The 144,179-nt window shown below is 40.6% G+C and overlaps 2 protein-coding genes and 1 long non-coding RNA gene across 16 annotated transcripts in view; 1 reads left to right on the top strand and 2 right to left on the bottom strand.

The window, feature by feature from the left end:
• Positions 1 to 22,623, bottom strand: part of BEND5 (BEN domain containing 5) — a 911,380-nt gene extending 888,757 nt beyond the window's left edge. Inside the window, exons 1-2 of one of the 2 annotated variants that reach the window (XM_027683052.1) lie at positions 22,567 to 22,623; positions 6,273 to 6,395 (exon numbers count right to left, since the gene is read on the bottom strand). In XM_027683052.1, coding sequence (XP_027538853.1) covers positions 6,273 to 6,395; positions 22,567 to 22,609 — 166 coding nt within the window. In that variant the 5' untranslated portion in view covers positions 22,610 to 22,623. Of the gene's footprint in view, positions 1 to 6,272; positions 6,396 to 8,531; positions 8,901 to 22,566 lie in introns of those variants that run through there. The other variant, XM_027683053.1, reaches the window with a different exon arrangement.
• A 4,559-nt stretch (positions 22,624 to 27,182) lies between these two features.
• On the bottom strand, positions 27,183 to 42,082 carry LOC113967469. 6 transcript variants are annotated; one of them, XR_003534182.1, is made up of 7 exons: positions 41,984 to 42,082; positions 40,496 to 40,626; positions 35,958 to 36,145; positions 34,361 to 35,817; positions 32,452 to 32,573; positions 29,564 to 29,905; positions 27,183 to 28,387 (listed from the first exon to the last, which is right to left on the bottom strand). It is a non-coding gene; the product is annotated as an uncharacterized LOC113967469 (long non-coding RNA). The 6 variants fall into 6 exon arrangements; XR_003534180.1 differs by lacking the exons at positions 27,183 to 28,387; positions 29,564 to 29,905 and adding an exon at positions 31,717 to 32,227; XR_003534181.1 differs by lacking the exons at positions 27,183 to 28,387; positions 29,564 to 29,905 and having other exon boundaries at positions 31,717 to 32,647; positions 34,361 to 34,402; positions 35,142 to 35,817.
• Positions 42,083 to 42,085: 3 nt separating this feature from the next.
• On the top strand, positions 42,086 to 124,461 carry ELAVL4 (ELAV like RNA binding protein 4). 8 transcript variants are annotated; one of them, XM_027683062.1, is made up of 8 exons: positions 62,788 to 63,072; positions 63,362 to 63,506; positions 81,399 to 81,639; positions 104,363 to 104,466; positions 114,454 to 114,607; positions 114,997 to 115,222; positions 116,613 to 116,651; positions 120,989 to 124,461. In XM_027683062.1, exons 3-8 carry the CDS (start codon positions 81,411 to 81,413, stop codon positions 121,314 to 121,316), a joined length of 1,080 nt encoding a protein of 359 aa, XP_027538863.1. In that variant the 5' UTR covers positions 62,788 to 63,072; positions 63,362 to 63,506; positions 81,399 to 81,410; the 3' UTR covers positions 121,317 to 124,461. The 8 variants fall into 8 exon arrangements, with proteins under 8 accessions (XP_027538861.1, XP_027538859.1, XP_027538858.1 ...); XM_027683060.1 differs by lacking the exons at positions 62,788 to 63,072; positions 63,362 to 63,506 and adding an exon at positions 42,086 to 42,147; XM_027683058.1 differs by lacking the exons at positions 62,788 to 63,072; positions 63,362 to 63,506 and adding an exon at positions 58,715 to 58,954.
• The last annotated feature ends 19,718 nt before the right edge of the window (positions 124,462 to 144,179 follow it).

The raw sequence follows: 144,179 nt of genomic DNA, 5'->3' as shown, positions 1-144,179 counted from the left end.
TCGACTTTCATTCCTTTGTTTCTGCTTTTCAGATGAGCATTCTTACAGAAGTGGAAGCCAAGAGTTCTGATTTAGTGATTCCAGCTATACATGATAGAAAATTTGAAATAACAACTAGGTTTTGCTCCAAAACACAGTTCAGTCTACTACCAAAAGGCTTTTTACACTAGAATAAAGTAGCTTTAAACAGCTTTTGCACTTTTTTATTTCTAGTGATGTCCCATTATGATATTGGCCTGTATTCCTTTATTCCTATTCTAGGATACCATAGCAGTGCCACTGAAATCAAGGGGAAGAAGGGTATTTCTGTCCACTTAAACATAAGCACACAGAGGATCAGATTGTTTAATAATTTTGGAAGCATAACACGGTTGTATATTAGATGGCCAAAATTCAACTATTTCCTAGGGTGGATTTCAGTTTTTCTTTGAGCATAATGTTAACAGCATCATGTTCTGTATCATCTTAGTTTTCATTTTTAAATCTTTTACAAACACAAGTGTCTGTTTCAGAAAATGTTTGGCAACTCAAACTTTACAGTATTTTATTAATCACAACTAAGATTAATCTCCCCTAATTTTAGCTGTCTAAAGTTACACGTCAAGTCTTAACAACTGGGACACAGGCACTCCCAAAGGGCAATCCATCCTATATTATCTGTGCTTTTGTTCAAAAGATATCTTTCATGGTAAAGCTCAATGGCCTATTTCACGCCTGTAAGTGGTTACAATGAGATCAGCGGAATTACAATCACTTACTGCAATTTTGAGTGTTGTGCAAAGTGTTTTATAAGTACATTATCCTATTTTTGAAATATAGGAAGATATTTAAAACCTTAACAAAAATGATACGAGGGTACTTCTCAGTCATATGAGATCTCTTAATACATTGTAAATCTTAACTTTTTCCAGCTGATTAATATAATTTGCAATCCATCAGCACTGAATTTTTTATCAGGTTTCTAATATAAAATATTTTACGAACCTGCTGTTGGAAAAGACAAACTGATGTTTGTCAATAATTTTCACTGCAAGGTGGTGGTACAGCAGTTCACATAATAATAAGAGGTTTACAGTAATTGAGATTGAATCTAAAATTTTACAAAACTTTAATTACAACCTTTTGAACACAAACCACAATACAGAAATTACCCAATCATAACATTTTTTCATAAAAAAATAAGAATTCATCCAAAGGATAGAAGATTTAATGACTCTTGGCGGAGTTCCACTTTTTGGTTGAAATGAGAATAAAAGCAGACAGCAGCTTCATTTCTAATTTCAAGAAACACAGTATTTTTTAACAGTTAAGCAGCATTATAGTTGACTAACAAGCCCAAATATATATTTTCAACGCCTTATTAAAAGCCCTTGCATTTAACAGTGTGAATGCTGAGATTTACGAACCTCTGTGAGCCAACACTGCTCCTTCAATCCTCAAAAGTAATTATAAAACAAGCAATTTGAGCCACAAGCAGCAGAAACTGTCGAGCTTGGGTTTTTGTACCCATCCTCACAACCCATCACAGCCTCACTCCAGCTTCCTCCCGTGTTCCCAGCAACATCCGAACGGGCGAGGCAAAAGGCACTGGGATAAATCCGGATGGACAGGCCAGAGGGACCAACCAACACACCCCTGGTGACTGGCAACACAGATCACACCAAACACCACCAAATATTGCACCAAGGAGCAATATTTGAATTTGCCTTGCATTTTTCTGCAGTGAAGGCCCAGCTGGCAGTGCCAACACAAGCTTTTCACGCTCCAGGTCTCTACACCAAGAGCCTGGGGAGGCAAAAGCCACAAGAATTTAGAGCCCACCTTGAAATCATCCTGGGATGGAGCCAGGAAGGCAACTTGTGGCTACACCCAGCAAACAGACTTTGCACAATGAGAAAAAAGGCGAGGTATTTTTAAGGGCTGAGACGCTTTTTTTAATGTTTTCTTTGTTCACTTTGCAAAATACATGTAAAAAGCTTTTTGTGCATCATGTAAAATTAATTAATTAAAAGTTTGTTACCTCACGCAGAAGCGAAGCTCCTCAGATATGTAAGTTCCCCAGAAAAACAACTGGCTTCCAGCACTGGAGGTATCATCTCCAAAAACATCTTGTACAGGAAAAAATGACTAAGCAAATAAAAACAACTCTTAGCCACAACACAAAATAGGCTGCAGACTAAATGGATGCCACCAGAAATCACACACAATAAGGCAACACAAGACAGCAGGGGCAGCTGTCTAAACTAAACTCTGAAGTCCTTTACATATAATGTCTGAAATATTAATTCACCTTGGTATGAGATGACAGATTCCCTGAAGAACAGTTTTATATCAAAATCTGGGCCTGGCTCAATCTGTAAGGACTTCTTTGTATAGCAGAAGTGAATACATCCTTGTCCCCAGAGGGAAAATTCCCATTTTGCCAGAAGAGGTAGGATGAGAGGCAAACACTTGTACAGTACTGCATTGCTGCTAAACTGCAACTGTGTTAATAATTTAATGCTAATGAATATTAGGAAACAGAATTACAACTGACCAAACGTACATTTCAAATGTGACATTTATTTCCTTTAAATTTGTTCTGTGCATAGATAACTGCTTCGATTTTTCCCTGACACTAAATCTTGTGAAAACTGACATTATCCAAAAATTATGTTGTGGTATGCAAAAATCTGAATTTTCATCAGTTTCTTTTATGCTAATGATAAATCAATGTAAAAAGTTTGGTTTGGCTGTATATATTCTTGAGCATTAAAGATAACAAGGAAGATTCCAGGCAGAACACTAGCTATGAGAAACACAAATTCCTGACATACTTGTAAGTTGATAATTTTCTCTTTTTTTTACTCCTCTGTCTGTTATTAATAAGATAAAGTGTTCAGCCACCATTCTTCATTTTTATTTTACAGCAATGATTTTTTCACTAGAAATAGATTCATTAAGGGTGAGTAAAAGTGCAAGCCACCAACTGATTAGGCAGCTCTCCTTCTGAAAAGGACCTGGACAGTATAAGGGATCACAAATGTTTTAGAAGTCAACAGTGCCATGCTATTGTGAAAAAGATTGGACTGTCACATAGCAGAAGTAAATAGATGGCAAGACATGTCATGTAATAAACTCTACATGGTACTGGCACCATCTTATCTGAGTATCATGCTCACCTTGGACCACTGCCAATCAAGAAAGGCACAAAACAGCTGGAGATAGGCCAGAGGAAATAAGGAATGATAGAAAATTTGGAAAATGTGAGCACTAAGGAACCACCGGAAAAAATAGCAGTAGTTTAACCTGAGGAGGGAAAGGCCAAGGAAAGATATGATAGCAGCTTTCCATTAAGTTAAAGAAGAAAGGAATAATCTGCTTTCTGTGCCTATAGGACTGGACAAGAATTAATGCCTTTTCGGTAAGAACATTTCTACATAGAAAGCAAATGTTTCTTACATTGAGCAAATTGCAGCATTAGAATGGATTGCTGCTTTCTCAGTGAAACTCAGATACATAAACATCTGCCAGGAATGGCAAAAATAGGGTATTTTGCTTCTCAACAACAGAGTGGACTAAAAAGAAATCCCAGTCCCCATTTCATGTCTATTCTTTATGATTTTTTGAAAGCAAGACACTTCAAAACACCAAGCTGGATATTGGTTTTCAGACTACATAAAACACAGCTCTCAGTCTCAAACAAATTCATACTTTTCAACACTTTTTAATACAATAATGACAGCCATTACAAAAATGAAACCATTAAACAGCATTTCTTCTGTATGTGTTAACATTTTTCCTGATTTCTACAAGCTTAGTAATGTTTTTCTATTCTGAAGGGTATTTACTTCCATTCCTACAATATAAAATCACAGTCATTGAAAAATAGGTCTAGAAGGGAATGTTCAGTTCTATCAACCAGACCTGTCAAGAAAATAGGAACACGGCCAAAGAAAGGAAAGCCACTTATGGAATCACATTCAACACAACTTCTATTTTAGAATCACAGAATGGTTTGGGTTGGAAGGGACCTTAAAGATCATCTCATTCCAATCTCCCTACAATGGGCAGTGACACCTTCCACTATCCCAGGTTGCTCAAAGCTCCACCCAGCCTGGCCATGAACACTTCTAGGGACAGGGCATCCACAGCTTCTCTGGGCACCCCGTGCCAATGTCTGCCCCCTCACTGCAAACAATTCCTTCCTTACAGGCCAGCTCAGTCTTCCCTCAGTTCAAAAGCATTGCTGCTTGTCCTGTCCCCACAGGCCTTGGTAAAGCACCTTTATCTTTCTTACAGGCCCCCTTCCCATACTGAGAGGCCACAACAAGGTCTCCCAGAGCCTTCTCCTCTCCAGGCCGAACAGCCCCAGCTCTCCCTGCCTGTCTCCACAGCAGAGCTGCTCCAGCCCTCGGAGCATCTTTGTGGCCTCCTCTGCACTCCTGAGGTCCATGGATTTCTTGCAGTGGAGACCCCAGAGCTGGGTGCAGTGCTCCAGGTGGGACCAGTTTTATAATCTGTCCTTTGAAAAAGGCAATTTCAATAGGATATTATCATTTTTAGGTGGTACTCAAAGAGCATCAATGCAGTCCTTATAAATGTTGCATACCATTGTTTGGATAACAGGAGGGGATAGATTTTTACATTAATAACAATTTCATAAATTATCCAATAATCAGTTAATTTGCTTTGACCAGTAAAAGTACTCTAAGTAATTACTTGGCTGACATATAACAAAAGATAAAGTGAATTTACACATGAAGTGTACACAATATTACTCTCATTCTTGCTAATACATCATCATCACAAGAAAGTAAATGAAGGTATTCATTTCATTCATATTTGTATTTTGGAAGTGTGTGAATATGCAAAGCAACATCAGAGCCTCATCATGCTACAATGTAAATAAACAGAGTATTTCAAAAGCACCTGCCTCTATCACATGCTATTATTGTCAGAGTATATAAAATATGAATGTTACCTTTGAACTGATTAAATGTTTTCATGGAAAAATGTAATTAATTCCATTGTTCAAAAACTGGAATTAAACCATCATGCAAGGATTCACATTACTTCACAAATAATTTGATGGTTGCTACTGATCCTTTTCATTGCAGAGCAGCTTAGCACAGTAAATTTCTCAGCTTGGCCAACTGATTCATTCCATAAGCCATTTCCTGATACAAAATGCAAAATACCATATAGCTATTATGAAATAGCACCCAAAGTATTTTTAAAAATACATATTATTGTCTGAACCTCCAGAGACACACCTTAAAAAGAAGATACTCATTATTATTCACTGCATCATTTGCACTTTTTTTACATAATATAATCACAGGATTTCAATAACTCAATTTAATATTTATCCAGGAACTGGCAGCCAGTGTTCTACCCTGAGGGATGTAACTCTTCATAAAAAGCTCATTTTACAAGACACTGTAGCAGTTTTGGCATTACCAGCACCTCTCACATAAACCATGCTGAAAACTCTAGTTTATCCTGCCAAATGCCTTCTGTACATATGGTGTTTAACGGTGTTCTGTAGGTCTGAAAGCCACTAATAATAGATTTAAGCTAAAAATCTGGAAGCACACATGTATGTAACATAAAAATGTATACAATGCTACATATTCATATATATATTTACCTACATACCCCACATGCATATAAACATATATAATTACAACTATTCTTTAAATTATTACACTAACTATAACTCTTGTAAAAAATAATTTCTCTTTCAGTTTCCTGTAGCTTCCTAAATTTTAATTCTCCTTCTATTGACATCAGAGGCAGAACTTCCATTAACCTCAGCAGTACAGAATCAGGCCACAAGAAACACAAAGAAATATATTTAAAGACAGTACATACACATTTGTAAAATCTTCTCACTATGCAAGGATGGTCTTGGCACTTTATGACGTTCACTGCCCCAGTAAACTTCTAAATTAAATTTTAAAATAGCATATTTTAAATACATCTTAGATTAGTGGTCTATAAATACTGGATATAACAACAAAATAAAATCCAGTTATGTATCTAGATGTGGTTAAAGATGGACCTGCTGAAACATTCATTGTAGGTTAACAGCAAACTTCACAACCCTTTTGACATTTGAACAGTCTGATTTTATGTCATTGACTGAAGTGAATCAGATAACTTTTTAATTAGTATTTAATGTAACTCTTCTTCAGAATTAAGACACTTTATATAAAGATGAGTGATAGAGTTAAAAGTGTTAATAACTTGACAACTAGGTAACATAAAATAATGCCGAGAATACTTACCACTTTCAAAACAGGCATCAAATATAAGATGTCCTTTTTTAGGCTGTCCAGAATAAGCAGCTGGGAGAACAATGTACTTGCTCACGTTCCCTGCTATGATATCGTCACTTCCCATGGCACTGCCTGTCACAGTAGAAGTGGGAAAAAAAAGGCATGAGCATAAACCAAAAAATACACATATAAAAACCAGTAGAAGGTTATTACACAACATAAAATTTGCACCATTTAACACATGCACCAGTAAATGAACTCTTTTCTTTTTGAAGCGTATTTAAGAATTTGGATATAATAATGGCATCATATGTTAAAGTCCCCCTAAGTAACTAAGCACACAGCCTGGCTTCTTGCACAGGTATGACCTGTGGCTGAACACTCTCGATGCAATACTCTGATATTCAGCTGGAGGCACTTATTTTGGTGGGAGCTCTCTAGCACCTAAATCCTGCACGGATTCCCTGGAATTGAACTCCTCACCAGCTTCTTATTTTATTGCAATCCTCAGAAGCATCTTTCCGCTATCAGCATTAATGGGATCTTTTTCCTCCATCCTGCTGCCTATTTTCATGCATCTTAAATGAACTTAGAACCTTTGAGACTGTTTAATCCAACTTATACTTGAAATTTTAGAATTATTAGAAGAAAGAGACATTCACCCATGGAGGCATGTGAATATCTGAGCCTTGCTTGCTCAGGACACAAAACTCACAGAAAGAACTTAAATAAAGAAAATTTTTTAAATGTGAAGTTTATTTTATGATAAAATATATAAGGACACAAATGTTCTATACAATGGCATGATTTTTGTCAAAATATATCAGTAGCATATACATTGAAAGCTTTGTCCTTGTCATGGTTTTAGAGCCCAAAATCCAATTCTTGATTCCTAGCCCCCCTCCCACATCTCAACCCAGTGTGAGATGGGTTTTCCAGACAAAAACACAAGACTCAGTATGGGGGGAAGGGAATTATATTACAAGACTGTACACATAAATAAATAGTATAATACATTACATACAATCTTAACTCTATCTCTACCATGACATATAATATTTACAATGGGCCAAATCTCTTCTCCCTCCAAATAAAAGTCCAGGAGGGAAGAAGAAGAAAAGACCCCTTCCAGTCTCTGAGCAGCAGTTCACTAGAGGCAGTGGCTCTCTGTATCTTTCATGAAGCAGTTGTTGGCTGAATCCTGGCCAATACACACGAGGGAGTCTCCAAGTCTCTCTCGGCCCCCCGACGCAAACGAAGGGTCTTTCTGTGGGCTGCGATACCCCAGACAAAGGTTGCTCCACCACAGTCATATCAACGAAGTGCAGAAGCCTTTGTGACGGTCTGGTATCCTCAGGGGAAATCAAGCCCCTTTGCAGAACTTCTGTGCTCTGCCTCAAGATGGCTGCCAGCTTCTCTGAAGCTGCAGCAGTGGGGCGGGGCGAAGGTCACCCCACACACACACATTCCTTTGGCCGTCCTGGCTTAGCTCTCAGGAGGCCTGAGCTTTTTAGCTCCTCTCTGCAGTGCATACTGCACCCCAAGACTCTTTCAAGTGAGTCTGATCATCCTCCTCTCTCTCGGAGGAGTCTCCAGGGAGTTTGGGGAGTTTTGGTTGTTTAGTTCTTACCCAAACTCTCTCTCTGTCTCTCTCCATCAGAGATCTCTGTGTCTTCCTGCTCGCCAACTCTGCTGCTGCTTCTTATCTGCTTGGCTCTTTGCCACTGCTCCCGGACACTGGTGTCTCTACTGCTGCTCCGTCTGCCCACTCGCGGTGGAGAAAACTCCTTCAGCTTCTCAAGTCACAGACCTCAGTCCAGTCTAACACTGTTTCCGAGTTTCTATGACCCCAGCTGGGGGCTGGGGGGCCGAGGCCCCCCCAGAGGGGGCTCACTGGCCCCCTGCTTCCTCGTGGCTTTCACAACATGGCTACTCCTTCCTCTAACAACAAGTACAACCTCTTCTTTTCCTGTCTAGAGATATGTTTATATTTTGCAGGAGCACTGATTGGGTCAAACCCCAAGGGTCACCACCCCCTGGGGGTTACCACTTTCTTGGCTTCAGGGGGAAAACCTGGTTCAAACCACTACAGTCCTTTACAGTAAAATTATACTAACAAATTGTAATCTGCAAAAAAATTCATTTCCAAAAAGGGATGGATGAACACTAATTGTATTTTTCATTTGAGAAATGTACAAGAAAGTAAGTTAATAACTGTATATTATATTATGCATTTATAGTGAAAGAAATACATGCTAATATAATTACCTGTTCATTCCTCTGATATTGGCTCAGCATTTTCTTCACTATTTACTGTTTGGACAAATATTTAACAACAGAAAAACTATTTTCAGTGTTACAGAAAACTAGAAGAAATGCATATGTCTTCAAGTGCAGAAGGCATGTGATGGGATAATGGGATGATAATATCTTATTTCACTCTGATAAATAGGGCTACTAAGGCTTCTAGAAATAGACTTTTGGTCTGTAGTGATTTTTTTGACATTTAAATGGGTTATGGGGGATGATAAATGTGACATAAAGCTCAATTTGTTTTATTTTTATATTGAAAACTATTTCACACAAATGTTACAAGCAATTCATATTGGCCCTGAATGATGAAAACAGCTTATTAATTAAAACTGACCTTTCCATATATAAAAGTATTCCACCTCTTGAGGCAAAACACCTTAGCTGAAGTAACAAATTATATCAATGTATTAGTGACACCACAGTTAAAGGGTCTGTCAGGCTTTCTATTATATATATTCACAGGTATATAAATCCCAGATTAAAAAATATGTATATCCAGGTCAACATTCAGCACATAAATCCCTAGTCTTCCCAGGGAAGAAATTTGAAACTCATTCTCTTCGAGAATTAGTACAACAGAACAAAGAGAATTTAGACCACTTCTTACTTTATCATAATACAAAAATGTAGACATTAAATAATGCATGCTATTATTTTTTAAGCAAAATTATTATTTGCAACCTCTAGGTTATTTGTTTTAGACTGAATAATTACCCACAGACAGCAATCTGCAGCATGTAAATTGGTTTCTTTAAATGTATAATTGCTACTTATGGTATTTTTAGCTGGATGTTTTTTACCAGAATCCTGATACAACTTGCTTAAAGCCTTGTAACACCGGAGGCCAACTTAGACCTGGGTGGGGCATCTGTGTATCTGCATGGCCATGATCCTGTCACTCGATAAAATTCATCCCTCTGCATCATGAGACCTGCAGTTCAGAGGAGCAGCCAGAGGAAAATCATTTCCTCAGTTTCACTTGAGTGCCACTTTGATTAAGAGCCCCCATATACCCGTGGCAGTTAAGATCAGTCAGGTTGTTTGCAATCCAACACATAGAATCAACAAAGAAAAATTAATGGAAAACCTGCAGATTTCCACCAAGAGTACCTGAGCTGCCAGGGACCAAAGTGAAAGAACGGGAGGCAGGGAGTCATCTGAGTAGAGCAGTTAGAAGACTGAACTCCTCCTGGTAAATGTTCCCTTTTACATCTCAGCTACAAGTAATAGGCTTCTTATAAATTGTGAAAGATAGTTGGGAAACACCACTTAAAGATGAAGAAACTGGAAAAAATTACATTCATAACACTGCCACCATAAGACAGTGTAGGAAAAGCAGGCAGAAGGCAGAAGAGAGAGCTACATCTCCCTGGCAAATTAGAAAATCTGCCAATGGAGCCTTCACATGATGCAGAAGGAAGCTGTCAAGTAACTGTGTCCCAGCAAAAAGTTTCCATCTGCTCCTCCTGACCTAATGTAGCCTTCAGGAATGAGAATAAAATCATCAACTAGCCTGTAATTCATAGTCCTTTAACAATATTAATCTCTCCTTGCATGTTCTTTATTACACAGCACTTTAAATATTCAGAACGTACTGTTGTTATATTTCCAGCTATATTATCTTTAATCTCTAAACGTGCAAAGCTGCAGCCTTTGAACCTCACGTTATTATACAGCACAACAGCACTCTGTCCCTTCTGGCATGTTCTCCTTGGGTGATAAAGAAAAGGCCAGACCACTGCCTGAAATAGAGCCTGCGCTGCTGCCTGGCTGGGTTATAAAACACAGCTTCACGCTTGGCTGTTCGGCAGATGCGGCGAGTGTTGCTGGGGATACATCACCATCCTCGGATGGAGACAATGCCACCCTGGCCTTCAGCCCTCTGGCCAACACAGAGCTACTGTCCTCACAAGTGGGGAGCCCTAAGCAGATTTTTCCTGACTGAAGGCGAAGATGTATGACAGAACCTTGTGGGGAAGCAAAATAGCTCCTCAACCCGAGACAAATTGAAAGAAGAGAATTAACTGAAGTACATCCTACATTCCACTTAAGGAGAGCAGATTCTCCTTTGAAAGGAAAGGTTAGATAAGACAAGCAAAGGCAAAACTTAGCAAAGAAATTGTCTCAGACTGGAGGTCTTATTTTGTCAATTATTTTTCTTACAGGTTGTAAGAAACATAGCTATTTTAGTAAAATTCTTCATAGCTTAAACTCCAGGAGGCTCCAGCAAATCCCCAGGATTTACTTTTACTGCAGTATTAAACTTTGCTGGTAATTTTCTATCAGGTATAAAATCTGTAGGTGCCTGAAATCTCTGTAAGTATATAAGGTTTTAAAATATAACCTGGACAGAGTTTTCTGGTATCTGCATTCATCACTATTGTCCTTGTGGATGTATTTCACATCAAACTAGTGAAAATGAATAGAATCAGTTACAGGGTTCATAGGTGGAAGAGTTTGGAAGCTTACAGAGCTTCTTGCCATTCTTAAATTCAAAGGGTAAAGCCAGCATTTTTTTTCATTTAGGCAAAGTTGAAATCAGTACTCGCTGCAATAAACATCATGCAAATTTAGGTACCTTTTCTTTAAGAACTGTAGTTTCCAGGGGAAGGTACATATTTAGTAAGTAATAGTTACTCTTTGAATTGGGTAAACAATGAGCTCAGCTTCCAGATGTGCCAAAGCTCGGAATCCACAGTCAGCAGCCAGCAGCTACCCTCATGCTACATTAGGTAGGAGAGCACAGCTACATTAAAACAGACATAGAAAAATAGAGTGAATTTGCCTGGAAAACCTGCATCATTCTTCTAATTAGACCTACTGCCTAATGAAGAGAGATAATTAGAAAGGTGAGGTAACATGAAAAGATGTGGTAACTGCAAGTGAGCTTTGTAGAAGTCTTTCTTTAAATATTACAAATGTCATCAAGACACCTCACACTCTGTCACAAGATCCTTATTTTAGAGCAAAATTAGGATACATTTTGCTATTGAAAACATCAATAGTGTAAAGTTCTAATACCCAGATTCCCATCATGCAGGGACCAAGAAAAGTTGCCAGGTATCCTGACGAAGGGCTCCATCAGCCTTGAGCAGTATTTTTAATGTAAACCCATACAAAGAAGTGAATCTGAACTTTCAATACAGTTTGCAACAAACAAAAATCATTCAGATGACCAACAGCAACTCTTGTTATCTCCTAAAAATAACAAGTCCCTAGATGAACACTACTCAACTCACACTCTGGCTAAGTAGCACTTATGAGGTTATGTCAGAAATAGTGTCTGCTCCACAAACCTGAAAACTGCAAACAGTGTAATTTTATCTAAATTCTTTTAAATTATAGCATTTGTATAAATATACAGTCTTAATAGCTCATTATGGTCTCCTAATCTTTGATTTTTTTTTTATAAAAAGTTTTATATCATTGTCCCTAGGCTTCAGCAACATTGATATTCAGGAAGATTCGTTATTTCTGCCATGAGATCTGAATGCTCTATGGCCATTCTAAAAATCCTACGAGCAGCAGCAGTCAGGAACCCGGAATTCCAGCTCCAATGATATAAAAAATGCTAAGAAAAAGAAGAAAACACAACTGTCATTTTGATCTTCACAGCCATGTATTCTGAAGCAAGGTTTGGGCATGACCCTGCGAATCTAAACATACTGCAGAGTGCTGTCAATCTGAGACATGCTTAATTCACAGGCACTGTCATCTGAAAAGAAAGGGAGAAAATTACATTAAGACTGCAAATGCCAGGCTTTGAGACAATACCCAGCGTGGTACCAACCACACCTGCTGCCTTACATTTGGCTACTGTGCCCGTTCTGTCACCATCACCTATTTCAAAGGTCCAGCAGAACAAGGAAAATGTTGATTATCATGAGACATTCTCCTACAGCTTGGTCTAGTTCTAAAAAATAGTAACTTCGTGTTGTTATTTAGAAATCAAACTTGAGATAAAGCATCTTTAAAGTAATTGCCTCTTAATTACTTTCCTGCTACTGTTTGACCAGCAGATTGCTTGTCAGGTCTGTCTCCAAACTGTGAAATGATATTCATATTCAAAAAAATAAGCAAAATAAAGATGCTCTCTAGTTTAGCAGAGATTATCACGTAAATTCTAAGCTTTGCAAAGGTTCTGAAAGTACTCAGGAGAATTAAACTGCAAGTTTACTGCAATGGACTTGAAAAAGCTTGTGGTTTTTTGCATAATAGGAAGGAAACATTGTAATTTATTGTTCAGGTTTTTACTTTTATTGCACAAGTTTCTCTTTCCACAAAGGCTACCAGACAACATATCCTCTCAGCCTTCCTACCAATACTCTGTAGCTAATGCACCATTAACTTTTTATTTCAGGTTAGAAGGCATAAGTAGATCTAAATATCTCATATTTCTTTAGATATATGTACCCAAACTGCTTTACTCTAGCAGAAGGTGGGGCAGAAATGTCTCTGTCAAAGCTGAGAGTGGAAAAAGTCTTGTTCTTATATGCAAACATGTCAAAGGAAAATGATCACTAAAGATGTCACATGGGGTCCCTACGGAAGGCTCGGTGGTACCACAAAGAGCACTTTGCCCAAATGCTCAAAGGTAAGCAGGGACAAAAAGGTTCATAAGGTGCTTAGACCAAAACTAAACCATCGACTGGCTTGACCTACTGGTTGGTCAAGTGTGAAAACATGGTGAGAAATCTCCAGTGCCTGGTCCATTAAAAAAGGATGAGATCCAGAGAGAGATACAGCTCTCAATCCAAGGTCAACCACACTCCTGTCCAAAATCTAGTGAAGAACGCTGAACTGCAGATACCTGGCAGACAGGTACTGCTCTGCACAATGTGACTCCTCACTTCCAGTGGCTGGTTTTTTCTTACGAGTTTACAAGAGAAGAAAAAAAGTCAACTTTTGTGAACTTGCATTTGTTTCACCTTTATTTGTTTCCAAATTTAAGCCAAAAGCATAACTTCAAGACTCCAAGCTTTACTCCAAGATAATTTACTTATTATCTCAATGTAGGCTGTCTCCAAGGACATACCTTCTTGTCAGAGACAAATGGCAATGGAATTTTTTGTATCACTTTAGTGAAACCCAAAATGTCCAAGAAGGTATGAACAATTTTCCTAATTAAAATAACAAAGTATTTAATGCTTTGAACTCAGTAAGCAAGAAAAGAAAATCCATTTGCCTTTTCACTGTACTTATAATCTCTAACCTATCCACTAGAATACTTACCAGAAATGAAAAAAAATACTGAAAAAAACAGTAGTACCAAATGCATTAACAGCTAAGATATTTATTTTAAAACATTGTAAGAATCAGTGAATTTCATCTGATATACTGATTTATTCTTTAACAAGTATTTGGCATCTTGATAATATCAAAGATATCACATGATGCAACAGTTGCTATAGAAGCAATACTTTAAATACAAAACAGATCAAACAAAAGCATAAAACATATAAACTGTAAACAAAAATATGGTACATAACATGCATCCCCAGCTAGAAGAGAAAAAAGCTACTGAGCTCAATTAGTCCTCAGAATTGCATCTGCAAAAAAGTAAGTTTATCAGCAAGTCCACCCTTTCCAGGAAATAAGAAAGGGCTCAGAGAATTAGGTCTGAATGTGAATGAGAGGAGATGCTGAAACACCAGTTGAAGGGTGAATTTTTTGGGAGTGTTTTCTGGGGTTGTTCCTACCATGCAAGGGGAAATTCTGTGTCTACAGATTCTGAGGCAGGAAAAGAACTGGAGAGTTAAAGATGTGTTGTGTGGTACTACAGAACTTCAGCTGGGGAAACTCTCCTCCATAGCGACAGTACACAACTGATTTCCCAAAGACAAGGAGTGCATGTGACCTGCAAAAAATACCGAGTCAAAGCAGGCAGGTAAGTGCAGGCTTTGGAATTGCTGTGGAGGAAATATCTGGTAAGGGCAAAAGCTCGTATTACCAACAAAACTGGAAAAAAGGTGTTCTCGTGTATTTTGATTTTCTGATATCTAAAGTGTTCCTACTGTAAATTTCTTGTGGATGCACCTGTCCAAATTAAAACCTAATATCTGATTATCACTAAGTCAAGTGAAGGAGACTTCAACTCCTGACTCAACCTTATGATAATGAATTTTTATCCATGGGGAAGTAGGCCTTCCATGAGGGATCCAGGGAGCACAAAATCCTGTGGGGAAACACATCAGCAGCTTTGCATAGCACCATCTTCTCCTCAAGACCTTGTGTTTCACAAGGGACTGGAAGAGAGGCAGTTCCATGCTGCTGGAGCTGCTTGGGCTCTTGTTGGCAGTGTGGGAACTGAAAACTGGGCACCCTCAGTTTATGGACAATTTCCACCCTGTGTATTACACACCATAATTCAGGCATCTTTGGGTTAAACTTGTGTTTTTCCTTGGCTCTTCCTCCCTATTTACCTGTTGTTTAGGGGAAGGGATGTCTTCTGCCAGTCAATTTAAGCCAACAGTAGTTTGAGATGCAATTTGTTTCTTCACTTCTGAGTTAAACTCTTTTTGACTCCTACATATTTAAAATAATTTGGGGATTCTAGGACTACTTCTGGAATAATTTGTTCCCCAAGGTTGTTGAAATCAATTACACTATTAATTACAGCCATAATTACAATTACTCATTGAAAAAAATCCTTTCATAGCATCTTTCCCCCTACTTTCCAAAACAGCCCATTCCAGAAAGTATTTTAAATCACTCAGAATTTCTTTTACCCAAGCACTGCCCACTCACATTGCTGAATTTACCCTTTATTTAAGAAAGTTTTAACATAATCTAGTATTTCATATCAAATAATTAGATCATTGCAGTGTTTTATTTTATTCACAAAGTTTAGGTCCTGTAGAGAAAAAAATTAAATATTGTTTCAGAATTTCTGTTTTCTAACATAAAAAATGCCAGCAAAGCCAAACTTGATCTATTAACTCTCTTGCATCAGCAATGTAACAACAGGAATTGAAGTACAGAGAACACTACTAACTAATACAGCATATTCAGCAGTTTTTTAACTAAGCAAATACTAAGTTGATACAATATTTATGGGAATATGAAATGCATACAAAGTATTTCAAATATTCAGAACACAAGCCAAAACTGCACCTTCAAGAAGGCTTACACAGAGAAACCTCTGAGACCAAATTACTGATCATTTGTACTGCTCAGAAATAAAATAACCAGTAGACAAACTGGTTTTGTGCCCAGTTACAAAACATCTGTTATCCTGGAGTACCACAGACTTTGGGTGTAGGTAAGTAGTACAGAGGCAAGTTTATCTCACAATCCTATTTCACATGGACAGTTCCCATGAAATAATGCTGCTGCCTTTGGATTTGTATAGGCTATTTGAGGAATTTTTCACTAATCAAATGCATGATACTACCTCATCTGCATTCGAAATGCAGGAAAACGTGACAGTCACTTGACAGGTTACCCAGCACTGAAGTTTACTGAAATCACACAGTAACTTTGCTGCTTATTGCAGATGAGAACATATCAGCAGACCTGCAATGAATCCAAAGGGGCTCTCTCTGGAATGGATTCCTGCTGGTGATTCACGGGAACTGATGTTCCACTTGCTTTTGTGGAGATTTAAATTCAACCCATCTTTCAAGGTGCTTATGAAACAAAATGTAAAAGGAAAATCTTGCCAGTCTTCACTCCTGAGTGTGAGATCCACTGCTAAGTAAATAGTTCTAGGAATTAGTAAGTAAATGAAATAGAGAGGTTATTAATCTAATAATAATAATTTAAGACAACTTCTTTCTCCTCCCGCCCCCTTTTCTTTGCTTGATTTTTGCCACAATGAAATTATGAAATCAGACAGTTTACCATACTGAGAGAACAGGGACACATACTTATATTAGAAAACATGTATCAGAATGTGTAAGTTTTAATCTGTACTCTTAATATATACTTATCCTAAAACAGAACCAATCACAAAAATCCTTTACTATACACATATATACATCAAATTCAATGTCAAACATTTGCAGGAGGAGAGATCTATATTTAATACTAAAGTTCACATCCTGCATTTTAGAGCTCATGACAAAATGAAATTGAAGTCATTACCACTATTATTTTGAGAGAGAGCAGTTTTCCAAACCATTTCAACATACAAATAGTAAAATTACTTCAAAAAACATATGTAAAAATCTAAGGTTAACAAATACAACACTTCTTAAGTCACAGCCTTGGCCTCTGTGGCAAAGTTAAGAAAATGAATTGTGGGGACAATGTCACGAGGAAGCTGGGATATGGGACACATTGATGTGTGCCTATAACCAACTCTCAATTAATTGTAAATTGGTTTACCGCTCTTATAGATTAATTGCAGACACAGCTTGAGCCTAGAAGAACTTATTATCTCAGGTACAATGCAATCTAAACATGGCAATTGTGCATCAAGGCTCTGCATGCCAAGTACTTTGGGGGATTACTCGAGAAATCTAAGCTGGTTTCTGTAGAATCACATCAATCCTCCAGAAACAAGAGTGATGTAGCACCATGTGCACACCCAGCTGGGTCTGTTGGAGCTGCATCCAGCAGCACCACCAGGAATAGAAGCAGCACAGCTGGATCTGTGACATCAGGAAATATTTGTACCAAACTCCTCTCCACAGCCTCCAGCAGCTCCTACATCTGGGTGTCGCTGCTTTCTGTTACCAGGGTACCCCAGGTCTTTATTAAAAAAAAAAACAAGACAAAAAAGGTAACAATTACTATAGTCATTTCCCTCTGTGACTTCTGTCCCTAAAGAGGTGTTGGTGGAGGAAAGAGGGACAGGAGGAAGGAAAACTTCCCAGTGTAGACAAGTTGTCCAGTTCTTCTGTGGAAGCTGACAGGTACTGTGTGAGGTGTCCCACCTGGAAAGCAGGCTGGTGCTGCAGATCCAAGTGTCCCAGTCCTGTTAGTGGCCCCATGTGGAGCTCAAGCTGATTCCATTGTAACACGGGAAGCTGACTTTAAAACCTATTTTATTGAGCTTTAAATCTATAAAGCTCAAGTTCCAAACCCGAAAATGCTATATAGGCCATATAAATGCATTCTGAGGTTAATCTGGCTTCTTCCATGAGACTTTTGCCTACTAAAAACAGTGACAGCCACACTAAAGAAACCTCCAGAAACTTGTTTTACAAATTTCAGTATAAAACCTATTAAAATTCTCAATATGTCTCACTTTACTTTTTACAAATTCAAAAACCTCCTCTCACAAGTGCTAATAATTAATAGGGTGCTTTGAACTTCACTGAAAGAAAAAATGTTGGGAGGCTTGAGGTAAGTAACTTTTCAAAGCTTTGATTATTCGTCAAAGAAAAAACTGTTTGAAATATGGCTGGGAAATGGTAAACCATTCAGAAATGGCAGCTGGAACACCCAACACACTCCTGTTTCTTTCTTTTTCAGAAATTATATCTTCTGGCTGTATTAAGCCTTCATTAGTATTTCTCAGGTCTCCTTATATGGTAAATTATATAATAGAAATATGATCAAAGCCCTAAGTACCAAAAATATATTAGCAGCTCTTCTTCGACGGATTTTTCTAGTGGGGATTGTTTCTACCAGATAACTGAAAAAAGTTGGAAATTAGTTGAATATCAGCCTACTGGCAAGAGAGCCTAATGATTATTATAATATTTTTCTGCAGCAAGGAGAGTTAATTTCTATATAGAACTTGAACAAATATTTCAACTTAAGCACTAAACACTGAAGTAGTTTATGGTCTTACAAACCGCCTCAAATTTACTAACAAACCTTTCTCTCATGTCCCCTGGACTTCCAACTGCTCAGGCTGAATTGTACTGATGCTATCAGTAATGGCAAATGTCTTTGTTGAACAAAACACATTCTAGATTTGTTTACAAATCCATCCTGCAGCACTTTATAAACAACTGCAAACAGCTCTTTCTGGTGTATGAACATCTGCAAGGCTGGGCTCAGTCCCCACAGTCCCCACAGAGTTTTCCACTGACGTTGGAAACCTCCTCATGTTAAAGACCAAAATTAAATAATACTGTTCAAGTAATTAGTTGGTTTCCCCTATTTTTAATTTCCTCATGATAAATCCAGTGAATCAGAAGTTCCAGTTATCGAAAAAGCCTATAAAGACAAATAAATCAGGTTCTTATTTAGTTCAGCTTTTTATTTAACAATTAAGGCTACCCTAAAAGAAAGCAGTATGTTCTTGATACTAGAATGTTTTCATGTCATATGTGATTAAATATTTTTTAAAGAATAACAATTTTTTTTTCAAAAGAATAATCAAAAACTGTCTTTAAAACAGTCCAGCTCAGCACTATCATATTAAAATCCATTAGAAAACACTGCAGAACTTACACAGCTGTTCTATCAGCCTCTCCACTTGCAGATCTCTGAAATAATGATCTCAACACTAAGTGTTTAGATACACTAATTACTACCCAAGCTTTGAGTGGGGCTTCAGCATTCAACACTGGTTTGCAGCTTTCCTCCCTGAGCCAGGTCACAGCCCAGCTGTGAACACTTTGAAAATTCTAACCATTCCTAATATGAAATGTGACTTCACATCACTCTGCAAGGTACCCATCATGACATGTAAATAAACATAAAAAACTACACATTCAGCTGGAAACCTGTTTATTCCGATAACAAGGATCTTTGGTCTAAAAACATATATTTATGTCCTGTCCAGTACTGTGAGTAAATGCCTTTTCTTGCTTTCACTATGATTTCAGTCAAGATGACTCAATGAAATATGAGAAATACTAATATCCACAAAATGACTACCAACTGTGGAATAACACATATTAGAACTGTCAATCCAGACTAATATGCAGTTGCCTTAGATAGAAAACTATTACAGAACTCAGAAATAACCTGCACCCTTTGATCATTCAGGCCTCTAGAAGCAAGTCCTCTGAAGGTAATTCAGATGCCTAGAACAGAAACCTGGGGAGAATGAGATAATTAGTGAAATTCCAATTTTTAAAATACTTTCATCTGGTTCATGGGTCAAAAAATTTTGCAAATACAGGCATTCTGTTCTCACTTTGACCTAATCCTAAAACTTCCTTAATGAAGCTAATAATGTCCTGTTCGCTACAGAATTGGAAAAATAACACTGATCTGGTTTTGAAGAAGCAACCAAACTGGATTTCTTGCTGTGTCCTGTATCTTCCAAAGGTTTAAGACGCCGAGCTAAGCAGAACAACTGAAAGTAAAACCAAGAAGCCCCTGAAAGTAACTAACTAGACTTAATGACTCTCATTCTCCTGGAGACTTCATTTGTGAAGATTTAAGTTGCTTCTAAGTTGGATTCCCAGCTCGAGACATGAAGAGCCTGGAAACCCAAACAGGAAAGCATACAAATTCAGGGTTTACTGCAAAAAAGCTGATTTGAGCTGCTTCAAGAAAGCAGGTAGGACTACGGAGCCAACTACAATGGCAAAATGATTGATTAACAGAGAAAAGTGAGCTGATTTGCAGCACTCTAATCAAACATCAGAACACAGAAACTATTTTAATGGATTACACCAGATGTCTGCCTAGTCCAGCAAGGATAGCAGCAGAATATGAACTCTGTAGTAGACAGGTGTGAGATAATCCACCTTCCCTATTCAGTCCCATTTTACTTGAAATACACAGCTTGGCTTTAACCATGATACAGAAAATAACACTGAGCCTGACAGTATTATAAAAGCTGATGGCTAAATTGATTTATATGGTTTGAACAACGTTCAGTCCTTCTGTAATGGATTCATTCTTCTTGCACTTGTGCAAAATGCAGGTTCCAGAGCTAGATTCATCTCCTAAAGACTGGTCTAGATCTGGCATATGATGAAGACACACGAAGCAGTCAGGAGGCATCAAGTACAAGAATGTTGCCCACTTTTGTTATGTGTTCAGTAACAGTGTCAGTGTCACCTGGCACTAAGGGGACAAAAAAGGTTCTTTGGAGGATTTCCCAAGGAAAGAATCTGCCTGTCACTTTAGTGTCAGCTGATAGTCAGAAAAAAAACCAAATCACCCCATCTTTCTTTTTTCCTCACAGCCTACTTTTCATGTCCTTCCTTAAAAATGGGCCAAGATCACCAGCTTGCTTCCCTTTCTCTGAAAGTTTTGGGTCTTTTTCATGTCTTTGTGGTTCTTCATATTTTTAATTCCTTATCTGTTTTTTCCAAAACAGAAGGACCTTCAAATTAAACTTGCAAAATGGCCAGACAAACATTGCAAAACTTAAGCAGACCGTGTATCAGGACATGCAACTAAACATGACTTCAGCACAACATTTATGAGAAAATCACTCATTAGTCAGCTGCAGCAGTTACAAGTAGAAAAAGTTCTGGGCAATGTTAAAAATAAAAATATTGTAAGGCTGCAGGTTCAAATAATACATCAGAGAACACAATGTAAGAGTAAGTTAATCTGGAAACAGTATGAAGTTACAGTACATGTTAAAGTTATGACAAGGGCACAGGCAGCAGTAATAGGCAGCAAAGGTGACACAGTCAAATGGCCACTTGGAAATTTGTTCCCTGATTCACAGCTCAGGCAGAGCTGATCAGCTGTGTTCAGTAGTGTTGCACAACACAGAGGATGCAAATAATCACCTGCCTCATGGACAAGTTCAATGTACAATAAACTTCACAGTGTGGTTTCAGGGGTTCGTAAACAGCATGGCTGAACACAGGGAATTCAGGAACCGTATGGCCAAACCATTTAGATGCAGACTCTGTAGTATTGTTTCCCAGAACACAACAGCATTTCACATACTTATCACTTTTTTCACCTTAAGTGGCCCAAAAATCCAAAATCAGTTCTATGGATAATGCATATTCATTTGGAGCCACTTCTGAGGTTGAAAAGCAGCAGCACAGCCACTAACAGCAGGCTGGGAAAACGAACTTCTGGTCCAGGAACGCAGATAATTTATGTGTGGTGCTGTGGGATATTAAATATTCAGCAAAACTGTTATCTTTGTTTCATCTTCCAAATGTTAATATCTCTAATTTTCATAATATATTTTGGGGGCTTTTATTTTCATGTGGGTTGGAAAAGATCTTCACTGTGTTTTGTTAGAACAGGAAAGACCCCCGTACCTAGAAGGTCCTTATCACATTTATTAGGAAACACAAAACTTCAGTTTCACAGACAAACTTATCTTCATATACACAGTTAAAGCCATCGTTAATACATTCCGAATGGGAAGAACAACACTTGCCACTTTCCTTAAAGAAATCCTCAATAACAAGAGTAAGGCATGGGAGCTGTCAGGGGTGCTGGTCGCTGCCCCTCCGCAGCCTCCGGCTACTTTACACCTCCCGGACAGGTCAAGCAGCATCTGGAGGTCAACCCCCGAGCTATCAGCCTTGTGCTGCACTTTCAGTTCCGGACCTGTGTCTTGACGAATTTTTTTTTTCATCCTAATTAAAGCAGGCGGTTGTTTCTTGTGTGAGGGGAGCTCCTCTGCACCACCAGTTTGCTCTGCTCTTCGCCACCGCCACCTTCGCCCCTGCGCGGGAGGATGGAGCAGAGTGCGGGAGGATGGAGCAGGGTACAGGCTGCCCCACCATCATTCTCCGCCCAGCCAGGGCTCAGCCCCGCAGCGCCGGCCGGGTGAGCCGGGCTCTGGCCCTCGCACCTTCCAGCCCACAGCGGATCAGTCCCCCTCAGGCAGGGCTGGAGCGCCGGGGGCTCTTCCCTCTCTCCCTGCTTGAAAGAGCTTTCCCCATGACCACCTCTTCCCCGGGAAGACGCTCCTCACCCCCCCATGGGAAGGGGCCTTGCCCTTCGCCACAGTTTCCCGGGCAGGAGCCTCTGCGGCGGCCCCTTCGTCACCTCAGTGCCCTCGGCCAGAGGCTCTCCCCTCCCTCTCCCCTGAGAGAAGGGCTCCGTCTCCGCACTCAGTTGCGAGCCAGGCCCCCTCTACCGCCAGAAGCCCCTGGAGAAGGGGGGCTCCCCCTCTCCCCCCGCCCAGGCGACTGCGGCTGGCACTGACCCGTCTCTGCCGTCCTGCTCCTCTCCGCCATATTTGTTGTCATCCCGCCACCCCCCCCCCCCCCCCCCCGCCCGCCCCCATGGCAACGCGCGCCCCCCCCCCGGGGGGGCCCCCCCCCCCCCCCCCCCCGCCATGGCGGCGCGGGCTGACGGCCGCCCCCGGGGACAGAGCCTGCTTGGGGAGAGCCGCCCCCGGGACAGTCTTCCCCGGGACAGTGTGCCGGGGCAGCAATGTCCGATCCCACCCCCGCCCAGCTCGGCGGCCGCCGCGGTGCTGGAGGGCGGGGCGTGACGAGAGCACCGCCGGCCGCCCGCCCCTCACGCAGCGCCGGCTCCCCGCCCGCACGGCCGTGCCCGCCCCTCTTCGCCTCCCGTGACCGCTGTTTACCGGCGCTGCTCGTCTGGGGAGGGGAAGGCTCGTTATTCGCTCCCCGGTGGCTGCTGCCACCTCGGCAATTACCGTCACAGCGCCCCGGGGGACGGGGCAGTGCCGGGTACCGGAGGCCCCTGCCGGGGTGGCCCCGCCCGCAGGGAGTCGGGGTGGCCCTGAGGTGCTCACAGGGCACCGAGGAGGAGAGAGAGGCTCGTTACCACAGAGTCACAGAATCACTAAATTCCAGCCACCATGTCAACTGAACCATAGTACTCAGTGCCACGTCCGGTCTTGCCTTAAACACCTCCTGCGATGGTCACTCTGCCACCTCCCTGGGCTGCCCATTCCAGTGTCTAATCATCCTTTCTGTGAAGAAATTTTTCCTAGTGTCCCATGTCCTAATGTTATGGAGGTGCATGTCCCCTTCCACATAGATCAGAGGTGCAGAGGGCAGAGAGGTTTCTGTCACCCCAGGGGTGGGGAGCACATCCTCCTGCTCCGATTCCAGCCTCATGTACTGAAGCGCAGCACAGGCAGAGATGGCAAATTCGTGTGTGTGTGACTGCCCCACCCTGCCCCAAAACTCAGCAGGTGAGTCTGGTCATGTGGCACTTATGTCAACTTCTATTTTATTTTTTTTTTAATTTCTTAAGGCAGCCCAGTGGGGAGTTTCATTATGTGTGCAAGTGTTGCCCGTCTGTCTCCTTGCCCCAGACCCAGCAGGTGAGCCTGACCATATGGCAAATGCAGTGACGAGGACGGGAGGGCTTCTGTGTGCGCGTGTTCGCGGGCCCGCTGGGTGACACTCACCATGTGGCAAACACGGCCATGAAGGCTTTGGTGCAGAGGGGCTAATTATGTGTGTGAGTCCCAAGGGACCCGGCAGGCTGGGTGTGCTCATGCGTGTCTCACTAATGCACGGCTCAGGCGGAAGCTCCATTGTACATCCCCAACGCTGACAACACGGAGCTCTCGGAGGCGAGGCTGGCCATGGGACAAGCACAGTGTTACAAGCACGAGCATCAAGCCTAGAATCGTGTGTTGTGCATACACAGGCAGACACGGGGGTGAATGCACACCAAACTGGGGGGCTGCTAGAACTGTGAACCAGGGAGTGCACATGCAGTGCTAAACAATGGAAATGGGCAGGACTGTGTTCATGGTTATGTACAAAGGTGTTTGCCTCCTTAGATCCAGTCAATTAATGTAACCACTTCCTAGTGACCAATGACTAGTCAGTGAAAGATTCCAAGCTTAAAAATCAAGGCAGGTAAAATTGTATCTTTCTTCATTTAAGTTCTGTTCTTTAAACATCACTTTACCTTTTTTGTCTTCCTGTCTGGTATGTGCCTTTTCTGCTCCAGTTCAACAAGACTCACATGGATAATACCTGCAGGTTCCACACACTTGGATTTTTCTGTAGGGCCAGTTGCTTCCCTTCTCCCTGGAAAAGAGAAAGCCTGCTCTTTTTGCAGCCCTGTTCATTCTTCTTTCAGTTCATAGTTCTCTGGTTATTTTTGCAGCATCTATTTTTGTGGTTTCCCTTCCTTTACTGTTTCCTTTCTTTTTCAGTGACATTTAGGCCTCTTTCCTTTATCTACTGCTCTTCACTCTCAGTATCTTACTCTAGTATTATATAAGCTAATTAATTTAATGTTACTTTAGCCACATTCCTGTGCCTTGATGAAATACCTGTCTGAAGGGTGTACCAAGGGGGCTTTGTGATAGGCTTAGAAGATGCACTCTTGCACAGAAGAATAGTGGAGTGTACGTCTGTTCTTTGCTTAGCAAAGCCATCTAGACCCAAGCTCTGAAAAAAATATTTTCTAGACTTTTCCCTCTGCAGTCTTTATAAACTATAGGTGGTCACTCGCATACTAAAAAGGTTGATTTGTCTCGCTGCTGACAGTGAGCTACACTAAGTGCACACACCCCCACAGACACATTCTCTCCCATACACTCTTTCTCCAGGCCAGCAGATCACCCCAGCCCTGTGCTCTGCCTTGTTTGTTGCTGGACAAATGATCCTGGGACATCCCTCTTCAGAACATGCCACATACACTCTAATCTTTCTCTTCTTTCTTTTAGGTTCCCTGATAGCCATGTCCCATCCCAGCCCTCCTTCAAACAATTTCTCATATTACTTACCTCTTCATTCCTTTATCTGATATTTCCTTTTTTTTTCTTTTTTCCTTTTTAGATCTTAAAGAGTTCTGTCCAAGTTTGCAGCTCTAGTCTGGTTTCTTATGTCCCCATGTCCCCTTATTCCCTTTGTTCTACTTGCTATTCCAGCTTTAGTGTCCCCTCATCCATATTTCATTCCTATCTATTAATACTCATATAGCATTTTTCATCTGTAAATTTCTAAGAATTCTGTCTGTGGAGAGACCTTCCATATCAGTGCTTCAGAGGACCTCTTTATTCACATTTATCTGAGACTCGCTTCTATGGTGACCACAAATACTAATCCAAAGGCCTTTTGCATCTAATTGCCAGTCGATTAACTCAACTCAAATACCTGCAAGAAGGTCTATTGAAATAAAGACATTTGGGGGAAAGAACTTTCTCCAGTCAAATTATCTCTTCTGAGTTAACACACTTGAAAAACCTAGAAATGCCACACTCATTTTTTTTAGTCTGAGTTTAATGCTATGTTATAGTCACCTCACCAAGCAGAAGTGCTGTTAAATATAGATGATATGCAGTCTTTCCAAAAACAGTAAGATAATTTGACAAGAGAGAACTGGAAAGTTCATATAGAAAGTTCTTTTGGAAATAGAAAGATAACCGAATGGTGTAACCTGAATCAGGGCTGAAGAACAAGGGAAATGGTTTTTAGGAGAAGCAGTTGCTTATTTTTATTTGCGCATTTTTAGAGCACCTGAGAACTTGTTGGGGTGCTCGTTAGTACAAAGACATCTTTGGCCCTTGCCCTTCCAAAGCAAATAATCTGATTTTGGACATCACAAACCAACAAAGAACAACAGAACACTGTTGCAAAACACCGCTGCCCCGGTTATCCTCACATTCGCTGTTTCAGCCCTATTCCTTGTTCCAGCGGGTCCCCCCGCCTCCTTCTGCATCTTGGCAAGCAAAAACTGCTCCACTTCTGTGGCTCTTTGCAGCTTATTCCCACCCCATCATCTTTTAATAGCCTATGGAAAAACCAACAGCTTCCCCCCACACATTTCATTCAGTAATAACTCTCTACTTGTTACATTTTCAAACCGGCACCTTCATGCTTTCCCTCGCTGCTGCTTCTCACTCCCACTCACCTAATTTTCCTCCTTCAAATCCCTCCCTAAAAATCTCCTCTGCTGTGCTGTCTACTGAAGGAATGGTAATGAATCGTCAGCTGTGTGCCAAGATGACTGTCTGTCATGGAGACTGTTCTTGTCTTACTCTCATGTGTCGGGATCCACTGCCTGTGTGGGACTCACAGTGACTCGAGGCAGGGCCGCTCCTTTTGCTGTGTTATGGGTTCTGGAACGGACCCTTAAAACTCATTGTATAAACAAACAAAAATAAACTGAGGCGATGGAAATAAAAATGGAAATTCTGGCCAAAACCAGGAAGATTAGACAATATTTCAGTTATGATTCATCAGCTTAGGTAAATTTACATAAAAATTAATGTGACTGACAACTCCCTTCATTACAAATATTGAGAAAGAAATTATTTTTATAAATATGGATTTGTCCCATTTTTCTATTTATTTATAATCTCTATGGACTTAAGGAATATGTTTTACTTTTTTAATCTGTGCTTGCATTTGAAACATTAGATATTCCATTGTTTGTTTATCTTTCATTTGCAGCCTGGAAGACTGTGGCGATGAAAGAACATAAGAAAGCATAACAGTGCAAGAGCAAAGACTTGAAAGGAAAAAAGATTTCTGATCACTTTTGTTTTAACATGAGGATAATTCAAATATGTTGAAGATTGAATGATTCCTGTTACGCATTCAATACTTCTGATTCAGCTAGAGGTGGCTGCTGTCAATACATGTCTGTCGAAACCCCAAAGATCTTCCAAGAAAATCAATAAAAATCCAATTTTACAATCTTGATATTTTCAGAATGTTTAAAAAATTGGCAAAAATCCACCCTTTTTTATACATTACAAAAAAAGACAGTAAGGCACATTATTGATTTTTCACAAATCGTTTTTAAGTGACTGTTAAGGCTGGATGTGAATGAGAAGATGGAGCATTAGCACACGTTTTCCATGCCTTTCACACACCACACACACGGTGTATGGTGTGGGTCTCCAAAGTGGGGATTTAAAAATCCAGGTGTAATTGTGTAGAAATCATATAATTACTTTTTTTTGGTATCACTTTCCCTGTGCAGAAAAAAGTCGTGCAAGCATTCAAGTGTATATTCTATTGGTGCTTCAGCTGTGACTCCAGTCAGAGAAAAGACCATGACAATGGTTCTGCAACAGACAGGCCATCGATGGTGGTCATGCAAGCAGAGCAGGTACATTCTAAATTAAAAATAAGAAAACTAAAAAGACGAAGAAGAAAAAAGAGAGAGAGAAAATCAAAAGTCTGGTCAGAGTTTTTAGCCAGGATGTTATGGTCTGGTGGACTCAGACAGAAAATTAGATCTGATAAAGCAAGAAAAAGCCAAAATGAAAAACCAAAGCCCAGACTGAGGTAGCAAAATTGAGGTGAATTTTCAACCATGCACACATAGTGGAGGAATGCTATAATCTTATTATTGTAACCTTGATCCACTCGTTCTCCCAGCATTTATTGCTCTCATTAGTTATGTAATATCTAAAAGCACATTGTAATTTTTCTGTGTCAGGACAGTATCTTTAATGTATTCTGAACATGCCTAGTATAACTACAGAGATTTATATAAAAATAATATTACCTCTTGGGGTTTTTTTTCTGTGTTATTTCTAAGCATAGGAAAAATTAAAATGCAGCAAGTCTGAAGAGGTCAAACTGTATCTCCCCTCGTTCTGTGCATGATTTCAGAAATAATCTAAAAGTTATGCTGAGATAACTGATATGAAACCAGAGACACCATCATCACAAAACTTGGATCAATTTTTGCCCATGCAGGCAAAGCATCATCTCATTTCACACCTGAAAATATTTTTTTTTAATTTTACATTTTATAGATATTTTGAACTGTTTGTTCCTAACGGTTTGTCCTCACAGATGTGCATCAATATTGTGTAATTACACCGAGAAACCATCAGCCTGAAGGAACCCAGCCTGTAAATGACAGCCGTGCTGTACAGGAGGTGAACAACCCGTGACTCCAGGATTTGGAATGCTACTTTGCTTTTCCACTCTTCCACAAGCTCTTCTGGGCTTGTAAAAGCAGGGGATTGCCAACGTGCAGAGCTTTCTCAGACACACACCCTTGCTCTTCCACTGCCCCTCTAAGCCAGGCAGAGCTGAGGAGTGTTTGCTTGCCAGCGAGCACTTCTGCCCTGCCTCTGACTAGGAAAGGAAAGGAAGGTCAGTGGCAGCCACCCGGGCGCAGAATGGAAAAAGAACTGTTATCCAAGGGCACAGGTAAACCCTTGCTATTACAAACTGAGACTTCTAAACTCTTTTCAGGAAATAACCTTCATTTTTAAGTTCCCATCAGAAAGGTGCACACACGTATGTGATAAAAGTGCACTTTACCTGGGAGAGGTGAAGGGCTAAGTCAGTTCTCCTGGGATTTGAGCATGTGGATCAAAACAGTTTAGAATTTCAAACGTGAAGTATAATGCTAAGCTAGAATTCTCTGCCACTCAGAGGCAGGTAGAAGGGACCCAAAGAATTCTTCTACACTGGAACCCTCCAATTCCCTGGCATCCCTCAATGGGGAAAGCACTTTCCAGTGGTTTCTAATTGTGTAGCTGCTAAATATGCTCTTTACAGGTGTTCCCAAGGGGTCTTCATGATCCTGATCCACTCCTAGTGGCAGAGATTACTACACCTATACTTAAAAATTAAAATATATGCTTGTGTAATGTTTTATTATCTTTATTGGAAAATATTTATTATCTAAATATTAGTTTTTCCTTAATATTTCCAATATTATTATGGACTCAGTCCTGTGTTTATATATACAGACACATTTTATGCATTGCATTTTAATAGTCTATAAACTCTACAGTTCTCTGCTATCTTTTAATCCTTTTCAGCATTTACTCTGATAAAATTCTTTTAACGCAGACAGTGAACATCTGGACAGACGAGAGAGGTAGAATCAGAACTTAATTTCAGATTAACTGAACAATTGTTTGCTGTCTTGAAGCTGATTATTTGGCCCTCAACTGAAATTTAATTCTTTATAGGAAAGGATTCATAATTAATTTAGGAACCATGTTAAATTCCAAACTTTTAAAATAAATTCATGATTTGTTATTAGTTGCAATTTCTCAAGGTACCAGTGGCACAGAAAAAGGAGCAGCAAATCGCTGAGAGACAATCAGTACATGTAGCAGCTGGGAGAGAGGAGGTAAACTGAAATGGCAGGAATTTACTTTAGACTGCAATAAGCTTATGTTAGCTAACACATGGCAACTAATACACGATGAAATCCCAGTGCAGAAAGGCCATTTTTAGTTATCACATTTGTTAGCAGATCATGGTAAACAGTTGGCTCACCCTAATATGCACTTGTCTTCCCCAGCATTTTTTTCTCACACTAAGTGGCAAGGAACTCTCTTTTGCTCCTATTATATACAAGTCCTATGAGTGCTCAGATAGGAGTGGAGTAGATCTATGCCAATGCCAGCCACATGGATGAACAATGATGGGTTTATTCCTTTTAGGAATCCAAGGAATGAGCTCAGAGGCTGCAGGTAGATTGCCTTGGTTGAGTTCAATGCACTTGGTGGCTTAGGACTTCAAGTGTCAGCCCTTGAAGTCCTGGTTCACCTTTAGCCTTTCAGTTTTGCACTGCACTTGTGCAGGAACATTCCTGCCTTGCCAGTTATTCCATAAGCCCTGCAGTGCCACCAAAACAAGTCCTTTTAGTGCAAAATGTTATTGACATTTGCCTTTAATAATGACAGTGTAATAAGGAAAACTCAAGCCCATAGCAGCACTCCATCAGCTTAGAAAAGGGATAATAACATTAGGCCCATTTTCTGTGGAATCCAGGGTATAGAGTAAAGCAAAATATGGGACCTAGCAAAGCCAACCACCTTCCTCAAGAGTACAAGAAATGGTGTTGTTTGGTGAATCTAGTCCTAAATACTGTCTGCTAGGGCAAAATAAGGAGAACTCAAGAGAAAAAGGACAATCTGATGATGGTCCAAAATATGATCAGGGGATAGTCCTCCACATGCAAACTTCACCCTGACCATCATGAGATGGGCAGAGACCGGGCTTTAGAGGCATCAGAGAAACATTACGCCAAGACCACATTCACAGTAACATTTTAAAATCACTATCCCATGTGTTTGAACACAGGAAATACACGGCATCTTTTCTTTAATTTCTCTATTTTGTCCAAGTAATACCAAAGTCCAGATACTCCTGAACACCATGATTACCAAAATTGTTTCCCTTGATGTAATAGCAATGCTGAGAAGTGAATATTGAGTAAGATATAATCACACACAATTATCTGTCCCTAAACTTGAACTTAAGAGTCTGAAGAAAAAAATTCCATGAACTTTTTAAAGTTTGTATTCATAACATCTTCTTCTGCATTCTAAAGCTGCAGTGACCCTCAGGCCTGCAAACTTTCTGCCACTCCCTGCAAGAGTTAGTGGCCCTAGAGATGAGAAAAAATCCTTTAAATTAATATCTTACAGAAATGAATGGGTATATATTGGATCAGAATCTGCAGAAATAATTTATTGTAATTACTAACTAATCCATCTTGAAATCAAGGACAATTTAAAAATTAAGACATTAATATGAAATTAGAGTCACTTGAAGTTTGGAGGAAGGAAGTACACAGTAAAAAATGTAGTTACATACCATTCTTATCTTCTAAACGAAGATATTCGGTGAAGCACAGATGGGCTACTGTATTCCTAATCCTCTGACCCATAAGGATTGGCAGTGAGACAGTGTTCCCACTAATACATCTCCCACTCCTTACTTTTTCACATGGCATTGAAATACTACATTTAGGAACTCGTTGACTCACTTAGGATGGCGGGTGCTGTACCAGAGAAAGGAAGCTGATTTCCTTTTCATATTATAAGCACACACAAAAGTGCTGGAAACTTAGGAATCAGCTCTTAGAAGAAGCACCTGGAATAGAAAAGCTCTTAAAATCTTAACTGCCAGAAAGTAATTATACAGGAGAAGGGAAGCTCAAGTACACTGAGGGTCTGACTAAGGAGTGGGCACAGCACTGTCCGGGACAGCTATCCTTGACCATTCCTGAAACTGCCAAAATTGTAATGGGGGCAGAGCTGCTCACAAAGCAGGCACAGGATCTGCAACTTGACAATGTCTATAGAGGACGGCTTCCAAGTAAATTCCCCCTGTGCTGAAAATTCTGGAAACTGCAGATTTGGACACTAGAGCAGTGACCCCATCAGCCACCTGAAGTTATAACATCCTGATGGGGTCATATGTCACTTAGCAATCACTTGAGAATCCCACTATAGAACAAGGAATGGATTTGGATTCCCAGCTCTCAAGGTTATCCATCAGAACCTTCTTCCCATACAGTAAGCAAGAACTTTTAAAGGGAGCAGCTGCCACCAGCCAGTGAACGTGAAAGGGACAGAAACGTGGGTAAAGTGTCCCAGTGTAGCAACACACTCTGACACAGATCCACACAAGAGGCAGGATTAAAGCAAACACAAGAAGAGATGCTGTTTAATTAGGACCTTCACAGAGAAACATCTGGTATAATTGGTTAAGGGGAAGTCTTCACTCAGGCAACATTTATTGGTATATAAACAATGTCCAATTGTAAACACTAATTAAACAGCAGGACTAAGGTACCAGGGTTTTGCCTGCCTGACTAGGACATAAGGTTTATAATCCATGCTGTTATGGGACAGCAGCAAGAACAAATAATTGTATATTCAATAAGTCAATTATGCCCTTCTTTTTGTAATAACATGCTCCAGAGGTCAAGAGAATACTTTCAGTAACATAGCCAGTTTTCAATAGCGATTGAAGCTTGATAGCTATTCAGTGTTTGTTAGGAAAGTGGCAGCAGCAGGACAAGCCCAATGGATATTCCCCCTATCTGGTGGTACGTTATTTGCCCATCACCATGATGCTCCAGGCACCCTCACTGGTTTCACTGAACAAATTCTCTTGACTTTGAGCCATTTGCCCTATAGCAGTTTCCTAGGAACTCATATCATTAACCATAATTTCAAAATGTCTTTTTAAAGCAAGCTTACAAGTAATAGTGATACTTATTTTATATATATTATATATATATATAGTTGAACTAATGCAAATTCAATGACAGGTACACACACATCCACATAGCTACAAATGCAATGACAAATCCATCTTGCAGATCTTTTCCAGAAGATCCTTTTGCAATGGCTGCAGCCTGGCTTTACCCAACCCCTCCAGATTGCCTCCAGGTTCATCACAGGAAAGCCTCCACCTTCTGCAGCATCTCCGGCATCATTTCTGCTTGGCAGAACTGTACCTGCCATTACAATCCCTTCAAAGACAGCCTCTGTAACAAAGAAAATTCCACTTTATTAATTTCCTTCTTGCTCATCTTCTTTGTACTGGTGGAATAACACACCTCTGCAAATTGGAAGGAAAACGAGAGGTTTAGAGGCCGGTCATGTAGAATCATGAGTATCTCAAGTTGGAAGGTAACCCTAAGGATCATGGAGTCCAACTCCCTGCTCCTTGCATGACTACCTAACACTAATCCATGTGACCAGGAGTGTCATCTTCTGTGAAGAGAGAGGGATGTTTTCCCCTGAATGCCATTCTAGGCACTAACATGATCTGTGGGGATGAAGAAGCACCATTTGTCACATACTATGAACAACTAAAATAGAGATGCTCCCCAGAAGTTCACTTCCAAACCAGTGATGCCCACAAGAGCTTTCTGTCTTTCATGGGAACACTCTGAAGACATTTTCTTTTTTTAATAGTTATGACATAGTGTAGGCTACAGTGCATTTGCTGCACTTTGCAGCTGTGGCCATCAAACAACCTGAATTCTGCGAGAAGACTGCAAGGCAAGCAGTGATAGACAAATGCACTGAAATCTTCAGCTGCTTTATAGCACTTTAAAGTGCACATAATTTTCTCACAAACTAAACACCCGCAGCAAGTGGAAAAACTGACTTTAAAAACTTGCAATTTTTTTTAAATTCATAGCCTCTAGCAATATATTTAAATGAGCAGTAGGTACAAAACTATACTCAAAACCTTAAATGTTTTCACAATAATTTTTACTTTTAATAATTTAATTTATTGCATTTTAGATTTGAAAGTAGCAAGGACAATTTCAAACAAAAACTTCAAAACCAAGATACAACCAAAGACTTTTTCAGGATGAAAGAACACATGTAAGGAGGATCAAGACCCTACAGTGAGATCAGCTATTAGCTAATTAAATATGTGACTAAAATTCATCATTTTAAATAGCAGCCGTATTGATGGTGAGCAATCTGGTAAGCAAACAAATGATGGTGGATTTTTTTTTTGTATCTTCAGAGAGAAACATTTATCTTAATAAGATTCACTGTGCCATAATACACATGGAATAAGTCAATGTCTACTAATTAAAGGACATTGTCAACCTGATTTTCTAAACAGCTAATTAAAATATGTAGCATCTAATAACAGCCCTTCTTGCAAAATATGCTGTTGAAAATATACATGCCTGTAAAAGTTACTTGTTTTTCTATTCCCTTGTGTTTGCCTTTTTAATTGGTTTTTCAAGAAAGGAGGATCTGCTGAGCTGAGGTTCTATTTCTGTATCAAGTTCCATTGATGAACACCCTGTACTTACGCAGGAGCCCAATGATTTGTAGGTCTAAAAGGCTGTACAAGAAAACAACGACACTAATCCTAAGGGTTTGCTGTTGTTGCTTTCTCAGGGATGACAAGATTTTTTGGGGGGGATTTAGATGTTACTTGAAATGGTAAAATTTTCAAAAAGAAATGTCATTTTTATAATGATGAGGAATCTTTAACCTTCCATTTTACACATTACATTAGTTTCTCAGAATTATCAGGCTTCTCTCTGATTCTGTAAGTAGCTTTTTCAAGAGAAAGAAGCTGTTGTAGATCTGTCAGCAAGGCTCTGGGAGTAGGAGGATGTTTGGATTTCCGGCATATTGCAACGCAGTTCTTGGCCACCAGCAAAGCTATGTGTGTGAATCTCATTTTATATCCGTTGTTTGCAATACCACAGATTTTAAGAGACATTTGAAATAGTCTCCGTACTCCTAATCACAAATCATTCCCTAAGAGAAGCTGAGAAGGCAAAATACATACCTTACAGGCCTCATGGCATGACAGACTATGGATGAAATGATGCTGTCATGGAAATAAAATAAAATCAGTCGTATCTTGAACAATTAAGTCTGTATTCAAAGTTCTTAGCTCAAATCAGTTTATTATTTGCTGTCTTTCTTTCCGGATTCTGACTGAACAATATTTTCTATTACATACTTTTTGCATTAAAACATTATTAGCCAGCTAATCTCATTAGTCAATTTTTTATTCTATTTTAAAATGTGTATTTTTGCAGTGCAAAAATCTGAGACAGTAGATTATGAATTCTGTGACTGCTAATTATTTTCAAACCTGGAAGTATAGAGAGCTCATCTTCAACTCGAATTTGCATTATTTTTTTTCTCTAAAGATCACCCGAGTCACCACTCCCACCATTTCCCCTTCTTTTCCATCCTCGACCAGTACAAAGAAAACATCATTTTCCCAGCCAAGGCATATGCAACATCCTTCAGAATGCGTCAGAGCAGATCCTTCATCAGCCAGAGGAATCACTGTGTTAACAATATGAAGTCCTTCCTGCCCCAGGCAGCACAGAACAAGCTTGGGTTTCTCTCACATTTTTAATTGTCCAGCTAAGAGGTGATTTTGTCAATACATCTTTTCCTTTCACGCACCTGTGCCCTTCTGTAGGCAAGCACCCAACTCCTCCCAAATTGTAATGAAAGCTCAGTGACTGACCAGAGGCTTCTGCAATCTCTACCTGGGACAATGACTTGAAACCAATCCCCTCCCTTGCAAATAATTCCAGAATGAAATGTACTTGAGAGTTGTGTTGACAATGACTTGGGAGGGCAAAATACTTTTTACTCTTCCATAATTCTCTGTATTCTGCAGTGCTAACGGGAGTTAAAACCTGGTTTAGTCATTAAAGTAATCAGATATGAATCAAAGAAACCTCAAGAGATGCTGTTGTTGAAAAAGCAGATATTATTTTCACACAAACAAGCATTTTCCTCATCCTAACTTCATCTTAATGGGTATATATCTTTAATAAACAAACCCATTATTTTGAATTGTATCAAGAAATTTTCATCTGTAATACTGCTCAAACAAAAAAATACGAAAATGCTAAAAGCATTTTGGTTTTTTTATACACATCTAGCATGTTTATTGCCATAATGCAATACTGAAAATGCCAAAAAAGTGAATCAGTGATCTATAATTTTAAAATGCCAGTGATTTCCCAGCTGTCACTGATCTTGGAAAATTTCCCCAGTAGCATGTGGAGATCAATAACTGTTTACAGACTTTTTAGTCCCAGTTTGTAGGGAGTGTATCACTATGGACTATGTCAAATCTCTTAACTGTGAAGTGAAAGGCTGATTTCACACTTCAATCTATCCAAAAGCCCATAATGCTAAAGGCAAGAATGATGATCCATGGAACCACTGCTTGTCCTCTGGGACAATAACAGTGCAAGTCTGCAGGAGCCATGCCTGAAGAAGAAAGAAAGGTGATGAGAAGCAGTATCCAGCATGGACTCTCCAAGGTTTGCCACACTTGAGCAAGCCTATAGACCTTCTGTGATGAAATGGCAAGACATGCAGACAAAGGGAGAGCCGTAGATGTTGCCTACCTTGACTTCAGGAGGGCTTTCAGCATGGTCTCCCACAGTAAACTTGTATCCAAACTGGAATGTTATAGTGTGGATGGACAGGCTGCTGAATGGGTGAAAATCTACCTTGACAGGCCCAAGGGGTTAAAGAATCACACTCCATCTGACAGCAGTTACCAGTGGCATCCCTTGGGAGTTTACCCTTAGACCTACACCATGGAATATCTTTATTAGTAGCCTGGAGAACACAGGGCACAACTTTTTTATTCCCCTTTATTCTTTGGAGATATTTAAGCACTGGAACATGTTGCTCAGAGAGATTGGGGAATCTCCATCCTTGCAGGTTTTCAAAACTTCATTGCATCAAGCCCTAAACAAACTGATGTGATTTCAGTGTTGACCTTGATGTAAGCAGGAGTTTGCACCACAAAATCTCCTAAGGTCCCTTCCAGTTGAATTGATTCCATGAGTCCCAGTAAGAATCTTCTCAAAGTCAGACTTTGCCATCCATCCTATCCATAGGGTTGTCCCTATACATGGGTAGTTCTGGGCTGATATAGAAAATAAGTAAATTAACAAGTCCTTCTCATCCTTGTAGCTCAGCAGCAGGTTTAAGATCAATATCCTGTGCATGCTGATCCCAAATTCCATGGCAACCTTAATGTATCCCATTACCAGAAAATACCCTTCACTCACTATTTTTCTCTCCTTGCACACATACTTATATGAAAGGTGGTAAAGAATCTGGCTCACAGAACCTTTCTCCTCTGAATTCAGATGATTTTCTATTTGATATTTTTCCAAAAAAGGTACTGAAAAATAATTTTTTTTTTTTTATGTTTCCTTACAGCTTATTTATCAACGTTTTTAGTTATGGTAGATCAATTTTTTCTATGCTCATCCATTCTCAGTCTTTTACTTTGTCTAATTTTTCATCAGCTGAATCTTTTCCTTGCATAACTGAAATATGAGCTACGGTTTCACACACATTGCTGTGTCCATAACTCTGAACATTAGTTGGGTAAGATGCAAATTGGTAACAAGGCATAGTGTATCCCAACACTGTAAAGAAATTGAATTTTGAACTGTTCTCCTGAAAACCAAAATTTAATTACATTACTCTATTTAGTGAAGTCAGACACACTGGAAGTAGTGTCCCTTACCACCTTAGGTTTCATCTCCTCACGGTTACACTTGTACAGCAAACTCCCTGGTTGGCAAATAAGACATTGCAGGCAATCCTCAAAATGAACAATAACACTGCAGCGTAGTCATTTGTTACAGGACTGCACATTGTAAATGGGACAGTATTTAGCAAATAGTAGAATTGTATACTGGAAATGAACCATATATTTTCCCTTTAATTCCTTTAGTAAGAGTGGTTAAACACATTAAATTGTGCAGTTTCATATCCAAGGTCTTATTTCCAGCATTATGAAAGACTGAAAGTATTTAAACCTTCTCTGTGTGTATCATCATGAAGACAAAATCCAAACTGTAAGGAAAACTTACAAATATACAAAATTATGGCCACTGAAATCTTCCAAATTTGTGCAAATAAAGCAGCATAAAAAGCAGCATACAATGAAATTTCTAAGATATGATAAATATACAAAATGATTAAGCATGAAAATAGCCAGGAGCCTGTTTGAGGGCAACCATAGCATGCATTGGTGGCTTTGCCATGAACTGAAGCCAAAGACCAACTTCTTTTAATCCCATGAGAAATCCAACACTGTTCCTGAGGTGCAGTACCGTGTATATCAATAGGGGAAGCAGTTTAAACCTATTCAAATCTGAAAAACATCTTAAAAGTCCAGAAAGGTAATAGACAAACAATGTATTCTTCTTCATCATTGTTTTTACTCCTGGCTGTGCAAATTAGAAGAAGTAGAAAGTTGGGATAGCAGTGAAAGGCTCACCAAAATACATTTCAAGAAGAAAAAATATTTAAATTGATATAAAAAAAATCAATAATGTTATACTGAGAGTGGAAGGCAGAGGGAATATGAAGTCATGTGGCTCTGAGGCCTGATCTTTTAAGCTGCTCCTAATTAAATGCAGCTTTCTCTTACTGGATGTTAAGAGCTTTCCAGGTTACTGCCCATATTAAATGAAAATTAGGTACTTATGTGTATGAATGTTGCAAAGTTGACTGAAAAGAGATAATGTGTGAAGACTGTGTCAAAAAATAATATTGCTGATTCATTCTAATGTGCTCAGACATTCCTGAACTCGGATCGCTCATCGGTACCTCATAGTATGGGTCGTAATCCTTAGCAGATAAACGCTTAATCCAAGATAAATCGTAATAAATCCAAATGAGATTAGGCCTTAACCAAAATATCCACCGAGTGCTGTTGGATAAAAAAACATGTTTGAGTGACTGTGATACATCAGTGGGAGTCACTGACTGAATTCGGTAGAACTGCAGAGAAGGTGCAATAATAGTTAAAAGCAAAGCAGCACTGCACTGATCAGCACCACTCGGGGGCTGGTGTTGAGTGTTCACCAGCCTCCCTTCTTAACAATATTCTTCTGATCTGTGAGGCTTCACGGTTTACATCAGTGTTCTGTCAAAGTCACCTACTTTCTGAAACAAATGTTTTATTTATCTCCTCCTTCCCACTCCTACTATTCTGAATCCGAATAAAACCTGCAGGAGCCTTAAGGCTAAATCATTCAGCAGGATCCACTGGCATTTTCATCCCCTCTGTGTTCGGTACCTTATGATATCAGGATGACACGCTAAGTATTTACAGTAAAGGACATCTTTTCATAGTATTTTAAAAAATCAAAAAGCCACATTCACTAAATTCACAGTGTTGTGACTGACTAAATGCATTATGGTTAGAGCTGGACAACAATATAAGAAAAACTGCTGCTAAAATCTCAGATTGCTATGAAAGTCTAGATTCTTTACCTGGAAGAAATTTCACCCACCTTTAATTATGACACAAATATAACCTCTCAACCTGCCAGCTGTAAACAAAAAGCTGCTGCCTTGAAGCAGAAGCATTTCAGCTACATTTTAATGGGTTTTTTTTCTGTAATAATAAAACCTACAAGAAATTCTATTCTAAAAAAATTGTGTTGCCTTACATTCAGCAATTTAGAGAAAAAAATCACTACAAGAAATCACTGCTTAATAAATTGTAACCTGAATTAAAGTACAGTTTGTGAATGAAGCTGCCCATGTAAGTGTGAGTTCCATTAGCATTACTGAGCATACTTGGAGTCGTGATCCAGGGACAGTGGCTTCATGGGAGTTTTTGACTGTGGGAAGAATTAAAGTTTGTATCTGATGTCCTGAAAGCCTTTGATGTGTTTATAGCTTTTATAGGTCACTTGAAAAGATAAGCTTTGTAATGGCTTTCTACACTTACCCTGGAAAAGCACTTACACACTCTTTCCATTGCTTAAAATACAGAACTATTTACTTCTGACAACATTTGCTATTTGTTCTAAACACCGTGGTGTGCATTACCCAGGTATTGATTCAAAATGCATCTTCTGAATGGGCAATTTCATCAGCGAGCTCTGACAGCACAGCGAAGCCACCAGATGTTGTCACCGTCTGACTTTAGCTGGTCCCGCTGTTTCATCATCAGGCAATGAGAGCACAGCCCTGCGTTAGGTGTTTATGGTTTTAGCAGCAACCTGGGAAAGCCTCTTCTCACTGGTAACTCCCCCTCCATTCAGCCCAGGTTTCCAAACTCCAGCAGATCCGATTGTTGGTTGTGGGGATTAGACAAAGAAACGGGGTGGAGTGTGGGAGGAGTAACTTGAGTGAGATGCTCAGGTAGAGACAGATGCACACAAACCACCCCAGGTGATTTGTAGTGCATGTGTACAATGAGCACTCACATCCTCTGAGTTGAGACTTCACATCACTTTCATTGCCTACAACATAGGACTTGTTTATCTGAAGGAGAAACGTAAGTTTTTATTTTAGAAGGCGTTTTTGTTGTTGGTTTTGCCATGTGACTAAGAAATGAAGTAACATGAAAATTAACTAAATCTTTTACTTTGTGTAGTACATCTCTAAATTGTGCATTAGCAGTAATGAGTTGTAAGAAACATCACAGTTTCTCATATTTGAGCAGGTTTACCTAGAATTCTCTTTTCAGAATAACTGCATTGGGCTTTACACTTCTCAAGGGTACAGAAGACTTTCTTATAACTATTTTTGGTTATATTTTTAAAGAGCAGTTAGGAATATCATCTGAAACTTGTATCATCAAGCAAATGCCACAGAGTGATCATTAGTTGTACAACAGTGCAGACCTTTCGCTATGTCTGTGGAGAAATATTTGCACTGTAACCAGACCCAGTAGGAACTATAAAATGGTAGATGCGAGTTTTTGGAGTATTAAGTAGAATTTTTATTTTTTTTCCCCCTAAAGACCTAAAAAAATCTAGGCAAATAACTAAAATATTGAATAGTGCAGACTTGTATGCAGCAAATAAAAAAAGCTATGTAAGAGATGTCATTTTCTTTAGGTATAGAACTCAAAGTGAACTGCTTTTAGAAAAGCTGTTGTCTAACAGAGTGATACCTTATCATTTAATGGACTGATGCCCTTTTCCTGACTGTTGTTTGCAGCTGGACTCCTCAGTTTTTAAGAATATCAATACCTTTTCAAAAGAAAGTTGTGGAGGCTTTAAGTCAGGAAGGATTTCCATCATTCTGTCAAAATAAACAGAAGGGAAAGAATCAGTGCACCTACAAGTACAGCAACACTACTCTGGGCTGGAGAGAAGTATTCTGAGACCAGTACACTGTTTAGGGGCAGATGATTTTTAATGGAAGAAAGAGTGCTCTGAGAAAGTCAAATTTGTTTACAGGGAAAAGAAATAATCTTACTTTTGCTTTGTCTGGATTTCTGACAATGACATTTCATATCTCCTCTTGTTAGAATAATTTATGTATTTTAGGGGATGCCTGCACAGAGCAGATGACGGGTCCTTTCCCTATGTGCTAGTGTGTCTCTAAAACAAGAGGATTTGGACCAAACTAATAGACAGATGAAGCCAAACAAACAAATTGCTGCTATGCTAATTTCTGAAACAGATGGCTCTGATCCAGCATTTGCTGGGAAATGCAATTCGTTGTCAATCTAACACAGAATCATGTATGTCTCTCTGTCATCCTGTATGTATAGCATATAGGAAGAAATCTGGCTCAGGATACTCCACCCACAGCTAAATTTATACACAAAGAACTGAAAATCAAAGTGCATAAACAAGTACAAATTCTGCCATCCGTACTGGAAGCAGAGATTGGACCTTGTTTTGAAGTTCCAGGTACAGATCTTCAAAAGGCCTGAGCTGTTCAGTCTTTCCTCACTTTGTGTTAGAAATACCCTTGAAATGAATGCAAGTTGTATACATGGCTTGCAGCACTAGGATAAACCAGGCAGGCCATCCTGTAAACTTCCAATTTTCTAGACTCAAGGTATTTTATTTAAATGCCTGAATGTTTGTTGCTTTTAACCAAGCTCCCTGAAAAAAAAGTCAGTAAAAATGTAAATAATTTTGCACCCATGTTCCTGGCGAGGCCACAGCTGAGACTGTAGGTCTAACTGAGCTCCCTCGGTGTCTGTCTTCACTGTTGGTGCATCTGCAGCCAAATTTAGCCTAATGCTAAGAATGACCTACACAGCAAGGAAATAAACTGTTTGAAAAAATATAGGACAAAGCTTATGTCTAAGGGAAAGCTTCCCACAACGTTCTATTTGTGGCACACGATCATACATTTGTGTCACATCATCTTATCCTTTCCTTGAGCACCGATTGAAAAAAAAAGAGGCTTTTTAACCTACTCAAAATCCTCCTTCGTACATCTTTACCGGAGAAGGCCACGGACAAGGGGAAGCACCTCCCAGTTTCTGTTCCAACATCGGGCGGCATCCGGGAGGGAGCGCAGCTGTGGGGACCCTCTGGGTACGTTACCGAGCTGGTCACAGGTGCCCTTCTCCCGCACCCCGCGAACCCCGCACAGGTGCTGCCGGCCCCGTTGGCCATAAGAACCCTCCTGGACCCACCTCCCGCGGCCACTCGAGCTCCAAGATGGCGGCGGTGCCGCCTCACGTCGCCCCGTAAGCGCCGCGCGGGAGACCCCGTAGCCGCCGCCGTCGCCACGTGCTCGCCGCGCGCACTCTCGTTCCTCGTGGCGCCCCCGTGGCGGAAGATGCGCGAGCGGGACGCGGTGAGGAACCGACACCCCCCGGAGCGGGGCCGGGCCCGGGAGGGCACGGGGGGCGGCACAGGGAGGGCACGGCCGTGGGCAGAGCGGCGGGCAGGCGGCGCGGGTGGCTTTTCCCGCGTTCTGCCTCTTCCCCGTCGGTGAGCGCTGCCGCGGCGCGGGGGTGAAGGTGGCGGGGTGGGGGAACATGCACACACAGAGCCCCCCGCGCATCCCCCGCTTCGAGCGGAGAATCCACGCTCGGGGCGTCGAGCGCCGCCGGGAGCGGGAGCCGGTGCCCGCCGGAGCGGGGCCGCGCGCGGAGCGGTTTGGGTGATGCCGCCTGCGTTCCTTTTTTTTTTTTTTTTTAATGCGAAAAAAAGTGCTTTTGCATGGTGGTTCCTAAACTAGCGTTTTTAGACGGAAAATGTGTCCACCGGAGCTTTGCGGGGTGGCGGTGGCCGGGGGCGTATCGCGCGTGCGAGACCCGGGCGGGACCGGCGAGATCCGCCGGGGCGGAGACCCTGCGGGTGCCTTGTCCTCCTTTCCCTACCTGTGCCCCTGGCGATGGCATCTCCTCCTTTCCCTACCTGTGCACCTGGTGATGTATCTACAGCTTCCAGGCTCAACCCGCTTTACAGTGATTAGCACAGTTAAGGTGTTTTTAATTAAAGTCTTTACCCATGACTTGTGTAGTTTTAATTGCCTGATACTTAACTCTGGAAGTTGGTGCTGGTTTTGTGCTGGTAGCATTTTTTCCTACAGCAGACTGATGGTGTGAGGTATTCCCAGATATTGAAAGGTTAGCTTGGATGTAGGTGAGACTTCTGTTTATTTATTATTCCATATAAAAATCTCTATTTCCAAAGTAAGTTCTGTCGGTGAACACGTAAGTTTCCCTAAATGTTTTCCTTGAGTTCTTTTCAAGTGCGATGGCAGGCCTTGAATAAAACAGACACTGGTTGTGGAGGCCTTAAGGCAGTAAGGCTGCCTTCGGTTATAAATCATCTTTTAAATTTCACCAAAGCAAGAGTAGGACATAATCGTATTGCATTACTTTTTCAGTTTGTTTATTCGTTCTTAAGCAGGTCTCCCACTGACTTGTTTGGAAGGCCATTGTACACAATGGCACCCTTAGTGCCATTTAAGACTTTTATTGTCTCTCTGTATTAATAGAAAGCCACTTACTACTATTTAACAGGTACGTTTTAGGCTTATTTTTGTGCCAGCACTTGGCCTTCTCTTGTAAAAAGGACCAGGGAGAGCACTTGAGAATTGTTTTAATAAAAACAAAGCAGTAGTTCCCCCTTTTTTTTAAATTAAAAGTTCCAGAACAATTTAGGGAACTTGAAACATAAAAGTTCTAGTGGTTGAGAAGTAGAACCTGCAACACATTCAAAGCAAAAATGAAATTGATAGTCTAATTTTACTATCCACACTGAGTGACATCTGAAATAGTAAGGAAGCCTAAATGATGAACAGTAAATTAGATTTTTAAATTAGGTAATGTTTGAAGATGTTAGAGTATTACTACATTTATTTCCTTGTTAATATTCTGAGATGTTTTAGGAAAAAGTAAGAAAAGATAAATCATACCAAAATAATTTAAATGACACTTAAAAAAATCTATTACAATGTGAGGCTTATTGCTATGCAGAAGAAGAAGCCTTTGCACAGAAATAAGCCTTTTACTTACTTCCACCTATTGAACAGAAAAAACAGACTAGGGAGAAAGTGCTTGTCTACCTTTGGCAATAGAGAAGCCTGGGAATAGTCTGAGGAAATGGAGATTCTGGTCCATGAGATACCTGGCACAGGCATGTATGTTTTTATCTCAATTTTAAAGGGAGTTTGAAACTTTTTTAGCCATATAGAGGAAGGACTCTTTATTTTTGTCTCAGTGCAAAGAAGGAAATGCCTCAAATCTAAAAGTTTAGTGACTTCCAAGGAAGACATGTGCTATGGTTTTAGTAAAGACAAGGTTGCTTTACAAGTTCAGGATGCCCTGGTTTTGTGGAGGGGGGGAAAGGGGGACATAATAGTCTGAAAACTACAGTTAGGACAGCAATTGCCTGGAACTTTAAATGTGGAATGAGGAAGATATTGTGGTGAGCAGCCAACTCTTCCTGGGTACTTTTAAGGGTTACCTTGGGCTGATGTGTAGTAATACACCTGAACAGAACTTTAAGAGGCCATGAATTTCTGGTAGATGTAAGAGTATTTTAAAAAGTAGAATTTTGCTTCCATGTTGCTGCAGAAACAACTTTCTGGAAGATGGGTCCTGCTCAGTCTGATAAGCAGAAAGAGTTAACATGTATCTCAATAGAGTGTTGGGTATAGTGCCAACACTATAGGGGAGAGGGAGAAGTCATTAATTGCAAATCATTTTGGTGTTTGCATTCTGGGATTGTGGGTGGGAATTCCTTTTTTTTACCCATTTTTATTTTGCCTAGGTGTACTTGGGATTTTTACAGCTGGGAGTCAGCAACTTTTTATTAATTTTCTAGAAATAGATATGTAGCAAATAAGTTCTTAAATAACACCAGATTGTGTCAGCATTTTTCTTTGCTTGTTTCTATCAGCATTAACTAAGTGTTACTGTTCAAATCAGCATGGTAACAGTTTTGAAGAATGGCAAAAGTAATGAGAATGGATGTATTTTCATGAACGGGTAGTATATAAGAGGAAAGAAGTAAAACCTTAATATTGCCAGTTAGATTCCTATTATCTGTAACGGTTTTTTGGCCTTAAGGGAAGTTGATACCTAACAGTAAAATCTGTGTGAAGCAGCATCATGTTCTTATACTGGCCTGGCTGCCTGGATAAAAGAAAAACATGTGGAGTGTAGCATTATTGATGTGGCAATTGTATCAGGATTCATTTGTAGTAACTGTGGATTTTTTCTGGATGAATAGGGGGAGTAGAATAATTATAATTCTGGACCTGCAAGAATTATACTGACCTAGGCAGAAAAGAGCTTGTCTCAAAACTAATGACAAAATATGCCAGACATACAAAGTTTAATCTCTAGGGTATTTTCTTCACTTTTGCTTAGGTTTTTAAAGAAATTGGATGGAAAAATCCTGCATTCAAACAACAGAGGAGTGCAGACAAGATGCAGAATTAAAGAGCAAGCTGAAAAATCATGACCAAACTCAATAACAGTGACAAAATAATTGTGGTCACTTCTAATTAGCCTGTTTATTTCATGGTACCAATTCAGATTTTTCTAAGAAAGTATATACGCTGGTGTTTTTTTAATTAGCTCTCCTTGATTTTTCTTACATATCTTAATTAAAAGTTTGGTTGTAGTTGTTAATTATGATGTACTTGTTTAGCCTTTTGTTTCGTCTTTGTTCTGTTTATGAATGCTGCCTTCGAACAGCATTGCTCTTACTCAAACATCTTGCATGATAGTTTTCCTTGGGGGTTACGGAAATGATAATCAGCCTTATGCTTGCTCTGTTTCCAGGTGCCAGTAAGAGACTCTTTGGAAACCATAGCTCAACAAACAGACATTTCGTGTTCTACTGTGGCCTAGTCCAGTTTGTCAGGGATTGAACTTGAAAGTATTAAATTGCTTATCACTGGCCCAGTCTGCTAAGGAGATTTTCATGTTTCTGTTTTGGTTGGACTTCAACTTTTTGGTTTCAGGGACTTTTTTTTTTTCCCTGTTATGTGAAAAGAGGGTTATGGTAGACAATCCAAATGTGTGTTGTACTTCTTGCAGTCTTTTATATTTGGTCAGGTTTTTTCTCCCCAAACTGTTTGCAGCAAGTATAGCATAGGGGCACGGAAAACTCTTAACCTCTTGCAAAAAGAAATAACATGTCAAATATTACAGTATATTACTGGATTCAGAAAGCAATTGACTTGTGAACCAGGCTTGGTGAACCATTTTATTCACAGTGTCTTTTCATTACTTATTCAGATAATTGATGCAGTGTTTGAAGTCCCTGAAGTGCACAGAAGCATCTGCATTTTCATTGACATAGTAAACTATTTCTAAAAAAAAAGTACTTCAGTATCCCCACAATAGACAAAATATGCAGCCTTTGTTTCCATAATGATTTAAAGTTAATGCATGGGAGATTGCATTTGGGATTTCCATAAATTAAGGGTTGTTCTCACCTTTCAACAGTTGGGTTTTTAGTACTGAAAAACAAGTGTGGTTTCTGTGTGGGTTTTGTGTAACTTCAGTAAAAATAAGTATTCTAGTGCTTCCCCCACGATTATAAAAACTAATAATAATAAATGGTGGTATTTGTAAAACTGCTGATACTTCTGCAGTCTAAGAATACATTGAACAGATGCCTCCTGTTGCCCTCCACTTCAGTGTGTTTACTAGTGCTTCGTGCAGCCTAGGTCATATTCTTGTTTTCTGTGTTTCTAAGTGCTCCTATAGCCTCTTCCCTCTGAATGCAGTCAGCTGCTCCCTGATTTGGTTTACATGCTCTTAGTGTCTCCCTCGGGTTCTCTCCATTCACCCGTCTTTCACAACAGGCTCTGCAAGCTTTGTTAATCAGCTCATCCATTTGCATTAGAAGGTGGGTTTTTTTCCAGCACAAGAAAAATTGTTTTCACCCCTCACTGCTTGCTGTCATTCCTTAGTTTGGAGCTTTCTAGTTTATTATCAAATTTATCACTTGCTGTTCTTGGAGATAGAGCTACACTTTTCTGTTGGGGTTTTTTTTTTGTATGCGTGTCCATCGACGTTATCTGGCCCCTTGCCTGCCTTTATAAAAAAAAAAAGCTTACTTTTTCTTCTTGATTGATTTCTTCCACTTGGCTCCTTTCATTTTCTTCACTGACTAGTAGTTTTGTCACTTCTGGGATTTCATGCACTATTTCCAACACAGTTGACTTTATTTGAACCATTGTCCTCCATACTTCCATGCAATGTATAGCTAAAGAGTCTTTGTATAGTTAGTCTTTGCACCTTTCTGCTGTTAGTTTGTCTTCCCTTGTTTTTTAGGTCTTTTTCAGTTAGGCACTGTGGTTTGCTGTAAGATAAATATCTATGTGTCAATGGTTTCTTGTGGGTAATAAATAAACACTGGGTTTCCCGACCCTCCCAACAAGCGTGTTCACTGCATATCCTTTTGTATTTAATTTCTCTTATAAATGCATAATTCCAGATTTCTTTTCATGAATGTTTCTATAGCCAAATTGATGCCTTTTGACATCCATGCAAGTTTATTTAGTTGCAGTAGCCTGTGTAAAGCCACCTTTTGCCAAGCTGTTGCTCATTGCTTATGGAGAACTCCAGGTTCTCTAAGGTACATGGATGTTGTTTAATAGGAATACTTTTACTGGAAGAGCTTTCTAGGTCAGAAGAGAGGCCTGGCACCCCTGGGGCAAAGAAAGCTTGCCCATCTCCTCTGTACATTCCCACAAAAATTTCGAAACCTCATCTTCATGGAAGGATTTGCCCACCAGATGCAGGATCCTAAAGCCTGCTCTAGACCTGTCTGTAGGTTATAGATTTATCTCATCTCCTTGTGCCTGCCAGTTTATAGAAATAGTAATAGCCAGGAAATCTGCTTTGGCTTGCCAAGAAGTGTGTGATGAGCTGCTGGTGGCTGCATGTGGGTTCTCTGGGTTTGCAGAAGGATGGCTGCTGCACTGCTAAGGGACATGTGCAAACAGGGTTTGTTGCTTCAGTTCAGGTTGAGCTGTAGAGCTGTGTTGAGCACCTGTGGCTTTGCCAGAGAGGTTTATTACTGGTTCTGTATCTGAGATTATGAAGTGTCATTTGCAGAAGTCAAGATATTAATATGATGTGATACAAAGCTGATCTGATACTGCCTCCTGTTTCCAGCTGTTTCCAGGTGTCACTTGCCAACGATTTTAATTTTTGCTCCTAATTCAAGTAGCTGTGGTTTTGAATAACTTAGTTTGGTTTTGTTTCTGTTTTTCTAAGAGAAGTCCTTATGCTCTCCTGTTTGTCTATTGGTCACATATTCCCCGATTAACAGCTTTCTAACCCACTGGCAAGTCTTGAATGGATGGCAGAAAGGTGGAAATATCAAAGATGCTAAACTACTACAGGCTTTGCAAAATAAAACATCTGAAAAAAACCTTTAATTTGATCTCTTCCCTTAGATGCAATTCCCTGAGAATTGCACAGCAGCAAAACTGAATGCTGAAACCTTAGAAAGAAGTGTTGTTTCCACAGGACAAGGTTCCCACTAGCAGCCTTGATGTGTGGGAGATTATTTCTCCCGTGCCATGATGAGAAGAGATAAAGCACTTTGTATACACTTACTGGCATTCTAGGTAGCATTTCAAAATCCAGACAATTTACTTTCAGTTGAATTGAGATGCCTTTTGCCTGTTGGTGTTTGCAATACCAGCCTTTCTGTTAATGTACTTGTTGCTGAATTTCACTGCTCTAAAGAAAACATCAGCTTTAATTATGTCTTAGAAGAGTCATTCAAATCCCTCTCAGAGTTTCCTCTCACTCGGGGCTCCACACTGTGGTTTGTACTTGGCTCACTGGAGCTCTTCTCAGGCTCTCATGTAAGCAGAGAGCACGCAATAGCATTGGGTCTGCTCTCTGCATCTGTACTTTGACGTGGCAGCAGTCAGAGTAAATTAATAAACACAATAGATGAATGCGGTTAAGGAATCAAAGATGAAAAGAGATTGATAGAGAAGAAAAAAATGGCACTTCCTGAAGTAAATAGCGCATTAAGCAGATTGGTTTGGATGGTTTGTTTTGATTTTTTTTCCATCCCAAGAAGGGAGCATGTTTGTTGACTAGAAAAGCAGGTTTTGGAAGAATGGTGTGCCCAGAAAGAGAGGCCTCATTCTGAACATGCTTAAAGATGTCTTGGACATGACTGCACGTTTCACTCGGTGCTGGGATGTATCCTTACTGTCTTGTAGACCGTCTGACCTGCCTGAATCTGCTGTGTAGGTTGCTCCTGTAATAGTCAGCTAAGGGATCTTAGGGACCTGCATAGGGCCTGTGTGCAGGTAGGAGGAACATCCAGCAATGTGCCCCAGGCAGTGTTGCAGCTTGTCTTAGCACATGTGTGCTACAGAGGATGGAACAAGAAGTAACAAATACAGTATATTTGCAATGTAATTCCATGTCATGCTGGGCACTTTCGAGTCCATCAAATAACTTACACTGGCTGTGTTGGGAGGTTTTATTCTTTCATGTGATCTGTGAAGCCCCTCATTCCCCAGTAAGTCAGAGTCCTGTGATATCTAAGCAGGACTCACCATATCTTAACAGGACAGCCAAATTTCCCACTTCACCTTAGGAGGAAGAAAAGTTGCCAATTCACATTTGCCACAGCTGGCAAAGTGACTGGAGAGGTGAGAAACTTCCTTTCCAGCCCAGATATCTTCCTCTGGCAGCAGTGAAGACAAAAACCAATGCCAAAATTCCCTCCTCTTGTCCTCTGCTGGTGTGTGGGGGAAGATATTAAGGTCAGCCCCAGGCTCCGTGTGCTGTGACAGCGTAGGTTGTTCCCTTTACACAGATGGTCTGGCTAATGAGTACATTGCTGAGCAGAGTTCTGAATCAGGGTTATTAACACCCAGAACTAACTACCCTTTATGGAACCACATAGTTAAATCATCTGTAATACTAGGATGCTCCATGTGGTACAGAAACGCACTTTGTGGATTTGTGTGCCTCTCAGTGCATCTAACCAGTCTTGCACTGCAAATGTTTGACTGACAAAAATCCCAGCCCTATACTTGAGAGATGCATTGCTGGAGATTACAGCTGGAGCTATTCACCCTGTTGTCTTTCTCCATTCACTTTCTTAAAAAGTGAAAGGCCGGATTTTTCCCCTCTGTGCCCCAGCCCTGAGCTTAAATGGAGCACCTGGACCAGGGTGGTGGTGGAGGCTGCAGGTGGGACTCCTCAGGACACTCAGCCCTGGGAGCACACCTGGCAGTGGCTGGGGCTTCCTCCTTGCTTGACTCCATGTGAATCTCATGCTGCTCCTTGCAGGTCACTCTACTGGAAACCTGTTTGAACTTTTGCCAGGTTGTGTTGCTTTTCGTAGTGTTTAACAACACGTTTGGGATCCTCTTGTGGTATGGGAATGTCATGGGCTGATGTGCTTTTTTTTCCTCCTTCCTGTTAAACCTGTCAGCTCTGATGCTCAGCAGTTGCCCTTTCACAGAATGGTGAGACTGAGCTCGTGGACAGGATGGGAAAGTGCTGAGGAGGAAGTTTGGTACCCCACAGCATCTGGCCTGTTCATCTTAATCTGAATCTTACAAAAGCAGTCTCTTGTGTAGGAATTGAGTTGGTTTTTTTCTGGATTCTTAAATAGCTGAATAAAGTAAAGGCTCCATTAAGCTTGATTGCAGTGTTTTTTAAAGTGATTTCGATCTGGGTCTTGTGGAAGCATTTGGAGCAAGATTTTACTGTATACACTTACATGTTGTTTTTTCCCAACATTCATTTTTAGTATCTGGTCTTATTTTGGTTTGTGTAGTTGATGCGACTGCATCTGTGAGATGTTTTTTTTTTCCTTCATTCATTACTTAAAACCTTATGAAATGTGCAATAGCATCTAGTTCTGACAGATTATTTTTTTTAATAAATTACTGTTATGATCCTAATGATACAGAAGGAAAGGTTGGCTCTGCTTTCCACATGGAACAGCAAGTGATAAAATTTCAGGGAGTTCATTAGTGGAGGAAATCCTGTATCTGTCAGCAACATGTGCAGAGCTGCAGTTTTTATCATGGCAGTGTTCATAGTCTGGGGCTGTGGGCGCAGGCCATGTGCATGGGAGGCTCTTGATGATGATGACTGGAGTCTTGAACATATTAAAGCCTGACTGATGCCAGTGGAGAGAGAAAACAAAACCTCTGTGTGTGTGAAGTAATCTGAGTTGCTGAGGAGTGTTCTCTCTGCTGGTAGGAGTTTCCTAAGCATCAAAATCTTTGTGCCTGTATGGCAGTTGAGAAGTGACAAAGGCGGGAATAGATAAATCCATGTCATCATCCTCCAGCCTGGGATAGTCTCCTAACCAGCTGAAGAGGATGACTTCCTGAACAGATGATGGCACCTAAATAATTGGCCTCATTCTCCACGTTGACAGTCTTCCCCTTACCAGTGAGGTCAGTGGGAGTAATTGGTTAATGGCTTCATTGTGTCTTAAATTTAAATGGCGCCATTAACCCAAAAGGTCACAAGCTGAAATTTCCACTACCAAACCACAGAATTTTATGGTGTGCACCTATGCTGTCCTGATATTTTGATGGAAAGCAAAAGGTTCTGGAAATAGTCTAGAGGAAAAAACCAGTACAGACATGCTGTAGGGGTTTTTGCAGTTTGTTGCCAGCAGCTGAAATTCTCTTTGTAAAATGTTCCACAGCATCAGTGATACCTACCACAGCAGAATAAAATCTAATCCTTTATTTGACACCTTTTAAAAAAGTAAATATATATTTTTTTTCTCACTAGGTGTAGGTTGGTTATCTGTGCTCTCCTGAAACGTTTTAAGTGAGTTTTTTTACTTGAGAAATGTTCCTGTAGGCATTGGGGCTATGGAAAATGTTAAAAATAGAGGGTTGTTCCATATATTAGGTGAGTTTAAAGTTCCTTCACTGTACGATGTCAGAAGAACAATTAAGTTTTATCTGAGCAGAACAGGGTGTCCCTAGATGCAGGTTACAGCGCATCCAGTGATACTATTAAAAGAAAGATCATTTGTTGTTGCATTGGGGAATCCTTAGAAAACATCAGGAAAACTGCCTGGAAGAATATAAATGCGTTCAAGCAATGGAGTGAAATATTCTTAAACTATACAGTGATGACCTATAGCTGGATAGGTTTTGAGCAGCTGTTTTGATGCGATTGTTGCTTTTCCCAACAGTCATAAATTGGACATACTAGAACCCTTTTTTCTTAAGCCTTAGCTGTTTGGAGGTCCAGAATCAAAGCTTCTGTTATGTGTGAGCATCTGTCCAAGAGTTCATGAAATAAAGCTTGCTGGGTTTTTTCTCTTGGTAAGCTGCCTTATGTGCTTCCAGAGATGTTAGGCTTTTTCCATGTACAGACCAACACAGTCTTGCAGGATTTGCTTTGTGTAGCTGTTATGGTGCACTAAGTGTTGGCATTGTCTGGGTCTGTGGTCTGAGTCCTGGGTGGTCTGAAGCTTGCCTTGCTTGAATCGCTGTTCACTTAAGTCCTTGCTTGTACTTCTGACCAGTTCATCTTCGTTATACCAGGGATTGCAAAGAGACCCCAGGGTTGCCGAAGTTTGGTTAAATGTGCATCTAGGTGGGTATCAACTGGAGACCACCTGCCTTCATCACCTGGTAAACCCATGGTGAGATTGGTCTGACTCCTTAGTGCATAGCCAGTGAAGTCAAGAGCATGATTTATCGGAGCTTTGGTAGAGCATGACAGATGGATCGTGCCTTGGAAGTGACCATTGCCCATCACTGCCTGTACAAGGGGGTTTGGAGATCCTTGCTCCTAGACGGTGTGTAACCTTAGGTGAGGTAGAGCCCATCCTCTCACAGCTCTTCTCCATGGACTGGAGAAAACAAAAGCAGCCTGGCTGCTGCCTCACCTCTTTTACCTTCCTGTTGAATTAAAAGCCAGTCTGAAGTACTGAAGAAAACATATCACCTGTGGCTGTGGAAGAGGTGGTTGAGTGCAGAAGTGAAGTCACTCTTGGGTTGCCAGCCTGCCACCTTCTCCAACTGGGCTGCACAGATCCCTTGAAGCCCAAGCACCAAATATGTATTGCTAAGTAATTGTAACCAAAGTTATTTATTAAGAAATTTAGCCCTAAACAATTTTTATAGCTACTAGCATATTTGTAATGCTTTTTTTTAAAAAAAGTACTGAAAATACCCATTGTTCATCTGCCCTACTTCAAAGGAAGCTAAAAATCATCTGCTGAGGTATGTCTGACACTTGGCAAAGAGGAGTTTAAAGCAAACTATAAATGCACATAATCTGTGAAAATTGGGTAGGAAAACCATGGGGCATCCTGATCCCAAGACATGAGCCCCATGAACTGCAGAGAGCAAGAAGAGGAGCCACAGCTGATTTTTTTTTTATGGTTGCCTTTCTTTAGCCCCTTCCTTTTTGTCTGTCAGTAGTACCAGTTAAGTGTCAGCATTGGTCCTTTCTTAAATACTGCATTAGCTCTGATTCTTATACCTGTTACCATTTATTTTTCGTTTGTTTTCCTTATTGTTAAAAAAATTGTCATTTCTGTAATCTAAATTATACACTAAAGACTTGTGTGAGCAATGTTCATAAGGGAGCTGTTTATCTCTGAGTTTTGGGTACCTTATTCAGGCAACTTACTTAATCCTTATTTCTTGAGGGGTAAAATAAAACAGATGTACACAGGAAGCTTCTTGGAAGTCTTGGCACTTGTGCATACAGGTGTAAGCTTTGGAGCATGAAGTAAGCTTGGTTTGTGTACTAAAGCCATTTTAAGCTTTATTTTCTCCTTTCAAGCATCCTTGGTTTGGGAATAGGTTGGATGAAAGGGTTGACCCCGATGTGATTGTGAGATTTTTATTTTTTTTTAATGTTTAAAATTGTAATACTTATTTACATTCTGCCTACTGTTACTAAATACTATATGTAAGTGCCAGCTGTTCTAACAAGAAGTAGTTGGGACAATTAATAGCTCTTGACACTTTTTATTCTCTTTATTCTCTTTTGTCTCTTCCCTGGTTCTGCATCCTTCCTGTGTAATTGCAGCTTGCAGGAGATATAACCCCTCTGCACACTGCTCACAGGTCTCCTTTGATTCCTCCTGTACCTCTCTTCTGATCCAGCCACCTTGCACTCTTCCCCAGATCTTTCTGATCACTGTCTCAAATCTTGGAAACATCACATTAATCCCCTTTCAGGTCTTTATCTTTGTTCTTGTTATTGATATTATTTGGCCTGAGTACAAGGTATATTGCACACTGTATTACGGATGGGTTTAAAGCAAATCCATCAACTGTTCTAAAATTAGGCAATGCTGGTTGAAAGACCCTGTTCACATTTTTTATGAGGGTTTTTGTGCTTATACATAGGCACATTAAAAATGGCTGAACTCATGTAAATCTCCCTGGTAAGTCTGGAGTTCTTCAGTGTCTAGGTCCTTTCATTATTTACAAGTAAATACATTTTAAAAATGCAGTCATAAATCTTTGAAAACATCTTCATTTGTGCTCAACTGAAACTTTGCTAACTGTATTATACAAAATAGGCAGCAATGTAGAAATGTTTTTACTCTCCCTCTAGGTAGGATTGAATCCTGCTTGTAGTGATAGGAAAGCAAGCTGTAGGATTTAGGATGTCTGTTGAATACAAGTTTTAATGTCTCTGAATTTAAAAGGAAGAAAACAATCAGGGGACTGAAAGCACTATATTCCTTAGCCAAAAGTAAAAGAACTGGGAAAGAGGGGAAAGGATTACTGGCATTATTGCTGTGTTAACATGTTTACCTACAATAAATGCTGCCTTTTGCTTTTCAGTCTTGCAGCCCTGACAGTGGGTTCTTTAAAATGTATTGAAAATTGGCCAGGCAAGACATACTGTGACTGAGTGGATGCTCTGTGTTGCAAAGCATTAGTTAGGAGTTGGGAGAGGAGTGTAGAGCCAAGGACATGCTGGGAAGGTGCTGAATCATCTTCTCCAAATCCTTCTTGCACTGTAGCAGAGATGCTGGCCCACTTCCCTGGTTGGCCTGTACCCTCACAGTCCCAGAAAACCTTTGTTGAGGTTATTCACTGGCACCCATGCACACCTAAATCTGTGTGGGTGCCCTGCTTTCAGTTCTGAAATTGAGGATGTGGTTCCTATCACTAAGACTTCTCTTGCCATCAGAGCTATTTACATCTATTCATTTTGTTACCTCTGTGCTCTGGTGTGCCCTGGAGAGTTTTGTTCCAGTCTCCCAGCGTTCAAACATAAGTATCCACAGTGGGATTTGCAAATACACACATCTTCGGAAAATTGGCGTGTGATACTTAGAGCAGCTATGCAGCATCCAAATTACACATCTCATAAGGCATGAAAAAGAAAGTGGGCAAGCAACATTAAATAGCATATTTGTGCAAAAGCAGCTGAAGTGTGATTTCTGTGGGAACTGTGACTACTTGCCGAAGCTTTGTGCCTCTAAATTCCTCATTTAGGGTTGTAAGTATATAGGAAGGGTTTCTGTCTTGTTCTGCATCTAATGTCTAGCTCTTTAAGGAGCTAGATCTCTAACTACCCTGGATTTTTTTTTTCTTTCTTTTCTGGGAACAGATCAAAAAGGTGATAGTTTTTCCAGGTAGGTCTGTGGCATATTTCATCTCCCCAGCATCACGAGGAGTCTCATTGCACCACACAGTACGTTGCATCAGCAGCAGAGCTTGTGCAGCTTGTCAGTGGGTTCCACAGCAGGGGCAGAACAGGAGGCAGGGACAGGTTCCTGCATTTCTGGAGGATCATCAGATAAAAGCTCCAAACCATGTCAGTCACCTTTTTCTCCTACTGTTTTCTCAGAAATGGTATATTTCTTTTCTGTGGCTAGTGTTCAGTTATCATGACTTACATATTTTACCGTGAAACCTTAAAAATTGGATTCTTCCTCAAATATATGAATTCACTACCCTTAAAGAGCAGTTGCCTGAAGAACATTCTCAGTGTCGTGCAGTGTTACAGTCTCAATCACCCCCTCCTGCTTGATTTCCGCAGGGCAGTTGGTGGTAGGGTGTTTTATTTTGCTTGATTGTGTTTTAAATTACTCAGCAGCTAAACAAATTATGTATATATACACTTGATTGTAACCTGTTCAAGTAACAGTGGAAAAAAGCCTTGCTGTATAGGTAAATAACCTGTTTAGCCATTGTTTTTCCTTATACCCCCCAGTCTATCCCATCCCCTGCAGACATGAACAGCAAAGAGCAGTCTGCTTCACTGAGCTGTTTTGGGGTTGGGTTTTTTTTGTTTCTATTCTTTCCTGAAGTCTGACTTTGGGTTAGGTGCCACGAACAATTCAGCATTGGCTTTTCCACCTGAGTTTGTGACTTTCAGCATCATGGAATTGTGTGTTTAGCTTTTCAGTTTCTTGTAATTTCATGGATGGTTTTAAAATAGTTTTTCTTCTCTCTGTGTACATTTATAAGGGGTTTGCACCCCTTCATGTTCCCTTTTTCTTCTATTGCTCTTTTTTAGTTAGTCATACAGCTAATTTGCATGGGGTTATAGGTGATGGAGAACATTTTAAATCATTATGAGAACTGCTGATGGACTGTGTGAGCTCAGTGTTGATGTGGTATCATGAACTGGAGGCTGTTTCCACAGAGGTTCTTGAATTACTGCATAAGACAAACCCGGGTGCTTGCATTGTGTAATGTCCTTTCCCAGTCTGTTATCTTTATTAAATCATTTTGTACTTAAGATCCATCTCTTGCTCTCACATGCATCTTCTTGGTTCCTCAAACACCTGCACCCTCCCATCTGTCAAACAACAAAATACTCTTAGATCAGAATTAAGTATTAACTTTACAATAGGAATGTCTTGGAAAAGAGTAACACTATTTTAGGGGCAAATGTTCAGTCTCCAGAAGAGCAGAAAATGAGGTGATGGAAAATGCCAGGTTGTAGTTCGCAGGCAGCAGCATTTAAATGGTTTGCTATAATCATATTAGGATAGAATTAAATTGAATTCTTTATTTTGTACTGCCGTGGAATAGGACTGTTACTGATCATTTTCTCCTCCCTCTTGCTTTGATTAGTGTGAAAACTCAAGCAGCAAAAATTACAGGAGTTCTGCAGCAGTGCACTGAGAAAGTGGTGTGAGGAGATCCGAGTTGGAGTGTTGTGTCCTTGCACATGAGAGCTCTGGTGCTTCCCTAATAGACTGAAAATGAGACCACTGCTGCTTTATAAGAGGTCTGTTCCAGCCACATTGCTCTACAGCTTGGCAGATGGTGGCATGTGAATGGTTTCATATTGATTGGATGGATTTGCCTCAGGGTAAGAGGAGTGTGGGTCCTTAAAGATGCACTTCTAGATTATTTTTTTTCTTTTTATTTGAAAAAAAACAACAACAACAAAAATGTGTATTTATAAAACATTTCTTTTTACATCAGAGGAGTGTGTGGTAATCAAAGCACTGAAGTTACCTGGAAATAAAAAGTCCTTAAATAGATTATCACAAAGACCAAAAAGCCAAGAATACTTATTTACTAAATGATTACGTTTTTACATTAGAAGAAAGTGACACTTTTAATTAGTGTTCAAGGCATATGGTGAATGAGAAAATAAGCTTATTTCATGCAAACAGAAATCGATGCAAATAACCTTTCTCATATAAAAAGGGATGACTTGAAACTCAATACATATTCAAGAAGGTTAAGTCATTACTGCATCACTTTAATATTAGTTAAAGGCCAGCAAAGAAAATCACTACTCTGCATATACTTACTCAACATGGATTGCTATAAATGAAAGAAATAGGTAATGGCACTTTGTAGGTGGTAAAGCCCTTGTCCATCTAATGCATTCATTCTTTAACCTCAGTAAATAACCTTTTGGAATCTACCTTAACACAGGTAGTTGCCAGAGATGCCTTTATATCTCCAGCAGTTCATCCCAGCTGGTGAAGACATTTTGTGATGCTCTTTGTTTATTGTTCTCACACCTCTGCTTTGTGCTTTCAGTGTTGCAAATGTTGTTTGTAAATCCTTCGGTATGAAACGACTTTTCAAATGTGTTTGTACAGCACCTAACGTGAAGATCCCAATCTCATTCAAGCCTCTGGGTGTTGCTGTAGAGCGTTGAGTGAATTCATGTTTTTTTATAGTAATAGAAGTATTTCTTGAGGTATTTGACCTTAAATGAAGTGGGGGAAAAATACTTAATTAGCTTGCAGACATGATGGAATAGGGGCAGTTTGATACCTTGGGAGACTTAGGTGCTGTTGAAAGCTGGATCCTTTCCATGTATTTTGGTCTTGTGCTCTGATGTGTGCAACAGTGGTTCCATAAATGAATTTAAGCCAGAATGAGTCATACCAGTATCTTATCAAGTTGTCTCCAGTTTGCTTGAAGGTATAGTTCATATTTTCTAACAAACTGTACCATCGTGTGAATTATTTACATGCTGAATTTTGTGTTTTCCATGAAAGAACACTATTGTGCTTGAACTTAAGGCTGATTTTGTTTCTTCTGCAGTATAGACCACTTCTATGGGTGTGCTTTCCCTTTTAATTGCACTTTGTTCTCAGAACTGATTGGATTTTATCACTTAGTTCATTTTTGCTGAATGAAAAGCTCCTGTATAAATTAAGGTCCCTTTTAAAAAAAAAAAATCTGTGTTAAAAGTTAAGCGATGTTAGTGGGTTGTGTGTGGCCTCACTTCTGGGGAGGAAAGGGCGTAAAACAGTGACAATTTTTTTTTTTTTCCTCCTGCTTGGTGAGTGTAGGGGGCATTTACACTGTATATCACACCAGCAGCTATTCCAAGAAAAATCTTTAAGATGGTTACTTGAATTTGTGTACACTGCCCACCTGGTGGTTATGGAGTGAACTGTTACTTTAAAGAATAGTTTAAACAACAGCCATGTTTGGGGCAGGCTAATCTTGCAAAGAGAGCAGTACATATAACAGGAGTCTACAGTGTGATAAGGGGAAAATTCAGCTCACTGACTAGATGTTTTAATGTGCGAACTCTAGGGAAATAACATATTGACTATTCTGTTGTGCGCAAGAAAATTGAAGAACCCTTTGCAGACAGAGGGCTTGCAAAGGATTCTTTCTGTTTCTCTTAACCAAAATCTGTGGCAAGATGTTTGAAATCAGCAGGACGCTTAATGCTGCTTTGTTAAATAATGAGGTAATATTTTGTCACTTTTTCTGGGCAGCATCTGGTTTTTTTTCTCCTTTTTCATGTGTTTGTGAATGATCCAGTTTAATCTTATGAAAGTAAGAGATTTTTATTTTTTTTTAAAAATCATTCTTCAATTTATTATTTTTTTCCTTTTGATGCTTTTGGAGAATTGGGTTGTCTTTTATTTGCGGTTTCAATCGGCTGCTGTTGCCTAGGACATTATGCCACGTAAGGCTTCTAAACTGCACAGAGTAGGTAGTTATTAACGCTGAATTGGCTTCTGGTATAGTCCATCTGGGCTCTGTATGAGAGAGCTTGCTAGCGGCTACTGATGCTAAGATACCCGCAACCTTTGGGATGTATGCGTGGTGGAGAGGGGCTCAGTGATATGAGATCACTTCTTTTAAGGGAAACTGTCATTAATGAGTCAAGAAACTGCTCATTTATGGTAAGGAGAGGGAGGGGGGGGCTGGGAAACAACCCTGTGATTTCATTTTGATATTGGATTAGCTGTTTAAGACAAGTTTCTTTTTGTGGGGATGGAAGATTGCACTAAAAATATGCTTTGCTCAGGGGCTTGCTGGCTGATGCTGGAGAGACTGTGTAGAGAATCTGATGCTTTACAAATGTCACCACCGTGATGCGGTGGTCAGTCCCTTACCCTGAAAGATAAATGGTACTACTGGAAACACGAGAATAAGGTTGACTTTTTCAACAATAGGATTCTGCCTTTGTCTTTACAGAGAGAGGCCTCTGAGGATGTTTGAGCATTTGTTTTAGTGTTTCTCGGAAAGGCTGCGTGTGTGGGGTGCTTTTTGGGGAAGTGGTCAGTGTGCACAGTACCTGGATTTATAGACGGATAAGATAGCTAATTTTTTTAGAGGAGCAGCGTGCGATTATTGTTTCAGAAAAATGGCTGAATCTTTTGATATGCATAACGAATTTATAGTAACAAAGTAGGCTGAAGTTGAAAAGACTTAAAAATAATTTCTGGATGCCTTCTTTGGTGTTATTAACCCCTGAAGAGACCTTAAGTAAAAAATTTGCATTACAAATCTAACTTTAATATTAGATGTATATTTGCACAAGAATGTATGGTAATATACTAGCTGTGTAGCATTTTGATGCCTGTGTGTTCAGTCTATAGGTCATCTAATTTGAGTTGGGAAATGTATCTTACGGGCTAGTTTAATCTATACTAGTTTTTACCAAGCTACAAATGTGCTCAGAAAGATCCGTGGTGAGAGAAATCCTCTGCAGCCTTTTACATTGTTCATGTTTTAATTGAATTCAGTGCTCATTCCACAAATAGATTGTGTGATGTTTTTTAAATGTGATTTTTCTCCTTGCTTGGTCTGCGTATAGCTAGATTTTATGAGCTTTACTATATTTCATATGTTTTATTGGTGTGTTTAGTCTCTGTGTGTTTGAGCGTGTCTATGGTTTAAAGAAATTTAAAATGTAGTGAATGTCAATTCAGAGCTTGGCAGTTTGGAAAGCATATTTATACTTTAAAAAAAAAAAAAGGAACTTTTGGAACAATGATGATTTGATTACATATTTTGAAAGTGGTTTTGGTGATTTGTAGTCAGGTTTTCTTTCTCTAGGAAAGAGCTAAGTGAGCTTACAATGTGGCCCATCCCAGCTTTCTCAGTTTTCAGCTCTTACGTTTAAAAACGCTTGCAATGATACTAAATTTTTTTTTTTAAAAACATATTTAGTTGATGAAATGAATGTGTGGGTGGTAAAATGAAATGATCCTGCATATGTTAATAAAGTAATAACTCGGTTGCTTTAGTTGAGATGAACATAAATTCAAGGTCTGTTGCAATTACAGGGTGCCATGCCTTGTTACTTTGGACTAAACGTGCTTTAGGAAAATAACTCTCAAGGAGGAGAAAGAAATGAATGCTTCTCAACTTGAGAATTTTTAATAAACTTGCTGTGGTCAGAATCGGGTGAAATATTGCTGTTTGGAAGTGAAGTTTTGTTAGTTTGTCAGTGGCAGCAAGTGGAGGATTAATGAGTGTGCATTGTTAAGTTAAGCACGTTTCTCTAAGGCTGGAAAAAAAAATTCTTTTAAATGCCCAAAGTTCGCTGTCATTTTATTTCCTGTAGAGCTAAAGAATAATGAAGTGAGGCGGCAAAATAATTCTGAAATACTACTGTCGTTCGGGGGGAGCACCCTGATAAATAGGTGTCTGCTGTGCCTTAGACAGCGTCAAGTGGCAGCAACATCAAATCCACTCCTTTAAAAATACATATTTTTAAAAACCTCGCTGGGCGGAAGGAAGGGAGAGATGGGTTGATTATTAAAATCAATAGTACCTGAAAATAAATGCAGCTTTAAATGCACGTCAAAGTGCTTTTGTTGTGCCTTTAAGCCTAGAGGCAGATCATTAAATATGCATTTCTCCGGAAAGCAACTGTCGAAAAAGATAAGGTGGTTAAAATACGCCGGACCTGGGAGCGGGGCGCGCAGGAGGTAAGGAGATGTAGGCAGTGGAGCATGGCCGAGGTACGGCACCAGGGATGGGGAGAGGGGGAATAACACACACACACCAAAAAAAAAAAAAAAAAAAATTAAAAAAAAAATAAAAAATACGGAGCTGCGTGTTGTTTCTTCAACCGGGGGCCTTAATTACTAGACACAAGCAGCAGTTCAGAAATCTGGTCTCTGTTGTTGTAGAGGTCACCGCATCATTAACATTGTCAATCTGGCAGCGGCTAATTTCAATAGCACCTGATGTCGCAACGCCTCCCCCCCCCCTCCCCTTCCCTCGCCACCCCTCGCCACCCTCCCCTCACGGCGCGGGCCAATCAGCGCGCGGCGCCGCTGACAGATGGCCCCATAAATGGCGGTAAAGGGGCGCCGCCGGCCGCCAGTCGCAGCAGGGCCCGCGCCGCTCCGCGCGCTCCGCTCCGCGCGTCCCGCCCCGCGCCGCTCCGCGCTCCGCCCGCCGCCGGCGCCGCCGCCCCGCCGCTGCACCACACTGAGACCGCGACAACACAGACCTAACCTTTATCACCATTATTATTATTATTATTATTTATTATTATTATTAATTCTTGCCGCACAAACGTCTTAGCCACTGTGCTTCTTTTTTTTTTTATTTTTCCTTTTTTTTTGTTTTTGGTTTTGTTGTTGTTGGTTGTTTTTTTTTTTGTGGATCTCTTTAATAACAACAGCAACAAAAAAAAATTCGAAAGAAATAATAATAATAATAAAAAAATTAATCTCCCTGAAAAGCCTTTATAGCAAAAAAAAAAAAAAACCAAACCAAAACCAAACCGTTTAGAAGAGTTGAAGCCTTTCAAGACACCCAATATTTGCCATTAAGAATGGTTATGGTAGGTATTAGTAGATTTAAAATCTGATCGTAGCGGGTTTATATAGAGGTAGATGTAGAAGCTAACATACAGATTTTCCCCGAATCTGCATCATTCTCAGTCTGTGTTTTCCCATGAATTTAGTTTTCTTCTACTGATCTGTTTGTACATGATCTCTCCCTTTCCCTCCCTCCCTTTCTCTCTCCCCCTCTCTCTCGCTCCCTCTCTTTCATATTTAATGTCTGCGTATCCTTTAATAAAGGATGTACTTTGTCATTTTAAGGTAATTGCGATTTCTCTCAGAATAAAGAAAAAAGCTCATTTCTAATGCAAGGCTGGTATGTGGCTAACTGAAATGCAAAAGGAAGAAGAGGCTTTTTTTTTTTTAAGGGGGGGGGAGTTAATTTCCACATTGACATTTTGGAGATACAAATGCAGAGCAAAATCCTGGGGGGGGGGGTTGGGGAAAAAAAAAAAGCCTCGAGATTGGTAATTTTCTTTTTGGTGGACTGCGCAATAGGTATGGTAATTTTAAAAGAGGGTGATTTATATGAGCTTCAGTAAATGCTGCATATTGTATTTCAAAGAGTTTCCTGTCGTGACCTCATAAAAAGAGGAGGAGGCTTGTATGTGTTGCAGTGCCTAGTATATGTCGATTTTGTTGCATCGTTGGGCAGCAGCGCTGTAAGAAGGAATGTCAGCTTTTACATAACGCTCTTTTTGCTTTTGACTCTGTGAGGGGCTGTAAGGGTCCATCTTTGTGATCACAGATGGAGTGGAATGGCTTGAAAATGGTAAGTGAACGGGGAGAGCCTGCTCGTGGGGTTTTGTCTCGTTTCTCGTGTGCCTCGCGAATTTCTTTTGTTCAGGGCGGCGGACCATGAGTCATAAAATAAAATTAGAGAGCCTTGTTTGGTTTTTTTGTTTTTTTGGGCTTTTTTTATTATTTTTTTTTATTGTGGGATATGTCTGCCTGTGTGTGTGTGTATGTGTGTGTGTGTGTGCATATGTATCTGTACATCCATTTAATGTCTCTAACTGCGATGGCACTTCACAGCGTTTCCATTGAACGTTGCGTTTCAGTTGAGCGCGGATGGTCTCTGCTGACAGTCACGGTGTCATGGTACCGCGTGTGCCTGGCGGATCGGGCGGCCGATGATGCCTTTTAATCTCCGTTCCTATTACACCAGCCTTAAATACAAACCTAATAATCGCCTCTGAAATTCAGGTATCGCGTTTCCCATGGAGCCGGTGCTGTCGAGGATGGATGGGTGGATGGATGGATGGATGGATGGAAGGAAGGGTGTGTTTTTTTTGTGTCGGGGTGGGGGCTGGGGGGGTGGCGGTGGGGGGAAGAGCCGTGTTGTTTTGTGCTTTTTTAAAATGCCGGGAGAAGTCAAAGCCATTTATGTGAAAAATAGTATTTCTATTTTTAGACCATATTCTCCTGGCGGAGGAGCCCGGACGTGCTCGTCTCGTCCCCTCTTTTGTGCTTTTCCTTACAGATTGTGCAAAATGGCATGATCAGACACACACAACTGCGGGGACCGGGGCTGGGGGCTGGGGCCGCCCGCACAATACCCGGCCCTCCTGCCAGCCCCGGGATGGGGGGGCGGAGGGGACCCCCCCTTCCCCCTTAATTTAACGTTTTGCAGACTTTTGCCGCGGATATTTATTATAACCGGGGAAACAAAGCGACGGTCTTTTCCCATTCTTACAGGATTGTCTTTGTCTAGCTGCTTGTTTTGATGGGTGTAAAACAAATAAGATTAGACTGAGCAGCCGAACTGAAAGCGATAGCTGGGAGGAAAAGCCAATGAAAGGTTGCCGGGGAAACGAGCATAGGGGAAGCTGAGTGGGGGAGCAGGTGGCAATCATGTGGGAATACTGCAAACAGTGTAAAAAAAAAAAAATCTAAAAAAAAAAAAGAAGCAGGGGCTACCTCGATTATCTCTGCTGTTCTTTGTGGCAGTCACAACTTTAATTATTCTTTATAAATAGGTGTTAATTACATTTCTGGCTCAGGCTTACAGTGATTTCTAGAAATCTGGTTTTAAGCATCTGTTCTTTCTCCTCTGCAAAAGAGGGTTATCTTTCTTTTTTTTTTTCCTTCCCCCTCCCTGCTGTGAAATTGTACGTGCAAAAAATTGCAAGGAATCCTGTGAGGCAGTATAAAAAAAAATGTAAATTATATTGAATGAAGTTGACAGAGGTATAATAGTGAACTCCCACAGCTGATAGCTTCTGCAAATCATTTCTTAGAATTTTCCAGCAAATGTCCCTATGAGAACAGTAGGTAGAATGAATTTACCCTAAGCAGTGATTTTGTGTTAAGTGATATTGGTATTTTTACAAAATCAGATGGTTATATGGCAGAATAATCAGTTCAGGGGAGTTCACCATATCTTAGGGTTTATGCGCTGAGTGGAATTTACGGAAATAACGATATTATTCTTTTCTTCGTCTCCGGCCCCACCTTTAGCCACAGTCTTATTATATATTTGCTGGAGCAATATCTGCTTCCAGTGTCAGGCTCCTTGTTGGCAACTCTGCTTCTTAAACCACAGTTGAATATTTTGCTAATTGTGATGGTCTCTTAATTGTAGTGGCAAACAATAATGGGAAATAGCTGGTGGTGCTAGAAGTGTTGAAAAAGCGTAGTAGACTAGTAAGTGATAGACGGTACCGTAAAAGATATAAAAATGTGGTCGCCCAGAAAATGCTTATCTATCACACATCAGGAGGCATAAGAGAAGCAAAGCAAGAATATAGAACATGCCCTTCTTTCTGTCTTTGGATTTTCAGATATTTTTACTTTATTCCTTTCTCAGGTGCAGGGTTACTTTGAAGGCAAATTCAAGTAGGAATGGTAGTGCTTAGTTTAAATATGAATAAAAAATGTAATTTTCCCTAATAACTTGCTTTGTTTTAAGTATTGCTTCTGATGCAGTCCTTTCTGTGAAAAAGTGATTGAATGGCCCTCTGAAAACTACACTGCTTTACAATGTAGAGGGGAGAAAAAATCTTGAGGGTGTGTGTGCGTGTGTAAAATTCCGTATTTTACAGTCTTTGCATGTGCAGAGATGCATTCTGACGTGCATTGTAGTTGTATGTGAGAGTAAAATAATTTTTCTTCTGTCCAAAACAGAGATACTGTGTTCTAAATCTGTTAACTTAGTCATGACAATAAATAAGGGTGCCTTTTATTATACACAGCTGCATTGTTTGTTTTAAGAGTCATCAGCTAGTAGTTACATTTTCATTTTCTGTTCAATTTGGTGTTTCTACAAAGATTTAAAAATAATGTAATCCTTGTTTTATGGTGCACGTGTTCCTGCTCCGATCTTCCTCTTTTCTTTGTTTTAAGATTATATTAATGAATACAGCCTGCATGTACATAGTGACATTTTCTTTCTGTGTGTAAAAGATGGCATTGTAAATCATCCTATAGAAAAATAGCTATTAAGTTAGTGAAACAGAATTAAAATTGCTACTAATATTAAAAGATTAAAATGTAAGCCCTTTCTCTGTTAAGACAAAAAGGTAGGGAAAATACAGTTGTTTTTAGACGTAACATTTTCTTTTTTTTTTAATTATCTTAGTGAACTACTGGTCAGAAAGGAGGAAATCTTACAATTGGGTATTGATGCAATGTGAATACCAGCCATCAGTTTAAAATCCTGTCCCTATGTACTCTACTTATCAAGTTCTCATGTTAGATACAGGGATGCCTTTCCACTGGTGACTGGCTTGGTTGCCTTCTTTGCTTTCTTCCTCTTTATTAATTTTACCTTTTTGAGTTCTCTCAAACTGAGCCCGAGCTGTTGTGACAAAGGATGGTTACAATGAACTGGAAGGGGTATACTTAAAAATCCCATTTGAATGGGTTTGGAATAGTCTTCATCATCTTTATTTGGTCCTGTTAAATATTGTGCCTCTAATGAAAGAAAATCCGGTTGCATTAATCTTACTTATATTTAATGCATTAATTTTTTTTAAATACCTTCTAGGTTACAGGGAATTTTTTTTCTCCTTAACCTTCCTACTTGGTATGCTGGGAGTGTACTAATTAAATGCAGGTTATTTTCTGTGTGTAATTGTCATACTGTTGGTACATAACCTAGAGCCACTCCACACCTGGAGGTTTTTCAAAAGAAATAAGGTATGATTGCATCCCATGTTCTGGCAGGGGAATTTGCTGTCTTCTGTGGGAACTTGCACTTTGAAAATAATTTCAGCAAACACCCCAGGCAAGAAATGGGCAGTGGCAGAGAATATTATAGTGAGAGGAAGAGAGATGCAGATAACTTGACAAATCCACTTGTCTGTTTTGGCAGTCTGTGTCCACTAGACACCTCATTTACATGGCCGGACACATTAAAATATACATTTGTTTGTCTGTGGGACAGCTAACTGGATACACTCTGATGCACTGGCAAGTACTGCAATGCAGTATTTTTTCAATGTCATTGGGGTTTTGGGGGAGAAGTGGGCGCAGACAGGCTTTTTGCAAGTGAGGGGATGTTAAAAGCCACGGTACCTCTGTAAGGGATAGGCCAGATTTTGCAAAATTTCTTAATGTGTGATGGAAAGTCACCCCTCCCCCTTGCACTCCTCTCCCTCTCTTGGTCTTTCTTTTTTTCTTTCCAAGTAGGATGGAGGGAAGAGATGGGTAGACATGTATTTGTGTGTGTGTGTGTGTGTTCATGCATGTGTATCTTTCCCTTCTACTTGAATGGGTGTTAAGGAAAATGCTGGGATTTGGATGAGAAGGGAAAGAGCATTTCTGTAATGTAATGCTTTCCAGTTGTTTCTGTAAATGTCCAGTTACCAGCAGTGTAGGACTTAAAGCAACTTTAAAAGCAAGGGACATTTTTAATTTTCTATAGAATTTGGAAAGAGGATGGCAACACTGTAGTTCAACAAGTACAATAGATTTAATACTAATAAAAATATTGTTTAAAGGGTACCTGTACCTTGCCTTACCTTTTAAGTATGTTTAACCATTTGAGTTAATGTAAAGTGAAGATGTTGGAGAAACAGATATTCAGAGACTGCTTGCTTGCTTTTTCCCCTCAAATGATCAATCTTTACTTTCTAAAATACTGGAATATTTTAGGTGCAGGGGGCTTTTGTAGGTCACTAGCTTTACAGCAAGAAGAAGAAAGGAGGGAGAAAAGGTCTCAATGTGTCAGAGGCAGTAATTGTCTAAAATTAGCCATCTAGAAAAGGCAGGAAAGGCTTGGAGGAAAGAAGGAGGCACTAATATGTGAAACAGCACTGTGCTAGTCGGGGAGATAATGAGTGATAAATCTGAACTGGTGCAGTGGTGTGATGCCCATTAATTTCTCAGAACCTTGACTTTGCAGGTTTGTTACTCTGTTGTTCACACCTTTAATTATAACTAGTTTTGGATGATAGCTTGGGGCACTGAAGACGAGACCTTTTGTTTGTTGTTTACCGATTTAAGTATTCAGAGAGTTTGCAATAGCATTGGAACATCAGTGTTAGAAATTAAATACTTTCAGATGAGATTATAATAAGAATGCAAGTAGTTCTTGCAACTACCTAACATTGCTTTATTTGTAGCATTTTCATTGCTTGCATAAATTCATTAGAAATTAGCTCAGCGGTATTTGGTTGATTTTTATTTTCTGCCACTATAATCTGTTTTCCCTAATGGTTTTGGAGCTCCTGATGCATTATTGCTTCTTTAGGGCCCCAAAAATTAGGGAGGAAGCTGAGAGTCCATCTTACCTATTGTTCTGCCCTTGACAGTGTCTTACATGAGGACTTTCACCTCAGTGGCTAAGAAAATCTGTACAAGTCAGGAAATGCTGAGAACCAGTTCGGAATCGATAATTAAATGGGAAGGACAGAACATTAAGAAAATAATTAATTAAAACAAAGGATAGCTAAACCTTTGTGTGTCCTCTCTGAAAATGGTAGAGTTGCACAGTAAAATACAGACCTGGCTTTGACAATATTTAGAGGCATGATGTATATAAAGTGCTGTAGTACGCCTTTGTTGCTAAGGCACGCGCAGTTGCGTCAGCAATGCTGTTGTGATGGGAAATTATTTGTCCTTGAATTCTGGGGGAAAAAAAGCATTCTTTATTTTAATATTTTAAAATTAAACTTCTTTAATTGCTATGAAAATTCTTAGAGATTACTGTTGGTATTTTTCCCAGTTCGGAGATGTGCGCCGGTATTTTTCGGGATCGGGGCGGGTAGTATGTGTGGTGGCTTTGGAGCGTTGAGAACTCTTGGAGGTAAAGGCGATGTGATAATGTATGTTTGTCTCAAAACAGACACAAATGACTATGGGAGGTGGCTCTCACTTGCAGTGCTTCGAGAAGGTTCCACGCATAAATGCGTCTGTCCACGTAAGTGATTTTCGGTGTTGGCAGAGGGCAGCAATGCCACTGGAGCCTCTCCAGTAGCTCAAGTCCTTCAGATCCAGCCGCTCTGCTGCGTGCCTGGGTGTGTTCACCGAGCCGGGGAAGGAAAACCAAACCTCTTCCTATGGTTTTCGCTTCCCAAGGGACGTTTGGTTGAGAACGTCCCATCTGACCCTCCATGTAGAGACCAAAAAGATTTCTGCTGGAGCAGGTAACTGCACTGTGCTTGGGCCCTACCTGTTGGCTTGTAATTGCATGTGCGCTTGTTTGGAGTAGCTGATTGTTTTCCTGAGCACTGAGAAGTATTTTCTCCTAGGTCGAGTGCTGTTGAAAAGCTTTTGTAGGGACATAAGGGATGAAGGAAGCTTGTCCTTCTTCCTTTTCCTCCCCTTAAGAAGCTCTCATTGCGTTCTGGAAAACTAGCAAAGACAGAAATACTTACAATTAATAATTTAAGGTAGATCCGTCTCCTCTTGTAAGGTTATGTCTAATTGCCCAACAAGGATGTGGGATTTCAGGAACTGACTCTGCCCCCTGACTCTTCTGCTGCAGGTCAGGGCAGTTGCCAGAAGTCTGAGTTCCTCTGCTTCCATTAGAAGCAAAACTGGTATTTGTGACTTTGAGAATTATTATTGCTAGACTGAACTTCGTTGGAAGGTTTGGCATTTGTTTAATACATGGATTAATTTAGACCTTTGTCTATGATGTGTTTAAATCAACCTGTTTATAGTTGTTCTGGTTTGAGAGGGTCATAAAAAAACATGGGCAAAATACTAACAAACCTTTTTAATGAGTTGAGTGCTAATATGGGGAGGAGGCCGTGGCTTTTCTCAGTCGTCTTCAGCTGACATGTAGACTCCCATAGTCATCAGCAGTCTGATTTTAGATGATATAAAAATTCATGACTCAATGGCATGAAATATCCCATGTTGAAGTCACTACCCCATGGTGGAGTGTTAACGCATTTTGCTTTTGAGATCAGAGGTATTTGGGGGTATTTGGCTTTTTTACCTGCTTGAAAGGTTTAAAAAATGTGACTGTTAATTGCAGTACTTGTATTAGTCTCCTGTTGGTCCTCCACGATCTTTGAATGGTGGTCAGTGACTTTGCTTAACTATGTGCAGAAGAATTTGTTGGGCGAAGATTATTTCTGTAGAGCAGAAGGTACAGTCACGACACTGTAGAAGTAATAATGCACGTAAATAAATGCTTCTTAAGTAAAAATAGTTCTAATATCATTCCCTGTATATCTTTGTTCCAAATGAAGTTACTGGCAGTAGATGAGTAGGGGGAAGTTGATTTTTAGCAGAAAGCGTGAATGCTGGAAATTCTTCCTAATATGTGTGTGCCAGCTATACTGTGACAATGTTGCTGTCGATTCCCTTCCTGTGAGAGCAGCTGTTCAGGGAATTAAACTCTTTGCTTGATGCAGAGAGTCCTGAAAAATTCAGTGTGCAGCTACAGTGGTGGCTGTGGCCATTTTTAGTGTGCCCGTTGATGGGAACTAACTCCATGATCTAGCACAGTAGCATATTGTTCTTTAGACTAACTGGGCCAGGACAAAATTATCATTCTGTATTTCATGTGCTCTGTGAGAGATTCCGGAGAGCACTTCAGAATTTGACATTGTGTTTGATAATTTATAGAGCACAGTTTATATTTAACTGTAGACACGCTAATCCAGGGGAAAAGAGTAGTATATTTTTAGAATCCTCTTTTTATTGTCTGTGCTTGTCATCACCCAACTACTGAAAGAAGCGTTAACAAATGTAGATGCTCACTGGGATAGACATTTGTTGAGTTTAATTTTCGTTATTAGTCTCTGCTAAATGCAAAAGTGAATGTTATTTGTGTGATAGTCTTCGTGATGATGGAGGAGCTTTGCAACCACACGTAGCTGTTGTGGCCGCTGGAGGAGCCACATTCTCCTCCAGCATTTCAGTGCCAGGCTGGACCAGGACACCTGGGCTGAGTGACTCTGGTCAGGGGTGCTTAGGTGATGTACTAGTTTTAGTAATGACAGTGTCACTTCTGTTTGAGGTGAAACACATGGGTGGAGTGGATCCAGCTCTAAGTTTAAAGAGTCTGCCTGTGGCTGCTGAGTGTTGTTGAGGAAAGCCTGGGCAGTAGAAAGGACAGTAGCTTGGTTGGTTTGACTTTAATACTCAAGCTGTTCTTATGTGTTTAAGCTCTTAAGACATTTCTGCCTGCTAATCTGTTAATGCTGCCGTACTCCCAGCTGCCTTTTGACATCTAAGCAGAATGTGCTGTGTGGGTTTTGAGTCAGGACAGCTGGGGTGGCCTGGGTACCTCCCTGTCACCAAGCACCTGTACCTGAGCAGGGGCTGAGCTCGGCAGGGCTCCTGTTGGATGCTTGAGCAGAATCTATGTTTTAACCATGAGTTTATCCATGAGGTCTGCTCACCTTTTTAAGAGGAGTTTTGATATATTTTTAATTTCTTTGTGTTCAGGGGATGTTTGTTTATTCGAATAAGAATTTGGTGAATTTTAATATCTCGTTTATAAGTTTTAGAAGGCATCTTAGTAATTGGAATAAGGAGGGTATTTGGTTTGGCCTGTGGCACGTTTCTCTTCCTTAATAGAGAGATGGTTTGTCTAGGATAAACCATTATCTGTGTTAGCCTGACCTGTGACAGGTATGTGCATATGTGCTTGATATTTTGTCCTCTGTTGATGAATAATACATTATTAATCTATGGGTAGTAGGTCTTTGAGGTTAGATGCTTGCATGCATGAGATTGTTTGTTTGAATTTAAGTATTACTGAGATATTTATCCCATACAGTGCATAAAAACTTACTCTTATTTAAACCATTTTGTATCTATTTGTTTGTGAGACCGTCAGAGTAAACAGCTGCCTTTGCTTAATAGAAAGTAATTTCTGATTATTTTTCCACCAGAAATTTGTCAAGTCCTCAACTGCTGTTACCTGTTCATTACCTTTAAGATGGTGATGGCTGTATTCCTTCCAGTAATTCATTGTAACTTTGTCTACTGTATGTATGTTTACAGAAGCAAGAAGGTCTATATTTCGTGAAAAGTGTATTTCCCTAAGCAATATTAGTGTGGTACAGGGCTGTAGACTAACAGGTGAATGGTAGAAATGATGTACATTTATTTCTTATTACTAATCTAGCTAAGTTTTAAGAGAAATACACTGTTGGTTTGCAGCAAGCAAACATTTCTAATGATAGAGATAGGACTTAGCTGAACATCACAGTTTCTATTTTGGGGTCTATCTCGCTGAGACCTGCAAGCAGCAGTATCCATAGAGATGCTGTTGCCAGCAGTCGAGATGTACACATGTTGATTAGTGTTTCCTAATTGAGTTTACCAGTGTGTCTTCATTAAGGTCCTGTTGAGGACAGAGCCTTAAAACATCTTGGAATGGGGCATGTGTTTTGCAAAGCCATCCATTCCTGCCTAATGTAAGCCTGTCTTTGCATGAAAAATACATGGGCAACATTTTCACAAGAGCTTATGGCTTAGGAGCTGAAATCCTATTGCAGTGAACATTAATGAATCTTAAATCGCTTAAGGGCTTCTGAAAATTGTAGCTTTTTGTTTCTAGAACTTCAGTAGAAATAACAGCAGTGGGGGGTTGGATGTTCCTAGGCTTCACGGAGAGCCTGTGCTGTCCTTGCTTTGCTTTGCCTTCTGGTAAGTAGATGTTTTTAGGTTTTGCTATGGCTTGTAATACAGCGTTCGCTGTCTAAACTCTCGGGGTTGCAAATGATTCTAGATTTTATTTTCTTAAAGGGAAAAAACATAAAGTGGAATTGTGACAGGTCTACAGCAGCTGAAGACTTGCAGCTGTCTGCTTCTTACATGAAGATGTACGTACCCGTGGGAATCTGTGCGTCAGTACACAGTGCAACATGCATATTCCCAAGTCAGTAATATAATTCAGTTACAGATTAGCAATATATAACTCAGTAATATAGTCAGTAAACCAAACAAGTAAGTAGTGATTAGGAAACAAAACAGAGCTAAAAATAAAATGCAGAAAGTAACCAGAAATATAAAAATACTTTCTCAATTTCCTTTGCTTTCATTTCAGTGTATTTTTAGGCTGTATGTCCTTTAGACTGAGGATCTGTCTTAAATGTTGGTCTCTGCCATGCTCGTCTTGTTGTCTAGTATCTAGGCTTTTGAGACCCTCTTCAGTCTTTCAGGGTTTGCCTCATGTACTTAATGCTTTTGGTGTATCTTTTATCACCCTGTTAGCCCAGATTTTAAATATGGTTTTTTTTAGTCACCATCTCTTTTTCAAGAGGGACAGTGCAGTCACTGGGAGACCTCTTGCCTCTGATATCTCTCTAATAAACTGCAGTCTGTGGAGAAAGAGGATGTTTTCATCAAATTTTGGCTTGGAGCGTCAATCAAAGAAAGATCTTTTTGCTGAGACTGTTTTTTCAGACTCCTTTAGCCTTTGTATGTATCTTGAGAGAACAAGTAGTAGCCTTGGTGAAAAGCCAGGAGGGAATAAGAAGCAATCCAGAATCATGAAATAAATAAAATAAAGCCCTTGTAAAAGTTTAGGTACAGACTTGCCTGGTAGGAATTTGGCAGAAGTAGAAGAGTGATTGAAGAGGAAATAAATGTTCCTTCAGAACTTAGAGGCTGACCACGTTGCCTTTATTCCAGTTCAAAAGTAGTACAGACCTCTGCGCAGAGGCGGCTGGTGACCCCCAGAGATGCAGGTGGGCAGGAGCCTTTGATGACTGTGTCCCAATACAGAAGTAGGACACCTCCCTGCCACCAGCCTTTGTTGTGATCTGTGGCCTGTGGGATGCAAGGGCTTGTAAGGGTTTTTAACCTGAGCTATTTGGGTAACCAATCTAACAGACAGGACACATCTATCTTCCTCTCCGGGTGTTTTCGATGATGGCTTTCTCCAGAACTCTGCTCCAGAGCAGCATTTGAATGCTGTGAAATCAAGGCTGTGTTCTCTCATCTTCCTATGTAAATTGTTTGATGACAGAAATGATAACGAGCACATTCTGGTAAAACCATTTTAAATAAAGAAGGGGGTAGCTGGCTGGCATTCTGGAAGTCAGTTTGTGGTGTTGAAAAAATGACCCTGACACAGGGGCAGCAGGAAACTTCTATGTCCATCACCTATTCTAGTTTTCCTCACCATTTCACTAGTGCTGTTGCTGTAGACTTTGATAAGGTATTTGGACTACACCTAAGAACAGAGCCAAACACCTCTGAGGTTTCCAGCAGGCATAGTTTCTCCATAGTCTTTGCAAGAGGTGAGGAACCTGGAAACAGCGGTGGAAAGGGAAGCCCAGTAGAAATTCATAAAGAACCTCCAAGTCTCTGAGTTAAGGTAATACATAAGATAGAGTTACAACTATACTCTGCTTCCAGAAGAACAGAATTGTTGTCCTTGCAGATGTGCTGTGCAGCACTTTGCCGTGCTTCCCAGAAGTCACTGTGCATGGAATCATTGTCCATGCATCTGCTCTCCAGTCCTATGTGTTTCCTCTGTGCCTTACGGACTGCAGAGCTGTATGTATAATTGTAGTTCTCCTCCTCCAGTTTCTTGCCCCCAGAGTACCTGTAGGAAGAGTAAAAAGCCATACAAAGTGTGTGATATGGTGCCTTTGTTCCTACCCGTGTGGTTATTGAATGTGTAGTTCCACAAGGGGTTTCCTCTACTGCTCAGTTAGTAGTTACTGATGTTGAAATAGTTGTGACTTATTTTGGTGTCTCCTTTTTCTCCCCACTCATTCCCTTTTTGTCCTCGAAATCAAATGCAAAACTGCAGAGTCTGTACTTCATGGGAACAGAAGACATTTATCTGAAACTCCTTCAAAGAAAATGTGATTTGGTGCATCATTACACCGGTTTGCTTTTTCAGAAAGTTGTTAGGAGTTCTGTAGAGGACCTTATCACTGGGCCAGGTTTGAGGGCATGGTGGTGTGTTATGGAGCTGTCACAGCTTACTGTGTAACTTCAACAGTTTGCCTAGATACTTTCCTCTGGTTTGATTTTTCACTTCTGCAGAACATAAAAGTAACAGATTTTTGCCTTTCTGGTTTTTGTCACCGTGTTGGTACAGCAGCAGTCGCTGCCCTTACTACCCATTTGTACAGCACAACTTAGTGCTGCTATCGTTTCTATCCTTCAGGCACTGCTGTGATAACAAGTAATATTGCCAATAAACTTTGCATTTGTTTCACTGCAGACTGGGGACAGAATATCTTGTTTTAGCATATTCACACAAAAGCCTGTAATGGACTGGCTCAGGATAAACTTAGCTATTAAAGAAAATAATTTCCTCCTTTATTTGAACTGAAACTTGCCTTTTAAAACAAATGCATTTGTTGTCTTCTCCATTTGGATCATTTATGTGCTCTATACAATTATTGTGGCATCCATAAATGTGAATTTGCTGAAAATGTTTCAATGCCATTTCAACCTGAGTGCAGCACACTCAAAGTGAGTAAAACAACTGTATCTGTGCCGTGAGAGCCACAGACTGCTAGTTTTCTGAGTTGATATTTTCAGCTATATCTATATTTAAAATATTAAATAAGGCTTTTACTTGAAGGAAGGTAAAGATGGAGCATGAGTGGTGAACATGTCAAAATATGGAGGGTTAGATAATGATTTGTTTCTGGAATATTGGATTTGCCTCCAGGCAGATTTACCCAAAAGCTTCATTTTCCTCCTTTATTTCATGTTCATGATGTATTTATTAGGTAAATAATAGCAAAGTCTAGTTGTGCAGTACATAAGCGTGAATAAAAATGTAGTTGACAGTGAAATTTGACAGTTGTGTTACAGTTAAGAAAATCTGTACTGGAGCTGCACACAGAGCATCATTTGCCTCTCCTAAGGTCACTTTTTAGAAAGAACCCCAGTGTGAGGTCTGCGGGAGGCTCAGGTGCACCTACTTCTTGCTCTGGCTGGAGTTGTGGTTTTGAACCAGTGAAGACTTAAAATCACTGTCCTTTTCCTTTAACACCCCTAAGGGAAGGTGGTATGATGTGTTCTAAACATTTTATGATCCAGTGTCTCATTCTACAAAAATGTGCTAAATCCTCCTGGAGGGAGTCGCAGGGAGTGTGTCTGAAGGTGGGGTGTTGAGTGCAGTGGCCGGTCCAGGGCTGAGCGACCTTGTCTTGGATGTTCTGATGTATTTTCCACTGCATACCCATGGATCAACCTGGCTCTGGCATGGCTGTTCGTGGCTCAGCAGATGAGAAGGCTGTGGATGGACTGGTCAGGCAACTCCTGTAAATGGGGGGTTTCTAACCTGCAGAAAAGTTCTAGAGGAGCAGGGACTTGTACTGTGCTGACTTCAGTTCGAAAGAGCAGATTTGGTGGGAGTTAAAGCATGTTTCTCATTGCAGAAGGAAAACCTTTGTGAATCTATGTTTATTTTCTTTGAGAGGTTTTGTTTGTTTCTTCTTTTGTCATCGTTTTTCAGGAGATGGCTGTGGGACCTCTGCCATGGCACCATTTGTTTTCACTTGTAAAAGCAAACAACTTGCAATGCTAATTAAAGAGCTTTTTTAGATAAAGTAAGAGCTTTGCATTATTTATCTAAACTCTTTTTTATGGGAAAATGTTCTGAGTTTGTTCATTAATGAACACTTAGAAATAATATAAAATTAGACCTCATGAATTCTGCATGAGGTGTAATTTGCCATGATCATTTTTCTTGGCATTTAGGTGCTGTGAACAGTTCATTATTCATAGCTAACTTTTTTGACTTCTGAGTCCTCAAAATGGATATGTCTGCATGAATTTTCTAGGTTTTAAAGTTTTTTTTTCCAATTTTGATTTTAGGAAAAGATTGTTTGTGGTATGTTTAAAAACACTTCTCTTTAGTGCCTATAAATAACACTTATTCTTAAGATTCTTAATTGTGACTTTTTTTTTATACATACCAAATCAATTTCTGTTTATTGTGGAATATGGGCAGTGGAGTACACATAATTCAGATGGCAAGAATGGGTGCTGATTATTTGCTGAACAGAAGCTCCGTTCAGTGTACATATGTGGCAGTCTCAGTTCAACACGCAGACCTTCTTTTAGACTGCTGAGAACAAATTTTGTAAATATAAAAAATGTATATTTACATTTATCGAGCCATTGGCTATTGCTTCTGCATGCAGTAGGGAGATAAGGCTGTCGTAGTCTGTGGGTAGTTTTCTAAATGATTCATTAACTGTGCTTTGTAATGGTAGATGGATGTCACACATTTAGTGTAATAACTGAAGATTAGTGTCAGTTACTCTGGCTTGTAATAGTTTGTAATTGTAATAGTTGTGTTTATGCACACAGGTATTGTTTGCATTATTGTTGGAGCTAATATTTCAGCAGGAGTAAATTGAAATTGAATTAATTGAGGAAAAAAACAATGAAGATATGATAGAAGTATTTCTGAAACATTAGTAATGTAGGAGTTGCTCTAATGGATATTTGTGGCTGATACTCTGTGGGAGGGGTTATACCAAGCCTTTTGGTAAGCAGTGTTTTGCAAAACACTGGCAAAGCTTATGTTGTCTTCCCCAAAGCATTTCTTTGTGAAATCTGTCAAACTAAAATACCTTTTGCTTTGCTGATAACATTACCATAGTGAGAAAAGTAGTGCACCAGGAAGTCATCATTTTTAAAAGCAGCAGTCTGAAAAACATGCAGAATTTGAAATATGGGTTGCCTTTAACTTACAAAATTGCAGTCTTTGAATTCTGTCACAGATAGTATTTTTCAGTGTTGCAGAGTATTCAAATTATTGGTGGCTAAATGATCAAATGTCTATTAGCAGTAACTGCAGTTTATTCTTCTTCAGAGATATGGTTACCCTGTATGTAGAATATTGTATTGCAGTACTGGGAGTCTGGCAAGTTATTGCCAAAAAAAAAATTTTAAAAAAAGGTGTCTTTATACCATAGCATGTGAATGTCATCACACATGACATTTGCACTGTAATATTTCAAGACCGGTAGTAGCTGCCTAAACTGGGTCAGAGAAGGTCTACAAAAAGAGGTGTTGCTCAGAGCACAGAGATATTGCTAATTTTACATGGGTATAGAGCTTTAATACTAATCTTCAAGATAATAATAATCTTCAGTATATTTTGTTTCTAAAAAAATTAGGGTTGGGGTTAAGTCACTGTTGAATTTTCCACATTTGTTTTGCCTGTATCTGAATAAGCCCTTGATGAGTTAGAGTTGCAACCTCCTTTAATATTTTGATAGAATTGGACTGCAGCCCAATACTTTCCTATATTTAAAAAAGTTATTACCAGTAATTAAAACCTAGTAAGTTAACTGCCTGTCCCAGAAACGGGAGTATCAATTTCAGAAATGTTCGTGTTGTGATACAGGTATTGAATTAAAAATGTAAATCTTAGTGTTGTGGATAGAAAAAAAGAAAACCATACAGCGAATGTCATGTTGAAATCTATTTGAATAAATAGTGATACTCTTATGTAATGTGCTGACTGATGTGGAATCAACAGCTACTTAATATTAAAAGCAGTCATCGACAATAAATGTCCCAGTGCATGCACACTGAACTCTGCACAGGGTTTGAGCACCAGACATGCCGGGGAGAGGACTGAATGTTTGGAAAGGAGAGCTAGGACTTACCTTTTTGTTACCATTAATAATTTAAGTGTTTACTCGTCACGAGAATCAGTATGTACAGCTAAAGTAAGTATTATTCCTTTGTGCCCGTAAGAACTTTGAATGCAAGCTGTGGTATATAACTGCTTTTGCACAGAAATCACTCTGAAAATGGAGACTTAAAATTATGCAGTAAAAAAAAATAAATCTGAAATTTGTTATTAGAAATGCTTTTAATAATTTTTCAAGGTTTCTCTGTATCCATTGTCTCTTTTAATATAGCAAATCCATTTTCAGTAACCTATGACTTGGCAATAATTTGAAGGGCAAATAAGTGCCTCAGTTTTCCTTTCTACTGTTAAAAAATCGGGAAAACTTAATTGGAGTTAAGAGTAACTAGGAAGAAAACCTGGCACCTGGTGCAAAATTAGTTTATGCCAAGATACTTTGAAGTATATGAGGAAATGTACTCGTTCAAGAACAGATTTTTACCGAGCAGCTTACTCTTAATGTTCTAAATGTGTTAAATGTCTGAGTTGAATTCTGTTCCTTTGCTTGGTGTGGAAGGTATGCATGCTGAAAATGAACTAAAAAGCATTGCAAAATGCCTAAGTAGGACACCAGGCAGTTTCGAATTTTGTTTTCTTTCACATATTTTTTAAAAGATCCAGCGTTATTGTCTACTGTGGGGAACTATAGATAGCTTTTGTGTCTGTTGCTAATAATAGATGATGTACCTTCCTCGGTGTGTTGTGCTGAAGTCCTGCTTCTGCTGTAACTGAAACCCATGGTGTGGTATTCCTGCTGGCTTCAGAAGGGCAGGATCAGTCCCTAAAATTGCAGTTTGTCTTGTGGGTTATGTTGGGAAGAATATGGTCCAGTGATGTAAAGGCGCATGGAAGGCTGCAGTTAACCATGTCAGCTGCTTCACTCATCTTCTGACTACGTGTTAGCATCAGAAGTGGAATTTTTCCCCCCAATTTTAATCAAGTTGATGCAGATCCAGCCTATATGAGCAGGCTGTGCTGAGCTGAGGTGCATTAGCCTTGGGGTGTGAACCCCGGCCCTGCAGCAAAGCTTAGAACCGATCTCTGCCGTGGGGTCACGGAGGTGCAGAGATCAAAGGATGATCTTCCAGCTGGAATCCCCAGCTAAACAGATTTAGCAGCATCTGAAGCGTTTAGTAGTATGTGTGAGTAAATACATGGATGAAATTGGATTGAAGAAGGGGCGTATGGCCGATGGGTGAAAGGGGAAATCTTGAAGGAAGAGCGTGGGGCTGGCACAGCTTGGCCGAGGATGTCAGCAGTGCTTGGTGCCACGTGGCTGGTAAAATTGGCAGGGGGACTCTGGTTTGGATGTGCCCATGTCTTTCAAGAAGTGACTATTTTTGTGCAGTTTATTTTCCAAATGATTCTGCTGTATGGTTTAAGGCATTTCTGTTAAGCACAATGTGACAAGGCTTCTTTTTATTTAAAAGCTGTTAAACCAAGTAGCTATTCCTGGGCTTGATAATAAAAAATAATGGTAATTCAAAACTTATTTCCATTGATAAAAAAGAGGGTTATTTCCTAAATGAGATATTAAACTAACACTGAAGCATTTCAATTAAAAAAAAAGACATGACCAGAATATAACCTATTTAGACTCTGAGCCACCCTCGTGCTGTTAATTTTAGAATATACACCCTTTTTTTGGTGTATGTGTGTCTCCATCCTCCTGAATTACAGGCCTAATTTGTCACAACACGTACCTCCCTGGATTTAAAAAAGAAAGCAAATTAAGTCTTGAGTAATTATAATAATTACACGATCAGAAGAATACCAGGTTCAGAGTGTGTGATGCCTTAGCCCTCTGTTCTCCTGTGTTTGTCCCTGTCCCTGGGCAGTGGAGTCTCCTGCCTGGGGCAGCAGTTTGGATCCCTGTCTCAGTCCTTGATGGAGGGAGACTGAGCCTGTCCGAGGGGTGATCTTCGATACGAGATACCAGTGAAGCTGCACATCACAAACTCCACAGTAGGCAGCAAAAGCCACCATTTGCTTTAATTTATCCATATTTGAGACTAAGATGATGTCCTTCCTTTGTCAGCAGTGGTGACAGTAAAGACAGGCTGGAAGCCACAGTAGAGCAAATTACATAGCAAAAGCTTGAAGTACCCAGGTTTTTCTGCTTCCTTTGTCTGCCTGTGCAGTATTTGGATGAAAACTTGTGTTCTGCAGATAAACATGCAGGCAGCTTTGCTCACGTGATGGGTGGCACTGGTGACAATGGGGCTACTGTCCTGCAACGCACTTTGCTAAACTGGGTTCTTATTTATTGTTTTTTTGGAGAGGTCTGTTTGAGTTCCTTCTGTGAAAATTTGAGTTTCACATTTCAAGATAGATGTGCTTGTTATAATTCCAGCCTGCACCTGTGCCTGATAAGCCTTTCTCTGATTAAACCTTTTTGATTTCAGTAAATATCTGAAGACCTTTGTATCTCTGAAGATTGCAAATCTAGGGCTTTATTATTTAAAGAGGTGTCAGTTCGTTAGTGGAAAATATAGGTGGAGAATATAGGTCATCACTGGAACCAGTAAGTGGTATATCTTGGGACACTGAGTTTATTAATTGAAGGCAGTCTGAACGATGACACGGTGCAGATTGACTGTGCCTGGTTAATGTTGTTGTCATTGCACTCTGTGATACAGTTATTAAATAGGTAAAATATTTTACCTTTTCATATAAAGCCATACACTTAGTTCATCTGATTTAATGGAACTATAATTTTAATTATGATTATTACCTTAAATTATAATTAAATTTATGTGGTTTAAATTTACATTTGTGAAAATGGCTGCGTGATGAAAGCAGAAATCAGCTTCGCATTAACAAAAAAAGAAGGTTTTTTAACTGCATCTTAGTATATGCTCACAGCCAAAGACTAGCATGACCTACTTTGCAACAATAACAGAGGAATCAAGCCGGGTTTTTTTGTTGAAGTATCTAAATTGGCCACAAATGCTACCTACTCATTCGTTTGTGAGTATCTTTAAAAATAGCTATTGTATCTATGAAACTTAAAGGTGGTTTTTTTCCCCTTTCTCTTTTTATTTTTTTTTTTGCTGTAGATAATTAGCACCATGGAGCCTCAGGTGTCGAATGGCCCTACTTCCAATACAACCAATGGACCCTCCAGCAACAGTAGAAACTGCCCTTCCCCCATGCAGACAGGGGCTGCTACAGATGACAGCAAAACCAACCTCATAGTCAACTATTTACCCCAGAACATGACCCAGGAGGAGTTCAGGAGTCTCTTTGGGAGCATTGGTGAAATCGAATCCTGCAAGCTCGTGAGAGACAAAATCACAGGTAAGCGCTTCCTGCTGCAGACTTTACCTGCACTGGGGTCACTTTACATTTGGGGACAGCAAAACCTTAGTGCTTGTGTTGCAAGTGCTTAGCAGAGGGGATGCTGCAGATACAGTGGTAAACTTCTTCAAATGGCAAGCCTTTAGTTTTCAGTGCTGCACATGGATTCCAGAACAGCTGAGAAGCCCCTCATCTTTCAGCCTCTGTACAGATCTGAGGGGAAGTCTGAGCATTGCCAACCTGCACGGGTGTAACACTGCAGCTGCTTTCAGGACAGCTCAGATGATGGCTTTACTTTCCTGATCGTTCTCATTTTTATTTAACATTGACGTGTAGTCAGAATGGCTTAAGCCAACTGACTCTTCCTAATTCTGACTCTCTTATTTGAGTTTCACTTATACCTTCATTAAATTTTTGCCTGTTTAAGAACACTGTAACCTAAGATCGTTCTGCATGCCCATCACAGCTTCTTGACCACGATGTTCTGGAACAGCAGTGAACTGTAGTTGGGACACACTGCTCTGAATTTCGTTTGGACATTTGTAGATACTGATTAATGAATGGTTTCCCAAATACATTTTAATTTGCTGTGATCATTTTTTGTGTGGAATGGCACCCGTTGGTAGGTGCTTTCAGAACAAAAGCCTCCCACTACAGATGCTGCCTCAAGGAGGAGAGATGTCTGCACTGTCGCTAGAGGAGGTGTGGATGGGTGCAGATGCACCTTGACTACTCCGTGTCTTTGCTGCTGCAGCCGGGAATTCACTGGTGCACAAGATGATGGGATGAACCATCAGCTTTTATAGCTTGCTTTATAGGTTAGTTTTATAGGCTGTATGTCTACTCACACCGTAGGTGGGGAGCAGCTGAAATTTCACTGCTGTTCAGTGCATCACCAGCACTGTTATGTTTAGCACAGAGCAGCAGCCTCGGGAATGAAGGGGTTCCAGAAAAGGAGGCAGCTCCTCTCTGGTGCACTCCTGGAAACTTGGGTGTGTGCTCTGTGGAAAGAGGCACCATGGCAAGATGAGGAATTAAAATGCAAATCTTCATACCTACGTCTACAACATCCTGGCAGCCATTGTATTGGCAGCGTTAGGATGATCTGCTTAGTGCTTTTCAACATGCAGTGCTTTTTTATTTATTTCCTGACATACAGCAATGCTCTGGTTGAACACAAGGCACATAACAAATGGCAGTAGCTGCAGGGCAGCTCGAGTCCTCACAAGTGTAGTCCAGCAGAGCTTTCTTTAGCACATTGACTATGATGTATCTATTGCAATTTATCTTGTGATTTGGCCACAGCTTTGGGCATTTTAAAAGGAAGAAGATTGAAAAATAGAATATACTTATTTATTTTTTACTGTTTTCCTACATACTGTTGTTTTTCTTCTATCTGAGAAATATAATTGCAGTTTAGTTCAGTTATTTCAGACAGAAGTGAATACCTAACCCTCATCTGCGGGAGTCCAGTGTGCCTAGCTTGGATTTTGATCATGGCAAGTCTTGTGCTTCACGACTACCATATCCCTCAAATTCGTGGTTACTTCCTAGCAATAGAAGGTCAAGACTTTAGATATTCACTGCTGTTTTTGTAGGGAATTGGCTGTCTTTGGATGGAGAGCCATTACTTCATTGGCTAGGAACAATATTCGTTTTGTTTCATTCCATCTCCAGGTTTTTGTCTCTTTTTGTATTTGAAGATGTGAGAATTTTGCTATACGGTCATCTGACATATTCTTGGGTAGTCTTTTTACCTGTGCTCTCTTTCAGTGCAAAGTCCATAAATCTTTGATCACTAAAATATTTTAAGGGAACCATTCTTTAAAAAAACCTTACACAGAGACCTTGAGGACATCAACCCTACATGATGTTTCAAGAAATAATAAAGTACTAAAGAACCCAGTTTGCAAAAAAAAAAAAAAAGTCCTCCAGATTATCTGTGCTGTATTTGAAAACAGAATTTCATCTGCTAGGGTTTCAGGCCTGTTTTCAAGGTATTGTGCAACATTACTAAATTTGAGGATGCACGTTCATTGCTCAGATTGAATTCAAAGTTAGTAAATCGAATGCAGTTCCCTGCCAGAAGCAGTTCATGTTTTAAAGGTTCTTAGAACATGGAGAGTAACAAAATGGAAATGCACTGAGGTCATACCCAGCTCATCTTTCCGGATCATCACTATATATGTTCTTCATTATGCTCCTGGTTGGGTTTTTTTGGGGACAGGAAGGGTGGAAGTATGCCAGTAGGCTGTAACAGGGATGACTGGCTTTTCAGGGGTTCTTTGCTTTTTTCCTTGTTAAAAAATCAATGTGGGTTTTTTTTTTTAACAGTGAAAGCTGTATTGCAAAAAACCCAGTAAATTCTTAAGCTGTTGCTGAAATGGTGAAGATTTTAAACAGTATAGCTTTTATCTGCTTTTGGATTTTTTTTATAGTTTTTGTTGACAGTTTGGCCTCTTTATTAATAAATCTCATCTGAGCAAGTTCTGGTTTTTTTATGCCTGTAAACAAGTGGTGTTCTGTTAAAAATCTAATTTGTCTTCATATATATGAAGTTTGCCTCCTTGCTGAGCTAAAATATCAGGTAAATAAAAGAATAAAAAGTTAGCTGTAGAGAGAGGTTGCTTCAAGAAAAATAGAAAAGGTCATAAACTGAATCATGATTGAATAGTTATTCTGGCAAAACCATGGTAGAAAATCTCAAATGTATTTCTGAGGCTAGGTAGGATTGAATTGGTTCATGTAAAAGATTCCATTTCCCCTGTGAAGGAGCTGCACAGATTTTTGTGGAATAACGTTAAGTCTTTCAGAATGATTTTGATTTTTTTCAAGGAGTTCAAAGGTAAAGCAAGTCTGTTAAACTCACAGGATCTCTGATAGAATTCATGACCTGAACTCTTATTAAAAATGGGTTAAACAGTATATGTCAGGAATAATCACCTGCTCAGTCTTTTTGCAGTCTTAGAACAGTAGTAGGAGTTTTTAATAAAATTGGTTTGTGATGTTACCCCCTCGCTTTGGAAAGACACATGTTTAAACAAGCATATTCCTTCACTAAAAAACTATGCTAATTTGGTAGTACACCGTACTGAGTTGAATAGGAGTGACAGCTTCGGAGACAGCCTTTAATTTGGTATTCAAAACCAAAATCGTAAACTTCGGTTTTGTTTGGTAGCTTCTCAGAACAGGCAGGATATACAGAAGCATTTTTTAAAGATGCTAATGACTTGAGAGAGGAGATGGAAGTCAGGCATACATTTTAATTATGGGGGAGGGGTTGCAATAGCAAAAGTGGGGGTTTTTTTACGCTGCAGAGATTTTAAGGGAATGAGACAAGGAAAAAACAGACTGAAGATAGTTGCCTTCATTTGGCAGGGGTGTTTAATAAAAGCAGAACTTGTGGTTGTAAAGTGTGCTTATTAAATTCTTCATTTACACTACCTAATTAATTCTAGCATTTTAAATTAACAGTGAAACTGGTCCCTGCTGTACCATTTCATAGCTACAGCATATTTCGTCCAACAACCCAGTTGTTCAGGTTTAATCAGCTGCACTCAAAAAATGAGAAGGAACCTGAGTTCAAAAAAAAAAAAAAAAAACAACTAAGTAGCATAAACACTTCCGAGCAGTGCTAGATTAAGGGAGGTGACTTGATGTAGGAGAAAACCACAGCTTCAGATGGATGTGGGGCTCAGCACTAACCAGTGATGCTAAGCTATACAGTGTTGTCGATGCTCTTATTTCTTTTTTTGTATTAAGAAAACCAGTGACAAATATCTTCATGACTTGAAGGAAAGGGCTTGAATTCATGAGAATATTCAGAGAAGAAATGCTGAACTTGTTTTGTCCTGTGTTTGAAAACAAAAGATCCAGTCAGCGTAGTGTCCGTCAGACACTGTAATTGCTGCTGGCCAAGTGAGTTGTCCTTGTTGACATAGTTTGTGTGTGGGAGAAGGGGGTGTTTGTTATTAATTTTTTAATTGATTTATTAGCCTTAGCTGAGCTTTCAAGACTTATATTTTTATTCCTCTGTAACTTACTCAGGCATTTACATCTCTGAATCTTCAGATGATCGGTATCTAAAAATCTTCGGTCCTCAAATAATCTTTCCTGTCTTGAAATGATCCAGGAACACTGTAAAGCAGAATATTTTTTGATACAAGATTTCTGTTCATCCCTTAAATTATGATTGAGTGTGCATAATGCTGCTGTGGGGTACAATTTTATATCGTTTGCATGTATAATCAGGAATGTCATTGCTCCTGTGCCCAAAATGCAACTTTGGATTTTTTTTAATTTTTTTTTTTAAATCATTCCTTTTGAATTTGCAGTTCCTTTAAGACTATGCACAAGGACTGAAGTCTTTCACTCTAATTTCAGGTATTTTTAATAGGCCTGATGCATTAAAACTGTTCAAAAATAATCATGGCGTTGTATGCATATTGTAGATACTGATGATCCTAGTGAAAATCCAGGGCAGACAAGCTGTTGACTCAAAACATAACATCTTTGTGTTGCTGCATGTTAGGAGAGAAAGAAATATTGACTCCTTTACCTATAGTCTTCTCTAGAAGTTATGGATTGTCCACTCCTCACTCTTTGGATGTTCAAACATGATCCAAGAACCAAAAGCCAATAAAATGGCGGAGTCAGAAATAATGCAGCATTGAGAGTGTAGGAAAGTATTTTTCCTGTGAGCAGTGTTCAGTGCTCAGTCCTCCATACAAACCAGTAAATTCCTGACCTGGGAGGGGTATTCCACCTGTGCTCTGAGCAAGCCACCATGAACCCCTTCTGATGCCGAAGTATGTCCGCGCTGTGTTAAGTTGCTATCGTGTGCCCTCTATAAAAAATTTTTTCCTACTTCCCTGTAAAACAAACAGCTCACCAGCACATACTGAAAAGGTGCTGCTGTAAAAAAGCCAAGACCCAGATTTTATTTAACTGACTGTGTTTCTATCTAGAACATGCTGTTCAGAGCTGCATGTTTGGAGTTTCCTGAAATTTAGGGCTTAATTAAGGAGCCTGAATTTCAGCAGCATCTGGAACTGGTAACTGCTTTTGAAAGCAGTGGATGGAGAAGGTCTGTATCCTGAGGAGCAGAAGCCATTAATTGCACACTGTGGTGATGTCCCTGGGAGGCAGGAGGGAAGGCAGGCAGATGTGACCATGTTCCCCAGCAGTACCGCTCTCCAGGAGGGAAGCTCTTGGATCTGATGGCAAGTGTGCAGCAGCAGGGAAACACTCCTTAAGCTTTCCTTGATAAGCAGACATCTTCTAGTATTGGCCCAGTGTTTGCAGCAGGCAGCAGCTAAGTTTTATGTATTTAATGGGAGACTTTGATGCCTTATAGAGTAGATGACCGAGAGGTCACAGTGACCATCTTGGGATTGAAGGAGGACTCTGAAAGCCCATCATAACGTAAAGACACAAAGCAAAAATGGGATTAATGGCTAAATTTAATTATAGGGAAGAGGCCTTTTGCTAATAGAGTTCATGACAGTAGGTAACCATTGCATGGTTAAGTCTGCATTTGAAACACTTGGGCTGGAAATTGCAGAGATATTAGTAAAATTGTCCTGCTTTGTCAAGGGGAGAAAAGATTTATTTTTATTCAAGGGAAATAGTTCACAGCTATTTATGTTTAGAAACTGCAGATAGAACACGTATTCGCTGAAAAATTCAAATACAAAGGCTAGCAGTGTTTTTTTTGTATCTTTTCTCTAAGAATTTTGCAGAAGGGCATGCCAAAAGTGTGTCCTATGGGAAGAAAAAATGACCCATATGCAGATAAATATAGCTTACAGTGAAACCCAGCATTAACTTACCTGATCTTTAAATGACTGAAAGTCTAATCTGAGCATAAACTACTTCTGTATTTTATGTCCAGTTCACTGATTGTGCTTTGAAAGTGCCTTCCATTTTGAGATATTACTGGTTCCAGCGGTTTTCCCCACTTAAAATACATTAAACAGATAGGATTATAGAATGTGGGGATTATGTTAGATAAGACTTATAAACTCTTTAGAAAGTATGTAAACACTCATGCCTCATGGCATAAACCCACCTAATAACAGGGTTTAGTAGAAAAATACCTTGTAGAGGTAGTTTATTCCCTTGTTGACTTGGAAGGGTTTTTTAGTAATTCTCTGTAAAGCAGTAGTAACTAGTCACTGATCTCTGATCATTTATTTGGCACTGATCTTGCTGCCCTGGACTGAGTGGTAGAAGCAGTTTCATTGCTCTAGTAAAGGAAGAGAATTAATACAGTCCTTCAGAACAGGAAAAAAAAACAACTAATACTGTGGTGTTCACCATATACATGGGAATATGTAATTCTGGTATTTGGCTTGATTGCATTTAAAGGCTGTATTTAGTAGTGCCCCTCAAATTGGCTGTATAGGGAATCTCTGTAACAAGCTGTGGAGTTTTTGCATTTGATTTCCTTGAAAGCAAAAGACTTGGTATTTGCTGAAATAGGAAAAATATTTATGCAGCGGAGTACTCTGCTAGAGTTCTTTTGTCTGAAAAATAATACCAAATTAAGTGAATTGCCTTAGGTTTTTCAGGAAGTGACTGTAGATTGGCCTCACAGTATTTTAGTAGGTACAGGAGATTGGTATGGGAGTTATTTCTTTGTGTTGAGTGCATAGTCAAAATGTAGTGAGGAAAGAGTGATTAGACAAGAGTAGCATAACTGCAGCTGAAAGTGAAGTGCCCAGAGAAGCAGAAATCTAAAATAATGTGGTTTAGAGCTGAAAAGAAAATTTTCTCTGAAACAGCTGGAGTACAGAGTATGCTTTAAATTTTGGTTATAATCTTTGTCTGGTACTTCTAATTGCAAGTGGAGAATAATATATTAGAAGATATGGAAAAACAGACATGTTCCAGGGTCTCTTAAACCTAAAATCTAAAACTATTTTTAAAAGACTAAATATATAGCTCTGAATGTTATTAAAGACCTTTGATAAATTGATCTTAATTTCATAGCCTAGTTATTTTTATAGCTTATTTCCTGAAGTATATTCTGCTCTTGAACAGAGATAAACTGAATTTCCATGTTGTATATCCTATTTTAAGGGATGCAGACAATCCCCAAATATTGATTATTTAAATGAACATTTGCATTAAGTATCTGAACTTAGCACTGTGGGGGAGAGAACACAGAAATGGTAGCGAGTGTCTTAGTGCTGGATTTCTGAAATGTTTTTTGTGTGGTTTGATGTCTATGCTAAACGCTGAGGAAAATGGTCAAATTAGCATCCATCATTTTTGTTATCTCTTCTCTGCAGTCGCCTGGTGCCTACTCTGTGCTGGTGAACAAAAGAATTTTGATTTCTTGATTATTGGGGAAAAAAGCAATTGAAATGAGCGTTGGGGCAAATAGGCAGAAAGCAAGTAGGCATGACCCTTGTGCTGTGAAAGAGCTTTCTAATTAACTTTACCAGTTTCAATCCTGAGCTGCTTCTGAAGTGTATTAAATGCCTTTAATGCATATTTAGTGTATTCTTCAGTTTTTACTGCTTGGTTTGAGTAAATAACATCACCATCCCATCAAGTGTAGTGCAGAAGGATTAGCATGGCTTTCCTCAACAGCACAAGCACACCTACCACTCTGAAATCAGGGCTTCCAAATTCAGGGTTATTTATGAGTCTTTTCAGTGTGTCTGAGACCTTTCTGCTCTGAGACCTTTCTTTCCATCCTTCATATCACCTGCATTGAATATAACTGTGTATCAGGGAACAGCCAGGTGAAACGGCTCTGGCAGAACCCTCTATTTGATGGCAATCCACCCTTAACTTCAGTGATGTCTGGCCCTTTCCAGAATGTCCTCATTCTGCCCTCCCCTCTAGAAGCCCAGACCCTGTGCTTCAGCGCTTGTGCACGGCTCCTTGTAATCCTTTTTCTTTTCTTTGCTTTTAGCCCAAGCAGAAAGGGGAGGAACAGCATGAAAGAGTGCGAGGAAAGTTCTGGGAGACTGGCAGCCATGTCCACTAGCAGTGCACTATCTTCCAGCTGAGGCAGGGTCTTTTGGGGCACCATTAGGCAGCCCACCCAGATACCTTTCAGGGCTCTGACTTTCCCAGCGTTCATCCATTTTCTGCTGCTTAAGAAGTTCTGCCCTTCAGCCACACCGGTGAGCAGCATGTCCATGCTGTGGCTGTCACCTCTGCCTACCTCCTCAGTGCTCTTACTACACAAGTTGTCCAAGAACAGAAGTGACCTGTGTAAAACCAGTTTAAATGGTTTTGAAAGTGATCCGCTTCCTGCTCTCCCTTCTCACAAGACTGCTTTGCACCAGAACTGCATTAGGAGTTCCTTCTTGGCTTTTAGATTGGGTTTAGTAAATTTTTGACCAGGATTATCTGACCTTCCTGCAGTAGCTGATTCTCAGAATCAGTGAGTCAGGAAGTCCTTGCCTCTTGTCTGAGTTTGATCCATCATCACTTGACTTCCTAGCAAGTTTGTTTTCTCTACAGCCAGAAGAGTTCTGCCAAGATCTTCACCTTGACTTTTGGGAATGGTCAGCCTGAGACCTTCAGACCAGTATTGGGATCTGCTACCCATGGGAGTGTGTACATCCTCAGCACTCCTGCATTTCCTCTGTTTTCTGCTACCTCAGTTTAAGTGAAGTTCCTAAACTGATCCATGTAGTTCTTCAGGTTCCATTGATTCAGACACCATCCTTCAAGACCTTCTTTGCTGTTGGAGTTAATCTATCACTTGAGCAAGGACCCATTTTACATGATCAAGCCAACTTGCTTCTGTCTCTTTGTCAAGTGAGATGCCATCTGCAGAGGGCTAGGTTCCTTTTGGGATATCTGCTGCTTGGAGGTCTTGCCTGGACTTAAATCCTTTCCTTCTCTTTTGCCTCCAGAAAACTTCAAAGGCTCAATCCCCATGCTTGGAAACAGGCTATTGTCTTAAATTGGCTTATGATTAAGAGGTGTTAGTTTCTAATTATGTTATTATGCACAAGGATATTTGTGGGGGTTTTCTGCACCTGCACATGCTTAACACTGCTCACCACTTACTCTTTTCTCCCACTTAAAGCACAGTTTCTCTTGCTTGCCTGGATTGGGAGTCCAACGGCCTTTGTATGCAGCTCACTGGCAATTGTGTGCTTATAGTCAGCACAGATAACCATCTCGGGAATCTGGGCTGTTGGAAGTTGCTCTGATGCACAGCCTTTGCCAACAAATCTCTGGATTTCAGCAGTATTCTCTTCATGTCCTGTGCTTCATTCCTGGAATGGTCATCGATAGGGTACTTTTTAAACCATTTGTGGTACAGCCTGAGTTTTGTTTGGGCCCTTCCTCATCTCTGCATGTTTGTTAAGATGGGTTTTGCACAGATGCCACATTTCCCATGTCTGTGATGCCACAATTTTATGGTTCCTCTCATGTGTGTGAGGTTTTTTATTTTAAGAAGAGAACGAGGGGACGAAAGCATCATGGCCCTGGAGTCCAAGTCCATTTCTTTGGCTTTGCTCACTGGCTGCACTTTGTCTGACTTATTACTGGGGGTTATTGGATGTAGGTGCTTTTCCTCATCCTTCTTGAGCAGTCACTGACTCTGCAAATGTTCCTGCTTATCCATGCTAGGAATTTCAGTGCAAGTTACTGACTTGCAGGTGCTGCTGGAGACAGGATATTGGACCAGACAGACCTCTGCTCCAACCTAGTGCTGTTGTTCTTATGACTCTCAGCATCTGTTTAAGCAGTGGAATATATCAGCTTGAGGGGGGAAAAAACCCTGAACACTATTTTTATTCACAAGAGTCCAAACTGCCTTTTTTTTTTTTTGTTCAGTTAGATGGTTTTTAAGGGGTGTTGCAAAAGCAGATGGACAAAAAGCTGCGTCATACTCACCTGCAAGCAAGCAAATGGCAGCATTGCCAGTGTGATTAATTGTTGCTGTACTAGAGGGGCTGCTGTTCCTGCAGTACAAGGTCTAATCTCCCTGCTGCCCTATTCAGATAATGATGCTCACACAGATTTTAAAGCACCTTAAATTAGCTATCAACAGGCTTCCTTCCTCTTGCTGCAGCATTCTAGGACCCACAAAATGAGGCTGCTTTCCTCTTCCCAAGGATTCTGTTGGCTGGATGGAGGGGGTGTTTTGACTTTCCCTGCTGTGAGGACCGTAGGTAGGGCATGAGAAGATAGGACATGTAGCAAGGAAGAAGTATTCTCCAGCAGTTCCTTTTTTAGACTCCTCTGTTCTCCTACTTGCTGTATCTGTGTCATTTCTATTTACCAGTGAATCTCTTTTCCCAATTCTTTTACTTTAAATATTTTCCTGCTCTGGAAGCCACTTTGTCTTAAACAAAAAAAAAAAAAAAAAACACCATCTCCAAACATGAACAGCTTGGGAGCTTGACTGATAACATATTTTTCCCTTATGCTTTCTTCTGCATTGGAATAGCTGCTCAGTTACCTTGATGTTGTTTGTTGGTAGGATTGTGGTACTGATGTGCTCCAGGTTAGGTATGTTAGGTACCACTTAGGTGTTTAATATTGTGAAAAGCCTTTTACAAGAGTTATGCATCATAGAACCTGCACTGTTTTTGATGGTGGTCAGCCAACAAGAATGGCTTGTAGTCATGATATCAACCCATGGTACCTCCAGTGCCATTCATGTGGATAATGTCATAGCAGAAGGCGTTAGCGGATAAGATCTACCACCTTTAAAAGGAAACGATTTTCAGTCTGGAGAAAATTCATCAAGGAGCATATTCATGCTAATATTTCTCTCAACAAAATTATCAAGAATTTGAAGTGATAGAACTATCTATGTGCACACAACACAGTCATAATATTTTCTCCTTAAAGCAGTTTTCCTTTTCGTTACTGTTATCTGCAAGTACTTAAAAGGAATATTATAAACATTTGAAACATACTTAAATTCCTGCTCTTGTTTTAAAATTCTTCAAAGTTCTGTCTTAAAGGTGAAACAAATTTGTGAAGTAGGCTCCCTGCAGTTTATGTACTGGTGGATAGCAAAATTTTTATAGGTAGCACATTTTGCAGTACGATAAAGTGGCTTTACCTTTCTCAGCATGTTTCCAGATGCTGTGTAAAGTAATCTACGTAAATCTAACTATTCCAGATTAACCTTCTTAGCTGTCAGGTTGCAGCTTTTATTTATGGTTCTGCTGATCAGATTAAAAATGCTGCAGTCACGGGTTGTGTTGTTAATATTGAATTTTGTATTCCGGTCTGTAACAAATTACTTTCCTCTGTGCATTGGCAAAACTGGTTAGTAGAGCTCAGAGTTTAATTAGTGGGCTGTTGATGAGACAGAACAGGTATTCCAAGTCATTGTTCCGAATTACTGTGAAATTTGTTGGTATTGTGGTGGCTTTTGTTATTTGTTGTTTGGCAGAGGCTGAGGTACAAAGCCTTAACTGTTGCTGAATTAAGTCATTTAATGACAAAATTACCAGGGCTTTTTGAATTTGCAGGCAGCCAGGTTTCAGGTATTGCTACTGCAGTATATTATGTCCTACTTAATATTCTTGTTTTGCAAAACAAACTCTTGTTTTTCTTCAGTTTTATGTTCCTCTGCCATTTCCTTTAGACTGGAAGCATTACTGCCACTATTTCCACATGAAATTATTCCAGGTTTGAGGATGCACTGGATTTTCATGTCTTGGCTGTGTCTTTCCCAATTCCTCTGCTTGCATAGTTCTTCTCATTGAGAGAGCATCTTCTTGGCTTTTTAATAAAGATCTCTCACCTACAAACCAAGTTGTGGGTTACTTTGTTGAGCCACAATTGACTTTTCACTGTACTCGTGCAGTTCTCTGACCCTTCGTAAAGTGGGGACCTTGGTCAGCGCACAGGCTCTGTCCTGGTTCTGCCTTTCTTCTCCCATCTCACCACCACTCGCTACCATCATCTTCTAGAATAGTGGGGTTTTCATAAACTTTGGCTCTGGGTGCCTGATATTGCTCTTTTTTATAGAAGTTTGGTACATTTGCACTGAAACTGTGTGTATGGTACAGTGTGGGCTCACTTTGATCTGAACTTACTGTCCTTTTGATTGAAGCCTGACCAGTGAAAAAATCACTCTTTCATTTGGTTTGCCTTCAGTTTCTGCTCCATTGTTCAGTGTTAAGTTTTCATTGCCTTCCCCTTTCATCTAGATTTTGGAAGTGGCAGCATTTGGGATGGTATGCAGGAGGGAAGATCCATCTGCTGTAATGAAGCATGTACCTCTTCTGTGACCTGCTGGTTCGTGCTGTTGGAATGCCTTTTCTCTTTGGTTTCAGATCATGTAATTTTTTTTACTCTCTTTTAATTTCATCTTATGAGTAACAGTGTTAAGTAGCACACTTCTAATATTTCATCTTCAGTCACAGTCTTTACACATTTGAAGCATCTGTATGCTTTTAGTCACAGTTAAACCAAAGGATACCGTATTTATTCTCTTACCACTGAGCACTTTTAAGCTTGCATCTTAAGTCACTCTTGAGCCTTAGGTCTTGCTTAATTTAAAAACCTGGTGATTGCCAAAATTTGCCTTCAGTTTGATGCCTTTCTTGTCTCCAGTACATACATTTCCTGTTCGAGTTGAGCACAGTCTTTACCATTCTCTATTTACTGCTGGTCCAACAATGCTGTATCCTTTCTCCATGATGTGTCATCCCCTATTTGGGATGAGAAAGGTTTCCTACAGCGTATTTAATTCCTGTTGCAGTTTTCTTTCCACACTGCTGCTTACCATTTTTATGTGCTGATATCTTTCAATTTTTTTCTGGTTCTGTTTGGTTTTACTTTCTTACTGAATCTTGTTTCAGCTTAGCTTGTTTGTTTCTAAAGTCTGCGTTCTTGTGTCTAATTCGTCTTTTCAGCATTGAATTTACTGTTTAGGATAGACAAGTCATGGCTGTTTCTTGTCCATTCATGCCTGTCCCCAGAACACTGGATTTTTATAGTACAGTCCCTGTTCTGTTCTGGGACAAAGCGGGGAGGAGTGCAGCCTTGCTCTTCTCGGAACAGCTGCTAATTCAGAGGCTGTGTGCTCCTTGAAGGAAGGGGGAGGAGAAGATGAAAAGAAGGGAAGCAAGAGATGTCAACTGAGGGGAGCAAAATCCAAATATTTGTTCAGAAATGGAACTCACTTGTCTGGTGTATGTCAGGAGCAGTAGCTTTTGAAAACATACTTAATCAGTTGCTTGCAGTAGTATGAACACACCCGTGCTGAAAATCCATTTTTACGTTTAGAGAAACTTGATAAAAGCAGGAAAACAAAAAAGAAAAGGAGGATAATATATTCTGCAGCATGAAATGTGTGTGTTGTTTCCAAGATATCTCCAGCCCAGCACAACTTGCAGTGGGCCAGTGATAAGGTTCCAACCTTGGAGTGGGGGAGATGCAGTTTTAATTCCCTGTTTTAGCAACTGTGTTACTCTGTCCAAGTTCACCCTGGAAATCGTGATGCCTTTCAGTTTCTCTTCTCCACAGTAGGAATAAAAGTGCTTTCCTCAGTGGTGTTTGTGAGGAAAGGTGCGTTTCAGAGATAAAATGCTTCCACACTACAGTAATGGGAACAGCAGAAGACTCCAGCCAAGTCAGCAACATCTGTCTCTAACTGCCACTTAAGCTTTGCATGCAGATTAGTCCATGTCCTCCAGCACAGCAGTCACACAGCTGACTTGGTTGAACTCGCTGTAGTGCGCAGGTAAGAGCAAAGCCTTGTTTCAGGTGAGATGCAGAACACCTGCAATGACAGAAGCCCTTAGGAGACTGTAAGGCACTATTTTAAAGAGCAGACGTGTCTTCTGTTGCTGGTATAGTCAAGTTTAAAATGGAGCAATTGCATGTTTTTGAAAGTCCTCTTGAAACTTCTGTGGGAGTAGGGTTTTCAGAAGGGTCTGGTGGTGCTGGGCAGCATCAGGCTGTCAAAGCATGCCTTGGCTTGGTCTGTTTTCTGAGTGGATATTGAGGCTATTCTAGAGTGAGAATCAGTACTGTGTCTAATTTTGAGGGATGGCAGCTACTGTCAATATGTATTTCATTTACATGAGAACTGCTCCTGCCTGAGCATCTCTGAAAATCAAGACATTAAATTACACTGTCTTGCATTAAGAGATTTGTCAAAGCTGCAGAAGAGGACAAAACTCATGCAATCTCCTCTGGCACTGCCTGGCAAAATCAGGCTTTCTAACTCGATAAGGTGCTGGTTGAATGATGTTGTTTTTTGCTGTGAGTAGCTTGCAGGTGGGGTTTGGGGAGTCTTGCTTTGATTTTGAGGTCACCGTGTTCAGGTCCTTTGTGGTTGTCTTCCAAAGAAGATGTGGAGGTTTAGGGGTCACAGTTACCTCACTAGCACAAATCACTTGATTGCTTTAGCTACGTTGATAGGATTTGTTTCACATTTTGGGCAACACTTCTCTTCATTCCCCTTTTATTTTTCTAGGCTTGTTGTCATGGTATCTGGCACTTTCCATTCAGATATTAAAATTGAGTGAGTGGTGTCTGTATGTCTGGTTCATTTTCCCTCTCTTATCCTGTCCCCGAGGGAAAGTTTTACGTGGGATGTAGCACACTGTTTGCAAGGGCTTCCTTTGGGGGATTTTTTAATCATGTAGCAGCGTCTCTGTTGGAGAAGGTCTGGTGTGAAGAAGCCCCTTCCACTTGGACTGGAGTTTATTAAATCCTGTGTGCGTAGAGCTCCTCTGGGACCTCATTGTGCAACTCGTGTCTCCCCTCGAGCTCCCCAAAAAAGGCTTGTCTCCTGCATGAATGAGCTTTTATCTCTGGCATTTCCAGGATTAAGGCAGCAATAGGAATTTTTTCCCTGCAGATACCTGATGGGGAGCACCCAGCTTTTGTTATTTGGGTATCAGAGCTCTGATGCCGTGGGAGAGAATTTGCTGGAGGGATCTTGTCCTGTCTGAGGAGCTTTGTGTCATTATGTAGCCTTTGCAGGTGCTGTAGCTATGGAGCAGAGGGGGATTTTCCTTGAGCTTTGGGTTTAGTTTTGCTTTTTAACTTGTTATGAAACTACAGGCATGTTTCTTAGGAGGGGATCTATTATAAGGGCATCCCATTGAGTCTGGAACCTGGCTTTACTCTCCAGTGGTATCTTAAGAAGAAGGATCTACTGAACTCAGAATTTGTAGATGGCTATTTTTAACCAAGAATAAGTCATGCTGCTTAATTGTAGGTGCACTGTAGCATCACAGTATGTCTGGGGCTCTAGATTGGATTGCATTTAAATACAGCTGACTTTTCCTGATATACAAGTAGGATCTTCTCAAAAGAACTAGTAAGGGCACCTGAAGTACAGTAGTTTGATGGAAGGTTCCCAAACAAAACTCATACTCTTGCACCTTTCTGCAAGAGGTAAAAAACTCAAGCAATTTACTACTCATACTTGTCTCGGTTTTGCTTGGAGAAAGACACTGCATTTTTCCCTAAATTCTTGTAAAAGCAAAAGTGTAATACAAGAAGAATGCTTTCTTGCATGGACAATATGTATTGAATAAATCCTAGTCTGTACAAATGTAAAGAGACTGTATTGTAAATAAGCTATAGACTAAATGGGTGCTGTGATAAAGAGCTGCACTAAGCACAGAACAAGTTACCCTTCATAGTTGGATTGCAGTGAATTGTGACAGTGACAGCCTTAGCTTAATTGTTTGGTCTTAGGAGCACCGCATGCAGGAGATGCTTCCCTCATGGTTTGCTTCTCTGAGACTGCAGTGTGCATTGCTGGGGTGACAGCAGGTGCTTCTCCTTGGTACAGAGGTGGAGGATGAATGAGACTGACATTACTGGTGTAAAAAGCATCAGACAAGGAACAGGGTTTGAACTGGTCTCATGACCAGATCTCATTTTGCCTTGATCTGAATCTTCTCTCCATAGCTTACCTCCTTTTTTTTAGGTGAACAGCTCTATTTGTTGGTAACTGTTGTAGAAATAACAACTGCAAAAATACAGCAGTCAATTCACTTGACCCTCTTGGTACATTTTGAATGTATCTTCTCAAGGGTATTTATGTAACCTTCTCCAAAAGCCCCTACTTCATACAGCTTTTCATATGAGTTGTAGTCATTCTTTGTCTTCCCAGGAATGTGTTTAAAGCACTTCTGACGTGGTTTGGAGCCTCACAGGGTGGTGCTGTGAAATGGGCCTGCCAGCTGGGGCAGGGCTTGCCTTGACTGTCACTACGTTCCGTTGGTTATTCTTGTTTACAAGACAGAAAGCGTGGCGAGTCTTTCTCTTGCCAGTCTCCCTCCCAGCCAGCCGTAGGTGCTATGTATTTAGGAACATCTCCAGTTTGAGAAACATTGAGTAAGGTGGAAGAATACGTGCAGGTCTGCTTGGAAGAGCCACAGGTGGATAGCAAGTTGCACTCAGCTTTTTTTATAGAGAGAAACTCACCCTGCTACCAGTTGCTTCCCTAAATTTCAGTGGGGTCGTAACAGGCAAAAAATGGTGCTGGGAGGTTTGGAGAATTCACGGCGAGCATTATTTGTCTTTTGGTCCTAAACCCCAAGTGACTGAAGGCTGTTACTGTCTGACGGCTTCTGCCTGGCTAATGTGAGATGAGCTGTCAGACGTGCCCTACTTCTGAAGGGAGGGATTGTGTCAGAAAAGCATCGGCGCTCGCTGGCGTTCGTGTTATGGCTGTCAGGCGGGCAGCTTTAATTAGGTTTTACATTTGGGCAGGGGACAACAAAAACCACAATTTAAGGCAGCTTGGATCGCTGCTGTCCCATTCTGTGCTTGTTTTCATGAGTGACTGTAGTGACCATAGTCCTTCAATGTGATGTTCAATGCCACAGTAACTTATTTCCAAATATAAAGGATATTTTTAAACATGTCTTTAACCTGTCTGGTCACAGGTGAGCAATTAAAAGTTGTACTCTTCTATAAGTTGTTATTAAAACAGTTTCCTGCAGTAGGAAGGCTTCAGACTTTCTGAGAAAGGAGTTTGCTTCTGCTTTGCTTGTGGCAATAATTGTTCTTCGTACAGCTCCTACTACAAACAGCAGGAACAGTGTTATTTGTAGAGCTTCAGAGTAGAAGAGATTGTAGAGCACTTAATGCATCATGCCAAAACCTCCCTGGATTAATTCCTGCTTGAGCAAAAAAAGCATAGCTTTCAAAAAAAAATACAGACTTTCAGAATTTCAGTGGTAGAAGAACTGACAAAATGGTTGGTAGGTTACTTAAATTCATTTTACCTTCAATAGCAAAAACAGAGCAAATGACTTCCCCAGGAAACACCATTTGCTATATTGTTTCTAGTCTGGTTTCACCTGCCAAGCAATTGGACTTGGGATATGTAACTCCATGGACAGACACTGTTAAGAAAAAAAAGAATCTGTACTTGAAGTGAACACTAAAGTAGTACTGTTAAGTTTCAACTTCAACTTTTTTGATCAGGTAGGCAGATTGACCCCCATATCTCAGTTGAAAGAGGTTTGTTTTTTTTCCAGTGCTGTAGTGAATTCTCATGGCACCATCACCAAGGCATCTGTGTCTTGCTTGAAGCACATACAGCAGGGCTGGATGGCTCTCGGCCAGCAAAGCACACAGTCAGATCAGAATCGGTGATTTTTCTTTCCCTTTTTGATTGCGTGTGGGTTTTATGCCAAGAAGAATTGTTTTAACCCTTTTGTCAACGTGGCAGGATTGATGTGGCCTCTGTCAGTCTTTCATTCCAGCATTTCTAAAGTATGCCACAGTTAACTTCATTTGTCAGAAAGTAATCTTTGTGCTACCTCAATGTATGTATTTGTGGTCTACTGAGGAGCTTAAATTGCTTTGCACCTTCACTCTGTCCTGTTTGTTCTTATCTTCTCATTCTGTCTTTCTGCAGTTGATCTTCATGAGCAAGGAGTTTGGGTTTTTTCCGCTTACCAGTGGAAATAAACAATTTAGGGCCAAGGTCTGTTTCCTGAGGTAGACCTGTAGGAAAACATCTTTCTGGTCATTTCCTGTTCACAATTCCCATTTAGAGATCTGTTGACTTTTTTAATCTATTTAATGTGTGCCATGTTAATTTTGTTTTAGTCAATTACTAAGCAGTACCAAATCAAGTGCTTTAGAGAAGACCAAGTATATCAATGCCATTAAATCAACATTCTTAAAATTTATTGGTCAAACTTGTAATCTCATCAAGAAGGTTGTCAGTTTAGTTTGACAGAATCTATTTTCCAGAGACCTAATTTGATTGACATTGGTTTTATTACCCCTTATAATTCTTTATTATCAGAGTCCAGTATTGAATATTCTGTAATTTTTGCCTTGCTCAGCATTAGGCCGATGGACCTGTAATTACTTGGGTCATCCAGTCCTTTCTTTTTGAATTCCAGTGCAAAATTGTCTTTCCTCCAGGCTCCTGGAATTTGTTAATCACAAGAGAGCCTTTGGCCCCTTTTTTTGGAGTCTCTTCTATGCATGTAATCCAGATCATCTCATTTAAACATACATAATTTTAGGAGCTCCTGTTTAGCATCCACCTGGGTTTCTATTTAGTACTTCATGTAGCCTCTTCAGGTGTACATAACGTTTGTTGTCTCTGTACTGTTACTATTAGTATCTGCTGATGAGTCAGGATGAGCGTTCAGGGATCTTTTTTCTGTAATCTAAAAAAAAATTCTTTTGTTATTCCAACCTTTTACTACCAGAGATTTTTTCTTTTTTTTTTTGTTTGTTTCTTACGATATTTCTGTTCTGACTTGTATTTGTTTCTATGTATTTTCCCTTTATGTCCTATTTTAAATATGGAATTGGCCTAGGCAGACTGGCTTACAAAGGAGTAAGGGAAAGGTACAGGTCTCTGGCACTGCCTTTTTCACAGTTGCAGGTTTTTGGATGTGTGGATAAATGTTACAGGGTAAACAGAACATGGAAAAAATCGTTCTTGTGGCTTGTTTTAATCTTGATGATTTTCAGCTCTGAAAATGGAATTTTCTAAAATGCAAAATACGCACATTATCAACTTGGGCTTGGCTTCAGCTGGTTTCTTGTTTGTTTGTTTTTTAACTGTCAAGTCCTTGATAATCTCTAACCCTGTTACTGTTTACTTCTAGACCTATTCCTTACCAGATCATAGGAGGTCCAGTATACATTCTCTGCAGCTAGATAAAACATTCAGAAAGAGCAGTGGTAACAGCAATGTAACAAGGTGTTGTTTTAGGATCATCTAGAAATATCTCTTCCCTGACCTACTGAATCACAGCATGCAATGAACTATTGGATTCCAAATCACAGAAAATATTTACTATTTACGGTGCTGTTCCTGGGAAGTGTAGCATGGGAATGAACTACAGTGTCTGTGTGGGATCCCACTGAGAGGTCCAGCTGCTTGCTCTGTGCTGCCAGATTGTGTCCAAAGAAGTGTTACCCTTTTGGAGTACATGCAATAAGAGTACAGGATGGAGAAAATATGGAAGTTCATACTGTTTACTGTATTCTGGAACAAATACTTTCAGTTTTTTACCAGTAACAATTTTTAGTTCTTTCATATCTAGAGTCTGTGTTTTGTCTGACATAAGGTGTATTGCTCTTGAGAGGAATTTGAAAATAATATTTTTAGCTGCATGTATAAATTTTTTTCTTGGCTTCTTAGCTGTAAATGTTTAGCACACTGAAACTTCATGATGTTTGCTACAGTCATAAAGCTTTTCACAAATTAGCTTTGTGTGAGTTTATTTTCTTTTTAGTTTTTTGAGACTGGGACGTGTCTGTCTTCATGTCCATGATAGTGTTTGGGAGAGATGGTTGAAAATACAAAGTAACCTGAAGTGGAAAGCTCTTAATGAAAGATTTCTTTCCTTGAGCTTCACTGATATGTTGAGGCATATGGCAGAAAGCAGCAGCAGGAATTTGCTGGTGGAAACAACTGCACCAAGATCTCAGTGGGCTGCAAAGGGTACAGAGTTTGAGTTTTTAAAATAAAAGGGGGTTTTATTGAATTAACAGAAATTCAGTGCTTAAAACGCTGAGTAGATCCATCCTTTTTTGTGAGAATATTATATAGCCAATATAGCAATTAGTGTGTTGGATATGATTTCATAACCAATAGCTTCTGAGTAACAGGCCTTAAATCCTGTTACAAGTTTCATGTATTTCACGGCATTCAGGAGTATATATACACCATCAAGAAGAAATCATGTTTCTGCAGACTTATTATTCTAAGGAAAATGCTATGACAGTATAATAGTTTTCTTTAAGCCAGGTTCTGCAGTCCTGCATGCAGACAGGACAGCTTTATTAGTGTTGGTATTCATTATCCTTCACCTTGGAGAAAATATATTTGTTTCCAGTTGGTAGAGAGAAGCAGAGATGATATCTAAATAACTTGAGCGTTACTGGAGAACTCAGAGGAAGGTAGTAAATGGTCTGTGGAATTGCTGTATCATTCTTTTCATGTATTGCCATTATTTCCCTTCCCTGCTGCTAGGGCTGTCTGCGGGTTTGCTGTCTCTGGTCTCTTCCTTGCATAAGTACTTAAAGAAGTGAGAATGTTTGTATGAAAGATAGGTAAAGGCCACTTTCTAGATTGTAGTGGTCAGTCCATGTGCCTTGAGAATAACAGTGGCTGGACATGGAAAAACCCATGGTCAGACAGCCTGACATAAATTCCAGGGCCTTGCATTAGCTACTCCTGCTCTGTGTACCTCTGAAGCTCCATAGAGGATCAGTGGGAAAAGAAAGGACAAACGCAGGTTATCCAAGTTCTGATCCTCGAGTCTCCCTAAAGCATAAAAAGAGGTTTGTCTCCTAGAGAATGGCTTCCTTCTGGCCTAGGACTGTTTAGGATTAAATGCATTAAAGATTTGATGTGTTGAGAGGCACAGGAGTTGGGACCGTGTAAAATATCTCAGGTAGGCAAGAAGAGGAGGAGGGCATGGCAAGGAAAGTATCTTCAGAATGTTTTCGTTCTGGGTTTTGTGCTCAGCCAGACTTCAATTTATTCTTGGTTAATGTCATGTAACTTGGGTAAGAATATTTTTATTGAGATTGTTTAGCTCTCCAGGAAGACTAAATATGTTTTTATACTTTTTTTTTTCTGAAGTTAAATTGGGAATTGCTTCCTGGATGTACTGTAGGTTAAAACAGCCATTTTTTATCCTTATGCCTGTATGTGGGCATTTCAGGCATGAACTGCAGTGTTTCCATGGATTTTTAAAGTCTTCCATTGCAGAGTTAGCAGCTTTTAGGGCTTTGATCTGATTTCCTAAGACAGAAGCGCTCCCTGTATTTGTGTTACAGCAAACACTGTATTTTTGGTGGCGTCTGACTTTGAGAAACACACAGATGCTTTTTTGTAGTCCAGGAGACAAAGAAACAAAGCTTTGTGCTGGGAGGCAGGATCTGTGCCTCCAGGGGACATCAAGGCACTTGGTGTGCAGCTGCCTTCCCAACCTCGCCTTTCTCCTGGTGAGCAGGAGCTGGGTTGCTGCTTGCTGCTCCCGTGGATAGAAATCTCCACAAATGCCGTTCTCCTTGGGAGGGATTTTCACATGTTTCCTTTCTCATTGCCTGTGAGCAGAAGGATTTCAGTCCCCTGCACATCAGCACCGAAGGACAGGTTGCTTTTTGGCTTGCTGTGCTCCAGGTACACTGAAGGGTGTATGAGAAGGAGCGTGGTTGGAATACAGGACTGCTAGCCTGCCTGCTTGGGCTCACTGATTTTTGAAATGTGGTTATCTGTGTATGTTTTTAAGTGCATGTGCCTTAACAAAAAAAAAAAAAAATTAAGAATTGCTCTGGTTTTCAAACATGAAAAATAAGTTCAGTAGGAGGCTCAAAGGAAGGGATCTGGAAGTGTCTGTCTGTCATGTTGTATTAATAGAACTGATGCTGCAAAGCTGCTACTTGGGAATCGGGAAGAGATCCCTGTGGAGCAGGTTTAGCCCTCTGCAGACCTGTAGTTTTATCCATGTGTGCACAATACCTGTAGTGCTGACAGCATGGCCCCTCCAACCTCCGTGTCACTTATCCCAGTTATTAACCAGGTCTCTTTCCACTGCAAACACAAACACAGATCTCGCTGGTAAAACAGAAGCTGTTGAAATGATTTTGGCTGCTAAAGTGGGCTCCTGCCATCCCATGCGCAGCAGCAGTTGTTGTACTGTTTGGGTTTGCTGTCATCTCTAATACTCGGAGGGGAGCTTTAATGTGGTCCCTCGCCCTACTGCAATTTGGGCTGTCCTTTCTCCTCCCATTTACTGCCTGCTCACTGAGCAGTAAAACGAGACATAAAGGTGGTTATCTGTTCCTCAGTCAGCCCCTTCAAGGTTAATGTAAAAACGTTGTTTCCTGTTTATAAACAAGTTTGTAAGTGTTTAAAAACAGTAGCAAAATTGTGTGTGCGTTTATCATTTTTAAGAAGTGGCTTCATTACTGGCAGGTCAGCCAGTTACATTTATTAGGAACACAAAACTATTACACAATTCTGTTGCTGTCAAGCCTCATATGTGCTCTTCAGTAAATTCCTGCGGAAGGCAGGGTGGAGGGGTTGCTGCTTCTCGTTCTTAAAGTAGGATCTTCAGAACAGCAATTTAAAGTTATGTGGGCTTCCACTGTATTCAGGAGATATCAAAATGGTGAAGAACAGCATAGAGACCATAAGGGAAAGCAGGGGTGAAATGAACAGTATAAAAAAAAGTGTTTCTACTCTTGTAATCATGTTCCTGTGCTGAAAAATACTGAGTTCTTTTTTTCTTTCTTTCCTGCCTTTCAACAGGGCAGAGTTTAGGGTATGGATTCGTTAACTACATTGATCCAAAGGATGCAGAGAAAGCCATTAACACTTTAAATGGACTCAGACTCCAGACCAAAACCATAAAGGTAAGACAATATAAAATGCCTTTTGCTCAGTTCAGGAAGTGGGAGGAAGGAGTTGAAACAGTTTCTGGCGATTTCATCACTGTTTTACTCTCTGTTGGAAGGGCACTAATGAGCTCCTCCTTGGAACAAGGGAGGACAGGCAGAAGATAAAATCTCTCTTCTCTGACATTGCTGCTATTGTTAAAGGGAGGGGAAAGTAACAGGAAGCTCCTTAAAGCATGGCAGTGAGGCTAAAATGTAGAATAAAACATCTAGAGTGATACCATTCTCCATAAACAGGTGAAGTACGTGACAGTGTATTCATAAGTTACATGTTTTCTTATATTTTAATGGGAAATACCTTGACATGGAGCTCTTCTAGTGATGCTCCTGTCATTGTCTGATGTTAAAAGTATGTTTCTCTCAAGTTAGAACATGTCATTCTCAAGAAAAAAAAAGGTTTTTTTCTGCAGTTTCTACATCCTTAATTTGATTTATTCTTTGAAAAGCTGGAGGCTTCCCACTAAAGTCTCTTATTTCATTGTTGTAATAGACCATTAGTTATTCAATGACCTTCTTTAGTGGTCTCACAAGAAAAGCAAGCTTCTACACTGTCACGGTTTTTGCTGCATGGCTGATAAAGCTATTCTGAAACAGCTTACAGAAGATTTCTACATCCCAAATTCTGACAAATAATACAGCTTAAGGGATGTGAATCAACAAACTGAAGGGGAACAAACAGCAGATCAGATTCAAATTATCTGAAACTACTTTGATCATATTTGAATGCTGGCTTTTGGTTTGCGCCATTTTCTTAATTTTTCTTCTGTACTTAATTTGTATTTCAAAGCCAAAAATTTACGTTTATGGAACATAAAACTAGAATTTTTACTTCAGTGAATATTGGTTCAAGTAATGTCAGTGATTTCAGATCTTGTAGTCAATACTTAATTTGTGCATACCCATTCTCACTAAAGGTTATGGTTTGGACAAAGTGATATTCCCTAAAGCAAAAATATTTGTTGGATTCCACTGTATCTCTGTGGATTGCTTCAAGCAGGTTTTTCCCTGGTCTGTTTGATCAGTGAAGAGCAGAAGTCCTGGGCTGTGGGTTATGAAAGTGGTGGAGTAGCTTCACGGGCTACGTAGGGAAAGCTACTTCCAAACCTCCCCTAGACCATCCAGGTTCCATCCAACAGATGTGTGTGTGGGCAACATATCCAAATGCTCACAGCATGGTTTTGTAGAGTTAAATAGAAAACCTTTGAGGAATATGTAAGGCAAGGCAGCAAAATCTACCATCTTATCAACTGCTGCAGGTGGAACTGCAGGCTTGCACTCAGCAGTTTCTGCTTACAGTGAAAAGTTGCTCTCGAAATTGCTTTTAAAGGCACATTATCAGGAAAAATGTTTTGAAAATACTTTATTAAAAACTCAGTGGAACTTGAAAAATCTAGATCAGTTTTTAATGCAGCACATGTAGTTTTGAACATTATTTAGCCTTAGCAAAGGTGCTACATTTCTTTTCCTAATTACCTCTGTTGCTTTCCTCTGTTTATTTTGTGAACCAGAGCGATGCTATTGCATGCATAATATTCCAAGGTTACACAAGCTACAAAAAGGCCTCCAAAAACTCCAACCCACACCAATTATTATTATTATTATACGTTTCTCGCATGCAAAATCAGAACTATTATGCTTTCCTTAGTGAGATTTTTTTACCTGAGAACTTCCCATGCAAAAAGTTCTGTGCAATGTTTCTTTGGGTTTTTTTTTTTCAATTCAGTATAAATATTAGAAATGCATTGGTTGGTTTGGTTTGGGGTTTTGTGTTTATTAGTAGCTAATACTTTTATTGAATACAGGACATCTTGTTGAGCTCTTGAAAGCTGTTAAAATTGAATAAGCAGCAACGAGGTTGATCTAACTGATGTGTACAGGAGCTACATAAGTTTCTCAATGACTGGGAGGATGTGTAGGCTTATTTTTTTTTAAATAAAATTGATTTTATGCAGTTGCCTAAAATGTATTCCAATAGCCAAGCTTTGGCCTCAAGGATGTCTAATCGGCAGTTTCCAACCCCCATTTTTCACTGCAGAATTGCATGTGATTGCCTCACTTTATCCCCTTGTTTTTTTGTGTTTTTAATTATGCTTTGCTTCTAGAAATCCTAATAGATTAGGTTTGCTTTCCTGATAGTGTGATGGAGAAGGTTTCCCAGTGTTCATACTGAGTGGTAAATCATGTGTGCTCACTGCTGCCAGCAGCACCTGTGTCACTGAGACATCCCTGGTTTCCACCTTGCAAGGTAATGAGAAACTGTATTCAGCCCTGCTGAAGCCTCCTCGCTTGCATCTCACTGTCTAGCATCTCACTGTCATTTATTATGAAGTTGAAGTATTTTAGCTTGTGGAATTACTGTATTTAATTATCAGACTTGATTACTTCAGCCGTAGATACCCTTTACAGTTACTAAAAATGCACTGTTGGTGTGTTAAAAAAGGCTCTCTTGAAAGAACATCTAGAAAGGAATTTGGTGGCATATAGTTTTGTAGACCAGAAAATATTTAATAGTAGAATAACGTCAAGCTGGAAAAGAACTAAACATTATTTTGCTTTCTTCGTGAATGTGGTTGGGTTTTATGCCCCAGAATGACTCTGTAGATGTCCTGTTGATGGATGGGCTGAACCTTGGCCTCTGCCCATGTATGTTGGATAGCTGCAGCCCTGCAGGTGGCATTTCTCTGGCTACCTTTTGGAAGCTGTTTTGATGGAAAGAAAGTTGAAACAAATAATCTGTGAACGCCTTTTTACACTGGCAAATCACTTCTGCTTGCCAAGGTCACTGTGGTCCTGCTGGTTGTGTCCCATCTCTTTGCTCAGTCATGGGCTCTGCTGTTCCTTACACCTACACTGAACACGAGCTGGCTCTTGGGGGTTATATTTGCACTCATTTTTTGACCCCATAAGGCTTAATTCCTGTTTAAAAATAATATATACTTTCTGCATGTGGCCCCAAATGCTGTCGTTTTCACTTCTGTAACATTTTTGTGGCAGCTTAATGTTCTCTCTCTCCTGATGCCTTGCAAAACAGCCAGGCAGTCACAGGAGGAACTGGCTTTATAGCAGGATCAGCAGAACAGCCAGGCACAGTCGGCTCTGATGTGTGGACTAAAATAACTGAAAAAATGTTCTTTTTATTCTTTCATTGTTATGATAAATAATCCCTTTTCACCGTAGCAGCTAAAATATTTATGTGCATTTTATTTAAGTCAATGATGCCCTTTCAAGTCAAAGTTGAGAGGTGACAATTTACAGAATATCTGTTTGGGGAAAGCACTGGAGGAACTGTTATGTGTTTGGCAATAGGTTATACACGTTATGTTCCTCCTCAGCTTATCATAGTGCATATTTTATTTACGCCATTTTGTAACAGCATCATTCTCTTGTGAAGGAAGAAAGCTTCACTTTATTTTTACAGCTAAATCTTGACATAATTCTACAAAACAGCTTAGAATAAGGGAAGATACAGTGTGTGTTGAAATAAATATATATTCCAGAAATTGAATCTATTTTTAGAAATTAAATTTGCCCATCCATAAAAGCATATGAAAGGTCACTGCTGCTGTTGAAGATTGCCTGGCAATTCAGTTGCATCAAATATCAGAAGGAAAATAAGATGTGTGATGCATGGGGTTACAGATTGTTTAAACTGCTGCTTTGCTCCGGAAAAAGGACAGCGTCTGAAAGGATGCGAAAGAAGTGTTTTACAATTTACTTAGGGATTCAGGTGACCTGACTTCATTGGAACAAGGGCAGAACAGTTTTGAAAAGAAGTTTGAAATCTAAAGAGAGCCAGTGACCCCCTGAAGTGCAGTCCTGTGCCCCCTCTCCTTCCTTTTCTCTGTTGCCTGACAAGTAGGTTTGCTTCTTCCCTCACTTGCAGGAGCAGGTACATGATGTGATCCTGCTGGAGCAAAGGGAGATGTCTCCTCTGAGGGGATGAGGAATCTGGGTTCTCTGAGCCCTTGATAACCTCCAGGTTTTAAATCCACCAAATCTATCAGATGATAAATAACCAGACAGTTCAGATGACTCCTCTGTGGTCAGGGGCCTTTTCTAGTTCTATTAATTTTCAGTTAAATGAATAAATAACATGGAATTTTATTTCTGTTTTACTCTCCTGTTTTGATCAATAGGTCTGGGTGGTTCTGGTTTAAAATACAGTGAATGAGGCTGTGGGAGAAAGTAATCTTGCATTTTCTGAAAATAAGGTAGTAACATTACTGCTCAAAGATCTTCCTGTTTATCTTGGTTTCTCTGGCATTTTTCAAAATGCCAGCTATTTCCACAAAACTCAGGCTCTAAATCTGTCCATGTTAATTCTTGTAATTGTCCACAAAACTACAAACCATCCTGTCACTGTAGGGAACCAAATCACAGCAGCCTCAGACTTCTCCGTCCTACAAAGTCATTTGTCAAAAAGATTGCCTTCCAGCCGTGCTCAGCAGAGAAGGAGGTGCGGGAAGCACAGGGCAGGGGAGGCGGAAGCTGCAGCAGGGAGTGATGGGGAAGAGCTGCATCTTCTGCACCCCATCCTGAAGTGCTCAGGAGGTATGGGGAGAGTTAAGCACAACAGTTTGGGTGGCAGCCAGAAAATGCTGGATTGCTGGTAATGATGGGTGTTGGGTGCTCTTGGTGCACTACTCTGCCAAAACCCCTGTGTTTTCCAACTGTGTTCTTCCATAGCCTACCCAGGGGCCACCTGCTACCGAGCCTGCCAGACACTACTTGCAGCCTCTTGTCCCAGTGAAGAAATGGGATGATGTGCAAGGCCAGGTGATAAGGAAAGGGTGTACAGAGAAATCTGGGCAAGGCACAGAGGGGACTTCAATGCTCTGCAAGGAAGAGAGGATAGATTAGGGGTTTGGAAGACAGTGGGAGTAGCTGAGCATATTGGACTGCGGCAAGGAGGGATTTGCATTTTCAAGTATCCAGTGTGCGGTCGCATTGTGCCCCCTTTTTTTTCCTTCCCTGAAAATTCATATTACAGGGACTTGCAAGCTGCAGATTTGGGACACAGCTGTTCCATGGTTCCTTTTAAAATTAAGGTAATTGCTTGTTCTGTTTTAGGGTAGCTCAGACTTAGTCAGAGGGGTCATCTGCAGTGGCTGCTGCATGCCGGGACAAAGCCTTGGACAAGAAACTTTAAAAGGTGCTGCAGACCTGGAAAGCCTCAACTAAGTTTACTCTGGTTTTGCTCTTTAGGAGCCTCTGTCTGCGTAACCATTTGGACTTGGTAGTGCTTATTAACAAATCCTCTTCCACCTTTGTGTCCATAATGATGCTGCTGCTTGAAGGACCTTTCAATGCTGCATTTGAAGGTTCAGCTTTGGCTCTGCTGCTTTCAGCAGGCACCAGAGTCTTTACCTCTTAATTTTGTGCATCTTCCCTTAATCGCAATCTCTGTTTTAACTGCTTCAGTTTCACCAATCAGTCCTTTTCATTCCACTGAACCGGAGCAATTATTTCTCTTAGCCTTGCTCTTGATACAGCCAGAGTACTTCTAGGTTATTATCAATGGATGTGTTTCCTGAACTGATGGGGTAGACCATTGTACCTGCAATCATAATTAATCTTGGTAAAACGGCATTGAATCGCTCAACAGTAAAGTGCATCGTCACTGTCCTGCATCCGCCAGCCAAGGGCTTAGGGAAGAGAAAGGACAAAGCAGTGCAAGCATCGGATGTGCAAGTATTCCAGCCTCTGGACCAGAGGGCTTTCGGGTGTGCTTGTTCTGACAAAGTACGTACCTTTCACAGGAGGGTTTCTCAAATCTGGTTTCACAAAATTAGGACACGGGTGAGGGTCTAGAAGTGGCTGTGGGGAAATGTCTTTCTGCCATAACCTGTTTACTTGTGTTAAGCAGATTTTACTTCTGTATGTGCATGAAACAAGTGAGATTGTGCTTATTTACATGTGTGAAACTCTCTGAGCAGTTATGTTAAAGCACTTCCAGTGTTTACCAGTGGGATAAGGGGCAGCAAGTGAGGAAAGAGTTGTCCCCATTCTACGTTGGACCTCAGGCGGAAGAAAGCCAAGTGACTCACCCCAAAACTCATATAAGAAATCTGTATCTCAGGTTGTGTCACGGAAGGACACAAAGCAAAGTCTCAGAATTAAGGTTCCTGAGAAGCCTGGTATTTTTGAATGTTATTCAGACTTTCTTGGAAGCCGCCCAAGGAGTTGTTTAACAAAAACTGCACCTTACCTGCTTGTGGCCAGAGAGGTGTTCCAGGGATTTCAGGTACCACAAGCAGATGCCTGTGCTGCCATGATTCAAGGCTGCTGGTTAGTCTCACGTTCCCCAGACGAATGATGGTAGATTCAGAGCAAGACACACATTTCCAGAGATGTTTTGTTGATGCAAAACATCCCCACAGGTTGGTGTTTGCAAGACAGGAGCTGCTCGGTTGCTGCTTAGATGTGGTGTCCAGGGCAGGGTGGCTCTGCTGGCAGAGTATGTTGTTCCAGAAAGGACAATGCGCTTCCCCTTTGGAGCAGACTGGAGTTAAATTTTGCAAGGAGGCTTCTAGAAATGGACTTGATGTTCGCGATGTCCAGGATTAGCATGTGAGCTGAAGGCTTGTCCCATGGTGAGCAGCAGCAAAGTGGTTAAATGTCTGTGTCTCAGTGGCTGCTGTTACATGTTCTGTAGGACAAATGGGATGCGTTCATGCCTCTGGGTGCCTTTGCTGTGGGCTCTGGCTTGGAAAGGCCAGACAGCTTCAATTTACGTTCTGAGGAGTCTCGAGGTTAGAAATTCTTCAAAAAGTTTTCTATGTGGGAAAATGGTAGGAAATCAATAGGGAAGATAATTGCTTGAACTTGGAGATATTTTCTGTGCAACTGAACAAAAATGTGCTTTACCATGGAAGATATGAAATGCTGGACCTTCTGACACTGCAGTAGTGTTTTGAGACAGTGGTGCAGACTCTGGAGATGGCTGTTTGTACTGAAGAGAAGCCCTTACACAGGCTAATGCTCAATGTCAGATGAGAAATGTCCTAGTAAATGTTTTTCACAGTTAGTATATATGTATTTATAGAAACTAACATCTGAGGCCAGCAAGCTGTAAAACGAATTGTACAATATTTTATTATCTTCCTTGCAAATTTTACCACAGAACTCCTAAATGATCTTATGCAGTGAAATACAACACCATCCTTCGACCTTCAACCGTCACACAAGCGGACAAACATTTTAATGCTGAGAAATGCTTGGGTCAAACAGTAGTTTGGTGTTCTCCAGCTCATTTTTTGAATTCTTTGTGGTGACTAGGCTTCCATATTCTTTTCCACACGCTGTTTCATTACAGGGTGCTAACACTGCTGTGAGCAAAAAAAAAAAAAAAAAAAAATCATTCTAAAGTGTGAATATAAAGAATTAATGCAGCATCCTCACACAGTGCTTTGCAGTTTTCAGTGATAAAATGGGAGCTGGTTTTCGCTCCCATTTTAACTCGCGCAGCATAAGGAGCTTCTGGTGTGATGGAGGGTCAGGGTGGGCGATTTCTTCCTTTGATAGCTCACACATGGGAAGACATCCCGTCCTCAGCACTAACTGAATAATAGCTTGAAAGCAGGATGGCACACTCTAACCGATCGATTTGTCATTGGCTGACCTGAGAGGGAAGATGAAAAAGATTCAAAAGCAGATAAATAATTGACATTACTAGCCTTGAGTCCATTCAGCTCACAACCTTTTCTCCTTGATATTAAAGACGGCTGAGTTGCTTTTGGCAGCTCCTTTCTTTGGCTCAGGCTCCCCTGCAGCCTGAATGTTTGATTGCGGGAGGAAATAAAAACTAGACCTGAGCAGCGATAGGTGTTCCCATGGAGGGCTTGGGAGTGCGTGCAGCCTCTCCTTCCACTGCCTGTCTGCAAGACCCACGAGAGTAGAAGTATATATATGTATGTAAAATGTCAGGCACTCGTGCTCTGGGAAGTGGTGGTTTTCTTGCATATCCCAATACTTTTCATCCTCCCTGTAATGTGGCATTTGGTTAATGAATGTGCCAGAGTGAGAAACCCAAAGGAAACCCCTGGCTGTTTTCCCAGGAACTTTAATAATTTTGCTGTTCTCAGTTTTGAGGAATAGGTAAGGTCCCTACCCCTGCTCCAGGGAGGCTCTTAAGTATTTTTTAAACTGTTATTCCTAAGATAGGTTAAACTGTAGGTGCCTGAACCCTTACAGTACCCTCTCAAGTTAAGGCATTTACAAAGTGGGGAGGGAGAGTCTGCTTTTCCAAATGCCCCAGCACAGGGTATAAGTGAGAAGCAACATGAGATCACTGAACCAAGCTGTAGGCATGGTTGTCCCTGGTGTTCCCAAAGACCTGGCTTGAGCTTTGTTACATAAAAGGCAAGCAGTGCTGTGTGTGTTCTGGTCCTGGCATGTCAAAGGGGTGTTCAGGAACAGCAATTAAGTGATGGAAATGCTGCACCCCATCAGGAGCTCATGGGCTGTGAGGTCCTGAATCGCTGAGGCACAAAATAGTTTCCACCCCAATATCCTTCTCCCTTTCAGCACTGAAGGTTTCTCTGTTCCTTATGTCTGCTGGTGCCTTTGTGCTGTGTGCCTGCCTGAGCTTGCCTCTGTTGATGCAAATGTTTTATTGAACCTCTTTTTCATATTTCTTTCCCTAAATTTTTCCACCTCCTCTCTCCTGCCTTCTCTGTAAATGTTAGATTTAAAAGGTTATGTACAAACATATAAGTTATAAAGAAATCACCAAAAAAAACCTTAAAATCTAGAATCTTTGGAGTTTGTCTGCTATTATGCAGAGAAGATTGTGGAAGCAAATATTAGTCATTAACATAATTTTCTGTGTTGAGTCAACATCTATTTTTAGGTGTGGAGCACATAAAGACAACTCTTTGACACATAAAACACATAGACATCCATTTGACATCATCTGTGTTCAGTCTGAGCCTCAGGAACAGGGGAAGACAATTGCTGAATGTGTTGTATTCATGATGGGAACCCCCCTATTTCCTTCCAAGACACATTTTAAGACATAATGCAGGAGTGTACTGATCTGTTTATATTGAAAGAAATCAAAATGAAGTGCAGAATATTCAGGTTTGGTTCCAGTGCTGTTTCAGATGTGCTGCAAAGTAATTCATGATCTGTGCTGAATACTTGCCATTAGACTTCATCCAGGAAGTGTTTTTATGATGTTAAATGTGTGTATTCTAAATGTATATATTATTTTAAAAGTGCAGAAGGCTTTTTATGCACATATTATAATTATAAATCTGATTCATAGGTAGAAGAGCAGTTAAGAGTCTTGATTTAGTAATTTTCCAGCAGCATACATGCAGTGCCACAGCTAGATTTTCTTGTTGGCTTGGTTATAATATTTTATGGTCTGATTCTGGGTTTATAGTACAAGGGAACTTCTCGTGATAAATTGCAGATACGACAATGAGTGTCAGTATACAGCTCCCTGAGCAGATGTTCATTTAGTCTAATTTCACCAGTACTTTACTGTTCATCCAGAACAGATCTTGCCAGCTCAGGATGCAAACACAAAGAGAGAGAGCACAAAAGATCACTCTGCAAATAACCTGATCTGTTTCAGGCACTTGGAGGGGAAAAAGAAAAACATTGCTGGAACTTCAGAGTTCGAGGTTGGCTACAGCAAATCATCCATACACCCACACCCATGGGGGTAAATTTACAAAGCCATGTGTGGGAAGTTGCACATTAATCTACTTCTGAACAATAGTTATTTTATGATTGCACTTAAAGAACCCTTGTATCTGTTTTTAAGGTCTCTGTAGTTCTTCCTTTGTTCTTCCAGCCTCTCCTGGCTTTGTTGATTTTGCAGAGCAGGTAATGTCTGAACTCCAGGGTTGTGGCTTGTGACAGAACAGAAAATAATCTGTCTAAAATGCAGAGAATGGCTCTAGCTCACTAACACGGCTTTCCTTCTCTCCATAGGTGTCATATGCCCGTCCAAGTTCAGCATCCATCAGAGATGCAAACTTGTATGTCAGCGGCCTTCCGAAAACCATGACCCAGAAAGAATTAGAGCAGTTATTCTCACAATATGGGCGCATCATCACCTCACGGATTCTGGTTGATCAAGTCACAGGTTAAAAGAACTTTTCTTGATACGTGCACGTTTTTCTGGGAGTGGCAAAATTGTAAATGCTTGCTGGCTGCTGGGTTTTGGGATGGTATGCCTTTAATGTAAAATGCAGTACGTGGTTCTTTACAAACATAACTGGGGGTGTACAATTGCTGCCTCTTTAATGAGGGAATCTCAAAATGCAGAACGTTGTTTACTTAAAATCATTGTTAAATATGGTAGGGGCTGACTTGGAGATTACACATTGGGAAGAGGATTTTTCTTTACAGGACTTCCCTTAACTTGCAAACTATGTATTCTGCGAACTCAAAACCACCATTCAGCTTATGTGTGTTACCTAGACGAGGCTGTTCCTGCAAATACTCATCTCTTCACATGTTTTTACTTCCCAGGGGTTTCTCGAGGTGTGGGATTTATCCGTTTTGATAAGAGAATAGAGGCAGAAGAAGCCATAAAGGGACTAAATGGCCAGAAGCCTAGTGGTGCTACAGAACCAATTACTGTGAAGTTTGCCAATAACCCCAGCCAGAAAACAAGCCAGGCACTCCTTTCACAGCTGTATCAGTCTCCCAACAGACGCTACCCTGGACCACTTCACCACCAGGCTCAGAGATTCAGGTAATTACCTGGAAAAGAACTGAAGTTCCACCAGCGACGACAATGTGGGGCAGGTGCTGTGCAGGAAAATGTGCTTTAGTTGCGTAGGCTGACCTGATTTTCTTTGTAAAATTAAATATTCTTTCCTGGAGAATGAGGAGGAAAATCTGCTGACAGCAGTAGTCATGTTGTATTTACTAAAACAGCTGAAGTACTGTACAATCAGATCTCATGAAGGCTCCCAGAAAAATGGAGGACAGAATAGAGTTACACGGATAATCAAATGAGCAGTGACTATCCTGTTCTTTCTCTCGTTTTTGGTAATGCTTTTATTTTCTGCTATATTACTACAGTTCTGATGCAGCTTAGACTTTGATGTTAATGACAGTGGATTGGTAGCAGGAAAAAAGCTGAGTCTGTTCCAGTCAGAAGCAGTATCATTAAATTTATTAGCCTGAGATATCTGCTCTTAGTATAAAGAGACCTTGTATTAGTCTTTGGTGTGATTCTTCAGATGCTTTTGGGGATGTTTTACGCTTTGCATTCGGAATATACTGTTTGCATCTGATGCATAAGCCAGAGTTAGCAATACATGATGTTCCCATTACTTTTATACTTAATAGTTTTCAGGCAACCTAGCTTTCAAATAAAAAGAAAACTTGAACATATTTGCATAACTGAGTTGCACACTGGCTTTAGAGAATTATTCAAAAGTAATTTTAGTTTGTCAGTGATGAAAAGTGCTAATGAATTAAAGATCATAAAAAGTCAGTCATTGGATACATTAAATTTACACTTGTTTTTGTGTCTCTGGCACGCAGCTGTGTCCATTGAGGTTATCACTGAATCATTCCATGGATAGAAGGACTTTATTGTGCTTCCATGGAAAGCAGATGATTACATTCTGCAAAATTTGGTGGTCATTTAGATTGATATATCATGAAGGATTAATACTAAATATATGTAATAAAATGGGGAGAGCGTATTATGTAAAAGCAATTAGAGTTAAGAACTTTTCCAGTTCCAGCAAATTTGGATTCAACATTTTATTTCCAAGTTAACTGTAAATATAAGGTAAGCAGTTGAATTACTTGCAAAAATTTCATACTAATACTGTTTAAAAAAAAAAGACAAACCCTAAGGGGATTTCTTTTTTTTTTTTTAAACTGTAGAGATTAAGTTTTTCTCTAAGACGGTAGACAAGTTAAAAAAGGCTTTTAAATGCTGTGGTGGAAATTTAAGCACAACCTCAGACTTAACAAAGCAGGCTGGGAGTTGTTAGGCTCCTTAGATGTGTGGGAAACTTGTTGAACGTTTCTTCTTTGAAAATGGAACGCTATTAATAATAGTTCCATTGAGCGATCTTGCCATCTGTGAGACATTAACCCAAAGACCCTCCTTCTCTTTTCAGGCTGGACAATTTGCTTAATATGGCCTATGGCGTAAAGAGGTAATTAGAATTCCACAGATTGCCAGATGTCCGTGTTGGCACAGATTGGTGCTACAATTTATTTTTTTTTAATTCACTAACTTTATTTTTTTATTCCTTCTTTTCTTCCACCAGCATGTCAAATTCTTTTTAAGTTTGGACTTCAGTTGGTTTTGTTACTTTAAAGGCCTCATGCCCAAGTTCTGTGAGGCTTTTCAACCTTTTTTTTTTATTTACAGGTGGGCTTCTTAAATGGTTTAGGTGCAACAGCTACAAACATTCAAACTGCAGTTGCTTTGCTAAATGATGCTTTTTCCAGAATCAAAATTATTGAGTTTTTAACAAATCTCTGATCTGATAATTGAAAACTTTAAGTCAAAACCAGAATTAGGCTGCTGTTGTCTCAATCTCACAGTCAAGAGCACCTTTCTCCCCATCTGGCATCATAAGTTTGACTTGAAAACACAGCTGTGTTGCACCTCAATCAGCCCGAAGTTTCTTTTGTTACAGGTTTAATACTTTGAATATTTTTTTTTCAGTCCTTGAAATTTTATTTTTTTTTTTGTTTAAAATAGCTGTCTGTTTGTATGTGCACGCATGTGTGAAAACTCGGCTGATTTGTGAACATTTATGCTGTTTCATGAGTATGTTTGATCTGATAGCTAAAATGAGTTGTGTTGTTAGTGTTTCTTCTAATGGCACAAACCAACGCCAGCGACCCTTACAGCAAAATAAAGGTGTAGTCTTATTCCTGATGTTACCGTAAGATGTCCAGCAATCCCCCACAATTAAGATGAGAAAATACTACTTAATCACCTGAAATGGTCTACTCACCACACTTGAAAATTATTTGAGCTTTTATTTGAAGCTCATCCTGTAAAAAAAGGTATGGTAAGTATATCTTTACACTAGCTAGTAGTAGACAGCAACGTGGGTTTTAACTCCTGCCACGGTAGCCATTGTACAGATCTCAAATCTTGAGAGTACTTAAAAAAGCAATAGTCAAAACAGAGCACCACTGCTGGTGTTCATTTGTGCAATTGTTACATCTGCAATATCCTTAGTGGGGATGGGGATAGGGTGAGTCAGAACTTAGCACCTGATTTTATCACACATCGCTTCTCCTGTGTTCTCCCATCTCCTTTGTTCCTTGATACATTGTCAAAAACATGGTATAACTCTTGGCCTCGGGTGTCTGTCAGGTACGAGTCAGTATCAGAAGGATGGGTTTGTTCTGGGAGGTTTCCCTGGGTTTTTGCTGCTGCTGCTTCCCTGGAATGGCACTTGCAATGGCATTTTGCACTGATGTGTGGTGCAGGACAAACAGGGCTTAGACTGAACCAGTGAAGGGTTTGCTTTTTGATTTCATGTAACTGCAGAGGGAAAAAGCAAGTTACCTGCCTTCACAGGTTATGTATCTGCTTTCTTAACATGCAGTCTGCAATGTTAGTCTGAAATCACGGCAGTGCTTAAGTCATTGTGTAGGCACCTTAAATTAGTTCTTATCTCCTCTCAGCAAACCTTGGCAACTTGTACCTGCACTAGCAAACCCTGAATTTATAGGTCTAGGGTCACAAAAAATACTGTATTGATAATTTTTGAAACTGCTTCTGAAACAGGAGATTGGCCCTTTCTTTCCCTGTGCTAACTGAGTGGTACTGATGGAAAATGAGATGTGCTGATGTGGAAAAAAGGTTTTATTGAGGCTAATTTCAGATTGCTTGCTAGTAGCAAAGCTACTTATGCAATAGGTGATCTTGTATTTGTGTCAATACGCTTGCACCAGTTTTGTGCATGTTTTGTTGGATTTACAGCAGCTGCTGTGCTCATGGTACATAAATAGTTGAAAGCTGCATAGCTCCTAAAGGTTTCCAGGGAAAAGCCGCTGTCCATGAACTGTAGGAAACTTTAACCCTTTACATCAGTGCAGCATTTCTTAAAAATGCAAAGCCTTTTAACATACTGTGACGTGCAGAGCTTTGCATTGTACAGATTTTACAACACCCTTACTTACAGGCTAGTGCATCCCTTAGCGTTGTACTTCATGTTAAATTTCAACCTTTTAGAAAAGCAGCGTTTGCTGGCTTAGGTATGTTCCTGGCACAGTCAGCACTGGCCAGCAATAGGCCTGAAGTCCCATCTTCCAAATTTGAAAATGAGTTGAAGCTGTTGGCTTGTACAGTCCCTGGCTGCCTTATTTATGGTCCCACCTGCGGTGGAAGGAGCAGCATGCACTGGCCTTGTCCAGCCATCTTTCCATGCTGAACCATTATGATAATGTTACTGGTTTCAGTATGTGGGAGAGAAACTGAAAGATGTTGAGATGAGGATTTGCAAAAGTGAAGTTGAGTTGGAAAATTGCCACATATTTTTAATAAACTGTCTGCAAACCTTCCCGAGGATCGGATGCTGTGAGCATTTGTGAACTGCTCATTTACAGCATAGCTACACCCCAGTGATGATCCTCAGCTTAAGATATATATTCCAAGTGTCTTTTTTCCACTGAATATACATAGAAAGTGCCATCAGGAGTTAACAGAACGGTGAGCAGCCATCAAGTGTATAGTTTCTTTCATGGTTATTTAATATACACTGCATAATATCGTGCAGATTGCTAAATGTGTGTGGAAATTATTACAAGTATAAAAAGTTTTGGGGAGCACAAGAGCTCACTCAGCAACAGAGTCCCTCCTTTCCCTCCTTCTGCTCCCTCAGTTATCACTCAGAAAATCCTGAGGAATTATTATTCTGTTCTGGTATTAAAACTCGTCATATTGAAGGTACATGTGAAACTGGGTTTTTATTAAGACATTTCCTCTGTGCAGTTGTTATTTTAAAACATATCCCAAAGTGTAGCTTCAGAAAGCATGTCATTTTTTTTTTCACACTGATGAAAGGAAAATTATGTTGATCCTGAGGGCTGATACTGCTTTACATCTTCATTAATAACCTGAGTCATGGGCTGTGATGCGCCCTCCTTGCATTAGCGGGTGACACTGAATCGGTGAGGGAGCAGGGGCAGTCACTGTGCTCCTGGCCACGGCTGCCACTGGGGAGACCTTGAAAAGCTGGAGGAACACGGTGGAATTTGGGAAAGGCAAATGTAGAGTTTAGCCCCTGACTGCTGCCTTCAGCTGCCTACAAGGGGCATTAGAGAGAAGACAAGGCTGAGCTTTTCTTGGAGGTCAACTGTGAGAGGACAAGAGTCAGCAGTGACAAGTTGCAGCAGGGGAAATTCAACTTGAGGATAAGGGAAAATCATTCCCAGTGAGGATGGAGCCCTGGAGCAGGGGCTGCAGGAGCAGAGCTCCTGTCTGTGGAGACTTGCTAAACTTCCCTCTGCAGGGCCATGAGTAGGAGATCTCGTTTGAGAAGTTTGCCTCACTTGGAGCAGGAGGCTGATCAGATGATCTCCGTGGATCCTGGCCCAGCCTTTGTTATTCCGTGAAGGTTCTCTGTTCATGAACAATACCACCTGGCTTTAGCTGCTCAATTTGGATGTTCAAGTTGAAGAACATGAGTCCCAAAGGACAATGAGGGAGGAAAGTTAGGGTGCTGTATTGCGTTCTAGGAGCTTATCTGTCTATATTGACTATTTTGGAGAACCTAAGAGCTTGTTAGCCTCACATTGTAAAGGTATCAGTTGATCTGCTCATTAATTGTATTTATGTTCTACTTACTCTACAATTGCTGCATAAACCTTCTGCAATAAGAATTGCTGCCTATGTGGCCAGCTTTAGGACTTTTTTATTACCTGGATTTTTTCCCAGTGTATGTCAATTATGGACCATGTTAGGAGGAGAAACAAATTCTGCCACTTAGAGACGTCTCTCTAATAGTATTTTTAGCTGAAGAGGCTACTGTTATAGCTGAATCCTGACAAAGGCATTTCATATTAATCTTTAAAATAGGTCTTGAAGTTTGCTTGGGGTTTTTCACTGCAAACTAGTAGGAGGTAAAGCATTAAATCTCCCTTGTCCTGAAACTTATTTAGGTGATGGAAATAAGTGGCAAATTCCTACAGGCCTTTTTAAATGAACTCTTGTTTATCGCAGCATGTGCAGGCCCTCTTTGACTCAGATTGTCCTTAAGCATTTCTTTTATGAGGTCTTTGTACACATCTAAGCGGGGCTTATCCTTGGAGGGACATGCATTTATGCCCAGATTTGGTGTGTTTGCTCAGTACAGCTTCCCTCCACTTCAGTAGGAGTTAGAGAGCAAGAGTGGCTCTGTGGTCATCTTCCAGGGACAGGATCCAGAACCTTCATTAACATCAGCTTATTTATTTTAAAGTCTTGGACCCGTATAGCTCGTGCTAAGAGATATATTTAGAATAGACCCCTCTTTTTACTCGGTAGGTTTTCTCCGATCACAATTGATGGTATGACGAGCCTTGTCGGAATGAATATCCCTGGTCACACTGGGACTGGATGGTGCATCTTCGTCTACAACTTGTCTCCCGACTCAGATGAGAGCGTGCTGTGGCAGTTGTTTGGTCCCTTTGGAGCAGTCAATAATGTCAAGGTGATCCGTGATTTCAACACCAACAAGTGCAAGGGATTTGGCTTTGTCACCATGACCAACTACGACGAAGCTGCCATGGCGATTGCCAGCCTTAATGGATACCGTTTAGGAGACAGAGTATTGCAAGTTTCCTTTAAAACCAATAAAACCCACAAATCCTGAATTTCATATCCTTACTTACTAAAATATATATATATAAATATATATACGAACAAAACAAAACAAAAAAAAAACTCTTCAAGGCTTATATTCAACCATGGACTTTATAAGCCAGTGTTGCCTAAGTATTAAAACATTGGATATCCTGTGAGGAACAGGAAAGGATTTTATAATGCTTAGAAAAAAAAAAAACCTTTGATGCATTGAATGTTCTTTCATAGCTGTCGTTGTTGAATATAATATACATAGATAACAATGTGCAGGGATTTTTACCCGGCCAGCTAGTTTTACTACCTTCCTTGAAGGTGGGTCTTTTTAAGATGACCATTCACTCATTTGAAAAAATAATAAAACAAAAAACAATTTTTACGAACTAATGGGATTAAAAGCGAGAAAAAAAAGATTTTTGTTTTCTTTTCAGTTTTTTCAAAACATTGATTGAATCAGATTGGTAAACCCCCCACGCAAATTAAAGAGGAACAATAAAAATTGCAAAAAGAAGAACATAATTTTGCAACTTTTTTTATTTTTCCTTTTTTCTTTTGTATCATGTGAACTAAACAGTCTTCTGTTAGGGAATGGGGTAACGGGGGATACCTGATGACATAACAATTTAAATAACATTAACAATGTTGCCAAAGAGGTGGTCTCTTTGCTGAAAATGGGTTTCAAGAAAAATCTATTTTTATAAAATATAAAGAATTTTTACAAGAGAATCTGGATTTGAGAAAAAATATTTTGACTGGCTAATTTAGGGGAAATTGACAACTTTGTCATGTTCATACTGCACTGGTAACTTTTTAGAGATCAAGATGTGTGTTTTAAACTGGATTAGTAGATTGTTTTTTGAAGGATGGGCTACAAACAGATGATCTTCGTATCTTTTCATAGCATGTAATAAAAATATTAAATACAGTACGGGAGAGTGTTCTTCCCAGGCACGCAGTTACCCACAGTCAAAACCCAAAAGCAAGGAGATGAGTTGCAAGACGGTTTTTCTTTAAGTCATCAGTATGGGATATCAGCAGAACAAAAGTTAAAAAAATTAATTTTTTGATCAAAAACTTCCTTGGTTTGAGCAGTAGGTGCTACAAAATTATTTACATATCTTAGTATCATAGTTAAATGTAATGTGTTTAGAAAAAAATACATTTGCTTTAAATTTGTTAAGAATTTTCAAATTCACTTTATAGCCCAAGCTAATATAATTGGGCTGTGTTGGCACATTTGGAACACTGTTTATGTTGCTTGAAACACTTATTTATTTAATTGCCGATGTGATGCATATGGCCAAAATCAAATATAGCTAGTTTGGCTAGTCTACTTATTTGTTTACTTAAACTATGGGAAGAAGCATATTATTGTGTCATTTTGTTGTGTGTGTATGTGTATATATAATATAAATATATATATATATAAAGTTATTTTTTCTTTTGGTTAATTTATTATAAGTTGTAACACTTTGCTAGTTTTGTTTGTATATGTCTTAAAATGTTTTCTTATGATACTTAAGTGACAGAGGTATCAAGGTAACTTGTGTAGAAATATTGTTTGATATATTGTCATGTTTGTTGTGAATATTTTTTCTTACTGCACAGTAGAAAAGAAAACAACTGGGTCTTTATTTTAATGTAATTCAGATTGGGGAAAACAGAGCTAAGGGAACAAAATGACTGAGGGGGTGCTCTCCCATGTCCAGTGCACTGATCATTTTAGTATGTTTGTGCTTTGTACGGTTATATATTTAAAACAAAAAAGGGTCATGCTCTTCCCTGAGTACTAGAAACAGTTACTCGCTATGCATAATCTAGTTGATAGTTAAATTTGCTATTGCTTTTCTTGTCTTGTTATATAAAATCTTTTCAATACAAGTTTAGTCTTAATGGTAATAAAACGTTATGGTTATTTATAACTTGTGCTTATTTTGTGCATTTTTTCCATGCTATACCCACTAACTGCATGTAGACTAAGTATTGTTTTTTCACACTGAAGAGGCAAACTTTTGTAGTAGACAAATAACTAAAAAGCAAAGGCTGCATCATAATTTTATCAGTTTTTTACTTTAACAATGTTAGATTTTAGTTTAAAGGAACACTCATTCAATGTTCAGGGAAACCTTTATACATCATCTGCTATGAATGAGCGCAGTTTGCTGGGAAAGTTTTGATGCATTTGCTAAGCATTAGTGGGGAAGGCATGTCAGAATCTTTTCTCTACGATGTGTTTTACTATCTGAATAATAATAATAATTTAAAAAATCTTTCTTAGGACCAGGCAGTTGTATACTTTAGTTATAATGAATGACTTCATGTTAACCTTGCTAGTTTAGATCATTTCTGAGGGAAAGTATTGTAAATGTTTTTTTCATAACCTTGTTGTGTTTGAATTATTTGTACTTTAATTGTCCAGACAATAAATGAAAGTGTGTAGAATGGCTATGGACTTTCCACCTTTTTAACCGTGTTCAGATGTTTTAGTATTCCCAGCCGCACCTCAGACGAGGTAGATGTTAGTCTCTGATGCCAGAAGCAAGGTCTTCAAGAGAGAAATGTACTAGTCAAACCAGATTGAGCATATTCATTATTTGTTTTTCCTTCTGAAGGCTAGAAAGAATCGGCCATTTAATTTAAGATGTCGAACACCAAATACCAAGCTGTAACTTTCGTTTATTTGAATGTGGAAGATGCTGAAGGGTTTCTACTATATACAGTATTTTTACACAATGAAAATATTAACTCAGTCAATATCAACACTTTAAAAGGTAGCAAGCAAATTTCAGTGATGAGTTTTTAAGCCATCATTTAGTTTGACTTTTCTATGAATATGCTATGAATGTCATGCAATATGAAAGTGTACATATTGTCTGATGTACAACAGTATATATGATCACATTCCAAATTTGATTCTTTTCACCATGTGTTATAACTAGAGTTGATACTTCTTTCAGTTGACTTGTTTGAATCTCATTAATACAAATATTCACTTCATGTTTATGTTCTGTAACATTCACTAATTGAGAATATGTACCTTGTAAAACTGCAGCATTGAATTTCGTAACTGAGATTAGGAAACTATCAGAGGGCTGGATGGACTGTGTAGTTCTTCAGCTCCTTCACCTATTAATAAACTCGTGTTTTTGTGAGATTAAGTTACCATGTTGGTTATAATAATTAATTCCAGGCCACAGAGTGAGTTTATTCTTAAATTTACAGCTTGCTTAATTCATCCTTAAATCCACCTGACCACTCCATAATAAAATGCAGAAGCAATTAATTTGCTCTGTTTAAAGACTTGGCTGTGAAAAAACATCATCCTTCCATCTACCTATATATGTATATACACCCACTTTGATGATATACATATATACATACACTTTACAACATAGTGTAAGCTGCACCAGCCCATTTTAAAACACCTGCACTTTCCATTTAAGAAAGAACCGTAGTAAATAGTGTTGGTTATAAAATAACACTATCTACTTTATAGCATTTGTTAGGGTTGCCATCTAATTTTTCTGCAGTCCTTTCTTCTGTCCACTTTACACTGTCAGAAAAGTAGTGAGACAAAAAATCAACAGTATGGTCTAGATGTTCTTAAGACAGTGCAGCTGTACTATGGGCATGTTGCAGTTGACTTCAGAGAGGAGGCCAGTTTTGATGCAGATTATTTCCCCACTTCCAGTTAAAGGTTGTGTGCTGGTCTTCACATCTTGTTCACGTAAGGTACCTTGTTTCTCCATTCTGTACAGCTCCCATACACGAGTAACAGGAGAGAAAGGGACTCTGCCACATTTAAGCATCTGGGATGCAGAGTTCAGTCCCCCTTTTGAGAGTATCACAAATATACACTGGATAAAAGCGGTCACAGACAGGCCTGTGGTTCCCTATGCTGATCCTGTGGGAGCATTTTTAGAAAGTCTTACTGAAACACAATTTCTGCCCAGCTGGGATCAGAACCGCATTTCACTAACACTCATTCAAAGTAATCAAGTTTTATATTTCTTTCTTGAAAGGGTAATCACTCTTCCTGCAGTTAGTGAGCCTGCTGCATCAATGGAAAATCACCTGGGGGAGGGTGTTTTAACTGCATTCACTTTATGTTCCACTTCAGCTTACCTTGGACACAGAGCTGGGCTGGGAATGCAGGGAGAGGGGAGCATGTGTTGGAATCGGTGGCTGGCAGATTAAAGACAGCTACCCTTAAGTCCATAGTGGGGGCAGTCAGCTTTCCTAGTGAACTGAACCTGTAGCAGCCACACACACACAGGTACTCTGGTGCTGCTAATGGTTTCCATTGGGAGGGGTGGGCAGGGGGGCCTGGATGCACTGCATCAGGCAGAGGCTGCTGCCTGGGCACTTGGATCAGCCTCAGGATGAAGGGGAAGAGGCACACCCAGAGGTGTCCCAGGGAAGTCTCCATCACCAGCAGCCAGGCAAGGCTGTTAACATGCACATCCCACTTACATGACTACAGATAGATGAGGTAAAGCCAGGTCAGCATGTGATGGCAGTAAAGATTTGCTCCCTGCCCTGGAGATCTTGCAGACCGAGCTCACTGCACAGAAGTAATTCGTTGTGCATACAGAGCAAAATGAAAGGAGATTAAATCCAGCATAACTTTACGAAAGCTCTGACATCTCAGACTAATCCAGTATCTCTCTTCTAAAAATAACTGACTTCTTTAACCCAGGAGATGTGATGGAGCCAATCCAGCTGAGCCTCAGTAATTCATGAGGGGGCAAATCACCTGGGCCCAAACAGGAACTGCTGCAGGAAGGAAACACAAAGCAACATTCACTCACAAAGACACGAATACCCCTTCTGTGGGATGCATTGCAGTGCAGCCCCTGGCCTCACAGTCAGGAGACTGCTTTCATCCCAAGTGCATTGGGGGGTACCTTCAACACCCAATGAATGTGTATGCTGGTGCAACAAGCATTTCTGAGGCCTTTCCCAGGAACATAGTATGCCAATCTGATGCGCTCGAGAAATTCTAGTGGGATCACGTGCAGTGAAGTGTACCAAAGTGATCAGGAAAACAGAAACTTCCTGGGCAAAAAGTCACTGAGCTTGAACTATTTCTACTCCCATAAACCCAAAGCCTGTGTTTTAAAAAGCCTGTTCCTATAAATCTACCAGAGCTGAGCATTACAAAGGGCTGTAGGAAGAAATGTGCCCAAAAGGAGGGGTGCATACAAAGGCACCCTAATTTGATTCACCCACAATTGAAGACAAGAAATCAGACTGGTTGTTTTTGATGACCAGATTAGCAATTTTCTGAAACACTCTTTCTACTCACAGTAGAAATAACTGGGAAGATGGATACAACACACAATAGCTGCTTTTCAGACCGGGTTTGAAGTTTTGTTTACCACACCCCCAAGGTATCACTGAGATTTTTAAACTCCAGTCCACCATATTTTAAAATATTTCATCTGAAATTTAATTCAGATTTTAAATGTTACAGAGATGCGAATTATTTCTTGCGCAGTAGCAAAAAAATAAAATCGTAAAACCTCTGTTCATTCTACAATAAACCTCCATTCTCAAATTTGTGAGGTTTGATGCTGCCAGCAAGCAAGACCCAACTACTGCTACTTACAGGCAAACAATCCAAAGCAGGTTTATATTCCCTCTCCCAGACAGAAAGCAAACCAGTGTGCTAAGTGGAGCATTGCTCTGCCAACAAGTCCAGAAGTCCCCAACATTCCACATTGCTTTGGGGTGAATGTGAGGACTTTGTCACCAAAACAAGTGTCTTGTCCCCAAACCCTGCAGCCACTAGCCTCATGCTGCTGGCAGCCCCCTCACCCAGCCCTCTTCCCTAGTGTGACATCCTCACTCTGTCAGCTGGGTGAGCCATGGAATGATCCTTGGGCTGAGCCCAGCCTCGCTCCAGCATCTGAAGGATGAGCAGGATGGGTTTTATTTAGTTCTCTCTTAATACTCCCTATGGCACAAATCCCCCATGTTGGGGACCCTCCATCCAGGCCGTGGTCTTGCCCGGCCCCTGGGCACACAGCACCCACTGCATCAGTCCCTTACTTCAGGTAAGCAACCAGATTTCCTGAATTCCATTCCTGATTAGCCAGCCCCTGTGTCACAGCAGCCCATTGGCCACCACTCGGCAGGAGGAGCAGGTGAACAGTCACCTCTGGCCTTATTTTATCCATCCTGACCACCTGCTTAACACCACAACCATTCAGGCCCTGGATTCTCCCCTTTCCAAGGACAGCAGTGTGGACCTGTCCTGGACAAAGCCCCACTTTAGGTGCCACACGAGGCTGCTGGAGCGGTCAGTGACGTGGGGCTGATGAGTCTGGCAGTGCCTGACCTCTGCTGAAATGCTCCCCTCAGCCTCACGTTTTCCCTTTCTCCTCCAAGACCCAGGCAGGAGCCTGGGATGCTGCATGGCTGGGGCACAGGTCATAATGACATTATCATTAGAGGAAACAAAACCAAAAATCCCCTAACCTTTGCAAATGAACATAAGCAATGCCATTGAAAGAGCAATCATTTACAAATAAATCCCTGCAAAGGAAAGAAACCCCCACAAAGGAAAAGGGGCTTAATTCAAAGGCCTTGGCTGTGCTGTGGATCACTGAGCATGGCTGAACTGCTCCAGAAACCTTCTCATGGCAACATCGAGGCAACCTGACCCCAAGGCCCAAAATACTTAATTTTATGTAGGGACTTTTTAAACTCACGAGGTCATTAGCTCTTCAGTCTGCACATCAGGACTGACTGTAGAGTTGCCACGATCCATTTGTTTTAAAGCAGCACTTAGACTTTTCTTCCCTTTCATTTTGTTGGAATCGCACGGGTCCCAACAAAATGATATGCAAGAATTAGCTTTTTACGAACAATACAATTCTGATTTTAAATCAGCACATGAGACAATTAATTTTGTAGGATAAGGAATCTGTTGCAAATATACAGCAGTACACCCACACATCACCATCTGCTGTGGAGAATTAAATGTACAACTCACAAATTAAATCCTGCAAAGTTGGTGCAAAAAGGTCCTTGCTTGAATTTAAACAAGGCTGTGGAAACCTGCAAACACATTGCAAAAGATCATGAAAACAATAACAAATTTGTCCATCTGTGAGTCAGTTTTAGCAGGGTTGGAGTTTTGTTTTGTTTTTTATATTGGTGCATTTGCAATAATTGTTGCAGCTCACAATGCAAATTGTGTTAACTGCACTTGAGCTCTCCTGGCCAGGAAAAGTCACTCATGCAGGTGCTCCCTACAGGCTCCATAACTTTATGCCACATCTTCTGTGCTTAGGAGGGGGGAAAAAAACCCAACACAAATTCCTTTTCTGTCATACTCAGTTTAGCCTCAATTTTGAAAAAAAATGGCAAATCTGGCAATTGTTGTGGATGTTTTATTATTAGATTTATTAACAAACACTGTTCCACTGAAGTGAGGAAAAATAAATATCAACAACTACTGCTGCCATGAAAAAACTGACAAACACAAATATCAGCATCCCTTTGACTCCCCTGAAGCCAAGCCTTCATTCTCTAATTTTGCCTCTGATATTTTTCTAACATACTAATTTGAAACCTGCTCTTAATTTTACACCTGGCACAACCACCTGATACTAAGTCACGTCTCCTGATCTCCTGCACTGAGGAGATGGCTACAAAACCTTCATAGCCAAGTAAGGCAGTGAAGCTAGACCCAAACAAGCCAGTAGAACATGTGATTACATATGAGGAGGCTGGAGCATCCTGGAAGCCAAGCTCTTTGAAACTCTGCCTTTTCCATGCTAGGCTTTGACCCCCGGGACAGCTGAGACTGCCGGGTGCTCTCTGAGAGCAATGAACCTGGGGCCTGCTCCTCACGCTCTCACCAGCTGCATGCCTCAAAAAAAGTTGTCTTTTACAGCATTAGGATGAACAAAGCCATGCCAGAGATCCCTGAAAAACAGTTGCCCTTCTCTTTCCCTTCTCTTTGTTTTTTTTGATAGGATGCCAGGAAAACATGCTGACATTTTCTCTGGTTACTACTTCATTTTATTAATGAAAGAGCTATAAACACACTGTCTCAGAGCACACACTTATGCTATTAAGCCCATCAGCATCTGGAATTCTACCTGCACATCCCCAAAACTATGAGGGCATGTAGGAAATACAAGATACAACATTCCTCTGCCACAAACAAAAATTGCTCTGGGTTGGTGTTCTTAGAGATTTTAGCAGGGTCGTTTGTTTCTTTTTGAAAATGGAAACGGTTCCTAAACCCTTTCTGAGATGCCTGTGCTGTTTTAACATGCACTTATCCTCTCACACACCTGGGAAGTGCTCTCGGTACACACACACCAAGTATAATTTATGCTGAGGGGCCTGTTACATGTTTAACTCAGATAAAGTGTATCCGTAATTAAAAAATGCAGCATCAGAGGTACAACGTGCATGTAAATTCGCGGGAAGGATTCTATCAACGGAACAAACGCCGCTGAAGACTATTTAAAACCACAGCCTAATCAGAAAACTAGGCATCTATATGTATTTATATCAATATCACAAACCCCTTTGACATCCTCAGCACTGCTAGCACTCTGCCTAGAAGCCGACTTATCACAGCTGCCTTGGGCACGCTGGCATGCATAAAAAATCAAGTGACTTGATTAATCAGTCGAAGTTGCTGAATCATGGGCTTGCAGCCCTGCCTGGGTAGCCTTGGCTATCGACGGGAAACCGTCAGCCTGGGATTGAGATTAATTCCTATCAGCTGGTCCACAGACCTGTGGGGCCCTTTTGCCAGCATTTTTATGAGAAGGAGAATCTTAAAAATTTCAGACCCGAAAAATAGCTGTGTCAAAGGGGTGGCAGCGTGTGTGTGAGAAGAGACTCCAATGGTAAGTGTCAAAAGGGAAGAGGACCTTAGAAGAAGAGGCAGGAAAGCTGTGAGCAAGAAAATCCTGACTCCACTTGGAAGCTGCCTCCAACAAACAGAGCCAGAGGCTGCCTGGCTGCGCTGAGCAGCAGCTGCAGGTGGATCCCAACTTGAGCAAACCCCGTCTGAAATTCAGCAGCCTCACCAAGGGAAGAGTAGGAGGAAATTAAGAACATATGATATGGATGGGGATGGAAAGCAAAAGTAGCCAGGCTGTAGCACCAGTGCAGTCATACCAAGAAAATGGGGACACTTTTGGGTCTCTGGGGCATGAACTACCTTGCCATGAGTTTTCAGAAGTCAGAGAGGCTGGGAAAAAAAGTGCTTTCCCTTAATGCATAAAGAGCCATTTGTCCAGAAAAAAAAAAGATAAATGCCTAGGGGATATGTTTTATTTGATACTCCCTGTGAAGGCTCCTTGCATGACTCACCCTGCCCAGTGTCAAGCAATCTTCACCTCCTCTCAGGAGGGCTGGAGGCTTTGGGAGAAGGAGCTTCCTTCCTCTGCCCACCTGTGTCTGGAAAAAGAACAACCTTGAAAACAATTCACTGAGCCCTTCAGGGACCATGTGCAGCAGCCCTGCTCTCTGGCCATGTGCCCTAAATGGAAATGGTGCTTTTTGTCATACAGTTCAAACCCTCCCATCCAAAGATGTTATCCTTGGTTGGATCTTCAGGTGAGACAAACAGCCACTGCTCCTCTGAAGGACCCTGACCCAGCTAGGAAACCAAGAAACTTTTGTTTAAAGAAACAAACAAACAAACAAAATCATGAGAGTTCCTGGTGAGAGCTGGAGAGGCAGAGCCCATAGATGCTGCCTTCTCCAGCTCCTTTCTTCCACCTGCCCACACTGCCCAGGAGATTGAGGCTGCAGTGGAGGACAAAGGCCTTAAGGGGACCAGTTCAAGCACGAGACTGCACCAGTTGCTGGTGCCTCCTTGCCCAGCAGACCATAACAGAGAGAACCATGGTGACACATTTGCCAAATCTTTCCTGCCAGGCAGCTGGTTAAGGCTTTTGCTTTGCTTTTTCAGAGCGTGAGCTAAGTGCCCTTGAATGAGAGTCTAGAATAAAAGGAAAAGGAGGGCGAGCAGCCTTTGTGCCAAACCTCTTACACTTCCTCCAAGTGTGACTCTGCTGCACTTGTGAATAATCATATTAACATATATTAGAAGAGTTGTGTGCCAGTAATGGAAGAGATTGTGAAACCACTGTATCTTATCTATTAAAATAGCCAGATTAATAATATCATGTCAGCTAAATTAAAAAGAAGACACCAATCAGGTTGATCACTGCCTAAACCCAGTCTGTCTTTGGCTACACACGTATATATTTCAATATGAACTGACTGTATGTGTATTTTCAATATTAAAAGATAAAATATTGTTCTTTGCCATGTTATAAACTAAGTTTGTGCAATGGAACAGATTTTTAAAGCTAAGTTAAAACCTCTTGAGAGTAAGGGGTTTATAATGGAAATGCTGACAGACTCTTAACTATAGCACTGGGATCTCTCTTGCTATTATGACCAGATAAACCAACAAGGTAATTCAATGTAGTGTTCCAGCTCCGAGACACTAACACACTCCTTCTGGTCCCAGGTGCTGAGGGAAAGTTAAATATAAAACTTAATGAAACTGCAGTGACTGACTACAGGGCTGGGTGGTTGCCCCTGAACCAGGGAAAGGTGAATTTCTCTCCCGGGAAGGTGTCTGAAAGGCAGGCAGTGACCGGCTGGTTCAAGTGTGAGCTCTGGCTGGAGCCTTCTGAAGTTCTCAGAAGTCAAATGACTTTCAAAAGTCAAATGGCTGCTAAAGTCAGAAAGCTGTGAGAATCAAACCCAGTCCCTGCACACTGCACACAAGAAATAACTAGAAATGTACAGCAGGGTCAACATCCCCACCACATCTCCACATAACAGATGCTGAGGGCAAGATTTGTGCTCACAGGGGTTGGGGGGCATAGACCTGCCCTCTCTCCCTGCAAAATTGCCCTGGAAGTCTTCAGTTTAGCAACTGAAGTGCTGGGGAATCCAACTCCACTTACAAAGCAACAGCTGGAGAGAAGCTGAGGAGTGGAGGGGTGTTCAGTCCTTGCTCTGTTTCCAGAGCCTTTCCTCTGGCCTCAGAGGTGGGGCTGTGCTAAGCTGGCACAGCATTTCTCCAGCTTGTGCCCAAATAGATGGCAAAGCTGCCAGCAGCAGGAGTGCAGTTCATGCCGTGCTTTAACACCCAGAAAACTTCGCTACTCCTTTTTGTGCCACTTATAAAATTACTGACAATACTAGAAGGTGCACACACTGCCTCTACCTACACATAAAATCCTGAGCAAACTTCCCGAGGTTGGTGGGCTGGTAGCACTGCCTTCTGTCAAGACCATCTGACATTTCCAATTACAAGACTCTATTTTCAGCTGCTTATAACTGTCATATTTTGACCAGTAACTTGTCATTTTCCATCCTGGGCATCTGCCGCGGGCTGAATTTTTTTGGAAAGCTTCAGCCAAAACAATATAGCTATTCCCAAGGGCAAGGCCAGGGAACAATGCACTGTTTTGTAATGGTAAAAAAGAAAAAGAACTGACATCCTCTTCTTTAAGATGCACCACAACTCCTCACGGTTTGGATAGGGGAGTAGAAATTTAGTCGACTTGTGACCTTTGTATTAAGGATGTGCCTTTTTGTTACTGCTGTGAAAATCTATGCAAGTGTGGCCAAGTGAAAGCATTTGGAAAAAATCCAATCTGACTTTCTCAGCAAAGACTTGTTTTCTGTGAAAATCCTAAAAACTCTGAGAATCCTGCCCTGCTGGGCTCATCTTGCTCTTCAGCTTGTCCAGAAGGGAGTAGCCCCATCCCAAAGGCAAATAGATGGAGAGAGAAAAGACAGAACTGAAACAAGGAGGAAATAGTGGGGAACAGGCAGAGTGATTTGCACCCACCAGAGCTGCTGTCTTTCCATGACTGGGGACAGGATCCAGAATCCTGAGTCTTGCCATCAGGAGGCTGCCAGGGAATGCTGTGAGATCCCACCGTGCCCGGTCGGAAGTGGCAGGTTTTACAGCTCCGAGCTCGGCGTGGCTTTTCCTGGGTTCACAGTCCACCAGCAGGAGTTGCAGCTGGAAGTGCTCCACACTCTGGAAATGAGATGCCAAAATGAACAGCATACGTTTAGCAACCCCATGCAAAATGCTGGGTTAAACGACCTTCCCAGGCCCACAGAGCAGGCTTTTGGCAGGGCCCAGGTCTGCAGGGCACCATTCAGGTGGCTGATCTGGGACAGCATCCTGTGCCCAGCTGCATTCCCACAGCCCTCTCAACCTCCACAGCATATGAAAGTGGCATCCCTGACTCACCTGTGCTCCCAAACCCACCCTGAGCCCCCCCCCCCCCCCCCTCCTGGACCCAGGGTGTCAGAGGGAACATGTGACACTAAAACCACACATGACTCACATGCTCAAGTGGTGCAGGAGGCTTCTGTTAGTTGGTTCCCTGTGTTTTGCATGTAGGAATACAATCATTCATTATGTCCTTTGAATATGGAAATCCAGGAGAGAGAAAATGGAGGGTGTTTTCCTTCTTGAAAGTTGCCTTTGACTGGTGCATCCTGCCTTTACAGAAAGCTGATGTTTACTACTGTGATACATTTATTTTGAAACTCAGTTCATCTGCTGTAAGAAATTACTCAGACCATTAATTTTGGAAGCCAATGCTGAGAGATCACGAATGTTAAGAATTCTAATTATGTTGGGTCTGGAAAATTTAATGAATAAAAGAGACTTTTCATAAGCATCTCACGCCATAATATTTTAATGCTATTGGCATTAATTAAAATATCTGGAATTTTTAAAGGAACCCTGTCCTTATCCCTTTAAATATTTTACTTCTACCCTTAGAAAAGAAGCAGAATTTTGCTAAAGCCACAAAAAACATGTTCTTTGTGGCTGATCATCTCATTTATAATCATGTCATGGCGGGAACAACCTTTTGCTGAAATTTTGTTTATGCTTCAAAAATTTTCTCCTAATAACTTTTCCCCATCCCCCCCTTCCCAAGCACTAGCGGGTCTGGATTTGTCTTCTGTGCAGGGCTGGGAAGATAAAAGTCCAGATGATTTGGCGTTGTACAGGGGACTGAACTCTCAGTGTCTGATTAATGATACTATCCATCTCAGAAGGTAGCGATTCCCTCCTTTAGAGCTTAGGGGAAAAAATAGCCTAACCTTTGAATTCATATTTCATCATCTTCCACTGGCATTTGTGCCTTTCTGCAGGACACAGGGCTGTGGCTCTCGGGCAGTCCCAGGGCTCAGTGGCAGCAATGCTGCTTTCCTCCCCGCACCAACCAGCACAGAAAATGCTTTGGGAAAGAGGGGGGCACCTGCCCTTCTGCATCTGCTTTGCAGGCAAGGTGGGTTCCCACAGGTTCAGTGCCACGTCCTGTATGCTTGGCAAAAATACCTGGCTTTTCTAGGGAACACCCTTGCACTGTGGGATGGGCAGATTATGACTGCCAAGGTCTCTGCTGCTTGAGCTGTGAATGCAGAGGCCAGAGACAGCTCTGGCATGGCTCTGAGGTCTCAGGAAGTGGGCTCATTCCCTGACTTGAGCATTCAGATGAGCTTAGAAAGATAAAAGGGTTTTGTTGTCTCTGATTTTAAGATCACAGGTTTTTATTTGGATTTTTCTAAGTATCTAAATATAAAGTCACTTGCTAGTTAATAATAGTATGGCCTTACCTTATTTGATGGTGTTCTCACTTTTTAAGAGTTTCTAATTAAAGGAGGGACACAGGAACTGCCACATGCTGCTCAGCCATTGAGAAAATGGAGCCAGTGGATTTTTCAGGCACCGAACATGCCAGGAACTACCTTGGATGGAACCAGCACTGTGCCATTGCCTGGGCAAGGCAGGGTCAGGTGAACAGAACACCAGGCATAGCAAAGAACCTGCCATGCCCTCAGAGGCACTTAAACAGGCATTTTCTCTCGAAAAGACCACAACTGTAGCCACCTGAAAAGTGAAAACAGCATTTTGCAGTGGATCAGGGCAGGCAGAATTTCCCCAAGAAGAGCAAATAGCAGAAAGAGGAGGTTGAGCTTTATTTCTGCCAAATTGGGCACAGCCTTCTCTGTCTCAGAGGTGCTTGGCACAAAACAGAGCCACTGCTGTTGGGACGCTGCACACCAGTGCATCGTAGCAAAGAGGCAGGTCACTACTTCCTGGCAGTATTTTCTCCTCCAGTGCAAATATGCTGATTCAGCAGGCTGCCAAGCTTGCTTCTGCTTATTTCTGTGTGCTGGGCACAGCCAGGTGTCACACAGGTGAGGCTGCACATAGACATACAGGAGGCCCAGAGGGTTTTTATCTATTTTCTCCATGTGGCTGAGAGAGCACTCAAAGGCACCTGCTGATTTTGTATGTTCGGTGCCGCAGAGAGGAAAATCGATGTGGGGACTACAGATGGCTTCAGTGTTACAGGGTAGTCCAGGCTGCTTTTCGATGGAAACAGAACTGATTTACTCTTAATGGCTTAACTTTTCTAGCCATTATATTTTGTTTCATTATTCAAAGGCAAACACTGAAGAAGCATGTTGTGAACACAGTTCTTTCAGGTGGAAGGAGGTGAGAACCATTTGTGTAGCATTTCAGACACTTGTTTTAGTGACTTCACATGGTTTCAGGAAGCTTTTCTTCTAATACTGTGCTGCCTTTATCAGGTCTTTTTTTTTCTATGCCTTGGGATCCAGGATCATTTCCGTGTTTATTCTGCACTCCAGTGCTATCAGCCATCCTCAAGTGTTTGTCTCATCACTTTCGAGACTGCATCCCTACCCAGGAAAACAGTGAGGGACCAACTTTCTGCTCTCTGCAGGTTTTTCTCCCAATAAGCTGGAAAATAATGTTTGTTTGGCTCATATTCTTAGCTAGCTGTGGACTCCCCACTGATACCCCCTGCCCTGTCAATTGCTGACTAATCGTGCCTGCAGTAAAAGTAATCCAAACTGGGGAGTTATTCAGCAGCAGCAGAAGGACCCATTAAAACAGATTATGCTCTCTGCTCTTTTTCTGTCCTTATCCTGAGGGATCACCCTGCCTAGGCACTGCTCCAGGCTGTGCAAAGTCACCCTGGATGTCCCCTCAGCAGGACTGCAAGGCTCATCTCAAGGGGCCAGGCAAAATCCAGGCCAGCGGGGTCTATGCCCCGAGGGACCCGGCTGCGAGGTGATGTTAACAGGCAGGCTGTCCAGGAATGCTTCCAGGCAGGAAGCTGCCCAGGAAGCTGCTACGATGGTTTTTTTAGCTTTCTTATCCTTGATACACAGGCAGCAAAATAGCTCTGTATTTGGTTTGACTGAGCCTTCCTCTGAGGCTTCAAGGGAAGCAAACCCCTATAGCATTCAGGCCCTAGAGAGAAAAAAATTATGCGCAGCAGTGATGTCCTGGAGTTAATTCAGCTTTGAAACTCAGTGGCTGCTTGGCATCAGGAAAGACCCTGGCCTGGGGAGAGAAGCAGTGTTTCTGCAGGCCATCTAGTCTTTGGTATGTCATAGAATCAGAGAATGGTTTAGGTTGGAAGGGACCTTAAAAATCCTATCATTCCAACCTCCCTGCAATGGGCAGGGACACCTTCCACTAGATCAGGTTGCTCCAAGCCCCATCCAACCTGCCCTTCAACACTTCCAGGGATGGGGCATCCACAACTTCTCTGGGCAGCCTGTTCCAGTGCCTCACCACCCTCATAGTGAAGAATTTCTTCCTAATATCTAATCTAAACTTACTGTCTTTCAGTTTAAAGCCATGTCCCGTTGTCCTGTCAAAACAAGCCCTTGTAAAAAGCCTCTCTCCATATTTACATCCTTTTCCCTTAGAGCAGCTTGGTTACAAGGCATTTACGTCTGTCGCTGTGGATTTTGTTGCTGCTTTGAAGACCCCATCTCCAGCTCAGCACCTTGCTCCTAACGCTGGCTTTCTGGAGGTCCTATGCCTCTGTCTCTCCACCAGCTGTGCCAGATGTGGACTCCATGGTAAGGTCTGCTGCTCCAGCTGCTTTTGTTCTGATCCTGTGCCTGCCATTTCACCCCTCGAGGTGCCCATCTCTTTCCAAGTTGCCTGTACTCTTCCATTCAGTGCCTCAGTATGCCCACGTGTGTCTCTGCAAGTCATTTTTCTTGGGCACAGTGAGCCAGTCTGACTGCAAGGATCATCATCCTCCTTCCAACCTGCTGTACAGAATAACTTATACAATCCTATTAAACCCATGAGCTTAATTCAGCCGCCTCCAGCCGAGCTGTGGCCACTGCCAACAACACACGAGCTGCTCTGTGGGGTGTCAGAGGGCCTGTAGCTGGAGGGTGAGGGACACCAATAAAACGGAGTAACCTCAATTAGGCAGTGAATCAGCTGCCCCTTCTCCTGTGGAAAGCACTGTGCATGGTTAATGCCACATGGCTGGACCTTGCCGGGCTTCCTCTCCCCACTTTGTTTAATTGTGTGACATTAAAGCTACCCCTAAGCCAGTAGGACAGGCATATGCAGAATGTACCTACTTACCTTGCAGGTTTTTAAACTGACTGAATTCAAATAGGTTATGTAAAGCAGCACAATCTACACAATTTAAATTGGCCTGACTTCTGAAAGCTGCAGGTTCCAGGACCTAAAAGAAAGCCTGCAGCTAGGCTGAGTATCCAAGGGAGGTCCTCTTGGCATACAAAGATCAAGCACAATCTGAAATTCAAACATACCTTTACGCCTAGTTTTTATCTTATTTCAGTTTCACGCAAAATAATGTTGCCCTAGAAATGAAATTTCCCCGTACGTCTGCCACAGCTCTACAATGGCCATTTAGTGGAGCAGCAAAGCAAAGCACCAGGTACTTGACAGCTCTTTTTGTGTCACTCGCAACATGCCTTCTAATTCTAGAGAGCTACTGCCATGTACTCCAACAGGGTTTCTTTGCTTTCCTGAAGCAGTTACATGACTTAAGAGTTTGGTCATCTTTTCTGCTAATCAGAATCGTATATAGGAACAGGACACAGGTAGAAAGCCATGCATATTAAAATCCAGCTTGCTCAGGACACCAGTAATATGATCTATGCAGCTCTGCAAAAGGAATTTTTATTATTTTCCCATCTTAACACGGTAGCATTAATATTTCATTACTAGATTTCACTATGATTTTGGTCCTGTTACTGTCTCAACCAATTTATTGCTTGAGAAGGTTATTTTTAATCTTCAGCAGTAACTGAGAATATACCCTCAGAAAACCTTTCCCAATGTGGAATTTCTTTGCTGTTTCATTATAATTGAGGTGATGCTGTATCCAACAGCTCTTTATGAGAACAAAACATATACATCAATTTTAAGAGAGGAGGGAGGCTTATCAGTTTCTGGCTCAAAAGTCTGTGTTCTCCACTTGTCTTAATTTGTAATTATAGAGTTTCAGGCATTAAGAATGGGGAGAATGAGCTAAAAAGATGTGATCTGATACAGAAAGGCTGGGTTTAGCACTGAGCACTCCGTCCAACTGGCTTCTGCAGTACTACAGCACTGGTGCTCCAGCAGTTTCCCTTTGAAAAATGAAGATGTTTATTTGGGCTCTGATTCAAATAAGGTTGAGGGTATGAAAGCACAGGCAGCTTTAGGCCAGATTTGTTCCTCTCTAGGCTTGTGATTTAGGGCCCTGTATCTCAGAGCCAGTCCTGGCAGCCAGAGAATAAGAAAGGGCCAAAGACTTCACAGAGAGTCTGGTCTTAACCTCATCTCCCACCAGCCTCAAGGCAGCAGAACAGGGTTTAGCACACAGGGTGTGCACTAACTATAAGAGTTAAAAAGAAGTCTCAAAAAAGGTCTCTCAGAATCTGCTTCACAGTTACAAAATGTTTCTCAGTGTCAAACACAAGCAATTAGTGTTATTTATTCATCCCCTTACCAATGTGAAAAACATCTCAGTCCCCAGTTCCAATTCCCTCCAGCCAGGTACTGCCAGTGATATTGCATCTCCCCTTAATTCCAGCCTGACGGATGTAGGACAGGATGTGCCATTTTTGTCCCTTATCCTACCCTGGGGAGTCTGCTCTCTTTGCTTTGTGGACAACTTCCTTGTCCTCTCTAAGCACAGGGTTATTTTCCCAACTGTTTTGAGGATATATAAGATAGGAGAGAGGTGCTGGCAGTTCTCTACCAACCACTGACATGAAGCATAACCAGCCCTTCACCAGCTGGGAAACCAGGCTATTCCCAAAGGTACAGACAGAGGCACAGGGATGCTGACCCAGCCCCACAACAAGCAGATGATTTGCCTGTTTGTCCCCTTGGATATAAGGTCAAAATGTTCCCCTGTATGTTATCACATCTCCTGAGGGACTCTTCCTTCCTCAGCTGCCCAAACCCTTCCCTAAATTTTATCTGGAGCAATACTGTTATGTACCTCCCTTCATATGTGCCGAAACACCCATGCAGGGGTTCCCCTGGGCTGCCTTGTATCTCTCCAGAGCATATCCCAAACAGCTCAATCCAAATAAAACCATGGATCTGGCACACTGCCCCTTGGTGTGCAGCCTGGCACAGTGTTAACCTTCACAGACACTTTCTCATGATGCAAACTTGACATGACTCATTGAGACAATGAGTCTACTGTGGTCTCTCTACAATACCTTCTCCTCCTCCTCCTCTCCCAACCTGTGTGTGAGTCCAAAGGATGGCCTCATTTCTCCCCCTTAATCAGTTTATCAAGAAAACATCTACACTCCTCCTCTGTCATGTCCCTAACCAAAGGACAGACAAACCACCATGTCCTTGGTGGTGACAGTCACACATCGGCAGCTCTCCAGCAGACCTCAGTACACCTCAGGTACTGCACTTTGAGGGCTTTTACTGTTCAAGTGCTTGTCCTGAAACCCCTTCTGGGGTAATCATAGCTCTTCTAATTTGGGGACTTAAAACCAATTCAAAGCAGAACCAAAGGACACAAATTTTTCACTCTGACATTTCATGTGTCTCAAACCACTCCCAGCCTGCAGGTGAGTGGCCCCAAAGAGAATAGATTCAATGAGTGCATCAGTATTCATGAAAAAATGTTTTGGGGAGAAACCAGGTGGGCTCATACTTATTCCTTTAACAGACTCCAGAAATGATGCTAATCCAAATCAAATGGAATGTCTTTGACACGGCATCAAAAACCTCATAAAAGCCCTCCCAGATTCTAAACATTGGGTACATTCTTCACAGGGAACATGAGCAGCAGGGCAGATTTTCCATTGAAAACATTTTCTCCTGTGATTCTTCCTGATCTGAGAATTGTAACAAGTGCATGGAAATTACAAGCTGCTATAAAAATTACAGAGACTAAAACTACCGTTTTATCCTGCATTAGAACAATTTTAACATTGTTAGAGGAATACATCTATGCAATTTTAAAATTATTTGAGTCATGACAGAAAGACTCACAACTGCAATATTTATCTTTCAGATTCATCTTAGGATGTTCCTGAAGACTTGTGAGATGTCACATTATATAGCATTTTGTGGGGACTGGAGAAAGTCACTTTGACAAGCAACGCGTGTAAATTGGAGCCATTGATTATGGAGGATTTAATTTTATCTGTTCTGTATTCATGGTACAATAAATAAAAAGACTTCAGTGGTCACTGTAGGACTGCAACAACTTCTGGAGAAATGCAATTTATAGTTGCATATTTTTAACAGCGAGCTTTGGCATACATTTGATTAAATTCTGCTTTCCAGTGCACTTAATGAGAATTCTAATTCTCTAGAGATTTCTATAGGCATGCCAGGTAAAGAGGAGTCTATCAAGTCAGAGCTGTGGTTGTTAGTACAAGGAGCTGGTTCCTTTGAAGAGAAATAAAATTCATAAGCATGCATGCATATATTTTAATATTGCCAAGAAACATATTGGCAGAGCAAAAAATAGTAAGAAGATTTATTACCCACTTTATTTCCCAATGTATACAAATGCAAGTGATACTTGTGAGGTATAACATCTTTCAGGCATGTGTTTGAACTGAGTGGCTAGAGCAAAGCTTATTTATTTTGGGTTCTCAGAAAATCTGAGGTTGATTTGGTCTCTAAATTTCAACAAGTTATCCCATTGATTTCCCTGCCTGATGAGCAAGGCATAAGACTTATTCTAAGGGATGCAATGTCAACTCCTGACTGAGGGCCATCCACTGCTCTAAATAAACAGGGCTAAAGAACTGAATAACTTTTTCTTACCTGCTTCTTTCTGGTATCTCTCTGCTTCAGCTCTCAGATTATGATCACTTTTATAAGGACTATCTCACCACCACAACCATCTTCTTACATCAGCTTGGAAAAGAAGTTTGCCCTTCCTGGTAGGAATACTGAGGGTGTCCAGACAGGACACCTCCTCCCTATATGAGTCTGTAGCCCCAACCTCACATCAGGTAAATTCTATAAGAGAGAGTTTAATTTTGGCAAGTGTTTTGTCCTTGGCTGCAGAGCTGGGAGATAAACTTTGTCGCCATATAACCTGTTAGGGGAAACTCCTTGGAGCTGATAAAATCCATCCCTAATACTGCCAAAGGTGGAACATATGGTGAATGAGGGTATGGCCTCACTGGGACTGAAGGCACAGATCAGTCCTGGAAGCAGTCCTGAACTACCTTCCATTTACACTGAGCACAGTGGCAAGTTTCTCTTGTTGCCTTCTTCTAGCCTGGATATTGGGAAGTGTGAGTGAAAACCTGGACACGATCATCTCAGTGGCATAACCCCATTCACAGGGGTGAGACCAGGATTTCTTCCATGCAAGTATAGGTGTATCTCTCAGGTTTGTAAAAATTATGACAGTTTTTCATCTCCAAACTGATTCTGGTTTCTGAGAACTGCCGAGTTTATTGATTACTGGGGTTTTGAGTAATTTTTGAGTGTGAAAGTATTAACAAGAATATCTAGTCATATAATGCTTTTAATCTGCAGATTTCAAATTAACTAAGGAGTTTAGTAAGTTTTTACCCACCTTTCTGATGGGGACCCAGAGGCATGCAGGAGAGATTTGCTGTTCAAGATAGCAGAAGGGGACACTGCCAAGACAGACAGAGCACAGAGTTTGAAGCTGTACCCCAAACCACATTCATCAGGTCACAGTATTATTCTCCAGGTGAGTATACTTTTCTTGCTGTCATTACCATTAGCCCTGGAATTAAACTAGAATCAGTATCCCCCAAAGAATGTAAAAAAAAAAAAAAGCCTTAGTTTTTATCATTTCAGTTGTCACTATCTGAACCAGTGGGTTTTTTTAATACTGACCCATGCTCAATTCTAATTCTTACACTGGAATTAAAAACAAAACACGTTAAAAAAAACAACCAAATCCCAAGAACATGAAAAGAACAAATTAAATGTAGCTTGTACTTATGCTGATTTTCAGAAATAGGTTAATAAACATTGCTTAGATGAAAGGAACCTCAAGCGTTAAAGAAAGAAATCAGAAGGTCTCACTTAAGTGATTTTTTGGCAGGAATCAAATTAACGAATATGATATGGATTGCTGACAAGGTGCTTGATCATTCTCTGCAGTGAGGATTTTTTTATGTATATATTTATTTATATAGATGGATATATATGCATGAGTTTGTGTTTGAGCTGATTCCATTAACACTTCATTTGATAATGATAAATAGCATTTGTATTGAAAAGGAAAATATCGAGAAGTCCTGATTTGCAAGAGCAAGTTAGAATGTATGACATTATTATGTCCTACTGCATTTTCTTCTCCTTTAAAAAACACAAGCCCTCAGTGCTAGTATAAAAGAATTCAAACATTTTATTTAGCCCATAGACAATTTTCCTCTAATTCAATCTGCAAATAACACAAAGTAATTTTTGTAAGAGGGTGGAGGATAAAAAAAAAAAAAAAAAGAAAGGAGACATAAAAGAGACTTAATTAGATCATGGAACTCTTTCTTAAGCAGTATAGCATCTTAATTTCTGGTAAATTCAAGCAACATCCATCTGGGGGTTGATTCTGTCAGTCTGTATCTATGTCTGTCTGCCTTTATCCATCTCTCTAGGCATCCATCGCAGTGGCTTCAGAGCATCACGGAGGGATCGGGAGCTCTGCAAGCAGCGGAGCTGCAGAATCCAGCCCCTGTTTGACAGTGATTGGCTCTGACATTGACAAGCGCTTACACCCCTTTCTCTGGCTCTTTTTGTTTGGCCTTAGATACACGTGTTGTCTGGCAAAAGTTAAAAATAAAACATTTAGGGCTACGCTGTGGTCAGTTTTCATGTGCCTCCGCAGTGCGAGGGGGAGGAAGGGGAGGGTGGAGGCGGCCGCGTCTCAGCGTTCTGCACCACTCGCATCAAGGTCAGCCAGAACTGCTGCGAGAGCAAAGCCAGTGCCACCCAGAGCACGTGGTGTGCTATAAAAGATGTTTTCCTCTTAGAAGTAATCACCTGAAGGTCCGGAGGGTCTAAGAGATGCTCAGGCTTTGCCCCCACTGATTCAGGCAGCAGATTTAGTTGGCCACACCCCGATGCAACCAGCTCCTGAGCCTCAGGGCTCTTTGAAAATTTTCCATCAAAACTTTCATGGGAAGTATCTGATTTCCTTGAAAATGTCAGCATGTTTTTATTTCATTCTGCTAGGCAAATTAAATATGGAAAATGGAAAAGATATTAGCAGAAACCCAGAAACCCTAATGGCTGGGGGAGGGGACGGTATTCATTTTGTCAATGAGAAGCTGATATTTTCAGTTGAACATCTTGGATTAAAACAGTGATGGCCTGACCAGCAAAAGAATAACTGAATAAACCCAGCTCTTATTTATGACCAGCTCTATTTCAGATGTTTATGCAGGAAACTGACTGCTTCTCCCTACCTCACCCCTCACCAGAGATGAGGGTATAGGCAAAACATTTCCCCCTCCCCAATTTCCTAAGGCTGGAGAATCTCTTTGCTACCCCTGTCTGCCAAAG

This window comes from Neopelma chrysocephalum, unplaced genomic scaffold (assembly GCF_003984885.1).
Source record: "Neopelma chrysocephalum unplaced genomic scaffold, ASM398488v2 Primary Assembly neopelma1_64, whole genome shotgun sequence".
In the NCBI taxonomy this organism is placed as follows: domain Eukaryota; kingdom Metazoa; phylum Chordata; class Aves; order Passeriformes; family Pipridae; genus Neopelma; species Neopelma chrysocephalum.
This window is presented reverse-complemented; position numbering and strand designations above follow the sequence as displayed.

Excerpts from the sequence above, each read along its gene's own strand:
- ELAVL4 (XM_027683056.1), top strand. The coding sequence starts at position 59,280 with ATGCTAAGATACCCGCAACCTTTGGGATGTATGCGTGGTGGAGAGGGG. Across the intron at positions 59,397-81,398 it reads CAAGAAACTGCTCATTTATG|ATAATTAGCACCATGGAGCC; the intron begins GTAAGGAGAGGG and ends TTTTTGCTGTAG. Across the intron at positions 104,467-114,453 it reads TCCAGACCAAAACCATAAAG|GTGTCATATGCCCGTCCAAG; the intron begins GTAAGACAATAT and ends TTCTCTCCATAG.